At 43.9% G+C, this 144,179-nt stretch overlaps 2 protein-coding genes across 2 annotated transcripts; both read left to right on the plus strand.

Moving 5' to 3' along the window:
• The first annotated feature begins 53,220 nt into the window (after positions 1 to 53,220).
• On the plus strand, positions 53,221 to 118,064 carry KCNK4 (potassium two pore domain channel subfamily K member 4). Its single transcript, XM_044270551.1, has 6 exons — positions 53,221 to 53,424; positions 77,810 to 77,927; positions 80,562 to 80,722; positions 92,052 to 92,238; positions 102,504 to 102,643; positions 117,540 to 118,064. The coding sequence occupies exons 1-6, from the start codon at positions 53,236 to 53,238 to the stop codon at positions 118,062 to 118,064; spliced, it is 1,320 nt and encodes a 439-aa protein (XP_044126486.1). The 5' UTR covers positions 53,221 to 53,235.
• Positions 74,284 to 74,760, plus strand: LOC122920811 (cytochrome b-c1 complex subunit 6, mitochondrial-like). Its single transcript, XM_044270552.1, has one exon. It carries the CDS (start codon positions 74,314 to 74,316, stop codon positions 74,587 to 74,589), a length of 276 nt encoding a protein of 91 aa, XP_044126487.1. The 5' UTR covers positions 74,284 to 74,313; the 3' UTR covers positions 74,590 to 74,760.
• Positions 118,065 to 144,179: the final 26,115 nt, after the last annotated feature.

Genomic DNA, 144,179 nt, shown 5'->3' on the forward strand with positions numbered 1-144,179 from the left:
ACAAATCTAAGGTTATGCACATGGGTAAGAATAATGCAAGTCACCCGTACATACTAAATGGTAAAACACTGACATGGAAAAGTGAAAAGGAAATCTGTAATAATCTGTTGTAGAAAAATTAATAGTGCAATCAGCTCGCATCAAAGTTTGTGTAAGGAAAAAGGTAAATCCCTTCTTATCTGCAGTCAGAGACAGACCCACTTGTTACCATCTTGATTGAATTCTCCTGATCATCTCCTCCCGCCCTGCTCAGTGTGTACACTTTTATTAACTAAACAAAAGGTGTAAAAGGGGCTGGCCCAAGACAAGGATACAGGAAGTGATGACGCACAGGAAGTGATGACATAGGAAGACAAGCATTTAGACCAGTGCTTCTCAATTATTTTCTGTCATGCCCCCCTAGGAAGAAGAAAACATTTCGCGCCCCCCGCGCGACTGTAAATAGTATCATTTGTCTATAAAATTGTTATAATTAATAAGTACACCTCTGCATAACACTGTATCCTTATTAACGTATAAGAGAATAAAGAAAGAAATGTGGATCAATTTACAACAAAAATATTTTTAACCAAAAAGGTGTGCTTTTGGTGGGTTTGGAACTAATGGTGGTCTGTGGGTGGCACTATTACTGGGGATCTGTGGATGACGGACACTGTTATGGGGGGATATGTGGATGACGGACACTGTTATGGGGGGATCTGTGGATGATGGACACTGTTATGGGGGGATCTGTGGATGACGGACACTGTTATGGGGGGGATCTGTGGATGACGGACACTGTTATGGGGGGGATCTGTGGATGACGGACACTGTTATGGGGGGGGATCTGTGGATGACGGACACTGTTATGGGGGGATCTGTGGATGACGGACACTGTTACGGGGGGGATCTGTGGATGACGGACACTGTTACGGGGGGAATCTGTGGATGGCGGACACTGTTACAGGGGGGATCTGTGGATGACGGACACTGTTATGGGGGATCTGTGGATGACGGACACTGTTATGGGGGGATCTGTGGATGACGGACACTGTTATGGGGGGGATCTGTGGATGACGGACACTGTTATGGGGGATCTGTGGATGACGGGCACTGTTACAGGGGGGATCTGTGGATGGCACTGTTACAGGGGGGATCTGTGGATGGCACTGTTACAGGGGGGATCTGTGGATGACACTGATACAGGGGGGATCTGTGGATGGCACTGGTACAGGGGGGATCTGTGGATGGTACTGTTATGGGGTGGGGGATCTGTGGCTGGCACTGTTATATATGTGCCATCCACAGACCCCCCACCCCATAACAGTGCCATCCACAGACCCCCCACCCCATAACAGTGGCATCCACAGACCCCCCACCCCATAACAGTGGCATTCACAGCCCCCCCCCCCCTTAACTGTGGATGCCACTGCCCCTTATTCAAATATAAAATGTCTTATTCAATTAAAATGTATTAGATATGCCCCCTGACTCCTAAATTCCTAATAGTACCTTACATCCTATTCCTAGGTTCTGTACAATGCCGGCAGGCAGGCCGGGCGGGCGGGCGGCCGGCCCGTCACTCACTGACGCTTGCCTGCGCCGCCTGCTTCATTCATAAAGTAGGCGGCGCAGGCACGTGACACCAGGGAGTTACGCTGCCGCCCGCCCGACCTGCCGGCATTACAGAACTTAGGAATAGGATGTAAGGTACTAGGAATTTAGGAGTGAGGGGGCATATCTAATACATTTTAATTGAATAAGATATTTTATATTGCTATACCGGAGCGGCGGGGCGGGGCTATAGTACACTGACTGCACCACCCCGCCGCTATTCCCGGCCCCAAGCTCCTCCTCCCAGTCCCTCAGCGCCTGCGCCGGCCTCTGATCAGAGGAAGGGAGATGAACGCTTCCACAATGGAAGCGCTCATCTCCCTGCCGCATATTTCATTGCGCGCCCCCCTTTATGGAGCCTGGCGCCCACCATTTGAGAAACACTGATTTAGACATAGCCAGCCAACAAACACAGGTATACAATAATCTAACATTACCACTGGCGTGAACTTTATCCAGCCTTGCTCAGTGATCAATGCCAGATAAAGTTACTATGATCCACATGCAGGTTTATTTACAGTATAGCGTCATTATCTCCAGTGGCTGATCAGGCGCACTAGAGACAACAATCGCACGTTCCTTTCGTTTATATTGTTCTCTTAACAAATGCATCCACGCCAAGCCAATAAATCCGCGTCTTGCTTAGGGGCCCTAGCCGGCGGCAATACATGAGCCAAGAAAACACTGTTCTGCTGAACACATCAGTCTCCCCCGGCCCACAGCCCAGTGCTTAGCACATGGACCATTTGCCGATGGAGACCCCTGCGCCCAGCAGCTGTGACCAGACATACACGGGAAGATATCCACTCCAATGGGTTACCCTGACACTGAGAGACATGATGACAATACACAATATATCAAATACACATCCTAATAAAATTTCCACAACAAAAGGACATACGAATTTTATTGAACATCAAACTAGGCTATAAAAACTAGTGTCAGACAGCTGCTGCCAAGGCCAATAAGATGATGGTTAGCATCAAAAGGGGTATAGATGCCCGTGATGAGAACATAGTCCTACCACTTTACAAATCACTAGTCAGACCACACATGGAGTACTGTGTACTGTTCTGGCCTCCTGTGAACAAGGCAGACATAGCAGAGCTGGAGCGGGTCCAGAGGAGGGCAACTAAAGTAATAACTGGAATGAGGGAACTACAGTACCCAGAAAGATTATCAAAATTAGGGTTATTCACTTTAGAAAAAAGACGACTGAGGGAAGATCTAATTACTATGTATAAATATATCAGGGGTCATTACAGAGATCTCTCCCATCATCTATTTATCCCCAGGACTGTGACGAGGGGACATCCTCTGCGTCTGGAGGAAAGAAGGTTTGTACACAAACATGGAGGAGGATTCTTTATGGTAAGAGCAGTGAGACTATGGAGCTCTCTGCCTGAGGAGGTGGTGATGGTGAGTTCACTAAAAGAGTTCGAAAGGGGCCTGGATGTATTTCTGGAGCGTAATAATACTACAGGCTATAGCTACTAGAGAGAGGTCGTTGATCCAGGGAGTTATCCGATTGCCTGAATGGAGTCGGGAAGGAATTTTTTTTCCCCTTAAGTGGGGAAAATTGGCTTCTACCTCACAGTAGTTTTTTTTGCCTTCCTCTGGATTAACTTGCAGGATAACAGGCCGAACTGGATGGACAAATGTATTTTTTCGGCCTTACATACTATGTTACTATGTTTATATTTTCTAGGGTATAAAAAATCTCACATATGATATAAAAATAAAGCCCTATGTATCACCTCAAAAAAATATTTGAATAACTGAAAAAAACACATGTACTTTTAGTGTGGGTTTGGAAATGCCTTGTCATTAACAGGGAAAATGGGTCTTGAACAGGATAATAATGAGACACCCAGAGAGAGAGGAGTCCACCACCACTAGTGAGGCCAAAGAACTGTCTCAGCCACTACTCTTCAATAACTGTAGGGGCAGCATTTGGCGGATGTACACTCCACCCCTGATCTTTTTCTTGTCAGTCTAGGGAGATGGGGAATCACATTTCTGGCAGTATAAACGATAAAAGTACCCCTGCTTTAATGAAAGTTGGAAGTTTGCTTTAAATATTAAGAAAACACATTTGTCACTATGACCTAACAGTGTAAACACAATGACAAATCTCTGATTACCATTACATTGTTAAACAGAACCCTTCCCCTCTCCTGAAAACTAAACCATGAAATAAAAATTATCCAGGATCTGTAGCATTCTGTATTGTTCAGACAATGGTGTGTTACCATACTACTTATCAATATGGTATGTCTATACATACTCTACATGGACACTCTTTCCGTGTGCATTAATATCACTGCTAATTTTCCCATAATTCATGATTGTGATGATTTATTGAGGCAGTCATACATAATGTCCTCCTCTTGATGCCTCATTCTTTGCTTGCCTCCCATACTTTGTGTTCCAGACTGTACAAGACGCTGACGCTGTCTTTATTAAATGACAGAAGGACAGAGATGATTCCAGTAATACGTGTTCAGGGAGCCGGACCTCATGTTCTCACCGCGTGCAGTTGGAGGGGGGATTAATTAGTGCTGTTATTGCCCCAGTTGTAATGACCTGTCAGAATCAGCCTCCAAAGCTGTCATAGATGTGATCATTTTTTTTCTTCCTTTGCCCAAGAAAACCATTTTCCATACAATCAGGATTAATTCTGCACATAACCAGTGTACTGTTTCATCGCAGCAAATCAGCCTTCTCAATCTGACTCATCAGATTTACAAATCTGATGCGTGAAAAAAACGCTCATGTACACATACCCATTGAAATGAATGGGTCAGGATTCAGTGCAGGTGCTATGCGTTCAAGTCACGCATTGCACCCACGTGGAAAACACGCATGTGTTAAAGGGGCCTAAGTATTCAAATTTATGACATTTCCATTATATTTTCCTTATGACTCAAAGCAGTGGAGTTGATGATAACCTGTGCCTGCCGATGCTCGGAATAAATAGATATACATTCATATTAGAGTATGTTCAGATGTGGAGGATATGTTGCCAATTTTTTTTAGAAAATCTGTAACACAGTATAAAATATATAATAGTTTTTTTTTTTTAGAAGGAAATTATCAACATCAAAATGCAGAGCAATCCGCAGACAGAGCAGAAGGAGCTGAGCGATTGATATATAGTATAATGGGGGGATATTCAGTAAAACCTGCAATTAATTCATTTAAAGGGAACCTGTCACCCAAAAATCGCCTATTAAGCTGTTTACAGTACCTTATAGTGCTGTATAGTCGTTTCCTGATGCACTTTTTGTTAGTTTTGCAGCATGTATGCTCAGTCAGAAATCGATGTTATATTCAGCTGCTGCCCCGTGCTTCAAGTCAGGCTTGAAGTCACGGGGGCAGCGGCCTCAGCGTCTTACATGGCCCTCTCCCCGCCCCCTGCCTCTGTGACTGACAGCCGAAATCCGATTCCGGGACCGCGCTCAACGGCCGCATGCGCAGTAAAGGGCGGCAGGAGCGCGGTCCCGGCTGCCGCGCGTACTACGCGCCGTCTTACTTTCGCCGCACTGCGCATGCGCCCGACATCCTGTATCAAACGCGCCCGCGCCCGGAATCGGATTTCGGCTGTCAGTCACAGAGGCAGGGGGCGGGGAGAGGGCCATGTAAGACGCTGAGGCCGCTGCCCCCGTGACTTCAAGCCTGACTTGAAGCACGGGGCAGCAGCTGAATATAACATCGATTTCTGACTGAGCATACATGCTGCAAAACTAACAAAAAGTGCATCAGGAAACGACTATACAGCACTATAAGGTACTGTAAACAGCTTAATAGGCGATTTTTGGGTGACAGGTTCCCTTTAAAACTCAGCTTTTTCTATGCTTAAAGGGATTAACTCATAGTAACATAGTTTATTAGGCTGAAAAAAGACATCTGTCCATCCAGTTCAGCCTGTTATCCTGCAAGTTGATCCAGAGGAAGGCAAAAAAAAACAACTGTGAGGTAGAAGCCAATTTTCCTTACTTTAGGGGTAAAAAAAAAATTCCCGACTCCAATCAGGTAATCAGAATAGCTGTCACGACGAGGTGTGGAAGGAAACACCACACCAAACACGGGGGTGGGGGGGGGGGGAGGTATCTGGCCAAGAAGCTAGGGAGAGGAAAAGGTCACCACCTAATGAATCCTAACCCTAGCCCTGGATGCTAACCGAATGAACGGACCTCAGTGGTAGGACCATTCATTTACTGAAACCTAAAGCCTGACTTACCCTGTATACCCTGAGGAAGTGATAGGGCCCAAAGATGACCTGTTCCTTAAGCAGAAGGAACAGGGGTCTTGACTCAGACCAGATACCAGAAGGCAGAGGAAACAGCACAAAACAAATAGGAAATGAGACACTTAACTCCTGAAGTAGAAGAAAGAGCAGGAACACCAGAGGAGACAGGACACACCAGCTCTTCCACTTGCAAATTAATCTATACACCGCAAGGAGTGAAGGGAGTAGCCAGACTTAAATAGTAATGACCACTATGCTGCATCTGACTAGAGGTGTGGTCATTACCATTAACAACAAAGTGAAATTAAAAAAGACTGTCAGATGACATCACGTGCAGACAGACTCTCTGACCTTCTAACACCTAGCCTGGGAGTGACCGTGACAGTACCCCCCTTCTATGGGTGGCCCCAGGACACGAGGATCGACTTTATGCAGATGAGCTCTGTGATAGGCCCTCACCAGACGATTAGCATTATTGTCGGTAGCTGGGAACCACATCCTCTCCTCAGGTCCGTAACCCCTCCAGGGCATGAGATACTGGAGGGATCTACGGAGAACTCGGGAGTCAATTATCTTAGCGATTTAAAATTCCAAAGTACCGTCCACCATGACAGGAGCGGGGGGCAAGGAGGACGGCACAACAGGTTCAAAATATCTCTTCAACAACGACCTATGGAACACGTTATGAATCTTCAAAGCTTGAGGAAGCTCAAGACGAAAGGCTACAGGGTTAACAACGGCAGTGATCTTATATGGACCCATAAACCTTGGACTCAACTTCCAAGAAGGTATTTTCAACTTAATATTTCTTGTGGACAGCCACACAGAAATACCCACTCTCAGGTTCGGACCACTCATACGTCTCTTGTCAGCCATACGTTTATACTTCTTACTCATCTTTTTCAGATTATTTTGAATTTGCCGCCAGATAGATGACAAAGAAGAGGAAAATCTTTCCTCTTCAGGTACACCAGAAGTCTCAGTACCAGAAAAAGTGCCAAATTGTGGGTGGCACCCATATGCCCTAAAGAACGGCGACTTATCAGTGGACTCCTGTCTACGGTTATTTATAGCAATCCAAGAATAAAGACCACTCCTCCTGGTTCTCAGAAACAAAACATCTCAAATAATTCTCCAGGCTCTGATTCGTGCGTTCGGTCTGTCCGTTAAACTGAGGATGAAAGGCCGAAGAGAAGGACAATTGTACCCCCAGACGAGTATAGATTGCCTTCCAGAATTTGGAAACAAACTGAGTCCCACTATCAGACACCACATCAGAGGGAATAACATGTAGTTTCACAATGTTGTCGACAAACATCTGTGCAAGAGTTTTAGCATTGGGAAGACCTGGTAATGCTATAAAGTGTGCCATCTTACTAAATTGATCAATAACAACCAGAATCACAGTTTTCCCTGAAGAATTAGGTAAATCTGTGATAAAATCCATGGATAAATGAGTCCTTGGTTTGGACGGTATCGGCAGCGGAAGCAAAGACCCAGAAGCCCGAGTATGTGTCACCTTAGCACGTTCACAAGTACTACAGGCTGACACATAGTCGAGATATGAGATCAACAGTGGATCTGCTCCCAGGGTGTCCTGCGAGAACAGTACAGTGATGTTCTTCGAACACCTTGTGACATAATTCAGATGGAACAAACAACTTTCCGGTGCATCTCCCTGAACCTCTAACACCTCTGCCTCCAGGTCGGGATACAGGGTGGATATAACTACCCCTTCGGACAATATCAGACCAGGATCTTCTGAATCACCTCCCCCAGGAAAGCTACGCGACAAAGCATCAGCCTTGACATTCTTAACCCCAGGGCGATTAGTTACAATGAAATTAAATCTGGTAAAAAAAAAACAACGACCATCTGGCCTGTGTTGGGTTCAGTCGTTTAACCAACTCCAAGTAAGCCAGATTTTTGTGATCAGTAAGCACAGTAATAGGATGGATTGCTCCTTCCAACCAATGATGCCATCCTTCAAAAGCCATCTTAATGGCCAGCAATTCCATATTACCCACGTCATAATTTCTTTCAGCAGTTAAGAGTTTCTTAGAGAAAAATGCACATGGGCGCCATTTACTGGGTGAAGGACCCTGCAACAAGACCGCTCCTACCCCAACCTCGGATGTGTCAACTTCCACAATGAACGGCTGTGACACATCCGGTTGCACCAGATTCTCAAAATGGACCTCAGGGGTATTAAATGCAGTCTTCCACTCATCCCCCTCCTTGATCCTTACCAGATTATAAGCCCCCCTCAGATCTAACTTAGAGAACACCTTGGCACCGACAATCTGATTAAACAAATTCAGGATTAGGGTAATGATCACGGACGGTAATATGGTTGAGCTCATGGAAGTCCAGACATGGCCTCAGGGTACCATCCTTCTTTTTTACAAAGAAAAAGCCAGCAGCTACCGGGGAATTGGATGGTCTGATATGTCCCTTCGCCAAACTCTCGGATATATATTATTGCATAATCTTTCTTTCGGGTTCCGAAAGATTATACAAGCGAGATTTGGGCAGTATAGCTCTGGGAATAAGATTGACGGAACAATCACATTCCCGACACAGAGTTAACTCCTGGTTACCACTGTCAGAAAATACATCAGAAAATTGGGAAAATGAATGAGGGTACAGCTTTAGTGGTGACCACAGAGAACGATATACTAAGACAGTTGTGTATGCAAAATTCACTCCAATCGAGAACCTGTCTCGCTTGCAAATTGATGGTAAGGTTATGTGTGCTTAACAACGGTAGACCTAACACCAACGGAGCAGGCAACCCTCCAACATATAACATGAGATAGATTCCTGATGAAAATCACCCACTCTTAAATGAATGTCATTCACCACCTGCAACAGGCATTTTTGAGTAAGAGGTACTGAATCAATTGCAATGACAGAAATACTTTTCTCTAGTGCACTAGTAGTCAAACCATGCATACAAATGAACTGTCCATCAATCAGGTTAACCCCTGCCCCACTGTTGATAAATACTTTGATTTCCACAGTTTTGGACTCTAGCGCCACCTCGGCAGACAGAAGAAATCTGGTACTACCAGTAAAAGACAAAAGTAAGTTTTCTTGCTCCTCACCCACACCACCAATAGTAACTTGGGGATTAAACGTATTTTTCTTGTTATACCTTAACGCTGCAAGAACGGAGAACTATTCACAAAATGGCACTCACAAAATGTCCCTTCTTTCCACAACAAAAACAGACCCCCTTCATATGACCAAAGCTCTTACCAGCAGTTCCAGGTGTAGCTCCCCCTAGCTGCATAGGCTCATCACAAGGCGTAAACTTGAAAGTCTCTCCACCCAAAGTATCATCTCATATGATAGTACCTCCTGAAAATTGAGGGACTTTAGATCTCTAAGACATCTATCTATAGACTCCAAAGACTCAGGATTCTCATGAAAGGCCAACGCGTCTTTCAGCCTCTCAGATAATCCCTGACAGAATTGACTACGCAGAGCTGGATCATTCCACTCCGTATCCGTAGGCAATCTGCTAAGTTCAGAGCAGTAGATCTCAGCAGACCGCTTTCCCTGCCGCAAGCCACGCAACTTAGTCTCGGCCAGGGAAATCCGATCAGGGTCATAGTAAATGAAACCCAGAGCTCTGAAAAAACTCATCCACCAACTGGAGGGACTGTGATTCAGTTGGCAAAGAAAAGGCCCAAGCCTGGGTGTCTTCTTTGAGCAGCGACATGATGATACCCACTCTTTGACTCTCATCACCAGAAGAGCGAGAACGCAGCTTAAAATATAATTTACATGACTCCCTAATAATTAAAATTATCACTGCCCCTGGAAAACCTGTCTGGGAACCAGCTGCCAGAGGTCTCTGGATATATGCGAAGGTCAGCTACCTCCAAAGACAACTCCTGTAGTTGTCCGACCAGTGCAGGGATTGGATCCATTGCCACACTGATACAAACAAAATGGCGGTTTGGGCAGTGTATAATGTCAAGATGAGGTGTAGGAGGGAACACCACACCAAACACAGGGGGGAAAGGAGGTATCTGGCCTAGAAGCTAGGGAGAGGAAAAGGTCACCACCTAATGAATCCTAACCCTAGCCCTGGCTGCTAACCGAATGAACGGACCTCAGTAGTAGGACCGTTCATTCACTGGAACCTAAAGCCTGACTTACCCTGTAAAGCCCTGAGGTAGTGATAGGACCCAAAGACGACCCGTTCCTTAAGCAGAAGTGCAGTGTCCCACTACCCTCGTGGGTACTGCAAAGTTGTTGTGTATTGCTTTGTATTCCATATATGGCCTGTTTTCATGCTGCAATGCATCTTTATGTATAATCCCTGCTTGTAGGTGTATTTAGATTGCATTACACTAAGCCTGCCACTAGGGGGAGATAACTCTTCGCATATATATAGTCCAGCTTAGGCCTAGTCTAGGAGTGCAGAGAGTGCAGTCTGGCTGTGTCAGCCTAGCCAGTTAGTTCCAGTTCAGTCTGAGTCTGGAGTTTGATCCCTTAGTTGAAGTGCTCTATTCACTCAGTAGGATATTAAATTCTAAGAATTCTAAAGATGGAGACACCCAAAGGGTTACGGCCATCTCCACAAGCGCCTTAGGACCTTTGGATTTAAAAGTGAAGGATTTACCAGCCTCTGGCAGCTTCACTAACCTGCACTGGGGTAACCAGGACCAGCCTAGAAGTCCTCTACCAGTAAGCATACAAATCTATATAATTTATTAGCTAGAGAGACAGACATTACACCTGTCAGCAGTGGACTGGTTGCAGCTTTACCTCTGACCATCTTAAAAGAGACTGTTTAATACTTGGATGTTACTGTTACCAGGAGAAACGTTCAGTGAAAGTCATAAGTTGAATTACACCATCCTCGTCTCAGTCTCTAGTTCCTCAGTTAACACTACTGTAAATGGTTGTACCACAACAAAAGGTACTGGTGTCATGACTACAAGGGATCTTGCCATAGGCACATTAATACAGACCATCAAGGGCACCTCGAATCACCATCTGGCCTGTGTCCCTTACACCAGAGTGTGCCCCAGATAATTCTTGTGCCGTTCTCCTCTTTACTTATGCGAGCCTGCCCAGGGACGACATAACCGTGAGTAACCAGAACTGTATTTACCTCGGCCCACCTATTGCTCACACCGTGACCTCACGTATAATTCCCCTGTTTGGTCTGGCATACCGCATAATTAAAATTGGCGTCACGAACAGGATGCGATTTATTACTATGTGCCTTTAATAAATTTTGTGAACAGCACTTGCAAAACCCTGCATCATTATAGACTGCCTATTGTGAATGAGCCCCAACAGTTTATTGCTTTTATTGGGCCAAAAGACTGTTCAGAATGCTTAGAGAGTGTCTGCATGTATTGCGCTATCCTTCTACTACAAAACCGCATCGTTAGAACTGCAAAATTGTGGATTTTTCAAGAGTCAGTAGCGCTGCTTGCTGTATTTGAATGGACTGTTTTGCACTTAAGATGGGCGCCTAAGAGACGTGTAGTTGTTTGCTGCGTCATCACAGAGCAGCCTGGCGGGAAAAAACAAGTTACACCCCCTTCCAGTTCAGAGAAAGTTAGCGCACCGCCCCATATGCAAAGTGATTATTGAAAGTGCCGCTTACCACTCCTGTAGCGGTCCGGGGAGGCCAGGCTGTATGCAAAGTGTGGCACCGCCCCTTCTGGCTGTGGAATCGCGTTGAAGAGACGCCGCTCACTGGACTTGTGTGTGACGTACTCTCGCGCATCGCAAGATCTGGCGTGCGTGCAAGAGAAAGGAGGATCGTCGCATTGCCAGCCAACCTCCACAGGGATAAAAGCAAGTAAAAGCCCCAATCTTACTATTCAGCCTGTGAGAGATCCTCTAATAAGTAATAAGGGGACATTTAATAGGCATTCTCCTCAACAGTAGCCTGTTCCGATCGTCTTAAAGGGCCATACACCCGCAACGGTTGCCTATAGCAACCCCATTCAAAAATCGCATAAAGTAAAATTTCTCCTGCAGCATTTAAATAAACTGTCAGTGCCACGTCTGTTCAAGAAGAAGCCATGCAGCCTGGCCTCGGCGGATCCCCTGCAGCAGCCGCAGCTGGCTCCAATACACCGCCAGCCGCTGCAGCAGCCAGCAGGATGCCACTAACCATGCCCTACTACTTTGGGGCCCCTTGGTTCCCCCGATACTCTGGGGAAGCTCCCACCCTAATAGACTTTAAAGAGAAAATGTGTGTCTTGTTCAGGTTGTACCCTGTCTCCACAGAGCAGCAAATGGAAATACTCCTAGCCCAATTAGAGGGAGCTGCACTCCGGAAGGTGAAGTCCTGGCCTAGCTCTGAAAGAAGAACACTGGGACAGATCTTTGAGAGACTCTACACCACCTTTGAACCCAAGACCATGTCAGAAGTCAAAATTAGGTTCATCAGCACGAAACAACAAGTCGGTGAGTCACTCAGAGACTTTGCATTGTCTTTACAAGAAGCCCTTAGAGCTGTGGTTCAGGTAAACCCCCATGAGGCAGAGAACCAAGACAAAACTTTAAAGGAACAATTCATTGAAGGTGTTAACACTGACAACCTAAAAAGCCAGTTGAAAATGTTAGCTCCACAACACCCAAGTGTCACCTTCCTAGACGTTAAAGAGGTAGCCATAGGTATTCTGGGAAAGAGTCCGCAGCCAGGACCTGCTAAAATTGCTGAAACTCTTGTCCACATGCTACCCCTTCCAAGTGTTGCCCGGTAGCCCGTCAGACAGCTCACACCCCAGTCCCTGATGCCGTGGCAGCCTTGACAGAACAGGTTAACTTTTTGAAAAAAAGCCTGAAGAAGGTGTGTCAGAAATTAGAACAGTGGGAGAAGCCTTTATTATTGGAGGATGAGACACCTGTATGAAAATAACTTTTCCCTCCTGACTACAGAGATATATATCCCAGAAGTCCTGGAGGGCACCCAAATGATCACTCCAACACCCGCAGGCGACCTGTTTGCACCTACTGTCATAAGTCGGGACATGTGCTGGCGGTTAAAAGAGAGACCCTCGAGGCTGAGGACCGCCCCCTTTTTTTTTTTTTTTTTTTTTTTCATGGTAATGCAAACGGATCCGTTCTGAACGAATCTAAGCGTTTGCATTATAGGTGCAGATCCGTCTGTGCAGACACCAGACGGATCCGCTCCGAAGGCAAGTGTGAAAGTAGCCTAACACTGGATCTCAGGTCACTACCATCCTACGGCCTGCATTTGATAAATACTGGGACCAGAGCCAACTTCTGCAACCACCAGAATCCTGGTTGGATCTTACAGCCAGCAACGGGAAACCCGTGCCAATACATGGTTATTGGGAGCCAACTCTGCAAGTAGGAGAAACCGCCCTACCTCAACAAGTTATTATTGTTGTACAAGATGGAGACAAAGGTGGCTCTGCAGTGATCCTAGGAATGAATGTCCTTAGAAATTGCTACACTTAGATGCTTGAGGCATTACGCCAATCTATGCCTACTGCTTCACCTGCCTCCAAAAGGGTCATACAATAGACCATCCGTGTGCTAAGCGCACAACAGAGATTTGCCAATAAGAAAGGAGAAATCTGCTGTGTCCTCATCCGAGGTAACCAGCCTGTGATCCTTAAACCAAATACCGAGACACTCATATGGTGCTGTGCCAACCCGGGAATTCAAGGTCAAGACTACCAAGCTATGGTAGAGCCCTTTGCGCTAGACGATCATCCCCTAGTCAGAGGTGCCTGTCCGTCTCATAAACCTGAATGATCACCACGTTACCCTCACTAAACAGTATCCTGTTGCTCAGTTATTGCAAATCTCTTTCCAGGATGTTATCAGAGTGCCTGTAATTAAAGTAGAACAATCTGCGCAGAGCTCCAGTACTCCAAAACATGCTCCGCCTGCCTCATGGTGGGAAGATCTTAATGTGGGAGACAGCTCTACGCCCAAAAACCAAATTGAAGGAGTTTTGAACATCGTGAAGGAACATCATCAAGCCTTCAGTAAGCACTCTACGGATTATGGGGAAGTCCATGGGATCAAACACACTATCCCTAACGGCTCTCACCCTCCAATAAAAGAAAGGTAGCGGCCTATACCACCAACGATGTACCAATCTGTGAAACAAATGATCAGAGAAATGAAGGATTCCAATATTATCCAAGACAGCCATAGTCCATGGGCTGCACCCCTAATTCTTGTCCGGAAAAAGGATGGTAATATCAGATTCTGTGTGGACTACAGAAAACGTAATCAAATCACCCACAAGGATGCCTATCCCTTACCCAGGATTGAAGAATCACTGACAGCACTGGGGTCATCAGCCTATTTCTCTACTCTTGATCTGACCAGTGGATACTGGCAAGTACCCATGGCTCCTGAAGACCAAGAGAAAACAGCTTTTACCACCCCCATGGGCCTATTCGAGTTTAATTACATGCCCTTTGGACTTTGTAATGCACCAGGGACGTTTCAACGACTGATGGAACGCTGTTTAGGCCATAGAAACTTTGAGACCGGCCTACTCTATCTGGATGATGTCATTATTTATTTCAAATACTATGAAGACCACTTGAAACACCTTGCAGAAGTCTTCCAAGTCCTCATTAAACATGGACTTGAGATCATACCATCTAAGTGCTACCTGCTGAAGCCAGAAGTCAAGTACATGGGACATGTTGTCAGTGCAGAAGGTGTTAAACCAGATCCAGAAAAGTTAGCTGCAGTCCAGAATTGGCCTACTCCTACCACAGATAACAAAGCTCCCAAGAAGGGAAGGGAAGACACGCCGCAGGTAATTAATTTGTCCAAGATATCTCTAACTAAGGATCAAATTGTGGTTTTAGAAAGGGGACTAACCTTTTGCCCCACGACTGATATTGATGTCTTTACAGCTGTAAAAGATACTCATCTATTCGCCAGAAAATTACTCCTAAAATAATTACACTATAAAACACGATGTGAAGATTGGCTAACATCAGAAGAAGAGAGAGAAGCACTAAAAATTCTAGAAGAATTAGCTGAACAAAAAGAAACGGATGAAAGTAAAGAGGTAAGTCTGTTACCTAAGGGAATTGTAAAAAAATCACAGACGTTTCCTCCCTTTTATTTATGTCCAGCGATAGACATTTTTGTCAAAATGGTCTGTGAAGATCTGGGCAAAATTAAGAAAGGAAAAGGTCATAAAAATCTGAACAGGATGGAATATAGGGCACTTAAGGAGCTGAAAGAAATGGAGGGGGTTGTAATTAAAGCAGCAGACAAGGGAGGGAATATTGTAGTGTGGCCCATAGAAATGTACGAACAGCAAGCATTGAAACTGCTTAAAGATAAAAATTGCTACAGAGTTTTACCTCATAATCCCCTTGTCTGTTTCCAAAATAAATTAGAAACAATTCTGGATACGGCGGTTGAAAAGGATATTATTTCTAAAGAGATTAAAGACAGCCTTATGATTCAACATGCAAAAGTTGCAACTTTCTACATTATTCCAAAAATCCACAAAAGCAAAATAGACCCACCTGGACGACCAATTGTTGCAGGTAATGACAGCCTCAGTGAAAATATCTGTAGGTTTGTTGATTTTTACCTGCAGCAATTGGTGATCTGCCTTCCCTCCTTTGTACAGGATACTACAGCTGTTTTGAACAGACTTGAAGGGATACAGCTTACCGAAGAGATGATCCTGGTAACTGCAGACGTAGAGTCCCTCTATACGAGCATACGTCATGAGGACGGGTTACGTGCCACGGCAAACTTCCTGAAAAGTAATAATTTGGAACCTTCTTTGAATTTGTTGTTGTTACAATTATTGGATTTCATTTTACATCATAATTTTTTCGTCTTCAAAGACAAATTTTATTTACAGATACAAGGCGTTGCGATGGGGGCCACATGTGCCCCATCTTACGCTAATTTGTTTTTGGGAGCTTGGGAGAGAGAGATCTTCCATGGTGGCCCCCCTGAACATATCGATAGAGTCCACAACTGGATTCGGTATATCGACGATATACTGTTCATATGGGAGGGCACCATGGAAGATCTCAATATGTTTATGAGCACCTTAAACAATAATACGTCTAACATCAAGCTCTCCTTTAAAGCAGGACGTGTGATTGATTTCTTGGATATTAAGATCAAAGCTGATGATGAAGGAAAACTGCAGACAGAAATATATAGGAAAACAACTGCAGTCAACTCTCTACTACATGCCAACTCAGCGCATCCGAGATCCACAATTGATGGAATTCCTAAAGGTCAGTTTATACGCCTTAAAAGAATATGCTCAGATGAAACAAACTACCTGATGGAATCTGAAAAACTAAAAAATCGGTTCAAAGAAAGAGGATATAGTAATAGACAGATTAAAAAGGGCATCCAATTAGCGAAGGGACGTAAAAGAGAACAATTATTATGTCCCAATGAGGAGAAAAAAACTGATAAGATGGCATCTACTACTACTATTCAGGATACAAGGTTTATTACAAACTATAATAACCAGTGGAAATACCTATATGAAATTCTAAACAAACATTGGAATATTCTTAAGACGGATGCTAAACTGAGTAAATGCATTTCAGAGAAACCTCTTTTAACGGCAAGACGTTCTAGAAATTTAAAAGATACAATAGTACGCAGCCATTATACAGTCATGTGAAAAAATTAGGACACCCTTTGAAAGCATGTGGTTTTTTGTAACATTTTTAATAAAAGGTTATTTCATCTCCGTTTCAACAATACAGAGAGATTAAAGTAATCCAACTAAACAAAGAAAACTGAAGAAAAGTCTTTTCAAGATCTTCTGTAAATGTCATTCTACAAAAATGCCTATTCTAACTGAGGAAAAAGATAGGACACCCTCACATGTATTCCCTCTTAAATTGGCTCAGATCTCACACAGGTATATCACACCAGGTGCACATAATTAGTAGATCGTTACTCTGCATGTTGAATGAGGCTTGCCCTATTTAAACCTCAGACATTTAGTTTGGTGTGCTCCTGACTGTTGAAGTGAGAGTGAGCACCATGGTGAGAGCAAAAGAGCTGTCAGAGGACTTCAGAAAAAAGATTGTAGCAGCCTATGAGTCTGGGAAGGGAATTAAAAAGATCTCAAAAGATTTTGAAATCAGCCATTCCACTGTCCGGAAGATAGTCTACAAGTGGAGGGCTTTCAAAACAACTGCCAACATGCCCAGGACTGGTCGCCCCAGCAAGTTCACCCCAAGAGCAGACCGCAAGATGCTAAAAGAGGTCTCCAAAAACCCTAAAGTGTCATCTCGAGAACTACAGCAGGCTCTGGCTACTGTTGATGTAGAAGTACATGCCTCTACTATCAGAAAGAGACTGTACAAGTTTAACTTGCATGGGAGGTGTGCAAGGAGGAAACCTTTGCTTTCCAAGAGAAACATCGAGGCCAGACTGACATTTGCCAGAGATAAAGTTGACAAAGACCAGGACTTCTGGAATAATGTTCTTTGGACAGATGAGTCCAAAATTGAATTATTTGGACACAACAGCAGAGGACATGTTTGGCGTAAACCAAACACAGCATTCCAAGAAAAGAACCTCATACCAACTGTGAAGCATGGAGGTGGAAGTGTCATGGTTTGGGGCTGCTTTGCTGCAGCAGGACCTGGTCAGCTCACCATCATAGAATCCACGATGAATTCTACTGTGTATCAGAAGGTGCTTGAAGAACATGTGAGACCATCAGTTAGAAAATTAAAGCTGAAGCGGAACTGGACCATGCAACATGACAATGACCCAAAACATACTAGTAAATCAACCAAAGATTGGCTGAAAAAGAAGAAATGGAGAGTCCTGGAATGGCCAAGTCAAAGTCCAGATTTGAATCCCATTGAGATGCTGTGGGGTGACTTGAAAAGGGCTGTACGTGCAAGAAACCCCTCAAACATCTCACAGCTGAAAAAGTTCTGCATTGAGGAGTGGGGTAAAATTTCCTCAGACCGATGTCGAAGACTGGTAGATGGCTACAAGAACCGTCTCACTGCAGTTATTTCAGCCAAAGGAGGTAACACTCGCTATTAGGGGCAAGGGTGTCCTATCTTTTTCCTCAGTTAGAATAGGCATTTTTGTAGAATGACATTTACAGAAGATCTTGAAAAGACTTTTCTTCAGTTTTCTTTGTTTAGTCGGATTACTTTAATCTCTCTGTATTGTTGAAACGGAGATGAAATAACCTTTTATTAAAAATGTTACAAAAAACCACATGCTTTCAAAGGGTGTCCTAATTTTTTCACATGACTGTATACCAGGGCGAAAAACAAATGATCAAACCTTGATTAAGGGGTCCTATCCATGTGGCGCCTGCAAAGCATGCGCCAACATCGATAGGTCAACTCAGTTTATGGATTCCGATAAAACCAAAATTTACGATATTAGAGAATATATTTCCTGCATGTCCACTGGTATTATTTATTACGCGACTTGCCCATGTAATAAAATCTACATTGGTCTGACCACAAGGGAGTTCCGCAAAAGAGTAAGAGAACATGTGCGGGACATTGAAAAAGCTAAAGAGACTGTAGATCTAAATGATCTGAAAACTCTTCCCAAACATTTTAAAATCCATCACTCATGTAATCCAACCGGACTGAGGTTTAGAGGGATTGATAAAATACACCTGGGGATTAGAGGGGGCAATTACAGTAAAATCCTAGCCCAGATAGAGACAAGATGGATCTTTAGATTAAAAACTCTGACCCCCAAGGGATTAAACGAAAGTTTTGGCTTCGGCTCCTTCCTTTGAACAGGGACTTCATTTTAGGGGCGGATATGGGATTTTCTTACCCATTTCTTTTCTTTTTAAAATGTGTTTTTGTCATATGATATGTAAAAATGTATATTAATTGTTGTCTTATATATATTTTTCTAGTTTGTCGACTCACCATGAACATTGATGTATGCCGTGATCCCGCGCATCATTTGGATCTTGATATCTCACCCAATGAATTAGGTCTCTTTTGGCCTTAGATGGAGATCCCCTTTTTTATATATTTATTAAATTTGCAGCATTTTTTATTATATATGTCTAGATATGCACAGTCTTATATTATTTTTAGGAGTTTTAGTAATATACACATCATTACTATTAGGCACTAACTATATGTGGTTAGATAATATCAACACGTTAAATTCATTATTTGTTTATTTTGTTTGTTCTATTAATTCAGGTACTATAATTTTGAAATGTACCAATAATTGTATGGGATATCTGTTATTTGAGTTATGAATTATCAGTATATATTGATATGAATTTTTCATCGTTTAAGATTAATATGCACTGGCACTTTGCCTCATGGTATGAATTCGTTTATGGACTATTGATCATGAGTCATGGATATGAATTCTCCAAGGGTTAGAGTATAATACGCACCTGCACTTTATCTTATAATATAAATTAGTCACTTTTTGAGTTATGAATTAAAAACCATGAATATATATAATGATGCAAATTTTTTATGGTTCAGAGCACAATTAGGCACTAGCACTTTTTTCTTTAAAATATAATAATGTCTGCAATATTAAGGACCTCATAAGTATCTACTGGCTAGATGTTACATCGCAGCAGCATATTGTTTTAAATACATTCATAAGAATATAAAAAAAGATTTTGGGTGATCATCAGTGCGCGATTGGTACCTGTCACATGTGCGCATGGCCGTTCGGTCTGCCAGTCCGCTTTGGCCCTCTCTCTCGAGGGTAGGTTTGGTGGGGGTGATGGCGATCAGACTGACCGCCCTCTCCTCTATCGGCCTCAGGGGAAGGGCGGAAGCCCGGTGATGCGGCAGATGCTGATTGGCCATGCGCCGTCGTAGTGACGTGGGGGTCATGCGTTGCATCACATGATCGCAAGCCCAGCGCTTGATTGGTGAGCGACCGCCTTTTAATCTGTTCTCTGTCCCCTGATTTCCAACTCCTCCTGAGGAAGCAAACTATACACGAAACGCGCGTTGAGGAGCAATTTCACCTTGCCCGCAGCCCCTGCATTTGGTATGTAACATCGCTATGTAGTGCACCTTTTCGGCTTCTTTTAAATCTGATAATTAGAGCTGTATAAGTGAGGCATAGATTCACATAGATAGCATGTGTGCAATTGAATTGTTTGCCTTGATCCAGATCCCCCCAGTATGATCCATTTTGCCGGGAGTTTTCCGGAGAGTACAATGCAAGGGGGTAGATCTCGGCATGATTAGTGCTATGGGTCTGTTGAATAGGTGATTTATATCTGTGATTTGTCCCCGTGTACACATATTTATGTACTTTAAATACATGTTTCTTTTACTATGTTATAAATAAAATGTTGTTGTTTTAATCCCAGAAAATTGATGTGGTTGCATTCCTTTCTGTGTGTGTAATTTCATATTTTTGAGGAGTGTACCTCTTGAACTAGAGACCGTTGATGGTGTTAGTAAAGGAGGTGAGAAGTTTGCTTAGTTTTGGAGGGTACTACAGACGCTTTATCCCTGACTTCGCCCAGATTGCTAAGCCAATTCAGGAACTCCTAAGAGGACACCCAAAGAAGTATCAGAAGACGCAGATACCTGCCGAGTGGAAAGACAGTGAAGTTGCCTTCCAGCTCTTGAAAAAGAAGCTGACTGAACCACCTGTTTTGGGATATTCAGATTACCAACAGCCCTTCCATGCCAGACAGAAAGGCCTGGGAGCTGTCCTGTCTCAAACGCAAGAAGGTAAAGGGAAAGTGATTGCTTATGCTGTCAGATCCCCAAAAGGAGATGAAAAGAATGACGGGAACTACAGCTCTTTCAAGTTAGAGTTCCTCGCACTTGTGTGGGCTGTAACCAAAAAATTTAAGGACTACCTTGCAGCAACTTCCTTCATAGCTTTCACCGATAACAACCCACTGGCGCATCTCAATACAGCCAAGCTAGGTGCCTTAGAACAAAGATGGGCCTCACGCCTTGCTAACTACAACTTCAGTGTAAAATACAGAACAGGCAAATCCAACGAGAATGCAGATGCCTTATCTCGCCTGCCTACCAAGGAAGATCCTACTACACACGTAGATGTCTGGGAAGAAGTGGAGATGCCTAATTTCTACAAAAACTTCGCCCAACAAGACATCCTCTCCGTCAAAAACAAAAGAGTCCTAAATCCCCATCTACAGAACAATCCAGAGTCTCAAATTGAAAAGGAAAGATGGATCAAACTTCAGTCAGAAAGTAGAGTAATCAGAGAACTACATGACTTCCTCACCAGTGGAAGAACACCTGAGAGAATACGCAGAAGAAATGCAGACCCAGAACTGTTGAAGCTGTTGAGACACCGGAAACAACTTTCTGCAGAAGGGCCTACTATTGAGAAGAAGCCTGGATCCAGTTACCTATGACAGAGTATACCAAATCCTAATACCCCGCCGGGATGCAGGCATCATTCTTGAGATGTACCATGACAAATCAGGACACTTTGGCGTGCAGAAGACAGAAGCTACCGTACGTAGACGATTCTATTGGATTGGAATGCGAGGAGACATTGAGAAGTGGTGTCGAGAGTGTGCCGTCTGTACTATTGGACGAGGTGAAAAGCATGATGAAAAAGCACCCTTACATCCTATTGTAAGCCAGACACCATTGGAGATCGTTACAATTAAAACACGTGAAGCTGGAAACAAGTCGCTCAGGCTACACATACGCTATGACCATCCTTGACCACTACACCAAATTAGTTGTAGCCGTACCTGTTAAGGACTTGACCGCTAAAACAACTGCAGATACCTTCTGGAAACATTTCCTGTTACCCTACGGATGTCCAGAAAAAATCCTTACAGATCAAGGATCTGCATTTGAGTTGCAACTCTTCAAAGAACTGTGTTCACTTCACAATTGCCAGAAAATCAGAACGACAGCTTACCATTCCCAAGGTAATGGACTTTGTTAATAAATGAACCAGACCCTAATAGAAATGCTTAGAACTGTGCCACCTGCTACCAGGAATGATTGGCCTACTCTTGTACCTCAATTGATATATACCTATAATAATACCATTCACTGTTCCACTGGTATCTCATATTTGGCCGACAATGTAAACTACCTGCTGACCATACTTTGAATGTACAAGTGCCTGATGCCATCAATCCATTGCCAAAAACTGATTGGGTGAGCGAGCACCAAAGATGTCTAGCTGATGTACAAGAAATTGTTCACCAACGCATGGAACATGCTCACAAAAAGCAACAAAAATATTATGACCAATCTGCCAAAGGAGAGCCTCTTAAAATTGGTTATGTGTGGCTAAAGAACAATCATCGCACCAGCAAGTTGGACAGTAAGTGGGAAAGAGATCCCTATATCTTTTCAGCCATCCCTAATCCAGCAACTAACACCTATGAGATCACCAGAGAAAACAAATCACCTCAAATAGTTCATTGTGATCACTTGAAACTGTGTAACAAGGAGAAAGATACTCTAGGAGGAATCCTTCCAGATGAGACTGTTACAGAGGAACATCAGCCTCCAATTCAAGTGCCTGAACTACCAGTTAAGTCTGTAGAGCCTATGTAGACTGTTGAAAAACTAATGATGGAAACAGATCCTCTAAAATGGTTTCTTACACCATGGTTAAACATTGCTGTGCCTGCTCCAGTCAGTCCAGTGTCACGTCAGCTAGAGGAAACACCTCAAGAAGAAGTTTCAGTAGTGCAAGAAACTCGAGAAGTACCAAGTCCCCTTGCGCCAAGGCCAGAAGAAGGACCACCATTTCGCAGATCCAGTCGGATTACCAAGGGACAACCACCTGCTCATTATAGGGAGTATCTACTGCAAACCCAGAGAAGAATGCTTCCAGCTATTCCAGTTTCATGTGGATTTTAATTTTGCTTCTTGGTGAGACTACAGAGCCTGGGTAAGAGACTTCTTGACTCTGATTATTTGCCTTACTCCAAGGACTCTCTACAGTCTTCTTTGTTTTGTTGTCACAACGTTCAAGCCTATGCCGGAGATAGACTCAAATGTACATGAGCCTCTGTGTTGTTCATCGTCTTTATATCCCCTATGCTCAGGGAACGGACTCATGCCCTGTGAGCCTCCTGACCTACATCCCTGTTCATTATTTCCCCATTATTGACTATCCTGGTGTATAATTATTCCGCTGTGCCAGGTCAGCACCCCTGTTCACCAGTCTCCAGAGGGAAGAAACAACGCCCCTTTTCACTTGTTTACCACCATTCTTGATGTTTGACTGATATTTACAATTGTGTCTAACTAATTGCTTTTCAAATCTCAAGAAAAGGTATTGTTATGGGTTATGGTACTGATCTTCATGCCTGCAGGATTGTTCTTGTCACGGAAGGTGTACAGGAAACTAGAAGACACAAAATGAAGATCCGACTGACTAGATCCAAAACTAAGGAACAAAAGGGAGAGCCCTGCATCAGACCTGGCTCTCTCCCTAACTGCTCAGCCTATGTGAAAATCCCAATGGTAGATGATTGCATATCCTCGTACCTCGACTGTATAACACCTGAACACCCTATAATAGTGAGGGGACACGACCACCGGCTCCCTACACTTGATACGGAGGGAGTCAGGGTCACCTGGGATCCAGCAAACAGGAAAACACAAATGAACGAACAAAACTTATCTGTAGAAGACTCAGAAGTAGGATCATCATGCACACACTCCAGGAAGTAATATAAACCGCAAAGTGATGCAGTATGGGAAGGGATTTAAAGGGATGCAATCAGTGCAACTACATGACAGCTGAGAGAGGCTAACGAGATGAGAAAATGAAAGCAAAACAAAAAGGAACCTCAAGGAGGAGGTTCTGAAGGATGTCTGTCAGAGCTTCTCAGATGTCTGGTGGTGACAGTACCCCTCCTTCTACGAGTGGACTCCGGAAACTCAGAGCCCACCTTCTCAGGATGGGACCTATGGAAAGCCCTGATGAGACGAGTGGCCTTAATGTCCGTCACTGGGACCCACATCCTCTCCTCAGGACCATAACCCTCCCAATGAACGAGGTACTGGAGAGAACCGCGGACAACACGAGAATCCACAATCCTAGAGACCTGAAATTCAAGATTACCATCAACCACAATCGGAGGAGGAGGCAAAGACAAATGGGTTGGACATAAGGTTTTAATAAGGACTTATGAAAAACATTATGGATCTTCCAAGTCTGAGGAAGATCAAGACGGTAGGCAACAGGATTGATGACAGACGAGATTTTGTAAGGCCCAATAAACTGAGGACCCAACTTCCAGGAGGGAACCTTCAATTTGATATTCTTAGTAGACAACCACACCAGATCACCACCATTCAGGTCCGGACCAGGCACACGTCTCTTATCCACCACACGCTTATATCTCTCACTCATGCTCTTTAGATTATCCTGAATCTTTTGCCAAATAGATGACAAAGACGAGGAGAATCTGTCCTCATCAGGCAAACCAGAAGACCCCTCTCCAGAGAATGTCCCAAACTGCGGATGAAATCCATATGCACCAAAAAATGGTGACTTATCAGAGGACTCTTCACGACGGTTATTTAAAGCAAACTCAGCAAGGGACAAAAAAGAACACCAATCCTCCTGATTCTCCGCCACAAAACAGCCCAGATATGGCTCCAGATTCTGATTGACGCGCTCTGTCTGACCATTCGACTGCGGGTGGAAAGCAGAAGAGAATGACAACCGAACCCCCAAGCGAGAACAGAAAGCCTTCCAGAATCTAGAAACAAACTGTGTGCCCCTATCAGAGACTATGTCTGAAAGAATACCATGCAATTTGACAATGTGATCAATAAATGCCTGCGCCAGCGTCTTAGCATTGGGCAAACCAGGAAAAGGAATGAAATGCACCATTTTGCTAAAACGGTCCACCGCCACCAGAATCACAGTCTTCCCTGAGGAACGAGGCAGGTCCGTAATGAAGTCAATGGACAGATGTGAAGGAATGGGTAACGGAAGGAGGGGACCTGATGGCCGTGAATGAGGGACTTTGAGACGAGCGCAGGTCTCGCAGGCTTCCACAAAACCCTCAACTGACTTACGAAGCGCCGGCCACCAGAATCTCTGAGCGATGAGATCCACAGTGGCTCTTGCCCCCGGGTGCCCAGCAAGGACAGTATCGTGGTGTTCCTTAAAAATCTTGTGTCTTAAAGCGAGAGGCACAAACAACCTCCCAGGAGGACAAAGATCAGGAGCCTCTGACTGGGCTACCTGAACCTCTGCCTCCAATTCAGGATAAAGAGCAGAGACCACCACACCTTGGGACCCGGGTCTTCAAAATTCCCACCTCCCGGAAAGCAACGTGACAGGGCATCCGCCTTCACATTCTTAACCCCAGGGCGGAACGTGACAACAAAATTAAACCTTGAAAAGAACAAAGACCATCTGGCCTGACTCGGGTTCAGACGCATGGCTGACGCCAAGTAGGCCAGATTCTTATGGTCAGTAAACACGGTAATAGGGTGTTTGGCTCCCTCCAGCCAATGGCGCCATTCCTCAAAAGCAAACTTGATGGCCAACAACTCCCTATCTCCCACATCGTAATTTCTCTCTGCGGAGGAGAGTTTCTTCGAGAAAAAGGCACACGGTCGCCATTTGGCAGGAGAGGGACCCTGAGACAAGACCGCACCCACACCCACCTCAGAAGCATCAACCTCAACAATGAAGGGTAGAGAAATATCAGGTTGTAACAAGATGGGAGCGGAAGCAAAACTCTCCTTGATATTAGAAAAGGCCTTACGCGCCTCTATCGACCAGGAGGAAAAATCTACCCCCTTTCTAGTCATATCAGTGAGTGGTTTAACAACAGAGGAATAATTCAAAATGAACTTCCTGTAATAATTGGCAAAAACCAAAAAACGCAACAGCGCCTTCTGATTCTCAGGAAGCTCCCACTCAAGCACAGCGCAGACCTTCTCGGGGTCCATGCGAAAACCAGAAGCGGAGAGAAGAAACCCTAGAAATTGAATTTCTGGAACCGCAAACACACATTTTTCCAGTTTAGCGTACAATTTATTCTCACACAGGATGAGCAAGACCTGACGTAAGTGTTCCTTATGAGTTTTGAAATCAGGAGAAAAAATCAAAATGTCATCTAGATACACTAATACAAATTTCCCCATTAAATGATAAAAAATGCTGTTCACAAAATGCTGAAAGACAGCTGGAGCATTTATCAAACCAAAAGGCATAACCAAATTCTCAAAATGGCCCTCAGGGGTATTGAAGGCCGTCTTCCATTCGTCTCCTTCTCTGACCCTGACCAGGTTGTATGTCCCTCTTAGATCCAACTTGGAAAAAACTTTAGCCCCAACAATCTGGTTAAACAAGTCCGGGATCAGAGGAAGCGGATAAGGGTCGCAAATTGTGATACTGTTCAGCTCCCTGAAATCCAGACATGGTCTTAAAGAACCATCTTTTTTCTTAACAAAGAAAAAACCAGCAGCAACAGGTGACTTCGAGGGTCGTATGTGTCCCTTTCTCAGACTCTCAGAGATATAAGCACGTATAGCGACCCTTTAGGTTGGGAGAGATTGTATAAACAAGATTTAGGCAGCTTGGCGCCTGGGGTGAGATTAATAGGGCAATCGTACTCCCTGTGCGGGGGCAAGTCCTGAACACCACTCTCAGAGAACACATCCGAAAATTCAGAGAGAAAAGATGGTACAGTCTTAGTAGAAACCTCAGAAACAGATGTCGAGAGGCAATTCTCTCTGCAAAAGTCACTCCAACCATTTATTTGCCTCGCTTGCCAATCAATGGTGGGGTTATGTTTAGTGAGCCAGGGTAGCCCCAACACTAGAGGAGTAGGCAACCCGCTTAGGACGAAACATGACACATCCTCAACATGAGTATCACTCACAATCAAACGGATATTGTGAACTATGCCCTTTAACGATTTCTGAGAAAGTGGAACGGAATCAATAGCAAAAACAGACATATCCTTTTCCAAAGTGCATACCTGGAAACCATGAGTTATAGCAAATTGACTATCAATGAGATTGACAGCTGCTCCACTATCTACAAAAATCTCACAAAAAATGTTCTTGCTCTCTAGCGCCACCCTGGCAGGTAGGACAAAATGGGAACTACAAGCAAACGGAAAACCTTCAATTTCCGCATAAACCTTGCCAATAGTAACAGATGTAACGTTTATAGAGGATTTCTTTCTTTTTGTTTCTTTATTACTGCCTGAATCTCCTAGAGGGACAAACATTTGCCAAATGATTTATACCTCCACAACAGAAACAAACCTTCCTATGAGAGCTGAATCCTCTATTGTCAGAGGCAAGCAAACCCAGCTGCATGGGCCCCTGCTCAGAAGGGATTGAGAGCGACTGAGACCCCTGTGCACTGAATGAGACCACCGCACTGTCCTTGGACTGAGTATGACAGGACGGAGTGATCTCTCCTCTCTCTCTAAGATGCCTGTCAATACAAACGGCCCGAGACATGGCAGAGTCCAAGGAGGTAGGTCTCTCATGAAAGGCAAATGCATCTTTCAATCCCTCTGAAAGACCATGGCAAAATTGACTTCGGAGTGCAGCATCATTCCAACCAGTATCAGCTGCCCATCTACGAAATTCTGAGCAGTATATCTCTGTGGATTGTTTACCCTGACATAAAAGACGTAGTCTAGATTCAGCCAGAGCAATACGATCCGGATCATCATATATCTGACCCAGGGCTAAAAATAATTCATCCACTGAACGGAGGGGCCGTGCCCCCACCGGCAGCGGAAAGGCCCAGGACTGAGCGTTATCCCTGAGCAGCGAGATGATGATCCCCACCCTCCGTTCCTCATCACCAGAGGAATGGGGAAGTAGGCGAAAATGGCGTTTGCAAGCCTCTCTAAAGCGAACAAAATTCTCACTACCCCCGGAGAACATATCTGGGAGCGAGATCTTAGGCTCAGAACAAACTCAGAGAACGCAAGCTGAACAGGTCACTTGAAACTGAGAAAGAGTCTTACGGAGATCTGCTACCTCAAATGAAAGACCCTGCATGCGTTCAGTCAAAAGTGAAACCGGATCCATGCTTTAGACGGTTTTGGCGGTTTATAATGTCATGGAAGGTGTACAGGAAACTAGAAGACACAAAATGAAGATCCGACTGACTGGATCCAAAACTAAGGAACAAAAGGGAGAGCCCTGCATCAGACCTGGCACTCTCCCTAACTGCTCAGCCTATGCGAAAATCCCAATGGTAGATGATCGCATATCCTCGTACCTCGACTGTATAACACCTGAACACCCTATAATAGTGAGGGGACACGACCACCGGCTCCCTACACTTGATACGGAGGGAGTCAGGGTCACCTGGGATCCAGCAAACAGGAAAACACAAATGAACGAACAAAACTTATCTGTAGAAGACTCAGAAGTAGGATCAGCATGCACACACTCCAGGAAGTAATATAAACCTCAAAGTGATGCAGTATGGGAAGGGATTTAAAGGGATGCAATCAGTGCAACTACATGACAGCTGAGAGAGGCTAACGAGATGAGAAAATGAAAGCAAAACAAAAGGAACCTCAAGGAGGAAGTTCTGAAGGATGTCTGTCAGAGCTTCTCAGATGTCTGGTGGTGACAGTTCTCTTTTTGTATTTTCCAGGAGACCTTCATCTTCGTGTCGAGGGCGACACGGTTAAACAATTGGCGTATGCAGTGTCCCACTACCCTCTTGGGTACTGTAAAGTTGTTGTGTATTGCTTTGTATTCTACATATAGCCTGTTTTCATGCTGCAATGCATCTTTATGTATAATCCCTGCTTACAGGTGTATTTAGATTGCATTACACTAAGCCTGCCACTAGGGGGAGATAACTCTTCCCATATATATAGTCCAGCTCAGGCCTAGTCTAGGAGTGCAGAGAGTACAGTCTGGGTGTGTCAGCCTAGCCAGTTAGTTCCAGTTCAGTCTGACCCAGCCAGTCTCGTCTTTACGGCACTGGAAAAGGTAGATCAACACTGGAGAGGTGGCAACTACATTAAAAAAATGTCCAGGAGGGAGTCCCAACGAATATACGAGTTTGGGAGTCTGTTACCATCAGGACTAAATTCAGAGTTGGAACTCTTTGGCTTCCTGTGAGGGTGTCCTTTATTTGCTGTAGTGTTATAGGCCAAGATATTTCTTGTCACTACGGCCGTTCTTGAATTGGAGGTCCCCCACTAACCCTATCATTGGAGTCAGTAGTGCTGCTAGCCCTGGTATCACTGCGGTCTTTATGTGCTTGGGTATGCTCTATGTGCTTGGGCATGTATTGTGATATCGATTATAGGAATTATGGATCCATATCCGCTATCGGCACTCCAGATTATATTGTAATAAACACCCACTATATATATTTTGAATTGTCCACTTCTATATCTATTTTTATCTTTATTTATATATTTTATATATTTATTTATTAAAAGTTTTATCTAGTGTAAAGATTTTGTATTTATTATCATCATGGTTTTAAAATAGGATGCATCCAGTGATGGGGTATCAATTTGATATTTGCAAGAGAGGGAAACTTATTAAACATATCAATGATTGAAAGGCCATCATAGACTTAGCGATACCTAAAATCGGATGTTACCAAGAAAAACAGACAACAAAAAACTGATTGTGAAAACTAGAAGTCCCAGACATTAAATTGTGCAGAAACGGAAGTATCAGATCCAGAGGTCCGATCCAGGCTTCGAGGATAACCTGGGGAAGTACATAAGGCGTATTTAGACAGGTATGGCGCAACCACTGAGGAAGGGAGAGTGACAACTCCCGAAACGCGTCTGGGTTTTACGCCATATACCTTTCGGCATCTCTTCAACTGCATGGCCATGCAAATAGGACTTTGACATCTGCAATACTAAACATTCGAAAACTGCAGCTTGGAATCATCGGACGCAATAGAAGGAATACGTCACCACCTGAACACACAGGAAGTGACGTAAGTATTACTCCGCAAGCATCCAACGCGGATACCAAACAGAGCAACGTGAGACGCCGGCCCTCCACACCAACCGGGGTGCTCCACACGCTTTTTCCGCACTGTAAGAGAAAAGTGCGTAGAGGTAAGCGATTAATAGTCGGCAAGCCCGGTTTTTGAATACAGCAACGGGACACGCCGCACTCGATGGGCCCCATTTATCCAGTCTGAGCAAACCGCAGGACTAAAGTTATATACGAAGGGGAGGTAAGCGGCTGAAAAGCCGATAAGTGCATCTCTATTCTGTCAACAATACTATTGTATGTTACGGGACTATTACCTGACACATCTAATATTGGTAGACTGCCAGAACCTGTGGAGCTACATTTGCATTATCCCTATCCTTTAGGGCTTTATTGGACTCCTATGGGCATATAGGCCACAACAGGCCCTCTACATCATCTTTGTCATAGGATTGTTGGATATTGAATACTACCTATCATAACCAATTACCCCATTGTGGTTATATTAATGTACTTGTATTTTATTGCATTGTTTTATCAATTTTATATTGCCAGCCAATTATATTAATTCCTTCATAAATGTGTGCCAACTGGTAGAGTGCTCGTCCTTACACCTTGTTCAAATTCCAGTTCAGTCTGAGTCTGGAGTTTGATCCCTGAGTTGAAGTGCTCCATTAACTCAGTAGGATATTAAATTCTAAGAATTCTAAAGATGGAGACACCCAAAGGGTTACGGCCATCTCCACAAGTGCCTTAGGACCTTTGGATTCAAAAGTGAAGGATTTACCAGCCTCCGGCAGCCTCACTGACCTGCACTGGGATAACCAGGACCAGCCTAGAAGTCCTCTACCATTAAGGCTACAAACCTCTATTATTTAATAGCTGGAGAGACAGACATTACACCTGTCAACAGTGGACTGGTTGCAGCTTTACCTCTGACCATCTTAAAAGAGACTGCTTACTACTTGGATGTTACTGTTACCAGGAGCAACGTTCAGTAAAAGTTATAAGTTGAATTACACCATCCTCGTCTCAGTCTCCAGTTCCTCAGTTAACACTACTGTAAATGGTTGTACCACCACAAAAGGTACTAGAATCATGACTACAAGGGACCTTGCCATAGGCACATTAATACAGAACATCAAGGGCACCTCGAACCACCATCTGGCCTGTGTCCCTTACACCAGAGTGTGCCCCAGAGAATTCTTGTGCCGTTCTCCTCTTCACTTATGCGAGCCTGCCCAGGGACGACGTAACCGTGAGTAACCAAAACTGTATTTACCTCGGTCCACCTTTTGCTCACACTGTGACCTCACGTATAATTCCCCTGTTTGGTCCCGCAGAAGGAACAGGAATCAGACCAGATACCAGAAGGCAGGGGAAACAACACAAAACAAATACAAAGGAATGAGACACTTAACTCCTGAAGTAGAAGAAAGAGCAGGAACACCAGAGGAGACAAGACACACCAGCTCTTCTACTTGCAAATTAATCTATACACCGCAAGGAGTGAAGGGAGTAGCCAGACTTAAATAGTAATGACCACTATGCTGCACCTGACTAGAGGTGTGGTCATTACCATCAACAATAAAGTGAAATTAACAGAGGCTGTCAGATGACATCATGTGCAGACAGGCCCCTCTTAATTTCCTTTATTGTACTCACCATCACCACCTCCTCAGGTAGAGAGTTCCATAGTCTCACTGCTCTTACCGTAAAAAATCCTCTTTTATGTTTGTGTACAAACTTTCTTTTCTACAGACGCAGAGGATGTCCACTCGTCACAGTCCTGGGGATAAATAGATGATGGGATAGATCTCTGTACTGATCCCTGATATATTTATACATAGTAATTAGATCTCCTCTCAGTCGTCTTTTTTCTAAAGTGAATAACCCTAATTTTGATAATCTTTCAGGGTACTGTAGTTGCCCCATTCCAGTTATTACTTTAGTTGTCATCCTCTCGACCCTCTCCAGCTCTGCTGTGTCTGCCTTGTTCACAGGAGCCCAGAACTGTACATAGTACTCCATGTGTGGTCTGACTAATGATTTGTAAAATGGTAGGACTATGTTCTCATCACGGGCATCTATGCCCCTTTTGATGCAACCCATTATCTTATTGGCCTTGGCAGCAGCTGCCTGTCACTGGTTTTTGCAGCTTAGTTTGCGGTTTATAAAAATTCCTAGATCCTTTTCCATGTCAGTGTTACGGAGTGCTTTACCATTTAGTATGTACGGGTGACTTGCATTATTCCTTCCCATGTGCATAACTTTACATTTGTCAGTGTTAAACCTCATCTGCTACTTATCTGTCCAAGCCTCCAGTCTATCCAGATTGCTCTGTAGTAGTATTCTGTCCTCTTCAGTGTTAATTACTTTACACAGTTTAGTGTCATCTGCGAAAATAGATATTTTACTATGCAAGCCTTCTACAAGATCATTAATAAATATATCAAAGAGAATAGGGCCCAATACTGACCCCTGAGGTCAGAAATAAGGGTCTGGCTATGACATTACATAATTTACTTAGGTTACGGGGGTGTATGCCATCCGGTCCTGGTGATTTGTCTATTTTAATCTTTTTAAGTCGCTGTTGTACTTCTTCCTGGGTCAGACAGGACACTTTTAATGGGGAATTTATTTTTATATTCAGCATTTCATCTGACAGTTTATTTTCCTCAGTGAATACATTGGAGAAAAAATATTTAACAGCTTTGCTTTCTCCTCGTCGATCTCTGCGATTCCCCCCTCATTACTCTTTAAAGGGCCGACACCTTAAGATTTATACTTTTTACATTTATATAATTGAAGAACATTTTAGGGTTAGTTTTACTCTCTTTGGCAATTAATCTCTCGGTCTCTAGTTTGGACGCTTTTATTTGTTTTTTACATGTTCTATTTTTTTCCTTATAGTTTTTCAGTGCTTCCTGCTACCCTCCTGTTTTAGTGTTTTATATGCTTTCTTTTTGTCATTTATTGGTTTATTTACAGTTCTCTTTATCCACATTGGTTTCTTTTTGTTCCTTAACCTTTTATTCCCATACGGTATGTATCTCTCCCAATGAGATTTTAGGATGCTTTTAAAGATATCCCATTTTGTGGCTGTATTTTTATTTTTGAGGACTTTGTCCCAGTTAGTTAGGCCTATGGCCCCTCTTAGTTGGCTAAAGTTAGATTTTTTGAAGTTTGGTATTTTTGTTCCCCACTGTAGAAACGCTCTTTTGAATGATAATTGGAAGGTTATTACTTTATGGTCACTATTTCCCAGGTGTCCCTCAACCTGCACGTCTGTTGTTCTGTCAGGCCTATTGGTTAATACTAAGTCCAGTATGGCCGTCCCTCTAGTCGGGTCCTGAACCAGTTGGGAGAGGTAATTATCTTTGGTTATTTCCAAGAACCTGTTTCCTTTATGAGATATACAAGTTTCAGTCTATATCTGGGTAGTTGAAGTCCCCAATAATAACCACCTCATTATGATTTGCCGCCTTGTCTATCTCATTTAGTAGTAGATTTTCTGTGGACTCTGGTATATTAGGTGGTTTATAATAAACTCTTATTAGTAATTTATTATTATTGTTTTTAGCTTCATGTATCTCTACCCACTGTGACTCCACATGTTCATGTCCCTCACTTATATCTTCACAGAGTGTGGGCTTTAGACAGGACTTTACATAAAGGCAGACCCCTCCCCCTCTCCTGTTTTGACGATCCTTTCAAAACAGACTGTAACCTTGTACATTAACTGCCCAGTCATAGCTATCATCCAGCCATGTCTCAGTTATTCTCACTATGTCATAGTCCTCCTCACACATCACTAATTCCAGTTCCCCAGTTGTATTAGTCAGGCTTCTGGCATTAGTATACATACATTTGAGAGGTTTAAGTATATTTTTTACCCTACACCTTTCCTTCTGAACGGTTCTAGTCCCTCCTTCCATTACTCCCCAGTCCCACTACCTTGCCCCCGGTCTCTATCTGCACAATCTTCCCCTCCTATAATGTGATTTTGTGGGGGAAAAAAAACATTTCTCAGCTTTTATTTACATTTGAGCAAAAAGCGTCCAGTCCAAAATTATTCACACCCTTCTCAATAATCATTAGAAAAGCCTTTATTGGCTATTACAGCAATCAAACGCTTCCTATAATTGCAGACCAGCCTTTTGCATGTCTCCACAAGTATTTTTGTCCATTCATCTTTAGCAATGAGCTCCAAATCTTTCAGGTTGGATGGTCTTCTTGCCATCACCTGTCACGGATGGTGTTGCAGAAAACAAGAAGTAACATATAAAGATCCGACTGATTTGATCCCAAACTAAGGAACAAAAGGGTGAGCCCTATTAAAGCCCTATAACTCTCCCTGACTGCTCAGCCCATGCAAAGATCTCTGTGAAAGTTGCATGTCCACGTAACTAGACTGAGTGACACCTGAAAACCCTATAATAGTGAGGGGACACGACCACCGACTCCCTGCACTAAATACAGAGGGAGTCAGGGTCACCTAGAATCAAGCCAACAGGAAAACACAAATAAAGGGATAGACTTATCTGAGAAACCAGCGGTAGCAAACTTCTAGCACTGAGCACAATCCAGGAAGTAGTATAAACCACAAAGTGAGGCAGTATGGGAGGGGATATAAAGGGAGGCAATCACTGTTAATAGATGACAGCTGGGAGAGGGAGAAGAGATGTCAAAGCGAAACCAAAACAAAAGAACATCATGCAGGCGGTACTGAAAAACGTCTATCAGAACTTCTCAGAGATCTGGCGGTGACAGTACCCCTCCTTCTACGAGTGGACTCCGGACACTCAGAGCCCACCTTCTCAGGATGGGACCTATGGAACGCCCTGATAAGACGAGTGGCCTTAATGTCCACCACTGGAACCCACATCCTCTCCTCAGGACCATAACCCTTCCAATGAACAAGGTACTGAAGAGAACCACGGATAATACAAGACTCCACAATCCTAGAGACCTGAAATTCAAGATTATGGATCCTCCAAGTCTGAGGAAGATCAAGATGGTAGGCAACGGGATTGATGACGGACAAGATTTTGTAAGGCCCAATAAACTCAGGACCCAACTTCCAGGAGGGAACCTTTAATTTGATATTCTTAGTAGACAACCACACCAGATCACCACCATTCAGGTCCGGACCAGGCACACGTCTCTTATCCGCCACATGCTTATATCTCTCACTCATGCTCTTTAGATTATCCTGAATCTTTTGCAAATAGATGACAAAGACGAGGAGAATCTCTCCTCATCAGGTAAACCAGAAGACCCCTCTCCAGAGAATGTCCCAAACTGCGGATGAAACCCATATGCACCAAAAAATGGTGACTTATCAGAGGACTCCTGACGACGGTTATTTAAAGCAAACTCAGCAAGGGACAAAAAAGAACACCAATCCTCCTGATTCTCCACCACAAAACAGCGCAGATATGTCTCCAGATTCTGATTGACTCGCTCTGTCTGGCCATTCAACTGCGGGTGGAAAGCAGAAGAGAATGACAACCGAACCCCCAAGCGAGAACAGAAAGCCTTCCAGAATCTGGAAACAAACTGCGTGCCCCTATCAGAGACTATGTCTGAAGGAATACCATGCAATTTGACAATGTGATCAATACATGCCTGCGCCAGTGTTTTAGCATTGGGCAACCCAGGAAAAGGAATGAAATGCGCCATTTTGTTAAAACGGTCCACCAACACCAGAATCGCAGTCTTCCCCGAGGAACGAGGCAGGTCCGTAATGAAGTCCATGGACAGATTTGTCCAAGGACGGGAAGGAATGGGTAAAGGGAGGAGAGGACCTGATGGCCGTGAATGAGGAACTTTGGCACAAGCGCAGGTCTCGCAGGCTGCCACAAAACCCTCAACCGACTTACGAGCAATGAGATCCACTGTGGCTCTACCCCCCGTGTGCCCAGCAAGGACAGTATCGTGGTGCTCCTTAAAAACCTTGTGTCGTAAAGCGAGAGGCACAAACAACCTCCCAGGAGGACAAAGATCAGGAGCCTCTGCCTGGGCTGCCCGAACCTCTGCCTCCAATTCAGGATAAAGAGCAGAGACCACCACCCCTTCAGCCAAAATGGGACCCAGGTCTTCAACGTTCCCCCCTCCCGGAAAATAACGTGACAGGGCATCCGCCTGAACATTCTTAACCCCAGGGCGGAAAAGGACAACAAAATTAAACCTTGAAAAGAACAAAGACCATCTGGCATGTCTCGGGTTCAGACGCTTGGCTGACTCCAAGTAGGCCAGATTCTTATGGTCGGTAAACACGGTAATAGGGTGTCTGGCTCCCTCTAGCCAATGGTGCCATTCCTCAAAACCTAACTTGATGGCCAATAACTCCCTATCTCCCACATCATAAATTCTCTCTGCGGAGGAGAGTTTCTTCGAGAAAAAGGCACACGGACGCCATTTGGCAGGAGAGGGACCCTGAGACAAGACCGCACCCACACCCACCTCAGAAGTGTCCACCTCAACAATGAAGGGCAGAGAGACATCAGGTTGTACCAAGATGGGAGCGGAAGCAAAACTCTCTTTGATACTAGAAAAGGCCTTACGCGCCTCTACCGACCAGGAGGAAAAATCTACGCCCTTTCTAGTCATATCAGTGAGTGGCTTAACAACAGAGGAATAATTCAAAATGAACTTCCTGTAATAATTGGCAAAAACCAAAAAGCGCATCAGCGCCTTCAGATTCTCAGGAAGCTCCCAATAAAGCACAGCGCGGACCTTCTCGGGGTCCATGCGAAAACCAGAAGCAGACAGGAGAAAACCCAGAAATTGAATTTCTGGAACCGCAAACACACATTTTTCCAGTTTAGCGTACAATTTATTCTCCCGCAGAATGAGCAAGACCTGACGTAGGTGGTCCCTATGAGTTTTGAATTCAGGAGAAAAAATCAAAATGTCATCTAGATACACTAGTACAAATTTCCCCATTAAATGATAAAAAATGCTGTTCACAAAATGTTGGAAGACGGCTGGAGCATTCATCAAACTAAAAGGCATAACCAAATTCTCAAAATGGCCCTCAGGGGTATTGAAGGCCGTCTTCCATTCGTCCCCTTCTCTGACCCTGAATAGGTTGTATGCCCCTCTTAAATCTAACTTGGAAAAAACTTTAGCCCCAACAATCTGGTTAAACAGGTCCAGGATCAGAGGAAGCGGATAAGGGTCACAAATTGTGATACTGTTCAGCTCCCTGAAATCCAGACAAGGTCTTAAAGAACCATCTTTTTTCTTAACAAAAAAAAAAAAACTGCGGCAACAGGTGAGTTCGAGGGTTGTATGTGTCCCTTTCTCAGGCTCTCAGAGATATAAGTACGCATAGTGACCCTTTCAGATTGGGAGAGATTGTATAAACGAGATTTAGGCAGCTTGGCGCCTGGGATAAGATTAATAGGGCAATCGTACTCCCGGTGAGGGGGCAGCTCCTGAACACCACTCTCAGAAAACACATCCGAAAATTCAGAGAGAAGAGATGGTACAGTCTTAGTAGAAACCTCTGAAAGAGACGTCGAAAGGCAATTCTCTCTGCAAAAGTCACTCCAACCATTTATTTGCCTCGCTTGCCAAACAATGGTGGGGTTATGTTTAGTGAGCCAGGGTAGCCCCAACACTAGAGGAGTAGGTAACCCGCTTAGGACGAAACATGACACATCCTCAACATGAGCATCACCCACAGTCAAACGGATATTGTGAACTATGCCCTTTAACAATTTTTGAGAAAGTGGAGCGGAATCAATAGCAAAAACAGGTATGTCCTTTCCCAAAGTGCATACCTGGAAACCATGTGTTATAGCAAATTGATTATCAATGAGATTGACAGCTGCTCCACTATCTACAAAAATCTCACAAACAATGTTCTTGCTTTCTAGCGCCACCCTGGCAGGTAGGACAAAACGGGAACTACAAGCAAACAGAAAACCTTAAAGGGAGTCTGTCACCACATTTGAGCCTATTAGACAGATCCAATAGCGTTATATGTGCCACCCAGAAATTTAAAACGGTACCTTTGTTGCATATAACGGAGTCTTGTTTCAGCCAAAAATGAACCTGTAGGTTCTGTAAATGCGCCCTCTCAAGTGCCCAGGGCGGCGTCTCAATATTCCGAGCCCAAGACCGGACCTCCCCAACGGCTCATAACCCCGCCCTCCGTGTGCCTCTGCCTGCCCGTTTACGCTCCTCCTCTCTCTTTGTCCAGATGAGCTTTTGCAAAGGCCAATGTCACGAGGGTGTCAAGAGCCACGCCTGACTCCGTTGTACCCGGGGTCAGGAGGTCGCAGCGGTTGGCTGCACGCTCTATGTCAGATAGGGAAGTTTCCTTATTGTAGCTTTCTGGGTTTGCTTTACAAACCCTTTTGGCTCACTCAGGGATCCGTAGCTCCTTCTCTCAGCTGTTCCTTGTCCAGCACTCCCAATCCTCCTTATATTCCCCTCTCACACTTCTCTGGTTGCCAGATATAGAGCTTCCTGCCTGGACATCTATTCTGACCCACTGGAGCTGTGTTGCTGCGTTCTCTGAGTGTTGCCTTAGAACGCTACCCTCCGGATCCCTGTTGGACCTTTGTGGTACAATTGTTGCCGTCCACCTGGGTGTTTGTGTTTGTCTGTGTTTGTCTGTCCTCTCCCTGGTGTTTCCCTCTTAGTGCAGTGGTGAGGACTAGCGATCCCACCGGCCCGTTCATTATCTAGGGCTCATTTCAGGGAAAGCCAGGGTTTAGGCACGTGATCGCCGCACGGGTGAGGAACCCGTCTAGGGACGACAGGGCAGGCAGGTACCAGCTGCAAGGTGAGTTAGGGGTCACCACCTTTCCCTCTCCCTTGTGCAGGGCTTTCCCTGTTTTCCTCCCTGTGTGTGTTGCCGGTCATTACATTATATCTGGCCCTTATTTTTGTGTAGGTAAAAAAAAAAAAAAAAAAAAAAATTTTTTTTTTTACCTACTTAGAATCCAGTATGGATCCAATTGCTGCTCTGTCCGAACAATTTCATGGCCTGTCTTTGGAGGTGGCAGGATTGAAGGCGTCGGTCCTCCAGCAACAGCAGCAATTACAACAGACCGCAAGCCCAGCGGTTGCTACTGGTAACCAGGTTGTTGCGGAACCCAAGGTCCCTCTCCCTGACAGATTTTCTGGGGGAAGGGACAAGTTTTTGACGTTCCGTGAGGCCTGTAAACTATACTTTAAACTGCGTCCTTACTCCTCTGGTAATGAAGAACAGCGGGTGGGTGTTGTTATTTCCCTGCTGCAGGGGGACCCGCAGTCCTGGGCGTTCTCTTTACCTACTGATTCCCAGGCTCTTCGGTCAGTGGATGAGTTTTTCGGGGCCTTGGGTCTCATATATGACGACCCTGACCGAGTCGCACTGGCTGAATCAAAATTACGGAGACTCCTACAAGGAGAGCGGCCGGTAGAGGAGTATTGCTCTGACTTCCGTAGGTGGGCTACGGATACCCAATGGAACGACCCGGCTCTCAGGAGTCAGTTCTGCTCTGGGTTATCCGAAAGGGTTAAGGATGCGCTTGCATTGTATGAGACCCCCTTTTCCCTTGATGCAGTTATGTCCCTTTCTATCCGTATAGATAGACGCCTTAGGGACAGGTTGAAAAAACCGGAGCCATTGATAACCCCTCCCAAGCAGCAGTTAGTCTGTACGGACATAGACGAGCCTATGCAGCTAGGAGGAACTACTCGTCAGGTTCGTCCTCCTGAGGTTCGCCGTAGGCATGGGGGTTGTTTTTTTTGTGGGGAGAGGGGTCATTTCATTAACGTCTGTCCTTCTTTCCTCAGAAACCAAAAAACCGTCGGAAAACTACTAACCCCAGGCTGTGTGGAGGATGTCAGCCGGGGGGTATACGTTTCCTCCATACGTACATCGCAATTTTTGTTGCCAGCGGTTATTGTTTTTGGTGATAAGACAGAGACTGTTTCTTTCTTTCTAGACAGTGGAGCAGGGGTAAATTTGATAGATGCCCATTTTGCCCGCACTATGGGTTTGTCTCTCTGTACGTTACAGAACCTATTCCCATATTTGCTATAGATTCTGCTCCTCTGTCTCAGAGAAACCTCACCCACATCGTTCATAATTTACACCTTCGGGTAGGGGACCACCATAACGAGATGCTTTCATGTTATGTTCTGGAGGGGCTTCCCACTCCGGTGGTGCTGGGCCTACCCTGGTTGGTAGCGCACAATCCAGTGGTGGATTGGCAGGCCAGGGAGATATTGGAGTGGAGTGAGCCGTGCAGAGAAAATTGCTTAAATAGCAATTGCTTAGTCGCCTCCATAACTACCCTACCTACATTTGTTTCGGACTTTGAGGACGTTTTTTCTGAAAAGGGTTGTCAGAAGTTACCACCTCATCGTCCTTATGATTGCCCGGTTAACCTCATTCCCGGCGCAAAATTACCCAAGACCAGGTTATATAATCTTTCAGGTCCAGAGAGACAAGCCATGAAGGATTATATCTCCGAGAGTTTGGCTAAGGGACACATCAGACCCTCTTCTTCACCCGTGGCTGCAGGGTTTTTCTTTGTTAAAAAGAAAGATGGGGGCCTGCGTCCTTGCCTAGATTTTCGTGAATTAAATCGGATAACCATCCGAGACCCATACCCTCTTCCTCTCATTCCTGACCTGTTTAACCAGATTGCGGGTGCTAGGTGGTTCTCCAAACTCGATCTTAGGGGGGCCTACAATCTGATTCGTATCAAGGAGGGGGATGAGTGGAAGACAGCTTTTAACACCCCTGAGGGGCATTATGAAAATCTAGTTATGCCTTTCGGCCTGACCAATGCTCCTGCCGTCTTTCAACATTTCGTTAATGACATTTTTAGTCATCTAATCGGCAGGTTTGTGGTAATATACCTAGATGATATCTTAATTTATTCGTCTGATCTGAAAACACATGAGGAGCATGTCAGACAAGTACTACAGGTCCTACGGACGAATGAATTATATGCTAAAATTGAAAAATGTGTTTTTGCCGTTCAGGAGATACAATTCCTAGGTTATTATTTATCTGCGTCAGGTTTCCGTATGGATCCTAGGAAGGTCCAGGCAATTTTGGATTGGGATCTTCCTGAGAACCTCAAAGCACTACAACGGTTCTTGGGCTTCGCGAATTTCTATAGGAAATTCATTAAAAATTATTCGGTGATCGTAAAACCCCTTACTGACATGACTAGGAAGGGGACTGATTTTTCTAAATGGTCTGACGCCGCTAAAGTTGCTTTTTCCTCTCTAAAAGAGAGGTTTACCTCAGCACCTGTACTAGTCCAACCTGATGTCTCTCAGCCTTTTATTGTTGAAGTCGATGCATCAGAGGTGGGAGTGGGGGCTGTGCTGTCTCAGGGTCCGTCTCCTGGCAAATGGCGTCCTTGTGCTTTCTTTTCTAAAAAACTATCTGCAGCGGAACAGAACTACGATATTGGCAATAGGGAACTGTTAGCTATTAAACTTGCGTTTGAGGAGTGGCGTCACTTTTTAGAGGGGGCAGTCCACCCCGTCACTGTGTTTACGGACCACAAAAATCTGCTGTACCTCGAATCAGCTAAGCGTCTCACCCCTAGACAGGCTAGGTGGTCGCTATTTTTTACCAGGTTTAACTTTGTGATTACCTATCGTCCTGGGGTAAAGAATACCAAGGCTGATGCACTATCTCGTTGTTTCCCTGGAGGGGGTAATGTGAGTGATCCGGTACCCATTCTACAAAGAGGAGTAGTTGTCTCTGCGGTACACTCTGCCTTGGAGGGGAAGGTGTTAGAGGCCCAGGGGGACGCCCCGGTCTCTTGCCCTTCAGAGAAGTTGTTTGTACCGTTGAACCTACGTCTCGAATTATTAAAGGAACATCATAATTCGGCACTTGCTGGGCACCCGGGTAGTAAAGCAACCTTAGAGCTATTGTCTCGTCGTTTTTGGTGGCCAAGGTTGCGTCAGGATGTATTGGATTTTGTGTCTTCTTGTTCTACCTGTGCGCGCGCAAAAGTTTCACATACACGTCCTGCAGGGTCTCTATTACCACTCGTCATTCCCAATAGACCATGGACACATCTGTCTATGGATTTTATCACTGACTTACCTTTGTCTGCGGGTAAAACAGTGATTTTGGTAGTAGTGGACAGGTTTAGCAAAATGGCACACTTTATTGCGTTACCCGCACTACCTAATGCTAAAACTCTTGCTCAGGTATTCGTCAGTGAGATCGTGAAGCTTCACGGGGTCCCCTCCGATGTTGTTTCGGATCGGGGAACCCAGTTTATTTCTAAATTTTGGAAAGCTTTTTGTTCCCGTTTAGGGGTTCACTTGTCCTTTTCCTCAGCTTTCCATCCTCAGTCGAATGGACAGACTGAGCGTACCAACCAAAACCTGGAGACATATCTAAGATGTTTTGTGTCTGAAAACCAAGAGTTGTGGTCGTCATATTTACCGTTAGCTGAGTTTGCCATAAATAATCGCCGTCAGGAATCCACTGGCAAGTCACCTTTTCTTGGTGCATATGGTTTTCATCCCCAATTCTGTACTTTCAAAGAGGGGGGGTCTTCTGGGGTTCCCGAAGAGGAACGGTTTTCGTCATCTCTTTCATCAGTATGGCAGAAGGTGCAAGCTAACTTGAAAAATATGGGAGGTAAATACAAATGCATGGCTGATAAGAGACGGTCGCCAGGTCCGGACCTAGGAGTGAATGACTATGTGTGGCTGTCTACTAGGAATATCAAGTTGAAGGTTCCCTCTTGGAAACTGGGTCCTAGGTTTATTGGTCCTTACAAGATTGTAGCCATCATCAACCCCGTGGCTTTTCGCCTGGAGTTACCTCAGACTTTTAAAATCCATAATGTCTTTCATAAGTCGTTACTCAAAAAATATGTTCCACCTCTAGAACCGTCACCGCTGCCACCCCCTCCTGTTGTCGTGGATGGTAGTTTGGAATTTCAGATATCCAAAATTGTTAATTCTCGTCGGGTGCGCCGCTCTCTCCAATATCTGGTGCACTGGAGAGGTTACGGTCCCGAGGAAAGAATGTGGGTTCCTGCGTCTGAGGTAAACGCCGACAGGCTAGTCCGGATTTTTCATGCCTCTCATCCTGAGAGACCTGGTCCTGAGTGTCCGGAGGCCCCTCGTAGAGAGGGGGGTACTGTCACGAGGGTGTCAAGAGCCACGCCTGACTCCGTTGTACCCGGGGTCAGGAGGTCGCAGCGGTTGGCTGCACGCTCTATGTCAGATAGGGAAGTTTCCTTATTGTAGCTTTCTGGGTTTGCTTTACAAACCCTTTTGGCTCACTCAGGGATCCGTAGCTCCTTCTCTCAGCTGTTCCTTGTCCAGCACTCCCAATCCTCCTTATATTCCCCTCTCACACTTCTCTGGTTGCCAGATATAGAGCTTCCTGCCTGGACATCTATTCTGACCCACTGGAGCTGTGTTGCTGCGTTCTCTGAGTGTTGCCTTAGAACGCTACCCTCCGGATCCCTGTTGGACCTTTGTGGTCAATTGTTGCCGTCCACCTGGGTGTTTGTGTTTGTCTGTGTTTGTCTGTCCTCTCCCTGGTGTTTCCCTCTTAGTGCAGTGGTGAGGACTAGCGATCCCACCGGCCCGTTCATTATCTAGGGCTCATTTCAGGGAAAGCCAGGGTTTAGGCACGTGATCGCCGCACGGGTGAGGAACCCGTCTAGGGACGACAGGGCAGGCAGGTACCAGCTGCAAGGTGAGTTAGGGGTCACCACCTTTCCCTCTCCCTTGTGCAGGGCTTTCCCTGTTTTCCTCCCTGTGTGTGTTGCCGGTCATTACAGCCAAGCAAGCTTTTGTGTGCCTTATCAGGAGAAGTGGCATTCTCCTAGGTCTGCATTGTGCAGTGTCCGTTGGATTGTCTGCCTTGAAACATTGCCACCAGCAGAGCCCAGATTCACCAGGATGGCCTTGGTGGTGATCCTTGGATGCTTTTTCACCTCTCTAACTATCCTCCTGGCCAGCACAGGTGTCACTTTTGGCTTCTGAAATCTTGAATCTTTTTCTCAAATGTAAATAAAAGCTGAGAAATGTTTTTTTTCCACAATAATGCCTCTTGTATATTGTCTTATTGTCTTTTGGGAGACACCTATGTCATTTCTCGTCAAAAAATTACTTGCTGGTTGAAAAAAAGTAACTTTAAGTGAAAATTTGGCAGGGTTATGAATAATTATGGGTAGAAATGGCCTTGCGGTTCGCCCGGCGGTCGATTCGCGGCGAACTTTGCGTGTTCGCGATTCGCCGAACATGCGAATATATGGAGATATTCGTGCCCGCCATATTCTTTTACATTGTGAAGAACTTTGACCCATGACACATCCATCAGGTGGTACAGGACAGTCAATTGAGACGTTTCAGCACATGGACATACCCACTACCTTATAAATAAACCCGATATGGCCGCCATTTTATAGTCAGTGTTTTGCCAGTGTAGGGAGAGGTTGCTGTGTGGAGCAGGGACAGACTGTTAGGGACACCAAATGCTAGCTAATAGGGCCACAAAAGTCCTTTTAAGGACTAGTATAGGTGTGCTATCGATAGGTGTGATATATAGAGGGGTGCGATATACTTAAAATATACTTTTAAAATGAGTCAAAAACACATAGCTCTATATAGTGATCACCTGGAAGTCAGGGGCCTTCAATACCACATCATCATCTAGCCCAGGGATAGAGGTTTTTTGCTTTCCCTCCGGGATTCATAGATGTGCACTGGAACCCCCCGTATTGTGGTAGGACATATGGTTTCTGATTTGGTGCCGCCGAGCACCTGATTTAGTGCTGCCGAGCACTTGTTATTGCCTACCACATCTATGCTTTTTTCTTAACTTTAATAATTTTATTTATTTTCATTTTGAGGGATATCTTTTCCATTCACACGTCCGCAAAATGGGTCCGCATCCGTTCCGTAATTTTCAATGGGGCCGGAATATGCTGTCCGCATCCACATTTGCGGATCCACACTTCCGCATCCGTGCTTTCATTTACACAAAAGAATAGAACATGTCCTATTCTTGTCCGCAATTGCAGACAAGATTAGGCATTTTCTATTATAGAAAATATAAAAAAGGATTGCGCTGCAGGAGAGAAATCTTCTCTGGGTAATAAAGTTCTTTTTATGTAATCTTCAGCTAATGGGACCACATGCAAACTTCACAATCCAACACTGGTAGGAAACCTGTAATGTGATGAGAAAGCGCACTATGGTGTAGTAAGCCCCAAACACCTAACGCACCATGTGAATGGGCTATACTCACAAAACTCCACTAGTGAAGGTGTGTAGATATCTGAATAGTGTCCCTCTTCGGAATAGGACTTCGCTGATAGCGTGTGTAGATGGTAATATTCGGGAGCAACCTAAGCTTGGTAGATGGAACAAGCGTGGATCCCAGCACGTCGGTATGTTGAGCTAATTCAGCAGGTTGATATAGAGAATTTTAAATACGTTTTAAGTTGTATTCTTGTGAGTATATTAAATTATTTTTATCTGACCTACTGGTGCGTACTTCACCATACCTGCGACTTCCTTCCTACGAGATCCTTGGAAGCTGGGGTCTGGTGTCATTCAGGTGTCACGGCAATCAACCTGCTGAATTAGCTCAACATACCGACGTGCTGGGATCCACGCTTGTTCCATCTACCAAGCTTAGGTTGCTCCCGAATATTACCATCTACGCACGCTATCAGCGAAGTCCTATTCCGAACAGGGAGACTATTCAGATATCTACACGCCTTCACTAGCGGAGTTTTGTGAGTATAGCCCATTCACATGGTGCGTTAGGTGTTTGGGGCTTACTACACCATAGTGCGCTTTCTCATCACATTACAGGTTTCCTACCAGTGTTGGATTGTGAAGTTTGCATGTGGTAATAAGAACTTTATTACCCAGAGAAGATTTCTCTCCTGCAGCGCAATCCTTTTTTATATTTTCTTGATCTGTACGGACTTTTCCCACATTGTCTTTCGGATTTGCAGCGCCTGAGGGAACCAGTATTTTTAACAGAGACATTATCTATATATTTCAGAATTTTCTATTATAGGGCCGGCGATGTGCGGTCCACAAATTGCGGAATGCACATTGCTGGTGTCCGTGTTTTGCAGATCCGCAAAACACTTACGGATGTGTGAATGGACCCTCATACATAACATTATTAAAAGTTACGTTTTATCTTTATGTATATTCTAATGGATTGCCTTCCTTGTACAATGTTATAATATACTTTCTATGTTAGAAAGTATATTATAGTGCATTTGTATTGTGCGGCAGCTGTGTGCGGTTCTGCTGCGATACTGCAGGTATAAAGAGAGACAAGCGTTATTGGAACAAATAATTTCTACTGGTGTGATATACCAGTCGTCCCCCCAAAAAAAATTGATTGAAGCAGGGAGTTATATACCAATATACTTTCTTTATAGTGCATTTGGGTACTGTATAGTGCATTTGCGCATGCGCGTACGCGAAAATTATATTGCCGATATTTCGCATTGAAAAAAATGATGAATGGAGATCGCAAATTCGAATCATACATCTGGTATGTCGCTGTCCATGTTGTGGGACTATTTGTGCACTTCTAGTAATTATTTCTTGGCTGCAAATATGAGCTGAAGGTTTTTCAGGTTCGCCTGCCATTAAAATTAATGGGACCCGCCGCGAACTTGTGGTTTGCGAACATTTGATCGTGTTTGCGTGATCGCGTTCGTGAACCGTCCCGGCAGATGTTCGTCCATCACTAATTATGGGCAGCACTGTATCTATCTATCTCGTATCTATCTATCTATCTATCTATCTCGTATCTATCTATCTATCTCGTATCTATCTATCTCGTATCTATCTCGTATCTATCTATCATGTATCTATCTATCTCGTATGTATCTATCTATCTCGTATCTATCTATCTATCTATCTATCTATCTCGTATCTATCTCGTATCTATCTATCTATCTATCTCGTATCTATCTATCTATCTATCTATCTCGTATCTATCTCGTATGTATCTATCTATCTATCTCGTATCTATCTATCTATCTCGTATCTATCTCGTATCTATCTATCTATCTATCTCGTATCTATCTATCTATCTCGTATCTATCTATCTCGTATCTATCTATCTCGGATCTATCTATCTATCATGTATCTATCTATCTCGTATCTATCTATCTATCTCGTATCTATCTATCTATCTCGTATCTATCTATCTATCTATCTATCTCGTATCTATCTCGTATGTATCTATCTATCTATCTCGTATCTATCTATCTATCTCGTATCTATCTATCTATCTCGTATCTATCTAGCTATCTATCTCGTATCTATCTCGTATGTATCTATCTATCTATCTCGTATCTATCTATCTATCTCGTATCTATCTCGTATCTATCTATCTATCTATCTCGTATCTATCTATCTATCTCGTATCTATCTATCTATCTATCTCGTATCTATCTATCTATCTATCTCGTATCTATCTATCTATCTCGTATCTATCTATCTCGTATCTATCTATCTCGGATCTATCTATCTATCATGTATCTATCTATCTCGTATCTATCTATCTATCTCGTATCTATCTATCTATCTCGTATCTATCTATCTATCTATCTATCTCGTATCTATCTCGTATGTATCTATCTATCTATCTCGTATCTATCTATCTATCTCGTATCTATCTATCTATCTCGTATCTATCTAGCTATCTATCTCGTATCTATCTCGTATGTATCTATCTATCTATCTCGTATCTATCTATCTATCTCGTATCTATCTCGTATGTATCTATCTATCTATCTCGTATCTATCTATCTATCTCGTATCTATCTCGTATCTATCTATCTATCTATCTCGTATCTATCTATCTATCTCGTATCTATCTATCTATCTATCTCGTATCTATCTATCTATCTATCTATCTCGTATCTATCTATCTATCTCGTATCTATCTATCTCGTATCTATCTATCTCGGATCTATCTATCTCGTATCTATCTAGTACATGTGTAAATACCAGGATATATATATATTAAAGTACATTACCTGTCCCTAGACACACTCTGCTGATAATAGGTGTATTGATCGCTATTGACTATGATCATTTATCTGGAAACGCTGATGGGGCAGGGAGGTGGTTTAACCCTTTTGCTACAAGTACCAGTTGAGGACAGCATGTGCAGCTGTCACTGGGAGTAGATTTTGGGAAGTGGTATTGGTGAAGTTGGGCAGCACACTTGTAACATAGATTTTCCTTTTCATGGCAGAATAATAGATCTTTGTAATGTTTTGGGAAACTGTGATAGAAGAGAGGTGGCCATAAGCAGCATGGAGTCCAGCAAAAGTGAGGTTAATACACTGTGCAGAGTACTGACGGGAGTGGGGAGAAGTGGAGGTTTATATACAAGAGGCAGATCTTTCAGAAATACGGTAAAGCTCTGCAGAGGAAGGAAGGGTTAAGGCTGCTCTCAGCACTCTGATATTATATATTTTGCTTTGTGTCAGTCTGTCTGTGCAGAACCTGTGACCGAGAGAACAGAGCATCCCCGAGCGTGCCGAGGACCGCAGAGCAAGTGAGAGAACCCCTCACCATCCTCTACCCTCCTCTCCCTTTTACTACCACTCTAATTGATTAACTTTTTTGCTGACTTTTCTCCACCATTGTGTTTTTTCCTTACCAAAGGGTTTCTTTCAATTTTTTTATTCAAATTTTTTTTATTGTCAAATATTGCAGAGCTGAATTAGTCAGATGTAGTGGAGCCAACTTTATCATTCTGATCTTGTCTTAAACAATGTAGCCACAAAGAGTTATTTGGCAGCTTCAGCTCTGCTACATCATTGTATGTCCCCAGAAGGTTTCATCCTCCTCTCTTCTGTATTTATTTGGTATCTTCATGTGTCTCCGCTGATAATAGATCTGTTATCCATTGATAAATGTGATGTATCATGGTGATCACTTTTCGCTCCTGAATCTAACATGACTTTTATAAATGGGACTAGTAGAGGTGGAGGCCATATTTATATGTGATAACGACATATGTTGATTGCTGATACCTATCAAGTTTCTAGTTGACGCATTTCTAAACTTTTGAGTTGATAATTTGCTTACACAAGCAATAGGTGGTCCTGAATGACTCTAAGGTGTGGCCGACCTACCCCAGCTTTTCCCTTTAACAAAAACATTACATTCAGTGCCAAATGTGGTAAAAGTTAGGTTTATTAAAGGGTTTGTCTCACTTCAGCAAATTGTATTTATCATGTAGAGAAAGTTAATACAAGGCACTCACTAATGTATTATTGTCCATATTGCATCCTTTTCTGGTTTGACTCATTTTGCCATCACATTGTACACTTCTCATATCCAGGGGCTGTGACCACCCTACTATCCAGCAGAGGTGGATGTGCTTCCACACTACAGGATAAAGCACCGGCCTCTGTGGTGGCCGGGACCGTGGGTGTGTGCACAGACTGGTGCTTTTTCCCGCCAGTATATAAGCACGACCACCACTGATGGATTGCAGGGTGGTCGTAACGCTTGGAAACAAGCAATGTATAATGTGATGGAAAAATGAATCAAGCCACCAAAGGCAATATGGACAATGACAATACATTAGTAAGTGTCTCGTATTAACTTTCTCTATATGATAGATGCTATTTGCTGAAGTTAGAGAACCACTTTAAAGGCACATTAAACCTAAAGAATTTCTTATGTAGATTGTGGTGCATTTGAATACACTCTATTACTTCCTGTTATCAGCCTACCTAGGGCGATGACGACCGCAGGGATTATTTTTCTTTCCAATTGCTTACATGGCGCCAACATATTCTACCGCATCATACAGAGACTACTATTATTCACATCATACTGATAATAGCTAAATTATCACTACGTTATCTCATATATTTTCACATTGACACATTAACATACAGATGAAGAATATGAGGTTGTCTCTAGGTGTAATGTCCCTTTAAAAAAACTAATTGCAACATCTCACCAACACCTATGTATATACTGCCCAAAATGTACATTAATGGGGGATGTAGGGGATGAGCATTGAACCGGTCTGTGCCCACATTGAAGGCATGCTGCAATGAAAGGATGAAACCTATTCTACGGCAACCCTGAAGCTGATACATCACAGTGTTTTTTTCGGATGCCCATCCCATGAAGGGGTTAAGTATTGAGGTTAAGTGGCCGGTAGAACTGGGAATGGTCTCTATTGATTGCCATCATTATGTACCGTGTGCTGACAGAGGGTACAATGAAGCATTAACTCTCTCACTGCCAACAGTGTGGGAGGGGTTAAGTGACACTGCAGCTCTGTAATGGCAATGAGCCTTAGGGATGCTCCCCTGCATTTTGGGAAGGAGGGTGGGGTTATTTTACAACGCTGCATGGTTCTAGCAGGCAAGTGGGTGATGCTTTTCAATGTATGTGTTTTATAACATGCCGTGAAAGGAAAGGGTTAAGAGACCACCAGGGGGGCTGAGTTGGGCAAGTTGTAGTTACAATGGCAAAATTGCTATTCAATATTCTGTCAGACTTTGAGTTATGGTGCCTGTTCATGACTAAGGCGGTCAACTAAACGTTGGAAGTGCTAATTGCCTTCACTACAAGTACAGGGTAAGCGAAGATCAACAAGATTATGGTCAGAAAGGGTGACAGGTAAGTTACATCTGCTGAGCTTTGGCAAGGTACTGGTTAACTGTGGCCATAGCATTATCTTCTGTAAGTGTCTCGGTGTATGATTTTAGAGCATTATCATTCCCTCCCTCTCTCTCCTCTTTAGGTCCTGTATTTTCTCTGTATATCTCTCCCCCGCTCCCTCAGTTCTCAAGCCTCCTCTGCTTGCATCTTCTCCTCATATCACAATGTCTACATCTTATTGCACTCCCTCTTTCCACGCCCTTGCAGTGTGTGGATAGGAGGGAGTATTCAGTGTGGGTATCACTCTCCTCTGGGCATCAGACACAAGAGGTGAGCTGCAGGCCCTGCCGGTGAGGGCTCCTACCTGCCTGAGTGCCACTTACCACCTTCTGCCCTGGTAAGGGATACGACCCATGCTCCCCTCATTTCTGCTGACTCTGCGGTTTGCTTTCTTGTATTAATGAATGTATATGTAGTTGTATAGCGTCTTATCCACATAACTAATAATTGAGCTATTGCTTCTCAATGTACATATCTAGAGGTGGCGGGTGATATTATACATGAGCATTTCACACATTTTTGCACAATATTAATAGATAACAGAACATAGTTGATGACCCTGGGCTGTTATAGCGGTTCTTCAGGATATTAGCATATACAGGTGTACTGTGCTGTTTTCCTTCATATCAGTTACCAATATTGCTTCAATTCATTGCCCCTGTGAAGAACTGAAAATCAATATCAGTGAGACTGCTTGTGAAAGTTGGATCCTTTATATCTGGGCCTTCATTAAAAGCTTGATTTACAAGTGAGCTTATAAATATGTCAGGGTAAATTTAGCTATAGCCTTACAGAAGGCGATGCTACCTGTTAAAATAATTGCTCCCTCGGTGTACAAATTAATTCCAATGGTTTCTGTTATGTCTATCTTCCAAGTCAGAAAATAGTTGCTTAGTCAGCTTTATTTAAGACACACCAAGTTTGGAAACCACGGGCGTTACTTACCACATTATTTACCAGATTAAAACCTAATCTAGAAATTGTTAAATATCTCTCATACTACAGGGGTCCAGAAAAAGTTTATAGTTTAGTGGGGTCCTCACACTGGAAAGTTCTTGGAGAAAAAAAGATACTGGTGATTTTCCTTCCTTGATTGACAAAATAGTTGCACTGAAGGGTCAAAACATCTATTCATGGTAATTTAAAGGGATTCTCCAGGTTAAAAAAAATTAATATTGTGGAAAGAGTTTAATCAGTACTTATTCCCGTAGGGCCACCGGTTCATCCATCTTAGCTGCGTTCAAAATGGCTGAGGGATCTCCGTCACAGGTCTCGACCGGATGTGGTCCCAAGTATTGCTGTTCAGCTGCATATACTGTATATATAGATTCCCCAAAAGACTTGGGAACACATCCAGTGCAGGCAGAGTGAGTGCAGTGGCGATGGTGGAATTAGCAGCCTAACGGAGGGGTAAATACTGACCAAACAGTAGAACAGGGGCTCTTCCCACAGCAGGAAAGAGGCGAATAGATTTTTTTTTTAAAGACCTGAGAATTCCTTTGACCCTTCAGTGCCACCATATTGTTAGATGGGTTAAAAACAATACCATGATCCCCAGCAACCACCACATGCCTTTTCAGATCTTAGGTACCCATACACATAAGAGAAAAGTTGGAACAATTGGGCAGTTTTGGCGGGACTGGATGTGTATTGGAGTGTGCCATCTTTCTCCCAGTGTCAGAGAATGGTGCATGGCGGCTTACAACATGCACAATACTTTGTTGTTACAGAAGATAAGCTACTGCCAGAGCTTATTTCTTTCTCCCTATTGAGAGTACTTGCATCCTTGGCTGAGCCGAGTTAGGAAGTATCACTGGTTTGCCTGACAGCACCTTTTGCTTCCTTAGTTGCATCCAATGAATTTGACTTTTTTCCATATTGATGCTACTAGTATATATCACTTTCTGACACACGGTGGCAGGCATAGTTTGTTTTACAGAATGACTTGACATGCACTGTTTGGATACTGAAAACCAACATAAGCCTCAATACAATAACATGGCATGCCCCAAAACACAATATACAACCTAAAACAAACTCGCTAAGTGTGCGTTTTGCACTAGGATTTGTTAAAAGGTCACGTTGACAAAGATTGACGAAGTCTAGTGCGAAACGCGCATCAAGGTTTTCTTCTCTCTGACCCTCTGATCCACATTCCTTCAACATGTCAACAGGTGGTTAATTATTTTTACATTGTTATATTATGGTGACACCTACAGTATGTGATATACTGTACCAAGGTGTACTAGGCCCCATGGGTTAGTTAGTATTATTATTGCATTGTTACTCACATTGGATTCAACACGTAATACCAGCTTTTTGGGGCCATGGTGTGACGAAGAGGGTCTTGCACTCAGTACAGCATTCTTTGGATATAAATCCATTATCTGATGTCTTTATGTCCCACATATCATGTATTTTTAATAGTGATTATTGTATGTTTCAATAAAATTTGATTTTTTTAATACACATTTTATAGGCATAAGCCCCTTATTACCTTAAGCAGTTTATTGTAGGTTGTATACTGTTTGGATACTGACCTGCAACATGATGCTGTCTGTAAGTAGTCATTGGCTGTATTCCATACATTATTACTTTCAAAACTAGAAAAAAAAAATTGTTTTCTCCTCCTCTACAGTGTCTTGCCACTCTCCAGCAAACGGTATTCCAAGAGATTTTCTATATCATCTATCTTGTTCATCCCAAGATTCCATACTACTTGGGGACCAGGTTGGAGCTGAAGAGGAGGTAACACAAAATAAAAACGTCATGAAGAAGAAGACTGTGTTGGCCTTGCTTGGGGTTGTCCTCGGGTACCTGGTGACAGGGGCAGTGGTCTTCCAGATGCTTGAACAACCCTATGAGGCTCAGCAACAAAATCTTCTCAATGAACACCGTAGAAAGTTCCTCGAGGAAAACATCTGTGTGCAGGAGGATATTCTCGACAGCTTTGTACTGGTGAGAGCATAAATACTTGGGTGAAGAACATATATGATTTTAAGGGTTTTAATGAAAAATATGTGTAATATACATATATTATATGATGGCTGCTTTGCATGATCATATTATACTTACCTAAAGATATATTCCCCAAAACAAAAACGTTCTTGACTTTTCCTCTACTGCAAACCTACTAATTCTGTGTAAACTGTAGACGGCATAAGCTTCAACTAATGAAATGTGCCAAATTTATCATAATGGCTGATGCTAGATGATAAGGCCGATGCCTCTTTAGACTGTCTAGTCTAGTTTATACCGCCTATTTATTGGCTTAGCTTACACCAAATATTTGTCCACATGTGCCAAAAATAAGTTCATGTGCCCCTGAAAATTCTGTCCCCATACACCAAAAATATTTCCACCAAACACCTTAGGCCAACTCTATGTTGGTCTAATCTGCATCACTTTTTAGTGGCAGAATCGTGGACTTCAATTTCATAAAAAGATATGTCCACATTCTAGTTTAAAAATGGGAAATGTCGAAGATGTCAGAAAAGAATCATTCTTTTTGCAAATGATAAAAGTGCCTGAAATGAGGTTCATCACTATTTTGGTGCAAACAATGCCATGATAGTTACATGCTTACCACAGTAAATGTGAGACAATCTTTTCAGGTATTTTCTATTATTTTTTCAAATACTATGTATTGAGCTTTTGTTCAGTTTTCATACAACTTAAAATACAAACCCTCCCTTAACCCCACAAATAGAGCTTGACAAGTAATCATTCAGCAGTCCAAAGCAATGGTTACAATCCAGTTATAAGTAATTATAACAATATGCTTCAGAATAATATACATATACGATTACTATAAAGTAAGGTATACTCTATACAAGTCAATTGGACACATTTGTAACAATACAATTCCAAATTTATTGCACGGAGGAAAGCTTTTTGACAACCACAATGCAAATAGGTATCTCCTGGGGAAAGAGAAGCATCTCACTAGTGCCACCTTTTGGAAGTTGGTCCCTATGAGTCAAAGTCTGTCTTTTTAACAAGCCTTGGGACATAACAAGGCATTTGTTGTGGTGACAACTAGTGTTGATCACGAATATTCAAATTGCGAATTTTTTCCGCGAATATAGGTAATTCGAAATCTCGGTAATATTTAGAATATAGTGATATACAGTATATTCGTAATTTCGAAAATTCAAGATTTTTTTGTTATTTTGAATTTTCGTAATGCAAATTTTTATGGGAAATTTTTCAATTGCCTACTAAAAACATGATTCCTCCCTGCTTCTTGCTTGTGGGCCTATGACTCATTGGCCCACAAGCAAGAAGCAGGGAGGAATCATGACTTTAAATGGGAAAAAGATGATAATTACTCTTACCGGTAATTGGATTTTCCGTATAGCCTCCACAACGGCACTTCAGCAGGAGGGTACCCCGCCCCCAGGGAAGGAAACGACGTAGAAAGCAGAAGTTTAAATGGCTCCTCCCCATTACATTCTCCAGTAAGTACCAAAGGAACCAGGATAATGCTGAAGAAGTAACCTTTTATTTGTAGGGAGATATAAATCAAGTTATAATAGACAAAAGAATGTAAGGAATTAATGGGTGGGAAAAACCCAGTGCCGTTGTGGAGGCTATACGGAAAATCCAATTACCGGTAAAAGTAATTATCATCTTTTCCGTACGCCTCCCACAACGGCACTTCAGCAGGAGGAATAACAAAGGAATCGATTAGGAAGGGACTGCCGCTGACAGGACTTTACGTCCAAACGACAAATCCGAATTGGACTGAACGTCCAACCTATAGTGGTTAAAAAAGGTGGAAGGATTTGCCCACGTAGCGGCCTGGCAGATCTGTGACAAGGAGGCGGAGGCAGATTCTGCCCAGGAGGTCGAGATCGCTCTGGTTGAATGGGCTTTTAGACCCTCTGGAGGAGTAAGAACCTTAATTGTATAGGCCATTGCAATAGTCGTTCTTATCCAGCTGGCTATAGTCATTTTTGATGCTGCCTGCCCCCTATTTTGGCCTGCATACTAGACCAGAAGACGGTTGTATTTTCGCAGTCCTTTTGTGGCTTCCAGATAGCTAAGAATACATCTACGTACATCCAGATGGTGGAAACGTCTTTCTTTCGAAGACTTTGCCCCTGCGCAGAAGGTGGGTAAGGAAATCTCCTGTTGGCAGTGGAATTTAGAGAAAACCTTTGGTAAGAAGGAGGGTTCCTGTCTCAATATAATCTTATCGTCAAGGATGGTTAGATATGGAGGTCTGCATGAAAGAGCGTGGATCTCCCCCACTCTCCTGGCTGAGGTAATAGCTATGAGAAAGGTGGATTTAAAGGACAGCAACCTGAGGGGGATTGACTCAAGAGGTTCAAAGGGATGGTCCATAAAGGACGGAAAGGACCAAATTAAGGTCCCAAGGCGGAACCGTAGATCTAATAACTGGGTGAAGTCTGCTGGCTCCCTTTATGAACCTCTTGACCACATCCAAATCCGCCAATCTCATATCCAAGAAGGCACCAAGGGCTGAAATCTGGACTTTAATTGCTACTGACACAAAGACCTTTATCTAGTCCCTTCTGAAGGAAGTCTAGAATTACCCTCATATCTGGGGGAAGAGTGGGATTCCACGATTCCTTGGCAAATGAAAGGAAGGTTTTCCAAGTTCTCCAGTAGATATTGGAAGTTACTTGCTTTCTGCTAGAGAGCAGGGTGGAAATAACTGCATCCGAGAAGCCCTTGGACTTCAAAATGGAGCACTCAAATTCCAAGCTGTCAATTTTAGTTGGCTGATTGCCGGATGCCAGGCTGGGCCCTGATGGAGAAGGTCCGGAGACTGAGGAAGGGTCCAGAAGTCCCCCATGGAGAGGTTCAGAAGGAGGGAGAACCAAGGCCTTTTGGGCCAGTATGGAGCCACTAGGATGACATTGGCTCGTTCCTCTATAATCTTTGCCAGAACCTTTGGTATGAGCTGGAAAGGAAGAAACGCATAGAGCAGACCCAATGGCCATGGACCCGCTAAGGCATCCACTCTCACCGGGTGGTCCTTCGCCGAGAGGGAATAGAAAAGGTCCACCTGTTTGTTCTTCTGGGAAGCAAATAGGTCTATTCTTGGGACTCCCCATTTGCTGCAGATGTTCTGGAACATTGTTTTTTTGAGGCTCCACTCCCCTGGCCAAATTCTCTTCCTGCTCAGGATGTCTGCCAGTGTGTTCTCGCCCCCATTGAGATGGACCGCGGTTATGGAATGGATGTTTGACTCTGCCCAAGAAAAGATCCGAGATGCTATCCGACAAAGGGAACTGCTTCTTGTGCCCCCTTGCTTGTTGATATATACCACCGTGGTGGAGATGTCGGAGAGGATTTTTACGTTTTGTCCTCGGATGACTGGAGCCAGGGCTTTTAGGGCCAGAAACACGGTCAGAAGCTCTTTGGCGTTTGAAGAAAGGGGAAGGGTCTCTGCATCCCATGACCCCTGTAACAACTGACCTTGACAATAGGCTCCCCAGCCTGCCCCGCTTGCGTCTGTTGTTACCACTGTTTGATTGGAGAGCCTCCAAGGGACCCCCTTGACTAGGTTTCTTTCGTTCAGCCACCACTGCAAGGAGAGTCTGACCGCTGGAGGTAAGGTAACTGTCTTTTCCAGGGAGAAGACGCTTTTGTTCCACTGTTTTAGCAGAAATTCCTGAAGCGGTCTCCCGTGAGCCTGGGCCCATATCACCGCAGGAATTGTCGATGTCATGAGTCCCAGAATTTTCATAATCCTTCGGAACGTGACCTTTCTCTGGTGTGAAAAGACAGAAATCTTTGACTTGATGTCCCGGATCTTTTGTTCTGGAAGAAAAGAGGTCATTTGGCTGGAATCCAGAAGAATACCTAGAAAAATCATCTTTCGGCTGGGTGATAGATTTGATTTTTCTAGATTTAGTTTCCAACCTAGGGATGTTAAGGTCTCCAGGACGAACTTAGCCTGTAGCTGCAGCTGAGTCTGGGAGGCTGCGGTAATGAGAAAATCGTCCAAATAGGGTATAAAGTTTATCCCCTTCTGGTAGAAAAAAGCTGAGATTTCTGCAATAACCTTTGTGAACACTCTGGGTGCAGAGGCCTGGCCAAAAGGTAACACCTGAAACTGGAGATGGAGAAGACGCTCCCCCTTGAAAATGGTGAAACGCAGATATTTTTGATGTTTCTGATGGATCGGAACATGGTAATATGCGTCCGCCAGGTCGAGTGTTACCATGGAGCAGTCCTGAGTTAAAAGGTTCACTGTAGATCTTCCATTTTTAACCTTTTGTATTTTATGTACTTGTTGAGGCACTTTAGATTGATAATTGCTCTGAAAGAGCCATTGGGTTTTTTTACGAGAAAAATTGGGGAGTAGAATCCCCTTCCTTACTGGTCTGCTGGAACTGGAACCACCGCTCTTTTTTCTAACAAAAGGGAAATCTGAGACTCTAGAAGATTGTGATCTGACTTCAATCTTTTGTTCAAAACAAATCTGTCTGGAGGGAGAGAGCAAAATTCCAGCTGGTATCCCTGACTGATTACATCTAGGACCCAGGCTGAGTTTGAGATCTTTTCCCAAGCAGGGACAAACTCTTTCAATCTCCACCCCACCGGGCTCCTGGCGTCATTGGGAGGACTGTTTTGTAGACTTATACTGGCTTAAAGAGGAAATTCCTACCTCTCCCCTTTGAGGACTGCCAAGAACTAGAGGGATCCTTTTTCCTACGGTCCTGTCTACTCTTTCTTTGGGGGCGAAAGGAACAACGCTGTTGGAAGAACCTGGACTCTGGCGGAAACCCCTTTTTTCTATCAGAGGCCTTTTCCAGAATGTCGTCTAAGACAGAACCGAAAGGACGATCTCCTTTGCAAGGGATACTGCAGAGTTTATTTTTTAAAGCGGTATCGCCTGACCAAGAGCGTAACCAGACTGACCTCCTTGACGTATTAGAAAGAGCTGCCGACCTAGCTGATAACTTTACCAGATCGGCAGATGCGTCTGCCAGGAAATTAGAGGCCTGTTTCAAAACCAGCAAGGAGGCCAGGAGATCCTCTCTGGGGGTGTCAGAGACCAGGTGTTCCTCCAGCTGAGGCAGCCAGAGAGACAGACATCTAGCCATATAGGTGGCAACTATGCTAGGTCTCAACATAGCGGTATTGCATTCCCAAGCTTTTTTAAGTACGGATTCACACTTTTTATCCATAGCATCCTTTAATAAGCCGACGTCTTCAAAAGGTAAGGCTGCCTTTTTAGAAATTTGTGCAACAGGGGCGTCAGCCTTTGGTGTTTTATCCCAAAGAGCCTAATCTTCCTCGCTAAAGGGATATTTTCTTTTAAAGACTTCTGAAGTACCAGCTCTTTTCTCTGGGTCCTTCCATTTATCCCGTATAAGTTTTCAGATCCTGTCATGGATGGGGAACACTCTCCTCTTCCTATCACCCAGCCCTTTGAAGATCTGATCCTGGACCAACTGTGACTGTCTAAATTCTTCAATATTTAGAGTTAATCTTATTGCTTTCAAGAGGCCGTCAGTGTCCTCTGCTGAGCATAACGGACCACTGACCTCCTCATCAGAGGAGGATCCTGAGTCAGACGAATCATTAATATCGTCGTCCTCCATATCCCATTCTATCTGGGGCTCTGTGATCATTTTAGAAGTGGAAGGTTTTTGGGAGAAGGACGCCATTTTTGCTTCCACTGCTGAACTCACTTCTTCTCTTATAATGGATCGTAAATTTTCCACAAGAGAAGGGGAATCTTCAGCCATTATTTTGTCCGTACATCTTTGGCAGATAGGTTTTTTACTATGTGCTGCCAGATGCTTTTTGCAAATAGCACATTTTCTCTTCTGTGCAGATTCCCCACTCCTTACGGATTCTCTATTCTGAAAGAACAAAGAAAGAGCAGGGGCTCCTTTTTAGTGTAGGGGAAGGAGTGGGGTAACCGTCACCAGGATTAAAGAAACAAAAAAATCCCACAGGTGATAATGTGAAATAAAATCACTCCAGAGGAGGAGGCTTACCGGACTGGGGGCCTTAGGGGCATCAGAAGTCTTCTCCTACTGCAGAGACATGCTGAGGGATCCACTGCTGCTCTGCTGGAGACACTGTGCGGCGTTTTCCAGCTTCCCGTCGCCAATTTGAATTACTTCCTGGTCACATGACCTGCCGGCGCGTCACATGGCCCAGCTGGGGTCACGTGACCGGATCTCGCGAGATCTCGGCCCAGAGATCCCGCGCGCCTTCTGGCCCTGCAAGTGGCTTCTTCCTGAGCCAGTGCACTGTCCGGGGCTGCCTAAAGTGAGGACTTATACCAGAAGCAAGCAGTGGGAGCCGTATCTCGCCCCCAGCGTCCGCCGCTCTGCCACAGCCCTCCTGCAAAGCAGGGAATACTCACCGCAGGCTGGGCGCATGAAACTGCGGCAGAAGGGAGCCTGCCCGCTTTCCACTCATCCCAGGGGACAGGAAACGACTGGAGAAGGAAATGGGGAGGAGGCATTTAAACTTCTGCTTTCTACATCGTTTCCTGTCCCTGGGGGCGGGGTACCCTCCTGCTGAAGAGCCGTTGTGGGAGGCGTACGGAAAATTATGAATATTCTAAAAAATGAATCTATAGCACTATATTGAATATATTAGTTTTTTTCGAATATTCGTAATATTCTAAAACCTGAATATATAGCTATATAAGGAATATTCTAAAAAAAAAAAAATGAATATAGAGCAATTTATCTAATATAGTGCTACAATCTTCTTTGTCTAATAGTTGTAATTGTTTTCTCATCTGAAGTTCAGATTGAAAAAAATGACAAATATAAAAAAAAGATTATAGCACTATATTAGCTAAATTGCTCTATATTCATTTTTTTTTTTATATTCGTTATATAGCTATATAACGAATATAATTTTTTAGAATATTCGCTGTATTGCTATATATTCTCGATTTAGAATATTAAGAATATTTGAAAAAACAAATATATTCGATATAGTTCTATGACTCATTGGCCCACAAGCAAGAAGCAGAGAGGGATCGTGTTTTTGCTTGGCAATTAGAAAATTTCCGATAAAAATTTGCATTACGAAAATTTGCATTGTGAAAATTTGCATATTACGCGATCATTACCGTATCGATTTTTTGAGTAAAAAGAAATTGTAGAATATACCGAATATTCAAATTCACTAATATTCGCCTACTATTCTACAAAATATTTGCGAAATATCGCGAATTCGACTATGACCCCTGCCGCTCATCACTAGTGACAACCAGAATGAAAGTTGTAAGGCTAGTTTCACACTAGTGTTGTGAGATCCGGCAGCCTGTTCTGGCTGGAGAAAACAGAGAGAAAAAAAAGGTAGGAAGTTACTTCAATCCTCGAGGGATAACAGATCCGAACAGAGAATGAAATAATAAATTGGGCGCCGACAATGATGGGGACTATAAAGGGAGATGTGGAAGAAGAAGGAAAAATATATATAGGTTGATATACAAGCACAAATGGACTAAATTATACTAGGTCAACCCATACGTATTTCTGGATTTTAATCATTATTAATTATTGTGTATTTTTGTTTTTAGTGTGAACAATTTGCAATTACATTTTCATTGTTTTATTGTTTTATTATTAAAATGCTATCAGCGTGATATCGAGTGCCGATCGATTTTTCTAATATATAGGAAGGTGGCTCACTGGAAAGTGTTATGAATATTCAAGAACACTCAAAGACAGCAATGTTGGAAGTGCGGAATCCGGATGGTGTCAGTGTGAACTATTACACAGTAGACAGTAACCCACCGTTAGGTGAAAAAAGGGGGGATGGGGTTTTCCTTGGTAAGCGCCACTCCAAGAAGGATATAAGTTATATCATTCTTGGAGTGGCGCTTACCAAGGGAAACCCCATCCCCCCTTTTTTCACCTGGCGGTGGGTGACTGTCTACTGTGTAATAGTTCACACCGACACCATCCGAATTCCACACTTCCAACATTGTGGTTCTGGCTGGAAACAGGGTGTGGGGTGTCTCTAGATCCGACATTGCCAGAAGCCACAGCGTTCCTGTCCAGGCCCATTAAACTATAATGGTGACTGATGAAGGTCTGGCTGCAACCTGGCAAATATGCCAAGAAAAGAAACTAGCCTAAGAAGAAAGCAGCAGGATAGTAAAATAAAACACAACAGGGCAACACATATAATTATATTTGCAGATGACTTGTATCATTTTAGGCAGTATTCACATGTACTGATTTTGATGGTACAGTTCATACATACTTATCTCCGTGTGATTTTCATATATTAGCTAAACACAATGGTATATGCGCAACACATATAGAAACAAAAATCACTCCCACACCCTTCCCCTCAAGACAAGACACCTTGGGGCTTGCTCGTCCACTCCCTTGCTAGCCAATAACCCTAATTCTTAGGACCAGAAAGCCAAGAACACTCACCCCAAGGAGGATTGAGCCAACCTGAGCAACCTCCATACACCATTGACCTTCTAGGGGTACACATTCTAAAAATCTATAGATAATTATACACATGTATGTCCTACAAAATTAATCTTACCATGCAAATACTATCCATGTTGGTCAGGTTGGTCTTCTCTGAGCCCCTATTTATATGTTTGTATGTATTTTATCTTTATGGAGGGAGATGGTAAACAATTTCTAACTAGTGATGAGCGGCAGGGGTCATATTCGAATTTGCAATATTTTGCGAATATTTAGCAGAATATTCATCGAATATTTGAGAATTCGAATATTCGTTATATCCTACATTTTTTTTACTCGAAAAATCGGCAAGGTAATGATCGTGTAATATGCAAATATTATGCGATCACTACAGGCGTGGGTTAAAAACAAATATATAGCACTATAGTCCACTGCTACTCTCCACCAGCACACGGGAGAAACAGAACATTGCATCCTGTTACTAAGGATGCGGTCGCATCACCAGGGGGCCCAGAGAGGTAGGCTTATTACATCTATAATGTGCATACCCCTATAAACATTATTTACATAGAACCAGAAAATCCCTTTAAAGGGACATACCCACAATTTCACCCAGGCAGTCCCGTTTAATGCTCCGCGGTTCTCCTTTGCCCTGTGCTGAATCACGAAGGGCAAAGGCATTTTATGGAGTTCTGGTGATGTACCAGGCTCTCCATAAGGACTGCTAGGCGGAGTCTTCCACCCAGCAGTAAGCCCGGTGACGTCACCGGCACTAATGGGCGGGCTTTAGTGCTGCCCTAGCCTGTAAAATGGCTAGGGCAGCTCTAAAGCCCGCCATCAGAGTCGGTAATGTCACCAGGAACACTACTGGGTGGAAGGCTCTGCCTAGCAGTCCTTATGGAGAGCCCGGTTGGGGGTTTTCTGATATGCAGTCACAATTACTAGATAAAAAAAAATATAAACTAAACATTAAAAAATGATAAAAAAGGACTTTTCATATCCTAATAAAAGTAAGGTGCCAGGATAACTAATAGAAAACTGAATAAATGTCCTTTGTCCAGGACTGGTTCCAAAATTGCCATCATTGTCAGAATACGGTAAAGTTATTCCGAGCAGTACAAAACGCAACCACTCCAATGTGGAGAAAGAAACCATTGATTATAGATGAGTTCTTCAAAGGGTGTGAGCATCTATTTCTTTACCAATTGTCACACAATGCATTGTGTATGATGTCACCTTTACATTATATGCAGGGAGCATATATGTTTTATTCAACGCTCACCTGCCATCAGTACAACTTCTTAAATGGCTGTCAGCTTTTGATCCTATTAGATCTGGAGTACAAAAATAGGTGACGTACTGTACTTGCTAATGGGTCTATAAAGCAGTAGGAGCAATGTTTGTGCTGACCCCAGAAGAAAGAGGATGAGAGTAATTAATGTCATGGTTGTGGTAGGACTGCTTGGACTCAACTACAGGACTGGATTTCAAGTGATTTTAGGGCATGCTACAGTTAGTTGTAGTTTTGAGACATTTTCACAACATATTTCAGTCTCGAGAAATTGTAAACAATCTAATTTTCTTATAGAAGCACTGCTGCAAAGATTTATCTTATAGATAAAAATGCCCCATAATCTTAGTTTTTTTCCTTTCTGGCATTTTTCATTTCTTAAAGAAAAGCCTGTTGGCAAAACAGGAGAAAAAAATCCTTACAGAGCATGCTGCATTAAAAAAGTACCCAAAATATACACCAAAAGTTACCAAAATGCATTTTGGGGAGTAATTCTGGTGCAATTTGCTTCAAGAAACTAGTGTACATGCCATGCAAAAGTCTTGTGTAAGATAAGCCAACAAATAGAAGGTAGAAACTAAAACTAGACGATCTAAAGGTGCGCCATAGTTATCATTCAGCATCAGCCAGGTGCACCTTTAGACTGTGTAACCACTAGACAGGATGGGTAAATCTGCCCTATTTTTGTAAGCCATTTTATATTTCACTATACACATTATTTAACAACTGTCCACAGTTTTCTTGGGCATGAAAAATTGCATGAAAAACCCCAGGAAAAAACATAGAGGGGCATTTATTAAGGTGTGTTATGGCATATTTTTGTCATAGTTTGCAAGTTTTAAAATTTCTTGCCACTCTTCTAAAGTGGCGATAAAGGGGCAGGGCTTTTAGGAGGGGTGGAGTCTATTACAGACAACCAGATTTACTATCACTTATGCGAGAAACGGACTCAAATCTACACTAGCCCCTATCTGGTGTAGATTTGAGTTTCTGGCGCAAGGAGGAGCAGAGATGCATGCAATTTATTAAGGGGTATCTGCCAGGTATCCAGCACAGGAGGATCAAGATTGGCTTATGGAGATACCAGTCTTAATAAATCTCCACCACAGTGTTCTTCAGAAAGACACTGGAGCAGATTTACTAATCCAATAGATGTTGTAGTTCAAGGGGCTTTCAAAGATTTTTATTTTGGCTTGTGCTCATTTATATGCAGCAATCATCTTTGCTGTATGGGGAAAATGACAGCTGCTGCGATTGCTTGTCCCCATACAGATTCATAGTTTCTGGGCAGCAGATCCCTGTTCACACAGATTATCTGCTGCCCAGAAATGAGGATTTTGGAGCCACATCAAAGATGCTTTTACCTAACGAGCAAGTGCTACCCATAATTCAGCAACAATAATAGCCACATTTATATGGGGCAATTGTCAGGAAAGAGCATTGGCATTAACAGTCTTTAGTGATAACTGGTCTTTAGACAGACTGCCCGCACCAGGTTTAATAGTTGCTCAGTCAGGATAATATATTTGGTGTAGGGATAGATAGACACTGTACTCTGAGTGTATACTGTACCTACTATTTGTTGGCTTACTTTGAAACAGACTTTTACACCAGAATTGTGGCACAATTTTGTTGCGATGTTGCATTTCAGGCCATGTCCCCTTTCCCACTAAGGGCTTGTCCACATCACCGTTATGGATTCCATTATTGTTTTCCGTTATAACGGAAAATAACGGAATCCATAAGACAGAATGCAAAACGGAAGCTTTTAAAGGCATTCAGTTTTGATCCGTCATAATAGAAGTCTATGGGCAATCATAACAGATCGTTCTAGTTCCCGTTATGCAAGATGGAAAACAAAGTCCTGTCGACAGGACTTTTTTGTCCGTTCTGCATAACAGAAACCAGACGGATGAATTATGATTGCCCATAGACTTCCATTATGATATAAAGTAAAACGGAATGCCTTTTAAAGTCATAATATAAATCTATGGGTAGCATAACGCAGGGCTCGACAAATCCCAGGCGCCAGGTCGCCATGGCGACCAGGAATTTAGTCCTGGCGCTTGGGTATTTGTCAGCCCGTTTTCAAAGCTGCCCAGGCGATGGGTGCGGAGCTGCCGTTCCGTTTGAAACAGCTCGGTCACAGCACACAATAGCAGAGCCGCCGGCAGCAGGGAGGGGAGGGGCTCGGGAGGAGTGTAATCTGATCCTAGAGTGGAAGCTGCTTCTGCCAACCCCTCCCCTCCCCGCCCACCAACCAATCAGAGCTGAGGCAAGACAAGCACTAGCAGCTCTGAGTCTGAGTCACTGACACAAGTACAGGGAGTCTAAGAGAGAATCGAATGAGTCACAGGTTAACCGCCTCCAGACCGCCTAACGCACGGATGCGTCCTGGAGGTGGTCGATTTATTCCTCCTGGACGCATCCGTGCGTCATCTCGCGAGACGTGAGATTTCGATCTGAGCCGGCAAAAGTTCAAGCACTATTTCGTCACCAGCCTGCCAGCCAATGATCGTTGCTGGCAGGCTGGCGATTTTTAAAATCTCCATTCAGAAGCCATCTAACACATTATATTTGTAAATATAAGGTGTTAAATGGCTTCCCTGCTCCTCTGCTGGTCCTTTTCGTCGGTTGGTCTCAGCAGAGGAGCAGGCATCACAGTGAGTAGCACCAAACACCACACATAGCCCCAGATCACCCCCCTGCACCCCAATTAACCCCCTTGATCACCCCTTCTTGCCCCTGTCAATCACTAGTGAAAGGGAAAAAAGTGATCAGTATAAACTGTCACTTTTTTTTTTCACTGGTATTGACTGATAGGTTTTAGGATAGTTTAGGCCCCTTGGTTAGGTAGTTTAGTGATCGTTTAGCGCCCAGCCCACCGCACCGCAGTCACTGATTCGCTGATTAGCGTATCGCTAATCAGCTTTTGTACTTTTATAGTATCTGTAAGTGATCAAAACTGATCACAGTCAGATCTATAATAGTATTAGTGTCACCTTAGTTCGCCCTCCACCCAAAACGCAGTGTTTGCCCGATCAGGCCTGATCGGTCGCCCACACGTGCGTTCAACCACGCCCGCCCCGCCGCAGTGACAACATTTTTTATTTTTTTTGATCACTGCACAATCAGTTTTGATATTTTTTATGAACCGCAGCGGCCTCCGGTACTTCACTAGCCTCCCATTTGTAAGACAGGCTTGCTTTTTTTCTTGGGTAGTCTCAGGGAATACCCCTAAATTTAGTGGCCCAAATGTCAAACAGGGGGTATTCTTCTGAAGAGGCCTACAGGCTTCTGACCCAGTCGGATGAGGAATGGGAACCCTCATCTGATGAATCTAGCGGGTCAGAATATGAACCTGTAGAAAGCAGTGGCAGTCTGACCCAAAGTTCGGGCGAGGAGGTTGAGGTCCCTGATAGCACCAGGCGTACCCGCCCCCGTGTTGCTAGACCACAGGTTGCACAGGATCCGCTTCAAGGGCAGCAGAGTGGGGCTGGCGCTGTCGGATTACGTGGTGAGGCATACACCAGCAGCGCAGCCCATCCTGGGCCTAGTACCAGCACTGCCGTACAACATGGTGAAGTGGCGAGCACCAGAAGGGCAGTTGAAGCCTGTACGGTGGCACTTGCAGTAGTTACCCCGTCGCAGCTACCGCACAGACAGGCCTGTAGAGACCCTAGAATCCCTGAGGTGCTGGCAAACCCTGATTGGCAGTCCCCAACTTCAGCCGCACCTGTAGTTCCCTCTTTCACAGCCCAGTCTGGAGTTCGGGTTGAGACAGCTCAGATCGGTTCGGCCCTGGGATTTTTTGAGCTGTTCTTGACAGCGGAGCTCTTGGACTTAGTTGTGGCAGAAACAAATCGGTATGCCCCTCAATTTATATCCGCCAACCCAGGAAGCTTTTATGCCCAGCCTTTCCGGTGGAAACCAGTCCAAGTTTCCGAAATTAAAATTTTTCTGGGCCTTCTCCTCAACATGGGTCTAACCAAAAAGCATGAATTGCGGTCATATTGGTCCACGAACCCAATTCATCACATGCCCATGTTCTCTGCTGCTATGTCCAGGACACGATTTGAGACCATCCTGCGTCTCCTGCACTTTAGCGACAACACCACCTCCCGTCCCAGAGGCCACCCAGCTTTTGACCGGCTCCACAAAATTCGGCCCCTCATAGACCACTTCAACCAGAAATGTGAAGATTTGTATACCCCTGAGCAAAACATCTGCGTAGACGAGTCCCTAATACATTTTACCGGACGCCTTGGCTTCAAACAATACATCCCAAGCAAGCGCGCCCGGTATGGGGTCAAATTGTATAAGCTCTGTGAAAGGGCCACAGGCTATACCCACAAATTTCGGATCTATGAGGGAAAAGATCAGACCCTGGAGCCGGTCGGTTGCCCTGACTACCTGGGGAGCAGTGGGAAGACAGTCTGGGACTTGGTGTCACCCTTATTTGGCAAAGGGTACCATCTTTATGTGGACAATTTCTACACAAGTGTGGCCCTCTTCAGGCATTTCTTTCCAGAACAGATTGGCTGCTGTGGCACCGCGCGAACTAGTCGCGCGGGCTTTCCCCAACGGCTCGTTACCACCCGTCTTGCAAGGGGGGAGAGGGCTGCCTTGTGTAACGAAGAACTGCTCGCGGTGAAATGGAGAGACAAGCGTGACGTTTACATGCTCTACTCCATTCACGCAGACACGACAATCCAAATTGAGCGAGTAACCCGTGTCATTGAAAATCCCCTCTCAGTCCACGACTATAACCTTCACATGGGAGGGGTGGACTTCAATGACCAGATGTTGGCTCCGTATTTAGTTTCCCGACACACCAGACGCTGGTATAAGAAGGTGTCTGTATATTTGATTCAATTGGCTGCATATAATAGTTTTGTTCTCTACAGTAAGGCTGGGAGAACAGGATCCTTCCTCAAATTTTAGGAAGAGATCATCGAGAACCTCCTGTATCCAGGAGGTTCCGTGGCCCCATCCACCAGTGTAGTTAGCCGTCTACACGAGCGACATTTCCCCAATGTCGTTGCTGGTACCTCAACCCAACCGTCACCCCGAAAAAGATGTTGTGTCTGTAGCAGGAGTGAAATAAGGCGTGACACCCACTATTTCTTTCCTGACTGCCCTGACCACCCTGCCCTATGCTTAGGGGAGTGTTTCCGGAAGTACCACACACAGGTACACTTAGGATAGGGATCACATCTCACAGGACAGGCACACAGGGCTATTAGGGCCCATTCACACACAGCTGCTGCAAACCTCTCCTTTCACCTGGGACAAAGTGCATAATGCACTTTGCCACATATTTGGGCGATTTGCGCTTTGCACATTGTCCCATGGGGAATGAGAGGTTTGTCCTATAAAGGTTAAAAAAAAAAAAAAAAAGAAAACACCAGTAAGCAAAAAAGTTAACGTTCAGTTCCAAAAGTTAAATAAAGTTTATATGTTCTGTTCAAAGGTTATTATAAAGTTAATAAAATTTATTGCGTTGCGGCCTGGTTTTTTCTTTTTTGTTTTGTTTTTTTACCTTCCAGGTGGACCAACCGATCGACTAGCTGCAGCACTGATGTGCATTCTGACAGAAGCATTGCGTTGCTGTCAGATTACACAAAAGCCGGTGTATGCTGCGCTGCAAGACGAGATTTCTCCTCTGCAGTAAAAGATACGTTTGCCGAGGCATATGAGCTAAAGGAGGCGGCGGTGTTCATATGCTTTGGCAAACACTTTTGTATATAAAAAAATTATAATAAAATCCCGGCAATGATTTATTCATCCACATCGATTGATGTGAATGGAGAAATCGGGTTTGCCAGGGCATACGGGCTAAGTGGGTAAGGATGTTGGGCGGAGCTCCTATGTCCTGGCAGACGCCTTTCCCCTCCTTTTTTTTTTGGGCAGAGATTTTTTCATCCACATTGATCGATGTGAATGAAGAAATCTGTGCCGTTCATTTTTTTCTTTCAGCCCAGAGGCTGAACAGAAAAAAATAAAATCTCATTACCTGTATGCTCAATATAAGGAGAATAGCAGAAACTCCTAATGCTGGCCATACATGTAATGATTGCGGAGACCCTCAAATGCCAGGGCAGTACAAACACCCCACAAATGACCCCATTTTGGAAAGAAGACACCCCAAGGTATTCGCTGAGGGGCATATTGAGTCCATGAAAGATTGAAGTTTTTGTCCCAAGTTAGCGGAAAGTGAGACTTTGTGAGAAAAAACAAAAAAAAAAATCAATTTCCGCAAACTTATGCCCCAAAAAATATTTCTATGAACTCGCCGGGCCTCTCATTGAATACCTTGGGGTGTCTTCTTTCCAAAATTGGGTCACATATGGGGTATTTATACTGCCCTGGCTTTTTAGGGGCCCTAAAGCGTGAGAAGAAGTCTGGGATCCAAATGTCTAAAAATGCCTTCCTAAAAGGAATTTGGGCACCTTTGCGCATCTAGGCTGCAAAAAAGTGTCACACATGAGGTATCGCCGTACTCAGGAGAAGTTGGGGAATGTGTTTTTGGGTGTCATTTTACATATACCCATGCTGGGTGAGAGAAATATCTTGGTCAAATGCCACCTTTGTATAAAAAAAATGGGAAAAGTTATCATTTGCCGAGATATTTCTTGATAACTTCTCCTGAATACGGCGATACCACATGTGCAACACTTTTTTGCAGCCTAGGTGGGCAAATGGGCCCACATTCCAAAGAGCACCTTTCGGATTTCACAGGGCATTTTTTACAGATTTTTATTTCAAACTACTTACCACACATTAGGGCCCCTAAAATGCCAGGGCAGTATAACTACCCCACAAGTGACCCCATTTTGGAAAGAAGACACTCCAAGGTATTCCGTGAGGGGCATGGCGAGTTCCTAGAATTTTTTATTTTTTGTCACAAGTTAGCGGAAAATGATGATTTTTTTATTTTATTTTTTATTACAAAGTCTCATATTCCACTAACTTGTGACAAAAAATAAAAAATTTGAGGAACTCGCCATGCCCCTCACGGAATACCTTGGGGTGTCTTCTTTCCAAAATGGGGTCACTTGTGGGGTAGTTATACTGCCCTGGTATTTTAGGGGCCCAAATGCGTGCAAAGTAGTTTGCAATCAAAATCTGTAAAAAATGGCCTTTGAAATTCGAAAGGTGCTCTCTGGAATCTGGGCCCCTTTGCCCACCTAGGCAGCAAAAAAGTGTCACACATGTGGTATAGCCGTACTCAGGAGAAGTTAGGAAATGTGTTTTGGGGTGTCATTTTACATATACCCATGCTGGGTGAGAGAAATATCTCGGCAAAAGACAACTTTTCCCATTTTTTATACAAAGTTGGCATTGACCAAGATATTTATCTCCCCCAGCATGGGTATATGTAAAATGACACGCCAAAACACATTCCCCAACTTCTCCTGAGTACGGCGATACCACATGTGTGACACTTTTTTGCCGCCTAGGTGGGCAAAGGAGCCCACGTTCCAAAGAGCACCTTTCGGATTTCATAGGCCATTTTTAACAGATTTTGATTGCAAACTACTTTGCACGCATTTGGGCCCCTAAAAAAATGCCAGGGCAGTATAACTACCCCACAAGTGACCCCATTTTGGAAAGAAGACACCCCAAGATATTCCGTGAGGGGCATGGCGAGTTCCTAGAGTTTTTATTTTTTGTCACAAGTTAGCGGAAAATGATGATTTTTTATTTTTATTTTTTCTTGCAAAGTCTCTAATTCCACTAACTTGTGACAAAAATAAAAACTTCCATACACTCACTATGCCCATCACGAAATACCTTGGGGTGTCTTCTTTCCAAAATGGGGTCACTTGTGGGGTAGTTATACTGCCCTGGCATTTTAGGGGCCCAAATGCGTGCAAAGTAGTTTGAAATCAAAATCTGTAAAAAAAAATGGCCGGTGAAATCCGAAAGGTGCTCTTTGGAATGTGGGCCCCTTTGCTTCAAAAAAGTGTCACACATGTGGTATCGCCATACTCACGAGAAGTTGGGGAATATGTTTTGGGGTTTCATTTTACATATACCCATGCTGGGTGAGAGAAATATCTCGGCAAAAGACAACTTTTCCCATTTTTTTATACAAAGTTGGCATTTGACCAAGATATTTATCTCACCCAGCATGGGTATATGTCGCGTAACAAATGTCGTCATGTAGACCTGAATGAAGAGGGTTGTGGAGTCCGCACACCTTTTGATCGTGGGTGCTCGTGGAGAACTTCAGTCTAGCAATAATTTAGATAATCCATGGCACACCAGTATCGTTTTGCTTGCAAATTTATTTTGAATAAATAAGACCTAGCCTTAGTGAGAAGAAAAGGAGGTAAAATTCATTTGGGTGGTAAGTTGCATGACCGAGCAATAAAGGGTGAAAGTAGTGTAGTGCAGAAGTGTAAAAAGTGGCCTGGTCATTAAGGGTGTTTCAGCTAGGGGGGCTGAAGTGGTTAAGAATCTAAAGATCCGACTTAGTTTAGAGACTCATTCAATTCTTTGAGTAAAAAGAACCACTCTAGAACAGTTTACACTGAGGCTGTCCACTGATGCTTTTGCAGCAGTGATAAGATTAAGGGACAGGAGCAGAGAGATAAGAGAAGTGACAGGACAGAGTTTAGATTACAGTTTGAATTAACCCTTTAGGATCAAATTGGCTTCTCAAGGAGATATATATATGTTAAAGGCATCCTTCTTCTGTCTCATTCAGTAGCTATATAACTAAGGGTACTTTCACACTTGCGGCAGGACGGATCCGGCAGGCTGTTCACCCTTTCAGATCCGTCCTTCCGCTGTTTCGCCGGACCACCGCTCAGTCCCCATTGACTATAATGGGGACGGGGGCGGAGCTCCGGCGCAGCACGGCAGTGCATGGCGAAAGGCCACCAGACTAAAAGTACTGCATGTCCAACTTTTTAGTCCGGCGGCCTATCACCGCGAACTGCTGTGCTGTGTCGGAGCTCTACCCCGTCCCCATTATAGTCAATAGGGTCCAGGGACGGAGCGGCGGTATATGTAACATGGTATACAGCATTATTGGGGGGGCTCTATGGAGAAGTGGGGGGGGGAGCACTATGGGGCCATCTACTGGTTTGCTTTATGACGCGGCTCCGCCTGGCTCCTAACTTTTTTAGCTGGCTCCTAGTTTCCAAGGAAATTTGTCAAGCCCTGCAACGGATCCCTCCTGGTTTCCGTTACACAGTATTGGACTCCTGCATAATGGAAACCTGGACGGATCCGTTATGCTGCTCATTGACTTTTATTATGAAGGATCAAAACGGAATGCCTCTTAACCTCTTCAGGACACATGACGTACCGTTACGGCATGTTGTCCTGGTACTTAAGGACACATGACGTACTAGTGATCGGAACAAGGTGCCTGCTCAATACATTAAGCAGGTACCTTGGCTAAATTTGTGCGGGGGGGGGGGGTCCCGTAAATTCAGACCTGCGGTTTGTGGCTTTTACCCACAGTTGCGGCGGCGGCTGCGGCTGGTGGCGGTGCCATCAGGTCCCCATGGGCCTGTAGGGGGGACCCGATGGCATGGAAGGCAGCACGATGCCTAAGGAAGGCATTGTGCTGCCTTCCGGTGACGAGCCTGTGAGATCTAGCCCCCTGGATCTCACAGGCCGGAAGCTGTATGAGTAATACACACAGTATTACTCATACAGCCAATGCATTCCAATACAGTATTGGAATGCATTGTAAAGGGATTAGACCCCCAAAAGTTCAAGTGTGGGACAAACAAGAAAGTGAAAAAAAGTAAAAAACTAAAGGTTTCCCTCCCAAAAATTTTAAGTTTCATGTAAAAATAAACAAAAACGTCATTTTCCACAAATAAAGTAAAAAAAAATTGGTAAAAAATAGGGGGGGGGGGGGGGAAGTATACATATTATGTATTTCCGCGTCCATATCGACCGGCTCTATAAACACATCACACTGACCTAACCCCTCAGATGAACACCATAAAAAATAAAAACTGTGCTAAATAAACCATTTTTTTGTCACCTTACATCACAAAAAGTAAAACAGCAAGCAATCAAAAAGGCATTTGCCCACCAAAATAGTACCAATCTAACCGTCACCTCATCCCGCAAAAAATGAGCCCCTACTTGAGACAATCGCCCATAAAATTAAATAAAATAAAATATGTCTCAGAATATGAAGACACTAAAACATCATTTTTTTTGTTTAAAAAAAAGCTGTTATTGTGTAAAACTTACATAAATAAGAAAAAGTATACATATTAGGTATCACCGCATCCGTATCGACCGGATCTATAAAAATATCACATGACCTAACCCCTCAAATGAACACCGTAAAAAAATTAAAACAAAAACTGTGCTAAATAAGACATTTTTTGTCACCTTACATCACAAAAAGTGTAATAGCAAGTGATAAAAAAGTCACACGCACCCCAAAATAGTGCCAATCAAACCGTAATCTCATCCCGCAAAAATCATACCCTACCCAAGGTAATCGCCTAAAAACTGAAAAAACAAAAGCTCTCAGACTATGGAAACACTAAAACATGATTTTTTTTGCTTAAAAAATTAAATTAAATCATTGTGTAAAACTTACATAAATAAATAAAAAGTATACATATTAGGTATAGCAGTGTCCGTAAAATAACTTGCTCTATAAAAAAATCACATGAACTAAACCCCTCCTTAAAAAAAAAACGGTGTAAAAAAAGCCATGTTTTGTCACCTTACATCACAAAAAGCACTATGAAAGACTATGGAAACACTAAAACATGTTTTTTTTTTTGGTTTCGAAAAAGATATCATTGCGTAAAACTTACATAAATAAAAAAAAAAGTATACATATTAGGTATTGCCGCATCCGTGACAACCTGGTCTATAAAAATACCACATGATCTAACCTGTCAGATGAATGTTGTAAATAACAAAAAATACAAACTGTGCCAAAACAGCTGGTTCTTGTTACCTTGCCTCACAAAAAGTGTAATATACAGCAACCAAAAATCATATGTACCCTAAACTAGTACCAACAATACTGCCACCCTATCCCGTAGTTTATAAAATGGGGTCACTTTTTTGCAGTTTCTACTCTAGGAGTGCATCAGGAGTGCATCAGGGGGGCAGCTTGTCCTCTTGTTAGCGGCTGCCGGTGACATCATGGTGCTGGAGCTGAAGAAGGTGTTTGCTGGGGAACCCGAGGAGGAGGAAGAAGAAGAGGAGGAGGAAGTGGAGCTGGTGGACCCACTGACGGCGGTCAGAGAACACTGTGAGCAGGCAGAGAAGTGTGTGAATGCGCGGGAGCAGCTGGAGATATGCGAGACCCAGGTCAACTCCAGATCACAAACTGAGGAACAGTGCACAGAGGAGCTGTTTGACTTCCTGCATGCCCGCGATCATTGTGTCGCTCATAAACTCTTCAAGCACCTGAAGTAAAGGACGTTGGCTGCTGTCTGCTCCTCGTGCTGTTGTCTGCACCCCCCGGAATGTGCTCTTGCTGTGCTGCTCGCCTGATACCTGGAGTCCAGGCCCCCAGAGGTGACCATTGACTGATCAGGAGAGCCTGTCCTCTTTATCAATAAACGTGATGTGAAAGTGAAAAAAAAATAAAAAATAAGTCCAGCAAAATCTGCCTTCCAAAAACCGTATGGCATTCCTTTCCTTCTGCGCCCTGCCTTGTGCCCGTACAGCAGTTTACAACCACATATGGATGTTTCTGTAAACTACAGAATCAGGGCCATAAATATTGAGTTTTGTTTGGCTGTTAACCCTTGCTTTGTTACTGGAAAAAATGGATTAAAATGAAAAATTTGGCAAAACATTTAAATTCTGAAATTTAATCTCCATTTGTCAATAACTCTTGTGGAATGCCTAAAGGGTTAACAACGTTTGTAAAATCAGTTTTGAATACCTTGAGAGGTGTAGTTTCTTAGATGGGGTCACTTTCATGGTGTTTCTACTCTAGGGGTGCATCAGGGGGGCTTCAAATGGGACATGGTGTCAAAACAAACAGTCCAGAAAAATATGCCTTCCAAAAACCGTATGGCATTCCTTTCCTTCTGTGCCCTGCCGTGTGCCCGTACAGCAGTTTACGACCACATATGAGGTGTTTCTGTAAACTACAGAATCCAGGCAATAAATATTGAGTTTTGTTTGGCTGTTAACCTTTGCTTTGTTACTGGGAAAAATGGATTAAAATGGAAAATTTGCCCAAAAATTTAAATTCGGAAATTTAATCTCCATTTGCCAATAACTCTTGTGGAACACCTAAAGGGTTAACAATGTTTGTAAAAATCAGTTTTGAATACCTTGAGGGGTGTAGTTTCTTAGATGGGGTCACTTTTATGGAGTTTCTACTCTAGGGTTGCATCAGGGGGTTTCAAATGGGACATGGTGGAAAAAAAAAACAGTCCAGCAAAATCTGCCTTCCAAAACCGTATGGCATTGCTTTCCTTCTGCGCCCTACCGTGTGCCCGTACAGCATTTTACGACCACATATGAGGTGTGTCTATAAACGACAGAATCCGGGCACTAAATATTGAGTTTTGTTTGGCTGTTAACCCTTGCTTTGTTACTGGGAAAAATGGACTAAAATGGAAAATTTTCCGTAAAATTGAAATTCTGAAATTTAATCTCCATTTGTCAATAACTCTTGTGGAACGCCTAAAGGGTTAACAATGTTTGTAAAAATTAGTTTTGAATACCTTGAGAGGTGTAGTTTCTTAGATGGGGTCACTTTTATGGAGTTTCTACTCTAGGGGTACATCAGGGGGGCTTCAAATGGGACATGGTGTCAAAAAAACCAGTCCAACAAAATCTGCCTTCCAAAAACCGTATGGCATTCTTTTCCTTCTGTGCCATACCGTGTGCCCGTACAGCAGTTTACGACCACATATGAGGTATTTCTGTAAACTACAGAATCCGGGCAATAAATATTGAGTTTTGTTTGGCTGTTAACCCTTGCTTTGTTACTGGGAAAAATTTATTAAAACTGCAAATTTGCCAAAAAAAATTAATTCAAAAATGTAATCTCCATTTGCCAATAACTCTTGTGGAACACCTAAGGGGTTAACAACATTTGTAAAATCAGTTTTGAATACCTTGAGGGGTGTAGTTTCTTAGATGGGGTCACTTTTATGGAGTTTCTACTCTAGGGTTGCATCAGGGGGGCTTCAAATGGGACATGGTGTAAAAAAAAACAGTCCAGCAAAACCTGCCTTCCAAAAACCGTATGTCATTCCTTTCCTTCTGCGCCCTGCCGTGTGCCCGTACAGCAGTTTACGACCACATATGGGGTGTTTCTGTAAACTACAGAATCAGAGCCATAAATATTGAGTTTGGTTTGGCTGTTAACCCTTGCTTTGTAACTAGAAAAAATTTATTAAAATGGAAAATCTGCCAAAAAAGTGAAACTTTGAAATTGTATCTCTATTTTCCATTAATTCTTGTGGAACATCTAAAGGGTTAACAAAGTTTATAAAATCAGTTTTACCTTGAGAGGTGTAGTTTTTCGAATGGGGTCATTTTTGGGTGGTTTCTATTATGTAAGCCTTTCAAAGAGACTTCAGACCTGAACTGGTGCCTAAAAATTGGGTTTTTGAAAATTTCTGAAAAATTTCAAGATTTGCTTCTAAACTTCTAAGCCTTGTAACAGCCCCAAAATGATCCAAACATGAAGTAGACATATGGGGAATGTAAAGTAATAACTATTTTTTGGAGGTATTACTATGTATTATAGAAGTAGAGAAATTGAAAACTTGGAAATTTGCCATTTGTTACAAATCTTGGGTAAATTTGGTATTTTTTTATAAATAACAATGTTTTTTTTTTACTTCATTTTACCAGTGTCATGAAGTGCAATATGTGACGAAAAAACAATCTCAGAATGGCCTAGATACGTCAAAGTGTTTTAAAGTTATCACCACTTAAAGTAACACTGGTCAGATTTGCAAACAATGGCCTGGGGAGGAAGGTGAAATAAGGCTGTGTCCTAAAGGTGTTAAAGGCTTCAGTTTTGACTTCCGTTTTATGGATTCCATAAATTTCCGTTATAACTATAACGGAAAACAATAACGGAATCCATAACGGTGATGGGAACCCGGCCTAAGCCATGCCCCTTCTCTGGTAAGGAATGCCCCCTTAGCGAGCTAGACCAAAAATGGATCGAACATGAAGGAGAAATATAAATTCTCCCTTTATATTTTACATTCCTGTCAAATTCACTCATGACTGTGGTTCACAATACAGCATAAAAATGCACCAAAACTGCTCTGTGTGATCCTAGCTATAGACATCTTTTGCTCTGCACCTGGTCTAAACTAACAGAAAAAAACAGTCACAACATGGACATCAATTTACACAAAGTTCCATGTTTTTTCTGTTTCTGTTACCCATCAAAAAGAAAACTTGTAATGGATCCTAAAAAAAATGGTTATGACAGAACTGATAAAGACTGGTGACTTTTTTGTTTTCCATAGAAATTAACAGGGTCATTTTTATGATCTGTCACAAATATACTGCAAGCAAGTGTGACCCAGGCTTAGATCTATTCCTCTGACATTGCTCTGTCAGTGCTAGTGCCACCACTTACATAACCTTAGTAATGGATAATGATTCAGAAGAAACAATGCTAATCACTGGTTCTTTGGCATTACAGCAGGTGAAGGAAGCTTTGGGCTCTGGAGCTGATATTATAATAAATGGCACCAATGTTACCACAAACTGGGACATCGGGAGCTGCTTCTTCTTTGCAGGAACGGTCATCACTACAATCGGTAATGGTCTTTTCAATCTTTATTTTAAACAGAGACGTAAAGTTACATTTACAGATCTATCTATCTCATATCTATCTATGTATCTATCTAATAATTATCTATGTATCTATCTAATATCTATCTATCTATCTAATCTATCTAGATCAGCCATAAAATTAAGGCTAGGGCTACATGACAATGTTTGATCGATGTACTGATTGATTTTTAATTATCAAGCTGCAATCTAACTGAATACATTAGGTTGTATTCAACTTTGAAGACTGCAGCGGTCACTAAACAGTTAAACTCAATCGGTAGCTCTACAATGGGTCACAGTGTTGCCAGGCCTAATACTGCTTCCTCAGACATGCTTTGCATGTTCTGACACCTTTCTATCATGGTCAGCAGTAACTTTTCCAACAAATTGCGCTTCAGAAGATATTCCATGGGATAGGACAAGACAGGCTAATCTTCACTCCCCACATGCATCAATAAGTCCTGTCACTGTTTCACCAGTTGTCCCTCCTTGGGCCAGTTTTGGTAGATCTTTCCATTGGATATTGGGAAAACCCCACAAGAACATTTCAGAGATGTTCTGACCCTAGTCATCTAGGCATCACAATTTGACACTTGTCAAAGTCTCTCACATACCTCACATAAAACGCAACACTTTCGGTTTTGTTCCCATTTTAAATGAGCTGAACTCAAAGATCTGAAACATTTTCTACATACACAAAAGACCCATTACTCTCAAATATTGTTCACAAATCTCTCTACTAAATCTTTAAATCTGTGTTAGTGAGCACTTCTCCTTTGCCAAGATAATCCATCCCACCTCACAGGTGTGGCATATCAAGCTGCTGATTAGACAGCATGAATATTGCACAGGTGTGCCTCAGACTGCTCACAATAAAAAGCCACTCTGAAATGTGCAGTTTGATCACACAGCACAATGCCACAGATGTCACAACGTCTGACGGAGCGTGCAATTGGCATGCTGACTGCAGGAATGTCTACCAGAGCTGTTGCCCGTTCAATAAACATTCATTTCTCTACCATAAGCTGTCTCCAAAGGCGTTGTAGAGAATTTGGCAGTACATTCAACCGGCCTCACAACAGCAGACCACGTATAACCACACTAGCCCAGGACCTCCACATCCAGCATGTTCACCTCCATGATCGTCTAAGACCAGCCACCCGGACAGCTGAAGCAACAATTGGTTTGCATAACCAAAGAATTTCTGCACAAACTGTCAGAAACCGTCTCAGGGAAACTCATCTACATGCTCGTCGTCCTCATCGGGGTCTGGACCTGACTGCAGTTCTTCATCATAACCGACTTGAGTGGGCAAATGCTCACATTCGATGGCGTCTGGCACGTTTGAGAGGCGTTCTGTTCACGGATGAGTCACAGTTTTCACTGTTCAGTGCAGATGGCAGACAGCGTGTGTGGCATCGTGTGGGTGAGAGGTTTGCTGACATCAACGTTGTAGATCAAGTGGCCCATGGTGGCGGTGGGTTTATGGTATGGGCAGGCATATGTTATGGACAACGAACACAGGTACATTTTATTGATGGCATTTTGAATGCACAGAGATACCGTGACGAGCTCCTGAGGCCCATTGTTGTGCCATTCATCCACGACCATCACCTCATGTTGCAGCATAATAATGCACGGCCCCATATTGCAAGGATCTGTACATATTTCCTGGAAGCTGAAAACATCCCAGTTCTTTAATTGCAAGCATACTCACCGGACATGTCACCCATTGAGCATGTTTGGGATGCTCTGGATCGGCGTACTGACTGATACTGACTGGTTTTATGACACCCAGACCCCCAGTAAGGCAAAACTGTGCACATTTCAGAGTGGCCTTTTATTGTGGGCAGTCTAAGGCAAACCTGTGCAGTATTCATTCTGTCTAATAAGCACCTTGATATGCCACACCTGTGAGGTGGGATGGATTAGCTCTGCATAGGAGAAGTTCTCACTAACACAGATTTAGAGAGATCTGTGAACAATATTTGAGAGTAATGGGTCTTTTGTGTATGTAGAAAATGTTTCAGATCTTTGAGTTCAGCTCATGCAAAATGGGAGCAAAACCGAAAGTGTTGCGTTTATATTTTTGTTCAGTGTATTTAGGGCTGATTCACACAACCATCATCTGTCTGGGAAACACAGTCCGAGTGTTGGCTGCATTTCCTGGACCGACGGCGGCTCCTCTGACGCAAACTGACTGCATCATAGTTATTTATGGTGCAGTCAGTTTCTATCTGATAGCGGCTCTATTGTACCAATGTATAGTACATTAGATCTGCAGAGTGCTGCTGTTTATGCATTGAGTTATACAAATCTGTGCATTCCTTTTGGAACATCATAGCCATCACGTGCCATCATGGTGAAGCAGTAGTCATGTTACCATACGGCCTTGTGCCCATGTATATATTCTGGCTCTGCACAACCCCCAAGTTGTACCTAAAGACATCTAGAGCCTAAGGGTATATGCACATGATGCATAATATATAAGATTTTTCTGTGCAGATTTTCATTAGGAAATTCTGCAGAGTAATACAGTACCAGCAAAGTTAATGGGATTTTCCAAATAAAATTAACAGTTCTTCTATATATTCTTTTCACTACGTAATATGTCATAGGTTTTGGGAACAATGCTCCTAAGACAGAAGGTGGCCGGATATTTTGTATTTTCTATGCCCTTTTTGGCATTCCTCTTTTTGGTATCCTGTTGGCTGGAGTGGGCGACCATTTAGGATCAGTTCTTCGTAAAGGCATCGGGAAGGTGGAAATTATATTCTTGGTAAGGTCATATCTATCTATCTGTCTCCTATCTATCTCCTATCTATCTATCTATCTATCTATCTATCTGTCTCATATCTATCTCATATATATCTATCTCATATATATCTATCTATCTATCTATCTATCTCATATATATCTATCTTATATCTATCTCATATCTATCTATCTATCTATCTATCTATCTCATATCTATCTATCTTATATCTATCTCATATCTATCTATCTATCTATCTATCTCATATATATCTATCTTATATCTATCTCATATCTATCTATCTATCTATCTATCTATCTACTTTAAAAAGATGAGGATGCAGCACACTGTAGAATGCGGGTGCAGGTCAGGCCAGTGTGGACCGGCACCTGGGTCCAATTCAATAAGAATAAAAGACAGCCAGCAGCACACCACGGATTTCAATGGAAAGCGTGTCGTTTATTCACCCAGTGTCAGCAGCGACGTTTCAACAGCTTGTTGCTGTCTTTCTCAAGCTATGTGCACATGTGTTAAAGGCATACAATATAAAGGTGCATCAACTGGAAATGTCATTAAATCAATTTATCCATGCAAGGATAGAAATTCATAAAAACAGTAATTCATCTTAGTGAACAAAATCCATAAATAGTATCACAAGAGTTTCAGGATACAGTACATATAAAGAGTGTCAAATAAAATTACATGGTGTTTACAATATAAAACAAGTACTGTAATTACCCCTAATTAGTGCAAGTGTGTCCACATGATCCCAAAACAATAAAAACTCACAGTCAGCTGATGGTCCGTACAGAGCCGGCATCGAGGTCTCGGCGGCGTCCCTATTCAGTCTCTGCGCATGCAAGAGAGACTGACTAGTGACCACAACAAAGATGGCTGGACCTGTCTCCCGGTCAGTGTGCGTATGTCCATGTATAAGTATCGGCCTCCCATCAGTAGTCACGTGATCCAAGTCACGTGATCGGATATCATCAGGTACACAAGTTATATTAGGGAATCTTCATATTAGATTGTAGGTCTGGACCCCTGTCTACCCACATAATATATGTATATGGTTTTCCCAATAAGATGTTGCTGATATTTTTATTCCCATTATATTCAGTTCTGGCATTCACACTCTGTGTACAGATTGGTGTCTGAGGTGGTTCATTGGGGTGGACGACGGTTCGCGGGGAGGCCCCTTACGACGTCGTCACCTCCTTAGCCCGACAGTGATTGGACCGCTGATACGGTTAATCGCTGCCGTGGAACACCAATCCCGCCTATTATGTGCACGTTAGGGTGATTGTATGACCAGCAATAAGTGTGACAGGACACTGGTTCCTGGATCTCCACATTTCCCAGGTCCACAGGGGTCCAGACCTACAATGTAATATGAAGATTCCCTAATATAACTTGTGTACCCGATGATATCCGATCACGTGACTACTGATGGGAGGCCGATACTTATACATGGACATACGCACACTGACCGGGAGACAGGTCCAGCCATCTTTGTTGTGGTCACTAGTCAGTCTCTCTTGCATGCGCAGAGACTGAATAGGGACGCCGCCGAGACCGCGATGCCGGCTCTGTACGGACCATCAGCTGACTGTGAGTTTTTATTGTTTTGGGATCATGTGGACACACTTGCACTAATTAGGGGTAATTACAGTACTTGTTTTATATTGTAAACACCATGTAATTTTATTTGACACTCTTTATATGTACTGTATCCTGAAACTCTTGTGATACTATTTATGGATTTTGTTCACTAAGATGAATTACTGTTTTTATGAATTTCTATCCTTGCATGGATAAATTGATTTAATGACATTTCCAGTTGATGCACCTTTATATTGTATGCCTTTAACATATGTGCACATAGCTTGAGAAAGACAGCAACAAGCTGTTGAAACGTCGCTGCTGACACTGGGTGAATAAACTACACGCTTTCCATTGAAATCCGTGGTGTGCTGCTGGCTGTCTTTTATTCTTATCTATCTATCTGTTTCATATCTATCTATCTATCTATCTATTGATGATCTGTTAGCAGTTATGACAACGTAAAACTGTTCATATCATTAGGCAGAGGCTGGGGTCAGCTGATTTGATTCAAGTCAGAATTGATTCTACCTGAATCAAAGGGGCTCCAATTGGCCTGAAAATTTGTATATAAGAATCCGAGGTCTCCTAGAACTCATATTTATTTTCTTTTGTCTCTGACTATTTACAAAAAATTGTATTGCTTTTTTTTTCTTTCTTTCTCTCACTCTCCTCAACCCAAAATTCTAATCACCAAAACGTCAAATTCAAATGTTGTTCAAATTTATGCAAAATTCAGGTCACATCTGATTAGTTTGGATGAAATTTGCTTATCTCTAATCAGGAGTAGGGTGAATATGAATTTTTATTCTGCCAGATTCTGCTTTTGCAAGTGCAGTAGGGATGGAGCTTCACAGTGAAGTGCTCTCTGCATTGAGCTGCTTTGAAGCCCCTCTCCTGTGTTCAGGAGGAAAGCTGTAGTGGTTCCCTGTCATTATGAGCACAGGGGAGAGGCTGTGAAGCAGCTCAATGCAGAGAACACTTCTCAGTAAAAATCTTCGGCACTTCCAGAATCCCAACTTGGCAGAATCAAAGCTCATATTCACACTACTCCTGATAATAAAAGCTGCCAAAAGGTATGTTTGTCCTGCTCTACCCAGCCCATAGTTTTGCAAGGTCAAAAATGCTGTACAGTACCAGATTTCCTTTAAAAATTAATTAAAATGCAATGTACGTAGTTATCCATTAACTAAATCTCTTTAACTTTTTACTGGCGTATCGTATATGCCACCTCTATAATTGGCTATATATGGCAATAAGTCTTACCAGCACCTATGCTTAGGATGGCATCTCCATACCCCTGCTGAACAAATAGGTAAAAAATATCCTGGTTCAACACTGAATAGCTCCTGTCATCAATGCTCCAGAGTTCCCCATTGATTTTGTAGTTCTGGGCCCGAGAGGTACATCTGGTCTTACCATCAGATTATTTAAAGAGAACCTGTCACCTCGGCTGACATGTCTGTTTTAGTGATGACTTGCATCCCCTTGTTATAACGTTTCAGGAGCATCTGTTCTTCTGACTCTATGTTGTGCCATTCCTCTGTTATTCTTACTAGAAGTTTATGGCTGAATTGCTAACAATCTGCTGTAAAGTCATGCTGGGTTTTACCAGTGGGGATGTGTTGATGCACAGTCTACAATAAAATTTCACCTGGATGTTACCATTGTCAGACTATGCAGGAACACATCGCCAAATGGTAACACCCCGGTGGTCCTTTATTGCAAACTGCTAACAATTCATTAATAAACTTCTAGCAGAAATAATAGAGGAATAGCACAACACATAACAGATAACATAACACATCACAGCATAAGAATAGATGTTCTAGAAATGTTACTACATGGGGAATGCAAGTAGTTACTACCCCAGTGTTTCACTTCAGGGGAAAAAGTTGCAAAGCGATTTTTAAAAATCACCATATTCAGCTCTGCTACATCTTCGTAAACAGAAGTAGTATGTGTGCTTATTGTTCCTGTAATCGATAATTCTGTCTGAGACAGTTTGTGAGCATCGCTCTACACATACCCTGCCAGTAAATCCCTTAATTCAGTCATAATGTACACCTGACTGAAGGTGTAGGTACGTGTACGGTATTGTTTGTACCTCCCTCCCACCCCTCAATGTCTCTTGGGGTAGTTCTCTGGAGATAAATGAACTCAACCTTGTCTCAGAAAGAGCTCATCCATTGATTTTCGCTGTGGAATTCAATTTTTTGTGCTTTTGAAATTAGATTTTGAATTTAGTTTGAAACTGCAGAAAGCAAATCACAAGACAAAGTGCAAATTGTCTGCTGGTATATTAACTGACGAGAGCTGCATAGGCTAAAGGAGGATATATGACCTGGGCACAACGCTGTATACAGCTTAAGGGGGCATTCTGCAAAATATGGATGCCGTCCATGTGCATCCCGCACTTTTCATGGGTCCCATTCATAAAAATGCCTATTCTTAGTCGCTAAATGGGGACTTTTATATTCATGGCCTATCCTCAGGATAGGTCATCAATACCTGATTGGTGGGGGTACGACTGCTGGCACCTCCACTGATCAGCTGACTGAAGAGGCCACAGCACTCTGATGAGCACAGCAGCCTCCTCACAGCTTACCAAGCACAGGGTCTACACTGTATAGCGGCTGTGTGTGGTCTTCACCTGAATGGGACTTGGCTGCAGTTAGGCAATGTGACCAATGAATATGAAAGCACTGGACTATGAAGAGGCTGCGATGCTCATGGGAGCACCGCGACTCTTCAAACAGCTGAGTGGCGGAGTCGGCCCCCCACCGATCTATTGATGATGTATCTGGAGGAAAGAGCATCAGTATTTAACACCCAGAAACACCCTTAAGGCCTCTTTCACACTTGCGTTGTCTGGATCCGGCGTATACTCCACTTGCCAGAATTACACGCCGGATCCGGAAAAACGCAAGTGAAGTGAAAGCATTTGAAGACGGATCCGTCTTCAAAATGCTTTCAGTGTTACTATGGCAGCCAGGACGCTATTAAAGTCCTGGTTGCCATAGTAGTAGTGGGGAGCGGTATACTTACAGTCCGTGCGGCTCCCGGGGCGCTCCAGAATGATGTCAGAGCGCCCCATGCGCATGGATGACGTGCCATGGGATCACATCATCCATGCGCGTGGAGCGCCCTGACGTCACTCTGGAGCGCCCCGGGAGCCGCACGGACGGTAAGTATGCTGCTCCCCCGCTCCCCACTACACTTTACCATGGCTGCCAGGACTTTAGCGTCCCGGCAGCCATGGTAACCATTCAGAAAAAGCTAAACGTCGGATCCGGCAATGCGCCGAAACAACGTTTAGCTTAAGGCCGGATCCGGATCAATGCCTTTCAATGGGCATTAATTCCGGATCCGGCCTTGCGGCAAGTGTTCAGGATTTTTGGCCGGAGCAAAAAGCGCAGCATGCTGCGGTATTTTCTCCGGCCAAAAAACGTTCCGTTCCGGAACTGAAGACATCCTGATGCATCCTGAACGGATTTCTCTCCATTCAGAATGCATTAGGATAAAACTGATCAGGATTCTTCCGGCATAGAGCCCAGACGACGGAACTCTATGCCGGAAGACAAGAACGCAGGTGTGAAAGAGCCCTAAAATTTGCATCTATGAAACTGGCTGACCTGTTGCATGTACACTTGGCAGCTGAAGATATCTGTGTTGGTCCCATGTTCATCTGTGCCCGCATTACTGAGAAAAATGTTGTTTTAATATATGCCAATGAGCCTCTAGGAGCAACGGGGGTGTTGCCATTACACCTAGAGGCTCTGCTCTCTCTGCCACTGCACCTTGATTGACAGGGCCAGGCATCAGATCTAGCCCTGTCAATCAAAGTGAAGAGGATGTGGCAGTTGCAGAGAGAGCAGAGTCTGTAGTGGCAAAGCCCCCGTTGCCCCTAGAGGCTTTTTTCTCAGCAATGTTCGATGTTTTGCAATTAGCTGAAGAGCTGCTCTACACATAGGGGGGAATTTATCATAGACTGGCGTTTTAGACCAGTCTGTGATATCCCCTGCGCTTCTTCCTAGCTTGTACCCACTTGGATATTCTCCTCTTAACTATCCTATAATGATGTGGTTTTGCCCACAGACAGGGTCACTTTGGGCATTTTGAGATCCAACATAATCAGTGCCTTACTTTCCCCACTAAAGACATGATTCCTCTCTGGAATCATTCTGATTAATCATATTACATTTTTGTGATTCTGAGCTTTTAACAAGTGTATGGCAGCAGAGACACTGATATCGGATGCCCATTTATACTGTATTGACAATAGACAGAAGACGGATGAGTCAGCCTATCCTCTGCCAGCACTGATATTAAGTGATTTTTAATTATTGACAGCGGGCTGAAGCTTCTCCCACCTCTCACTGGTTTGATGCGACCAAATCTCAGAGCAAGTTCTGGAACTATAGCCCGCTATGTTAGTTGTTAGATTCTTTTTAATAATACAAGTGGAAAGAATTATAATGGCTGGCAGTGGCATAACCTTAAATATTTTTGCCCGTCTCTCAGGCAATATGACTATATCAAAATAACATGCAAAAATGAAGAGAAACTTTATGATTAGTAAAATGAATGTCCTAGGATCATGTAACAAACAAAGGCTATTATTTCATTCAGGACCCCAAATGCAAGTTTCAAGGTGCTCTGTATATTAAAGTTCCTGAAAGGGTTTTCTGAGATTTTTGTATTAATGACCTATCCTCAGAAGTTCATGTTGTCCATGCTGCCCATGACAGACTGGTGGACATTTATCAAGACATTCCCATTCCAAGTGTGGTATCTGTTTTTATCAGTGGTTGGACTAAGCCACTGAGATGGAGCAGATCTACACAAGGAGATTATCCCACAGGTGTTTGGCGGTGGCTGATAGACTCCACAGGTAGGTGAACTCAGGCCTCCAGATTAAAGCTATGGGTCGGGTTGTTTGAAAGCCCGAGGTGCAAAGTGCCCCAGGAGTGGTGACCCTGGGGTGCCTGAACTCATTGGGGATGGGAGCCCACTGAGTGACAGCAAGTTTGCATGCACATAATTTTCTTACATTTAAGCTCACTCTCCTCTTTTTGCCTGGGCCTTCTGATTAGGCAAGATGAGGATTTTTTATATTTTTTATTCCGGACCAAATATTCAAGCCATAATGGCACACATTCACTTTTAAAAATTTTTTGTTTCACTATGTGTTCACTTTCCACGTTTACTTGTCACTAGGACTTTTTGGGGCTGTGGCAGCCTTATGGGCTACCCCCTGAGGTCTAGAGAGGGGATATGTGGCCATCAGGTTCCCCCACCCACCTGCAAAACCATTGCCTTTCCCTTTCGGGGGGGAACCAGACATCAACTGAGACTCTTGGCCAAAATCTGTAGTGGCAACTGAGGTGGAAACCACAGCAAGATGGGCACTTTCTTGCCTTCTACTGAGGATTAGTGATAAGCGGCAGGGGCAATATTCGAATTCGCAATATTTCGCGAATATATGGTAGAATATTCGTCATATATTCGTGAATATTCGTATTTGAAATATTAGTTTTATTGCGAAAAATCTGTAATAAAAAAAATATTGCATAATGCAAATTTTTATGCGAAAAAAGGTGTTAGCACTACAGAATATACTGCTATATATTAGTTTTTAGAATATTCGTCATTTTTTCCATCTGAACAAATGATTCCTCCCTGCTTAAAATGCTTGTGGTCAATGAGTCATTGGCCCACAAGCAAGAAGCAGGGAGGAATCATGACTTTAGATGTTGAAAAAAGACGAAAATTCTAAAAAAAAACGAATATATAGCAGTATAGTGTAAATATATTCGTTTTGACATTTTTTTGAATATTGGTCTTTTTTTTTTCTCCAAACAGTACAGTTAACCCCCTTTGGCCTACTCCTCCCCACAAGCGTCCCCGTCACCATGGGAACGCCTGGTGGTTAGAATATACGATCGGATCTGAGTTCAATCATGAAAACTCAAATCCGATGGTATATTCTAACACAGAGGCGTTCCCATGGTGATGGGGACGCTTGAAGTTAGAGTATACCAACAGGCGCATACATACTAGCCCCCTGCTGCCTGGTGGCACCTGACCTCTGACAGGGTGCTGTGATCCACACAATTAACCCCTCAGGTGCCGCACCTGAGGGGTTAATTGTGCAGGTCACAGCACAATCATTTGTCCTGTTCGGTCCGATTATTTTCAATTGGGTAGACCCAGTCAGGTACCTTACAGGAGGCAGTCAAAAGCCTTATCAGGGGGATCGGCCACTAACTCCACTGCCAGCGCCTACCACCAGGGTCAGTTTTTCGGCGGTTCCAGTTCAAAAATAGTTTACGTGTGACAACTGTCATTACTCCGTAGAAATTTCAGTTGCATCATGACGCACATATCAGACATCGAGGAGGCCCCGTCGGTCCCAGAAACTCCGGCATTCCATCCCTAAGAAGTTGGACAATTCCTAAACTAATTGCAGAACTAAACAAGAGAGGGATCCATTACCCAGCTTCTGCCAGAATTATACAGGCTTTTGATGTCCGAGCCAGCTGCTCCAGCATTGGAGCAAGTTTCCATGTCCACCCCCCAACTTTCATTGACACAGCTATATTCCATGATAAATACCATTTTCACCGCAGTCTCGGATGTGCAAGCTAGGTTGCTGGCAGTAGAATCCAGGGGGCCAGCAAACAGCCAGTCCGCATCGCCCATTCCAGTAGCCTCTACCTCACGCACCATTTCCCCAGGTAGGGTCCCGAACGCGCCTGAGGTAGCTCCCTCGTATTTTATCCCTGCCAACATTAAGAGACATCCTGGAAGGAAAGGATGCTAACTTGGCTTCCATCCTCATAGCCACCCACGACACAGTAGAAAACAAAATGATCGCTTGCGGCAACGTATCTATCATTCCTAAAGCCAGGGATGCCTGCCGTAACAAAAAATTGTTCATCACAGAGTTCGTCCTGGCCTTCAGTTTATTCAGGGATATAATCTGTTCAGCCCACTACGGGAGGTGGGAGAAGTTGGACACCTACCTGTACAGAATCACGGATCTGGGGTACAAGTACGGCGGGCATGCCTTTCACGACTACCACCGCTCGTTTTCCACTAAGGCTGCCGCCGCTCTTGCCCGATTCCAGCATGTCACTAACTGGGCTTCCACAGACATGGAGCTCTTTTGACGGCATTTCACGGGACTCAAGGCCTCAGCATGTGCCTTTTGCCAATCCATCTCCCACTCCTCAGATTGGTGCCCCAATGTAGGTTCTTCCGTCACTCAGGGTAGATTTTTTTCCAGCAGCTCTGGGTTCCAGCAAAGACCGGGTGCAGCCACAGACAAATTGGGTCGAGCCATAGTTTTTTTGGGCAACAGCCAGGTGTGCAACAATTACAACTGGTCAGTCTGCAACTACGGCTCCTGAGGCAACAGTGCTCTGATTACATCACTGGGCTCGGCGCATGCCCAGTGACACCATTGAGGCTGTTGCCCTCAGGAGCCGTAGTATTGTACAGGTGCAGGCAGTCGGCGATACTGCGGCTGCGCGAGATTTTTGGGGAAAGAAAGGAGGATGCAAGGATCGTGGGGTGAATAAATTACATGACGTAGCGGAGATAGCGGCGCCGTTCGGCTCCGATGTGGGAGTAAATTATTTATGAGGAGGCGTGCTGGGCTTGAAATAAAGGCCGGATGGGCACTGCAGGGGGGCATTACTGGGCACTAGAGGAGAGGAATAACACCCCTCTGGGCACCTTGAAGATTATTTAGCATATTTGAAAAATCGCTTTTTAAACAAAATGAAAACTTGAATAAAAGAAAGAAGACACATGCTGGAATGAAGGTACTTTATTGAACATTGATATGTTAACAGTTTAATATGCTCAAACTAGGTGACAGATTCCCTTTAATTCTAACAAACTCAAATATTTTTCCTTTAATTTCAGGAAAATAAAAAGACATCCACAATTAAAAAACATGGGCAATTCAGCTTTTTTTTCCCCAAAAGAATTAAAAAGAGCTGAGTGTGTCACAACTGCAGTATATACTTCAAGTCATTGCTCAGCCTTTTAAACATACTTACGTAGCAAAACTAGGAAATAACAAAGCCAGCCTCACCTGAGTCACCTCTGCAACTAACTCCTTCAGGACAAAACCCCTTTAGCATAGTAAAGCAGATAAAATCAGTTTTTCTAGTTGAGAGGCATTGGGGGGACCTCTGGGTACCCTGCATAGCATACTAGTCTCTCTCTCACAAAAACTTTGGATTTGTTTTAGGAATACATTTTTCTGGTTTGTTACAAATTGATTCGGTCATCCTTAAATGGCATATTAGAAAATCATCATTTTACATACAGGAAAATATTACCCCATATTGATCAGTTCTGAACATATTGTTCAATTCTGCACTCAAGATGTTTTTATATGGTTTTATAAGTTTCCCCCGTCATCCAGATTTCCATCTATACATATAGTTAATACAATGCAGTAGTTCTACAGTTTATCTTTCTAATGTTCTTCACACATGAACTTATCTTAACAAATTATTAATCAAGTAATTTCATACAGCTGACTGGATAGTTTCTGTCTTGATGAGACATAAATCTTTGCTCTTGTATCAGGATGGAAGAAGAGCAGGCTTGCAGAATATAATTTAAACCAATGACTCAGTAGCATTCTACAGAATCATTGGGAAATTGAATCTTTAACCTCCTAAAGGGGTTATACAAACTGTAGATATTCATGATCTTTCCTTAGAATAGGTCATCAGTATCACATCTGCGACACCCAGCACCCTAATTGATCAGCTCCAGTACCAGGATTAACATGGTGGATAGAGAGCGCAGCAGACAGCTCCATCCAATGTATAGTGGCCATATTGGGTTACTGCAGCTCAGCTACCATCCAGAGAGACAGTGATCCTATCTGATATTAGTGACCTATCCATAGAATAGGTCATCAATATCTACAGTCAAAATATGCCTTTACGTTACCTGTACATCATCATGGATGTGTGATTCTAGCACAATGTTGTAAACGTACATCACAGTGATGACACGGGCACTGCGCCCACACAATCAGTTCCGATCAGGGACATAGCTATAGGGGGTGCAGAGGTAGCAGTCACTACCAGGCCCAGGAGCCTGAGGGGGCCCAAAGACCCCTGTGTTGCATAAAAAGACACCAGTATTATAGAAAGTGTGTGCTGGTCAAATTACACCTCTGGCTGAAGAGAAGGGGTTAGATCAAGAATATGGAGGGGGGTGCCGTTTCAATTTTTGTTTTAGGCAGCAGAAAGGCTATGTGCTTCCCTGCCCCTGGCCACAAAGCACTGAGGGAAGGGAGGCCCAAGCTGAACTCTTGCACCAGGGCCGACGGGCATTTAGCTACGCCCCTGGTTCTGATCACTGTACTAACAAAAACGAGGGGACTTCTTTTGCCACAATTTTGGACATGCTGTTGTGTCTGTGGTTCCTTCATTATAATAATGTTATAGAAGATGATAAATCTCCCCCTAAGATTCTTGAAATTAAATTACGTTTTAGCTCCTTTGATCCGATGAGCTGCTTTGGGCAGTGCCCTTGTTCACACATGCACTAGTTTTACAAATAAACAGAACCAGCAGAGTTATACATTCTGCACCTGCCATCCATCTGCTGGTATTACCGATGAATTTATGAGTTGGTGATTGAAATTTGTGAATGAAAACAAATTCTGCTGTCAGATGTATCATCCTTGTATTTTTTTGTTATTTCCACATAGAAGTGGCGTGTCTCACCGACCATTGTACGGGTTATCTCAGCTGTACTCTTCATCCTTGTTGGCTGTCTACTCTTCGTCCTTATTCCCACCTTAGTCTTCCAAGAAATCGAGGACTGGACCCTGCTAGAGGCCATTTACTTTGTAGTTATCACCCTTACCACAATTGGCTTTGGTGACTATGTGGCAGGTATACAATGATTTTATGATTATAAAATTCCTTTACTATAATAATCATGTCTAACAAGTGTAAGCAGAAATACTGCAAAAACCCACAATTTTCATTTTTTCATTTTCGTTTTTTCCTTCTCCTTCCAAGAGTGGAGTGAATTTGGTGGTTTGTTTTTACACTCACTATGTGTAATATTACATGACGAAGTTATTCTGTGGGTCATTGTAATTATAGCAATACCAAATTTATATCGTTTCTATAATATTTTAGTCCTTTAAAAAATTCAACCTTTAAAACATTTTTTATTTTTCCATCTACAGAGCTGTGTTGGGCTCATTTTTTGCTCATTTTCTAAAATCACTTTTTATTAAAATTTTTGAGGGAGCCAACATGACCAAAAAACAGCAAACTGGCTTTATTTTATTTTTGCTGTTACATCATTCACTGCATATGATAAATATTTTTATATCCTTCTAGTTCAGACATTTTCAGATGTCATGATACCCATGATGTTTATTTTTTATTGTTCATTTATGTTTATATGTAAAATTGGGAAAGGGGGTTGACTTGAATCTTTAATATTTTGTGGGGGGGGGGGGTTAAAATATTTTTTTTAACTTTTTTTACTTTATTCACAATCTTTTTTAGTACTGTTAGGGGAATTGTACATGTGGTCTGATCTATTATACCATAGACTGCAATAGAATACTGCAGTCTATAAGATTTTCACAGGCCTCGTGCGTGACTTTTCATGCAGCTTGCTATGACAGGCCTAATAGCCTTCATTAGGCCCCAGGCCATCACAGCAACCAATCAGAGCCCTGCAATTTTGCTGCAGGGGCTCCGATTGAAGGACAGAGAGAGCCCTTTCCTTTGTCTAACCCCACAGATGCCACAGTCACTATTGACAGGGCATCTGAGGGGTTAAATGACCGGTATTATAGTTACAGTACCTCAAAACTCAGTGACAGCCGGAGGATGCCTGTTGTATTATACTGTGTATACTGTGTGTACCAGAAAACACTTATGATGTACAAGTATGCCTATATGTCATTAGGGTTTTAAATTGTCTTAAAAGAATAGCTTGAGTCAACCAGAATGGGAGCTGCTTTCACTGACTAAGGCCTCATGCACTTGGCTGCCCCATGGTCGCGTGCATGAGTCCTAAGGCTACATGAACATGAGAGTGAAAAACGGACATGTGATGTACATTTTTTTAACTGACATCACATGTCTGTTTTAAGACCAATGGTAGTCTATGGGGTTATTCACACGGCAGATTTTTTACTGAAAAACGGACATAAAAAAATTGAACATATTCTAACTTGTCCGTTTTTCACTTACGGACTACTCCTATACAATTGAATGGGTCCATTTTTAACACCAGTCTCTCAAAAAGGCATCAGTCAAATAAACGTCTGTTAAAAATTTGCGTTTTTAATGGACTTTGTGTCGTGTGCATGTAGCCTAAGGGTAATATCTGCAAGGAGTGTGTATATTTTTCCCATGCTTGTGTTAGTTTCCCGTCTCACACCAGAAACATACTGATAGGTAAGGGCTTTGTCCGCCTTTCTAATATTGATGACTTATCCTAAGGATAGGTAATTAATATCAGACCGATGGGGAGTCCAACTGTAACATACAGCAAGCGTTCATCTCCTTTTAGGGTCCATTCACACGTCCGCAAAAGGGTCTGCACCCGTCCCGCAATTTTGCGGAACGGGTGCGGACCCATTCATTCTCTATGGGCCCGGACGTGAAGCGGAGCGCACACTATGTGCTCTCCGCTTCCGAACTTCCCGGAACTTCCGGTCCGCAGCTCCGCAAAAGATAGAACATGTCCTATTCTTGTCCTGCTGCTGTGATCTCAATGGTGAGCAGGTAAACATTAAGAGAAGGCAGCCCTCGCACAAGTGGTGTGTTCTCTTCAAACAGCTGAGTGGCGGATGTTCCAGCATTCAGAACTGTACTTATCTGATTTTGATGACCTATCCTAAGGATAGGTCATCAATATTAGAAATGCGGACAACCCCTTTAATTTGGAATTTAGAGAGTTCCAGTAGGGAGAGGGAATGATAACAATATCTGTACAATGGGGTAGAATATATTGGCACTATATATGCTGTGGGGATTCGCTCTGGTAGGCAGGTTAGCGGACACAGTATAGAGGAAAAAACAAAGTGTTTACCTTAAACAGTTCAGTGTTTATTCACACTTGGCAGGTTAACAAAACATAAACAAAGTCACCTTAGTTTAAATCCTGGTGTTCCATTCACACCTTGCTGCAGGTACCATATAAGAAGGTCAAGTCCTGGTGTTCACTTCACACCATGCTGCGGGTACCGCATAAAGAGTCCCAGTTCTGGGTGTCGTTCCCTTGTCCTCCCAGACAGGTTGCAGGCATGCATCCAGCCACAAGCTTCATAGACAGACACAGCCCTGGCTCTGAGCCCAGCTGCCTATTAAAGAACAACCAGGTGCTACCAAAACCCGGACCGGCACTGGAAACCAGCCCAGCTGCACATGTTGGGAAGAAAATACCTGCCTTCCCATACAAAACCCCTTGCTGTGTCACATACTCCCCCCCCCCCCCCCCCCTTTGTTCAACCCTCGGTGAACACACGCCAGACAGTGTACCTGAGACAGGGCATCCGTGTTTCCCTGTAACCGACCTGCTCTATGTTCCACTGAAAACTTAAAGTATTGTAAGGACAAGAACCATCTGGTGACCCGAGCATTCCTCTCTTCGGCTTGGCTCATCCACTTGAGAGGGGAGCGATCGGTCACCAGACGGAACTTTCTTCCCAACAGATAATAGCGAAGAGACTCGAGTGCCCATTTGATGGCCAGGCACTCTCTCTCCACTATACTATACCTGGTCTCGGCTGGTTTAAGCTTCCGGCTGAGGAAGACAGCGGGATGCTCCTCCCCGTTGACCTCCTGAGACAGTACAGCACCGAGACCTACCTCAGAAGCATCAGTCTGCACTATAAACTCCCTTTTGAAGTCGGGCATCACCAAAACCGGAGATCCACACAGGGAGAAAGCCTTTTCCACCTGCTCATTCTAGTGGACAGTCACTGACTTGCGTCCCTTTAAAAGGCCTGTCAATGGTGCGGCCATTGTAGCAAAGTGGGGGACAAATCTCATAAACTATCCCACCATTTCTAGGAACGACTTTACTTGCCGAATAGTGACAGGTCAGAGCCAATTCCGAATTGCCTCCATTTTGTTCACCTGAGGTTTGATAATTCTGCGTCCATTTACATGCCCCAGGTACTTGGTCTCTTCTAACCCTATTGCGAACTTTTTTGGGTTAGCGGTTAAGCCAGCCTTCCTAAGGGAGTCCACTACAGCCTGTATTTTAGGTAGGTGACTTTCCCAGTCGGTGCTGTGGATAACGATATCATCCAGATACGCCGAAGCGTACCGATGATGTGGACAGAGTACAATGTCCATAGCCTTTGAAACGTGGCGGGAGCGCCATGTAGAACAAAGGGTAAAACCTTGTACTGATACAGCCCCTCTGGTGTGATAATAGCCGTTTTTTTCTTGGCAGTCTCAGTCAAGGGTGCCTGCCAGTACCCTTTGGTGAGGTCCAAAACAGAAAAATACCGGGCTTGGCCTAACTTCTTATCAAGCTACTCCACTCGGGGCATGGGATATGCGTCAAACTTGGAAACCTCATTAAGTTTGCGGAAGTCGTTAAGAATCGTAACGTCCCGTCCGGCTTGGGTATTAAGACTATCGGACTGGCCCATTCACTTTTTGACTCCTCGATGACACCTAGCTGTAACATTATCTGCACTTCTTCCGAGATGACTTGTCGCCGCGACTCAGGAACCCAGTATGGTTTCAACCGGATTCTTACCTGAGGCTCAGTGACAATGTCATGTCGGATGATAGAAGTGCGTCCATGGAGGTCCGAAAAGACATCCGTGTTTCTGCTGACGAACTCCCTGGCCTCCTGAGTTTGTTTAGTAGAAAGGTTGTCAGCAATCTTTACTGTGGCAACTGCTTCCCTCGTATCAGACTCTGGGACTGAAACCACTTCCCCTAGAAAACCTGGCCGTGGGCTGTCTTCGGTACAGGTATCCCTATCTTTCCACAGTTTCAGTAAGTTTACATGGTACACCTGCTCTGGCTTTCTCCGCCCTGGCTGGTGTACCCTGTAGGTTACCTCCCCAAATTTTTCGAGCACTTCATAGGGACCTTGCCACCTAGCCAGGAACTTAATGTCCAACATGGCACCAGAACCAAAACCCAATCTCCCGGGTTAAAATGCCAAACCCGACCCTGGCGATTATAGACCCTACTCTAAGCTCGCTGGGCTGCCCCCATATGTTCGTTAACTAGCTGCAACACCGTCTCCATCCGTTCTTGCATCCAAGTGACATACTCAATCACACTTTTATGCGGTGTGGGTTGTTGTTTCCACGTCTCTTTGGCTATGTCCAACAAACCACGCGGATGTCAGCCATACAGCAGTTCGAAGGCCGAGAACCCAGTAGCGGCCTGGGGCACCTCTCGCACTACGAACATGAGATAGGGCAGTAGAAGATCCCAATCTCTCCCATCCTTAGACACCACCCGCTTTAACATGTTTTTCAAGGTTTGATTAAATCTTTCTACCAGGCTGTCCGTTGGGGGGTGATAGACGGACGTCCGCAACTGTTTGATTTGTAGTAGTTTACTGAGTTCCCTCATAACTTTTGACATAAAAAGAATCTCTCTTGGTAGGCCTACTTGGGAAAACATCTCCACTAACTCTTTGGCTATGCGTTTGACCGAGGTATGTCGCAGCGGCACCGCCTCCAGGTACCGAATGGCATAGTCCAGGACTACCAAGATGCGTTGGTGCCCTCTAGCGGACTTCGGTACTAGGCCTATGAGATCCATAGCAATCCGCTCAAATGGAACCTCAATAATCAGGAGAGGGACCAGGGGACTACGGAAATGTGGCTGGGGGCTGGTTATCTGGCAGGTTGGGCAAGACTTGCAATACTCTTCCACCTCTATGAACAAACTGGGCCAGTGAAACCGCTGTAGAATCCGGTCCTGCATTTTCTGCTGGCCCAGGTGTCCCCCAAGAACATGTTGGTGGGTAACTCCAACACAAGCTTCAGATATGCCTTGGGCACCACCAACTGTTCAATATGCTCACCCCGTTAATGATTTACCCGGTACAGCATCTCCTGTTGAACCACAAAACAGGGAAACATAGACTCAGCCCCCGGATGTTGCGGCTCACCCTCAACTACTACCACATTTTCCCAGGCTCGAGCTAGAGTCGGGTCCTGGTGCTGTGCTGTATTGAAATTGTCTCCGGAGACGTTGAGGTCTGCCAACTCTGGACCTGGCGGCAAATCCTCCACGTCTCCCACCATCACACTTAACGGGGTTGTCTCCCCCTCTTCCAAAGTGGCGGTCACCCCTACCGCTGGCCCTTCGGTCTTAGGTTCCCAGAGTTCTGGTCTTCCCCCTATGCTGGGCTACTCTGCTAGGGATATCCCTGTGTCATGGGTATTGGTGACTCTCGCCTCAGGCCACAGTGACAGGAAACCGGGGGAAGTCTCTCCCAATTATTAGTTCATAATGTAACTTTGAGGCAACAGCCACCTCATGAGTCCACCTACCGGCCACCATGGATAGCGACAACAGGGCGGTGGGATAGTCCTTTAAGCCTCCATGGATGCACACGACGGCGACTTTTTGGCCAGTATACTCGGTGGGCTGTACCAGGGCAGCTCTTACCAGGGACACCAGGCTCCCTGAGCCCAGCAGCGCCACCGCCAGGGTATCGCCCACTAGCACCTGGCACAGGTGACTATTGTCTATTGTCTCGGGGGTACCGGTTGCACACAACCTCCTGGCATGCATTGAGGGGCGGTAGCCATAGTTAGTGTCCATGGGTTTCCCCCGATGGGGACAGTCGGCCCTTATGTGACCAGGCTCTTGATACAGCCAACAGACATCAAAGCTGGGTCTGTAACGAGTATATCCAGAGCAGGTTTTTCTGGCACTGGTCGAGGGTGGAGATTTCCAGGGTTTAACTGACCCCCTCCCTAAAGAACCCCCCTGTAGATTTCTGGTGGCCTCATAGCACTCCACCAGGTTGACCATCTCTAAGGTACTTTCAGGGGACACCTGGGCGATCCAGTGCTAGAGAGGGTACAGCAAAGCCCTCCAGAACACATCAGCTAACAGACTGTCCATCATAGCAGTGGGACCCAGTATGTCAGGCTGCAGCCATTTTTGCAACCGGTGTAGCAGATCATAATACTGCGGTATGGTAGGTTCAGCCAGGTTAAATTCCCACCGATGCACCCGCTGGGCCCAGACCAATACATTCACCCCCAGTATTGCCAGAATCTCACGCCAGGAACAGAGCGATGACCTCAGCCCATTGGTCTCAGGGTAACTTCTCCCTCACGGCCACCTTTTCGAGTACCGCCAGATAGGTCTCGACGTCGTCCGAGGGGGTCATCTTAAGGATCGTGGACAGCTTTCCGGGCATCGTGGATGTTGTGGGACACTCCTGCCACTTGTAACGCCATCACATGCTGTAATAGCAGCTGGTTGGTTTCCTGCTGCTGCTTGGGGGGCTTTCACGACCGCCTCCATTTTGTCAGGGGACACGGGTCGTAGCCTTGCCGGCTTGATATAAGACATACACCCGTGCCCGGAAAAACAAAAACTGTAGGGAAACTGTAGTGTAGGGATTATTATTACCAAAACAAAAAAACGGTTTAGTGGGCTGACAGAAGCCCTTTAACTTAAACAGTTCAGTGTTTATTCTCACTTGGCAGATTAACAAAACAAACAAAGTCACCTTAGTTTAAATCCTGGTGTTCCATTCACACCTTGCTGCAGGTACCGCATAACAAGGTCAAGTTCTGATGTTCAGTTCACACCATGCTGCGGGTACTGCATAAAGAGTCCCAGTCCTGGATGTCGTTCCCTAGTCCTTCCAGACAGGTCGCAGGCATGCATCCAGCCACAAGCCTCATACACAGACACAGCCCTGGCTCTGAGCCCAGCTGCCTATTAAAGAACAACCAGGTGCTGCCAAAACCCAGAGCGGCACTTAAACTCTGGTCCGGTATTTGAGCTAACCTGGCTGGAAACCAGCCCAGCTGCACATGTTGGGAGGAAAATACCTGCCTTCCCATACAAAACCCTTCGCTATGTCACAATGTGCATAAAATAAATAGAGCGTTTGGTTTTGCTCATAGAGGGAGATCTCAAGCTGCCTCCCCTGTAATGTCCAGAACCTCTAATAGGGCATATGGAAAAGGGTTGACATAAGCCATTTAAAGGGAATTGTTATGGATATCTTACACTCCAGCTGAGTGAATCCGTACAGCGTCTCCCGAAAACCAAGTAAATCCGAAGGTGTTGTGAATATATAGCTCCCAATCCCCCACAAACAGGATCCAGGACTTCAGGAAGGGGGTAAAAACTATCAACTTTATTGATGGCCACAGCTCAACCTTTTATCAAGTCCTCCAGCAAGGGTTACTCCCACGGGGACCTTGTGGGGAACAGGCACACAAAATACAGTGACCAATCAATATACAGTAAGATCTAACACACTCCCACAGTAAAATCTCTCCTCTCTATCCTGGAGATAATTGGATAAAGGGGCCGGACATAGTTCCATGCAGTCGATGACTAAGACCATTGTGTTTGCTAAATGTATCACAGGTAATATCCATTGTGTTTGTGGATTGTGTCACTGGCAATATTCATTGTGTTCGCTAATGTCCATTTTGTTCGCTAACTGCGTCACAGGCAGATAAGTTTTTTGTACATTTGTACATTTAAAGGGAGAAATAGGGTTAGGCCTCTTTCACACTTGCGTTGTCCGGATCCGGCGTGTACTTGCCGGAATTACACGCCGGATCCGGAAAAACGCAAGTGTACTGAAAGCATTTGAAGACGGATCCGTCTTCAAAATGCGTTCAGTGTTACTATGGCAGCCAGGACGCTATTGAAGTCCTGGTTGCCATAGTAGGAGCGGGGAGCGGGGGATCGGTATACTTACAGTCCGCGCGGATCCCGGGCGCTCCAGAGTGACGTCAGAGCGCCCCATGCGCATGGATGACGTGCCATGCGATCACATGATCCATGCGCTTGGGGCGCCCTGACGTCACTCTGGAGCGCCCCGGGAGCCGCACGGACGGTAAGTATGCTGCTCCCCCGCTCCCCGCTACACTTTACCATGGCTGCCAGGACTTTAGCGTCCCGGCAGCCATGGTAACCACTCTAAAAAAGCTAAACGTCAGATCCGGCAATGCGCCGAAACGACGTTTAGCTTAAGGCCGGATCCGGATCAATGCCTTTCAATGGGCATTAATTCCGGATCCGGCCTTGCAGCAAGTCTTCAGGATTTTTGGCCGGAGCAAAAAGCGCAGCATGCTGCGGTATTTTCTCCGGCCAAAAAACGTTCCGTTCCGGAACTGAAGACATCCTGATGCATCCTGAACGGATTTCACTCCATTCAGAATGCATTAGGATAAAACTGATCAGGATTCTTCCGGCATAGAGCGCCGACGACTGAACTCTATGCCGGAAGAAAAGAACGCAAGTGTGAAAGAGCCCTTAACTACATGAACAGCAGATGAAATACAAGAATCTGGACATTCCTAAAACAGGGGTTTTGTCACATGAATGTTTTTGTTAAGTTCAGTTAAAGTGACCCTCTTTTCACAATAACTGAGTGGTGGAAAATACACTTGCCTGCTGTTCTCCATTTCACCTGCAGATATGCTGATCCCTGGGCCCCTCAGCTTGTCCACTGACTACAATTCTGCCTGTCCCCCCAGTGTCTTTTGACCTGCCTGGGTTAGCTGTCACTATACGGAGACTACTCCAACAAGTATCAGCTTGCTGGTTGCTTTGCAGAGATGATCAGATCCCTGTACAGGGATAAAAGTGGAAAATAAGGGAGCCACCTGCGGTAAAGGTACCTGAAGTCTGTTCCAGCAGAGTAACAACTTGCCAGAGTTATTTATTGGATGCAGCCTAGCTGAATACGGACATTCCCCACGTTCACCATCGAAGCCCATTGACCATAATGGGATCCGGTGGCGATCCAACCAGTTTCCGGCATTACCGCCAGGTTTCGGCAAGACAAAAATGCAAAAACTAAAATAGGCCCGGTCTAAAAGAGGTTAAAGGTGTGTCTCACTTCAGCAAATGGCATTTATCATGTAGACGAATTATCTGGCTGTTTGGACATTTATCAGGTAGACAAAGTTAATACAAGGCACTTACTAATGTATCGGGATTGTCCATATTGCTTAGTTTTGCTGGCTTAATACATTTTTTCATTGCAGTATATATTGTTCAAATCCAGGGGTTACAAACTCCCTGCAATCCATTAGCCAGTGGTCGTGCTTGCACACTATAGGGAAAAGTGCCATCCTATGCCTACTCCTGCAGTTCGGGGCAACAATAAAGGCTGTTGCCTTTTCCTATAGCGTGCAAGCATGACCAAACGTTGCTGGATTGCAGAGGGAGGCTATATGGACAATCACAATACACTAGTAGGTGCCTTGTATTAACTTTCTCTACATGATAAATGCCATTTGCTAAAGTGAGACAGCCCTTTAATTTGGCTCCTAGGCCACACAACTTCTTTAATGTACCAAAAAGGTATTCACTTTGATGACTACTTATGGGGTAGGTTGAAGGTTGAAGACTTGAAGTCTTTTATAATTCTTACCAATATAACCATTGTAATAAGAATGCATAAAAAGGGGTTTGTCCAAAACAAAAAACTTTTGCAGGGCGGCTCACGAGGGAAATACTGCTAAAACTCCCCTTAACCTTTTCACGGGTCCAGGCTCCAGTGCTGTGGCTCCTGTCTCTGCTGCTTGTGAACACTGCAAAACCAGAAGAGTGAAGTGCTGTCTACATGCTTGTCACCACCGCTGGTCAACCACTGGCCTCAGCAGTAAGGTGTCATGAACGGCAAGAGACCAATGACCCTCTTCCTAGATACAACTCTTTGTCATTGCCTTTTCTTATTCCTTTGCAGTTGGACATAACAGCACAGCACACAGATAGTAGGGAATGGCAAACATTATACACATCACTGGGATTAACTAATTCATCATTGTATCATTGTCCTCTGGTCAAATAATTTTGTATTTTATTTTTGACTTTCAATGTTTCACTAGAATGGTTATAAAAAAAATTATATATTATTATGAACGTAACATGTTTTCCACCTTTGGAACACGTTGTACATTCTCATCACTCGTGCTGTCTTGTAGGTGATAGTGCTGGAAATGAGCACACCTGGTACAAGCCGCTGGTCTGGTTCTGGATACTGCTTGGCCTTGCTTACTTTGCTTCTATTCTGACAATGATAGGAAACTGGCTGAGAGTTCTGTCGCAAAAAACCCGAGCAGAGGTAAGACCACTTTGTAGGACTGAATGATGTTTTTTGTGTGTGTGAATATGTTAGCATGTGTGTACATAGACCGACAGACAGATATTATTGACAGTGTAAAAGAGAATGGGAACTGAGCTCCTTTGCTCTTAGAATCTACATATACCATAAAAAATGGTGGGTATCTAACCACTAAGACCCCAACAAGGAGGCTTTAGAAGAGATGTTTAAGGCTAGTTTTACATGTCCGGTCCAGCCTTCTGGCAGGCTGTAGCGGCATAGAATGCTGAAAATCGGGCCGAACAAAAAACACTATGCAAAGCGGTTTCTGTCAGGCCAATTCTCAGCATTTTTGCTGGATTGCGGCTAGATCTCTCCTGGACCCCATTATAGGTAATGTGACTGGAGGGCATTCCGGTTGCATCCAGCATCTGGAGAAATCTGGCAGGCTGTTCTTTGCCTGGAATTGGTGCCACAGAAGTGAAAGTAGCTATAAGATTGCTTAGTATCCTCTGCCACTCCTGTGCCACCACTTCCTTGGTCCCCCATCAGTCAATCTATCATGGCCCCCACTGGTACGATGTTTTTACACAGACGTGACTACCGTAGTCATTCACTGTGTGCCTCAGGTTTGGGTAGTCTGTCATCTTGATTCCCTCTTCGCCTCTGATGTGATTCCTCACATTTCCCATTATGTCTCTGGTTTGGCAGAGGTGGGCAGCAATACAGTTGAATGCAGGAGGACACTTTCCGCTGCCGGCCAGGTGTGTAAGTACCCGATGTTAATAGCATTAATGAATGCTGAGAGCATCAGATTGCCTTGTACGCAGAGGAGCACTTGGATGACCTCCTGGGCTTTAGCCCACTGGGAAATTTCCCTGTTGGACCTATGGCCAGTCCGCTCCTGAGGCCCAGTATGGTATCACAGCCTGGGCCCACCAGAGGATCCTCTAGTACTCTGGCGGGCCAGTCTCTAACTCAAAGTGCAGAATCTCCTGCAATGGGTTTCTTCCTGTCAGCTCTTAAAGGGGTTATCCCAAGATTAATGAAAAAAATAAATATATAAATAAAAATCAGATATCATTTAGTACATGACAATCTTTCTAAGGGCTCATGCACACGAACGTATTTTCTTTCCGTGTCCGTTCCGTTTTATTTGCGGACCGCAAAATACAGAATGCGCATGGATGTCATCTGTATTTTTTGCGGATCCGTTTTTTGCAGACCACAAAATACATACGGTCCTGTGCATGAGGCCTAACTAAGCTAAAATCAGCTCTGTCCCTTGGGATATGGGATAACTATTAGATTGTGTGGGGGACTACCACTGGGACCCCCACATACCACATACATGTAAACAGGGGCCCCTACGCCATGGAGCCCTCCAAAATGAATAGAGTGGCCAGTCGGACATGCGCTCAGTCATTCCATTCATTTCTATGGGAGTCCTGGAGATAGCTGAGTACAGTGCTCGGCTAATTTCGGATCTCCCATAGTAATGAATGGCGCAGCTGAGCGCACACTTGACTGGCTACTCTGTTCATTTTGGGAGGTTTCATGGGCTATAGGGCCACCATTCTTGTGATCACTGAGGGTCACAGCACTAGAACTCCCACTGGTCTATTCTGTGGATAGGGGATAACGTAATATAACCGGAATACCACTTTAACCCCTTCCCAACATGCACCATACATATACAGCACATCAGGAAGGGACTCCCTGCAATTTGATGTATATGTACTGTACAATGATGGAGCGAGCACAGGAGTGGGGTTGCAAAGAAGTTGCTGGGGACGTGGGGTGAGCCCATTCAAAATTTGCTATGGGGCACAGTCATTTTTAGTTACGCCACTGCCTATGAAGCTCAGCCCCCAGGCTGGGTCTCATAGGCAACTGTCAATGTGAAAGTTTCAATGCAAGTTGAAGCCCATAGTGGGACAAAGGTAAAAAAAAAGTGTTTTATAAAAAATAAAAAACAAAGTGAAGTGTATAAAAAAGCTCCTCTTTCCTCTAATTACAAATGTAAAAAAAAAAAAATTAAGTAAAAAAAAAAAATATTGATATATTAGGTATGACCGTGTCCTTAACGATAGCCTTCATAAAAATAGCACGTGACCTACCCCATCAGGTAAACGCAGTAAAAAAACATGACATGACAAAAAGTATGAGTAATCAAAAAGTACTATGCACCCTAAAGTAGGACCAATGAATACGTCACCTCATACCGCAAAAAATGAGCCTCAACAAAAGATCTGCCAGAAAAATATGGCTCTCAGAAAATAGAGACAAATAAAACATAATTTTCCCCCAAACTGCTTTTATTGTTATACGCCATAAATAAATAAATAAATACTGTGCCAGAACAGTAATTGGTCACTTCACCTCACAAAAAGCATAATATTGAGTGATCAAAAACATGATTTTTTCTTACAAAAAAAAGCTTTTATTGTGTACAATTCTAAACCAAACAAAAAAAAAATATGCATTTGGTATTGCCATGTCACATGATCTACCTCGTCAGGTGAATGCTGTAAAAAAATGTATAAATTTGAAACGATCCCAGACCTCACCTCCCAAAAATTATATAAAGAGATCCCAAAATTGTACCAATTACATCACCTTATCCCCCAAAAAAACTAGCCCTCACACAAGACAATGACCAAAAAAAACAATGGTTTCAGAAAATGGTGACGCAAAAACATGATTTGTATCTCTGTAATCATACTGAGCAACAGAATAAAGATAGCATGCCATTTTTTATGCACGCATTAACAAAACCCAAATAGCAATGGTAGAATTTCTGCATTTGTATATCCTGCTTCCCACAAAGTGAAATAAAAAGTAATCAAAACATATGTACCACAAAATAGTAAGGGAAACATCAGGGTCTCTGCAAATGTGATCTAGCATTGAAAACTATTACAGCAAAATCCATGCTCCAAAAGCCAAATGGTGCTCCTTCTCTTCTGAACCCTGCCATATGCCCATATGGCAGCCTACGCCCACATTTAAGAAAATTCCGCACCCAGCAGAACCTGCCTATCAATTCAACTAGTGGGGTGTAAGTCTCCGATTGCACCAGCTAGGCACAACATATTGTGTACTGAATTGCCATATCTGTGGAAAACTTACAATATTCACTTTGCACGGTCCGCTGTGCATTGATTTCTGAAAAATATCTGGTGCATCAAAATGCTCACTCAACCCCTTAACACCTTGATGGACAGAATTTCCAAAATGGGTCATTTCTCGGGGGTTCTATTTATTATTTCATCTCACAGCCTTTACAGTTGTCTGCGCAAAATGCTTAAATCACCATGCGGGGCCTCAAATGTGCATGGGATGCTTTTACTTCTGAGCCCTGTTGTACATCCAGGCAAAATATTAGGGTCACGTGTAGGGTGAAACACAGTATAAGGGCTCAGGCACATGAATGTATTTTTAGTCCACATCCGGACCCATTCACTTCAATAGGGCTGTGTAAGATGTGGACAGCACACCTGTGTGCTGTCCACATCCGTATGTTCGTCCCGTGGCCCCGCAAAAAAATAAAACATATCCACGTATCTGTGTTTTGCGGATCCACAATTTGCGAACCGCAAAAAGTCATGTGCATGAGCCCTAATAATAAGAGAGTTTGCTTTTCACACTAGCATGCACCGGGCTCGACATATTGGGCACTGGAATGGCATATGTGTGTAAAAATGAAAATATTCACTTTGCACATCTGCATTTTGTCAAATTATGACACACCTTGAAAAATTCTGTGAGGGGTGTAGTTTCTAAAATGGGGTCACTTCTTGGGGATTTATTTATTTATTAACATCACAGTTTCTGCAGTTGTCGGCCAGTGCTGTGATGATGCAGGCAGACAGGAGCTCTCCCCTGTGTAACTTTGTCGTTAGACAGCGGCAGCTCATCCGTGACACCTGCCATTTGCTGAGGCCCTTTGAGGAGGCCACTTTGTCATTTGCCAGGACTACAGAATGAACTACGTCATTCCACTCCTTCGTGTCCTGGAGCAGATGCTGATAAATCTGGCTGACCAGGGGACAGGAGACATGGCGCCTACATTTCACAGCCACCTGACCCCTGTGGAGGCTGATCTGGCCAGAGGATGAGTGCGAGGAGGACATTAACACCCAGAATTGTATACAGAAATAGATGGTTTTCTGCCTGAGGAACATGTGGTACATGAGGAGCTGGAGGGACATGACGAATACCAGGCAGATGACCTTCACAGACTGTGGCAGTATGCAGTGGATATGGAGGCAAGGAGTCCTCCCGATTCTTTTGTGCAAATGGCCAGATGCATGCTGAGTTGCTTCCGTAGTGACCGCCGCATTATCACCATTCAGCATAGAGATAACTACTGGCTCTCCATGATGTTAGACCCTTGCCACCAGGCCAAAATGGGGACCTTTTTTACCTGCCGAGAGGGATGATATACTTAACTACTATCGAGACATCCTATGTAGTCAGTTAGACGCTGCCTATGTGCGCCATCGCCCCTCCTCATGAAGGTGTGACCGGGGGGGGGGGGGGGGGGGCCTTCTGTGCTCACGCCCCACTGCCATAACTGCTAGAGGGGGTAGGGGCAGAAGCAGCAGTAGCTCTGTCAGCAGTAACTGGAGTCTTGAGTCTCTGATGAGCACATTTATTCACCCGCCAACTGAAGAAACCAGCCAGCAGCAGCAGGACATGGAGCATGACCTGAACAAGCAGGTGGTGGCATACTTGAGGAATATAAAATCATACTCACAAGTTGCTGGTACAAAACCTTTTGTTTCTTTGTATTTCTTTACATCATTCCAATATAAAATGGTACTTTATGAGGGGAGCTGAAATAGACATCGTTCACACCTCCTCCCCTGCATGCGACAATTCAGGAGAACACGTCCCCTTACTCATGTCCCTGCTTGGCCTTGTTGACATCACCGTTTATTTTAACCTTCTTCTGATCTGTCAGAAGAACTGAAAAATGGTAAACACTATAGATCCTGTCTTTGGAGCACCGATAAGGTGCTCCAAAGACAGAGTCTTGGGCCACTGCATAGTTAAGTACATTATACCTGATGCTAACATTTACATGTAAGAGTCCATTCACATGTCCGTGGAATGGGTCCGCATCCGTTCTGTAATATCCGGAACGGGTGCGGCCCCATTCATTCTCAATGGGGCAGGAATGGATGCAGAGAGCACACTATGTGCTCTCTGCATCCGCATTTCTGGAGCGCGGCCCTGATCTTCCGGTCCGCAGCTCCAGAAAAAAATAGAACATGTCCTATTCTTGCAGTTCTATAGGGGTGCTGGCCGGGTGTATTGCGGATCCGCAATCAGGGCAACTTGATGGTTGCTTGGGGTGTACTGGATGTTAATGTCCAAGTGGGTACAATGCAGGGCTCTCCAGTGAGGCAGTGGCCAGTGTGTGGCGTTAGGAGATTCAGTAACCAGGCCTGATTAAACTTAAACAAACCTTTATTCCGTTTTCCCTCCACTGTGCACCTGAAGTGTGCACAGTGTCTGGGGACATGGGTACCTACAGTGCGCTTCCTCTCCCAAGACCCATCCTCCAGGTTGCCTACTCCTAGAACATTGGAATACTCTTCGGAAGCAAAGGGGAAGGACCAGCCCCCACCCTGAGCTCCAGAGAGGGCTGAGCCAGAATAGTTAGCTCTTGCCATACCTGACACATGCTGGAACATGCTAAGTGAAGCATATTACATGACATTAAATGCAGCACTTGACCTTAGCAGTGCAACAACAAGGAATTGCAGATACCCTATCTAGGGTACCGCTCACCCCTCTACTGTAAGGCAAGCCATCCTGGGTTTGTGCTTTGGTCCATATGTGGTAGTATGGCACATGTTCCCAAAGATGCAGATCTCAGCTGGCTCCCTCTCCTCCCTATACTGCAGAGAAAAAAAAAAGCGGTTAAGGGCATATGCAAAACATTTGCATACTAGATTCTGTCTATCACAGTAGCAAATGATCAAGTGCTAAAGTCCTGAGTGATAGTTTGTGAGATAGCTATTAAAAATCCATTTAAAGTGCAATAAGTCCTGGACTTGTAGCTCTAAAGAAGAAAAATCCCCAGAAGCACAATACTAGGTCACACTACCGCTCAGGTCCATTAGAGTCAATGGCAATGGGTGCCGTTCTTAAAAACATTGCAAAAACATCTTAGGAGGTGACATTTAAGGCTAGTTTCACGCTTGCCCCCAGACTACCGCTCCATTGACTATAATGGGGGCGGGCTGGAGTTCCGGCGGCAGCACGGCAAGCATGCCGAGAGGCGGCTGGAATAAAACTACGACAGCCTGACGGAGTTCCTTGCTGCTAGTGTGAAACTAGCCTTACTTGGGTGTGTGGCTTGGAACATTGTATGAACCTTACGGAGGTTATTTTTGCTGAATAATGGAGTCTTTGTAGCAGGGTATAATAGGGTGGACTGACTAGGGCCAAAGAAAATGTAGTAACTTATCAAGGGACAATTAGTCTTACCCATTTAAAGAATGTCCCTAAAGAGGACTCCAATGTCTCTTTAGATGAGGGAGTAGTCATCTTCATCTCCTAGGTCAATCAGGAGGACCTATGTACCTTTGGCAGGGGCAGCAATTTGGAATCCTACAGCGGTGGAGCATGGGAACCCTCTTGTGGCTGTAATTAGAACTGCAGGTGCTGGAGCTGCTGATGCCAAAGAGTCCCTTTTGACCAGAGGATCCTGCTGGAGCAGAGGAATGGAGGATATCTGGCTCCAGTGGCAAAGGAAGCAGGAATATGGAAGGCTGCCTGGTGCTGAGAATGACGCTCTATTGGGCCTGCTGCTCCACAGGGAGTTTTCAGGGCAAGACATACTGGGATCTCATGGAGATGCTGATGTTCGCACCCCCAGAGATCCTGCTGATGGCATGAACAGTGGCTGTAGGGGGTTCTGGAAACACCAAGAATCATCGGCCTCACAGCAGGTTGTGATAGGGGCCTATAGCAGAAGGTCCATAGAGCGGTCTCTTACAGGCCGCAAGGCAAAGAGGGGCCTAGATAATCTTCAGGCCAGACCTCTGGTGCTGTCTCAGGCACTAGGGGCTTCTGTAGCAACGTAATCAGTGCAGCAAACCTGCCACGGGAACTCTCCATCAGTGTATACTCCACACGGTCATCCTTGTAGAGGTTGTGGCGTGCTGGTGGTAGGTAGCTCCTCTTCACAGAGCGTCGGCCAACGAAGAGCTCCTCCTGTATCTCGTTGTCAATGATTAAGCCGCTGCTACTGTGGGAGACGGTGTAGAGGATGGGGGTGGTAGTGGCCCTGATGGTGTGGTGGTAGTATCACGATGTCCTATCTCAGGTCGTTGCTCCCTGGGGTCGGTGCAGTCAAAGAGGGGCACTTATTTTCCATCGGGACACTTTCTGTAGTTGTGGACTCCCTGCCTGCTTAGTGTGCCCTGGATATTATTTTCCAAGTAGGTGCAAGGTGCTTCTCTCCGGTGAGGCAGTAGCCAGTAATCAGGCCTGATTAAACTTAACCAAAGTCTTTCTTTACTCTGCACCAAATAGGAGTCATAGTGCATTCGGTCTTTATCCATACACAGATGTCCAAGAGTCAAATGAGTAGATGGAAGTTATGGCTCTCAGGTTACTTTCTCTACTGCCACAGTCTCTAATCCTGGGATTTCCAGCTAACTACAGCAATTTATCACGATATCCGTAATTTGTACTTTCTATAATATGACTGGCCAAAATCGTGCCTGAAGCATGCAGGGTGTCTTTAACTTGTTTTCCCTCCACTGTGTACCTGAAGTCTGCAGGGTGTCTTTACCCCATTTTCCCTCCATTGTAACAAGGCCTGTAATACTTGATGCTGATCACCTTGCTGACTCATACACTAACTCTGAAATTTTCCTTCATCTTCTCTCTACTTTTCTGTAGAAGTAGCACACCAGGAACTGTTAGTCTCTGGACGCTTCTAGCTGAATGTCTGAGGACAGGGGCGCCTGCAGTGTGCTTCCTCTCCCAGAACCCATCCTCCAGGGTGCCTACTCCTAGAGCATTCAAATTCTCTTCTGAAGCCAGGTGGAAGGACCAGTACCCACCTGAACTCCTGAGAGGGCTGGGCAAGAAGAGTTAACTCTGGTCATACCTGACTCATGCCAGAACATGCTGAGCGTGTGTTACATAGAAGCATATTACATGACATTAAAGGGAACCTATCACCTGGATTTTGGGTATAGAGCTGAGGACATGGGTTGCTAGATGGCCACTAGCACATCCGCAATACCCAGTCCCCATAGCTCTGTGTGCTTTTATTGTGTAAAAAAAAAACTATTTGATGCATATGCAAATTAACCTGAGATGAGTCAGAGATTGAAAATATGACTCTTCTCTGGTCAGACAAGTAAGATATGACTCTTTTATGTTAATTTGCATAAAAGGCGGAAAGTACAAAAATGCATAATACTTATAGAATTCGTCTGCAAATGAAATTAAAAGTGTAATTTATATTTTTAGGGTAACACAATGAACATTTAGAAACGCTCAGTGAGGGTAGCATAGTAGAGGTGACAGGTTCCCTTTAAATGCAGTACTTGACCTTAGCAGTGCAGCAACAAAGAATTGCAGATACCTCATCTCGGGTACTGCACATTGGAGACTCCATCACAACTTTCGTAAAGAAATGCAGGACTTTTTTTTCTCTGCTAAAAAAGTGTTCTCCCGAATGCATCCCATTATAGTCAATGGGATGTGTTTGGCCCTGTTCCTGTGAGTTATGTACTGAATCCAGCACTTCCGTTATTTTTATTCTTCTGCTCCTGTAATGGAGCAGAGCAATGGAAATAAAGAACTTTGATGTGAAAGAGCCCTAAGTTCTAATTTTATTTTGTAAATTCTAAAAACCCTAATGCAAGATGAATATATAAATCTCCTTTCTTTACAAAAAGAAAAAAAAAAAAAACTAAGCCTCTTGTAGCCATGCTATAAATCAATGCCTATCTTTTAAACAGGCTTTGGAGCATAACTTGGATAATAGCTAAGCCAGTATCTTATCTGTAAATAGCTGTTTTAGAATGATTGTCTCTCATGAGTGCAGAGCAGAGAAAAAAGGCTTAGGCCAAGTTCATAGCTCAGTTATTGGTCAGTTATTGCCATCAGTTATTGTGAGCCAAAACCAGTAGTAAAGCCTACTCAGAGATAAGGTGTTATTTAAAGAATTGTACCCATTCTGTGTTTTTGACCCACACATGGTTTTGGCTAACAATAACTGATCAAAATAACTGACCAAATAAAAGTGTGAACTCAGCCTTAGCTAGGTGGGAGGTCTTGGTCAGTATCCGGGGGGAAGGGGGTACTATTTCTCTTTATGAAGAGCGCCTAATTAGTGTGAGCATGAGGAGTATTGTAGGCCATAAAATGCTTCTTTTAGTTTCTGTGAAAAATATATGCAAATTAGCTTTTCTTACAAATTAGCTTTTTTACCTTTAAAAAGGAAGGCTAATTCGCAGAAGCCCACAGGAGCATTGTCTGATCTACAATATGGGTGTTACCCAACTTTCCCAGTGTCAAATTTTATCACTGAGCTATTACCCAGCTTTCCCAGTGTCAGATATCATCCTAGTTTAGATCGCGAATATTCTAATCGCGAATTTTCATTTTGAATTTTTCATGCAAAAGGCTATAATAATATTCTTGTCAGAAGACTATGAAGCCAATAGATGGCGCTATTGAGTTATGAACAGCGTCATCTATTGGTTTGATAGTCTTCTGACAAAACTATTAGTCTACTCTTGTCATAAGACTGAAACCAATAGAGGGCGCTGTTCATAACTCAATAGCGCCATCTATTTGTTTTCATAGTCTTATGACAGCTAAAAAACAAGGCAGATTCAGCTCATTTGCATGTCTCTCATATGGCCATGTTTATGCAAATTAGTTTTTACATGACAAAACTGTATGGAAAGGTTATTGAATATTATGTGAGGACAATCAGAAAACTTTTTGTCGTCCTAATGATATTGATCTTGTGCAGGCCGACTCAAGCCATCCAACAGATGCAAAATAACTGAGGTTTACTGGTTCTCATTCAGATGAGAGCTGGATTGGAATATCTCAGTGCACAAGGCTGCCATTGTAAGGTATGCTGGCTGTTATCTGTCTCATGGATAGATGGATGGCTTGTACATACCTGGCTTTTGGCATATAGCCTTTGTGTGGTTGTCTATTGTATGTCTTATACAATAGGAGTCTAAGACGCATCCAGCTATCCTCTTAATGCTGTTTCCAAACCATTTTGATGGGGTTTCCATCAATTTCTAACCTTTTTTTATGAACCAGACACCCTCTTCTCTTCCAAGCAGGGGGTGCCTGGGGTTCTCCTATTGACTTCCATTGTATTAAATTGTACTCGAGCTCCCGAAGTATTCGGCCGAGCACTCGGATCTGCCGAGCATATCGATGCTCGAGCCGAACAGCAGTTCGGCCGAGCATGCTTGCTCAACATTAATACCTAACCTTTGGTGGCATGAGAGGCTTTTTGTTACTTTTGGGCAGAAACCTATTTGCATACCCAAAGAAAGATTGCCTTGACTGTAAGACTTCTCATTTGGGTGTATTTCATTCTTTAATTTGGGTAGACAACTTGTTTTTAAGAAATTAACACATCTTTTATGGCTGATCAATGTATGTATGTTAGCAAGTGCAATATTGAGTGAACTAATTCAAATGATCTAACAATCTCAGTATTAAGAAATGTTTATTTTATATCAATTATACAATCAGTGAATACATTAATACATATATACCCAAAATAGTATTATAAAAGTGAAAACAAAGACTTATACAAGCATGTTGCGCTACAATTAGAAAAGTTTTGACCCCCAGAATGCCAAGAACTAAATAACAAAAGCATTTCTTTTTGTCATTGAATTCAAGAAAAGAAAAGTCCTGGTCTTTAAGGTGTTATACGGGTTGTCCAGACATATATATTGATGACCTATCGGCAGGACAGGTCATAAATATCACAACGGCAGGGGGTCCAAGACTCTGCACCCCGCTGAACAGCTGTTGGAGGAGAAGGCGGCCCCCTTGCGAGCGCCACTTCCTGTTCATTACACTAGACTTCCTCTCAGAAGTGCAGTGCAATACAAGTAATAGCTCCATTCAAGCCACTGATCCACAGGAGACGGTGTAAGACGAGTAAGCAGCGCTTGCATGGAGATCTGATATTGATGGCTAGTGTTGTGCACGAATATTCGAATCATGAATTTTAATTGTGAATATCACCACTTTGAGAATTCGCGAAGATTTAGAATATAGTGCTATATATTCGTATTCAGGAATATTCTAGATTTTCAGTAACTTCCCTTCTTGCTTGTAGGCCAATGAGAAGGCTGCAATGTCTTTTTCTGAGCTTAGCAACATCCCTAGCAACCAATAGGAAAGCTGCCTACCCCTTACTATATAAAAACCTCCCCAGAAGCCATTTTCTGTAATTTTATGGAGTTCTGAGAGACACAACAGTGTCATTGCTGTGCCATTACATTAGATAGTTAGTATATATATATATATATATATATATTTGTGGGAGGAGCTAAGCGAGGAACAGAATAGGCATGCCTACGGACTGTCCTAACCCAACTGGCTGGAGTGTGTCCGGCGCCAGTGACGAGGTACGGCCTGAATAGTGGGCCACCTAGGAGGAGAGTATGAGAAAAGGGGATGGGAGGGAGGGGCAACAACGGGCGCCCTCCTGCTTGTAGGAGGGGGTTTATAACGGGTGAGCACGCTCCTCCCACAATTACATGCTGCAAGCAGCCTTCAACATATATATATATATGTATATATTACAGATAGTTTGTGGGAGATAGTCAGTGTAGGTTAGATCCTGATATAGTGTAGCTGATTCAGGTTCTGCTGTCCATACATACATGCTACAGACATAGGGCTGTGATGTCACAAGTTCACAACAATACATAGTGCACCAATCAGTAATATGTAGTCAGACCTGCTAAAATGTGAAGTTGCGCGTATTGCGCAAAAATATGCGCATCATTAATTGCCGATTTGCAAAATCACAAATATATTGGAGCACTCTATCTGCATATAAAGCTATTGTAATGTTCTGCCAGGCCAACCATTTTCTCCAGTCTCAGGAAGCTTCTAGCAGCTTGAAAAATTTAGCAACAGTGACCCATGCCTGTATTACGCACGCAATACGCATATATTATATTGGCAATTTTCGCAATCAAGAAAATAATTGCAAATATGCGAATATTCATTCAAATATTCGTGAAATATCACGAATTTGAATATTGCTCCTGCCGCTCATCACTATTGATGACCTATCCCGACGATGTCATCAATATATATGGCCGGACAACGTCTTTAACATTGATAAGTTTTAATCCATTTCCCTAAAGTTTTTACTCACTCAAATGTGCACTGGAGCCTCTTTGGGCTGGTGATATGATGTTCAACCACATTGCCTTTCTACAGTTCATCCCCAAGTCCCTAACAGCCACTAAACAATGTGTATCAAAACATAGAAAAATGACATCAAACACTAGAGTGGAGATATAAGAAATTACCAATAGGTAGTTTTAAAAGCTAAAACCATTCACAAAATAGCCAAAAGCCAGAGTAAGAGAATAAAACCATAGCAAAAACAATCATACACAATAGAGTAACAGGTCTCCACTGGAATGTACTGATGCTTACCTTAGTAAGACAAAAATATATATTTTTCTAATGCAGAAACATAATTTAGCGGCTACTGTCAGTTTAAGGGTATGTTCATTTTTCCCATTGCTTAATGAGAGGGCAGGCATAATGTCTCTGCATTTTTGCAGCCATTTACATTAAACATAGCTAAAAATAAGGGTGTATGTACACATGGCCTATTTGGATGTATAAGAATGTGTATGTGCATACGGCATATTTGGATTTATAAGAATGTGTATGTGCATATGGCATATTTGGCCATGTGTACATACACCAATTGAATAGTTGCAGCACTCTAACTCCAACTCAATCCTGAATATATCAACTGGACCCAGAAGACAGTACACCACACCACCAGTCCACCAGGAGGTCAGGTCACACCCAAGATGGCTCTTGCCTTAAACAACCGTGCCGCTGTGGGTTTCCAGGAGACTACTTACTACCAGAGACTGCCCCACCTAGGCATACTTTACAGAGGGGATTATTGGTCTTCAGTAACTTAGCTTCCTATCTACCAAGTCTCACACTCTCTCAGGCCCACAAGCTCCCCAGATGCTGCACGATGATGTCATCACTTCATGACCGCCTGCGTTGCCACATAGGCTTCAGGTCTAGCTGCCTGTGACCTATGAGAGTGAACTGTGGGCCAGGGAACCATTGGTTCCTGTGCTCCTACGCACTATTCAACTGTATCCGGAGGTGTTGCTAGGTCTCAAAAGATCTGGAGCCCAAGCCCCAATGCCAAATTCTTGAACCAATCATCTCCAGCACTATCCGTCCTAACACTAAGAACATATTTTACTTGCTAGATGATTACTACATTTAGCGAGACCAAACATTCAGGACTATCGAGCACTACATACCTCTTACATCCAGTGCCTCACAGGTGACATCTCCTATACTAAGTTTTGCTATGGGGCTGTATGAGATCTTTGTACGCCGCTGCTTACAGCATTTCACCATTCCCTTTTGGTTAACAGTTACATGGACTCATGAGGTGCAACAACGTACTGTTTAAACACATCATGGCATCACAATACAATAATCATTTCTCGTAAAAGCATATACACATACTAATACTTCTAAGGGTAAAAATTAGGGTTACCAATGGTTTACTCACTTTTAGGGCTCATTCACATGATCAAAAGGGTTCTGTGCTCATGTGGTGGACCGCAAATAGCATGCCTCCACTCCACAAAAGATAGAACATATCCTATCTTCGGCTGTATCTTGCAGATTGTGGATCTATTTAAGTCAATGGGTCCAGATCTGCAGCACAGAGTGCATATGGCTGGTGCCTGTATATTGTACACCTGCCAACTGCGGTCTGCAATACGGGCACAGAGCCCTTACGGGTGTGTGAATGAGCCCTAAAAGAGGAACCACAGTGGTGGAAGCAAGTAGCATAAAATATGTTTAGGTTTACGCTATTAAATATTTTTAAAGTGGTATTCCCATCTTAGACAATTGCGGAAAATCCTCGGGATATATCATAGATATCTGGCAGATGGTGGTCTCACCTCTTGGACCCCCCACAATCTCCAGAACAGGGGTCCCCTAACACCCATCCTACCTGCTGAATAAGGTGAGAATAAATGGAGAGGTGGTTGCACAAATGAGAGTCAAGCAAAACATTGGGCATGATTGCTCAACAAACTTAAATACAAGTGAACGCAGAGAGCCACAAACATGCACAATAAACTCTCCCTCCATTCTTCACCTGTATAAAGCCACCAGAGGTCACTTCACCACTTGGGACAAGTGTAGGACCCCTGTTCTAGAGATAGGTGTGGCTCCTAGTGGTGCCAACTGTGCATGCTCCGCTCATATCATAGTGCACCCGGAAGTGGAAGCAGCAGAAGATGCTGTTCACAGTTGCACCAAGTCGCATTGCGACACCATTGACTGTCATTACAGAAAAGTTGCATGACAAATGTTGCAGAGTAGCTGTACCCTTTTTGTTTAGGGGTGATTATGGCTTTTCAATGTAACTATAAAAATGTTGGCTGCTTATGATGTTTGGATAAAAGCCCCTTTAGACTGCCAGATGTCTAAACAGCACTCTGTATGGGGACAAGTGATGGCATTAGCGATCGCTCCTCCCCATACTGAGGAGAAGATCGTTGCATGTGAATTGAGCAGTTAAAAGGGGCCTTAAGTTGGCCAGAAAAAAAATGAAACCGCTTTTATTGCCCTCTTTTTACAGATGGGTGGTCTAACTGCTCAAGCAGCACACTGGACAGCAAGTATGACTGCTGAAATGAAGCTTCCTCACAGAGGACTAAGCATTAACTTTCAAGAACGAATGTTGCGACAGAAAGGTGGTTTACAAAATTCAAATGCAGATCCACAAGATGACGATGAGGTAGAAGTGGAGATGGAAGACGAGGATAATGGACAAATGGACAGAACAGAAGATGAAGATGAAAATGAAGAGCCCCAAACAATTCCAACTTCAGTTCCTACCATTGTACCACAGACACCACCACGTACTTCTTTCAGAGCAGAGGATCCTGCAAGGCAAATCATGGAGTGGGGAGAAAATATGGCTTTTATTGATGAATCTTCAGATACTCAGAGTGAGAAAGGCATGGGAGAGGGGGAGAAAGATGAAAAGAGGGAAAAGGGAAAAGTACAGAGAAACAAGAGGAGGAAGAGGACAGGAGGAAAAGGTGGCAGAAGAGAGACCCTCCCAACTCCAAGGAATCGGGATAAGGGAGAAAGTGGGTAGCAAAAAATGTCCCTTAATCTTACAACTTTGCTTTAATGAATATCAAGACCAAAGTGCCACTCCCCTCACGTCACTGCCAAACTGTCCATGGAACCTGAATCCTACAGGATGACTAGTGTCTATCATATAATTGACCATTTGGCTAGTTTTATACACATTGCCCTGAAAATTTTAATTGGCAAATTTCAACATGACGATTTTCTATGTTCACCAATATAATGTGCTATGCAAGAGCCTTCTCACAACCAAGTGTGACCATGGCAGTGCCAACTTATTTCATTTAGGACCATTTCATTTATGGTTATATCATCCTCATCCCACTCAGCATGTCATTTAATGCCACTTTACAATGATATACTGTTGTAACTGAGTAGACGTATGATCCCATCTTGTAGATATCATCAGATCTTGCTTTTGTATGTGCATGAGCAGTCACTATGATCCTAATCATTTGATTGGCTTGTGTATCTGATACATGTGGGTGGGGGAGGTAAATGCAATTAATAAATGGCTTGTAATGAGCTGCCCGTGCGGTTGCAGATTAAATGCTGCTTGTCTCATGTGCTGCCAAGACTGGACCAATACACTCAATTTCTAACCTAGAAACCATCATGTCTGCAGCCACTGCTCTGTCTACCATTAGGTCTCTGTCAGCTCTGAAATAAAAGATGGCATCTTTCCAGGTATTCTCTCTGGCCTCTTCTTACTTCTTTCTCATCACCTGATCAATTTGTAAACTTCTCCAGACTCGTCCTGTCCTCAGCTACCCTACCACTTCCAGTTTACAATACTGATGGCATTGCATTACAAATATCCGGACTCTTACTAGGAAGACTATTTGAACAGATTAAAAGGAAATAAAACCATAGCGCTAACAATTATACAAAAATACTGCTCCTTTTCTTGACCCCGTCCAGTCCATATATTATAATCCAAAGATTGAAAAATACGTTAATTAGCATCCATTTGGTTTCACTTTTTCCTCTCCTTCCAGTGCTAGTACTGGTTTGGGGAAAGGAATGAGCTTTAGACCACCTGCAGTAGATACCGAGCAAGCTGAATCCTGTCCGACAGGATCCGGAGGAACTCATGTCATCTACTTGTCCTTATGACCTCTTGATAAAAAAAGGTTTTACAGTTTCCATTTTCCAAGTCTTTGGTACATTTCCATGGCATGCTATGTTCTTCAGGTAACTTTGCAATCTCATTTTCCTTTCTATACTATTTCTGTTAGGCTATTTTCACATATTTTCACAGATTTGGCATGAGATCTCAAAATCACAGCAAAACACATCCGTTCAGAACGGATCCAGTTGTATTATAATTTATTTTTTACATAGTGCGTCTGGCACTGAAACCATTGACATACACCAGTGATGCTCAACCTGCGGCCCTCCAGCTGTTGCAAAACTACAACTCCCAGCATGCACTAATAGCTGTAGGCTGTCCAGGCATGCTGGGAACTGTAGTTTGGCAACAGCTGGAGGGCCGCAGGTTGGACATCCCTGTCTAACATGGTTTTTGGTGCTGGATTTAGCATGTTCAGTTTCCTATGCCGCACACAAAACGCTGCTTGCAGAGGTTTTGTGTCCGGCATGGGAACAATAAACTGAAACGGAATGTATTCTGGCGCGCTCCGTTCCGGTCTGTTCCGTTTTATCCCCATTGAAAATGAATGGGGACAAAACTAAACCTTTTTCTCTGGTTTTGAGATCCTCTGCCGCATCTCAAAACCGGATAGGAAAATGCAGATGTGAAAGTAGCCTTAATGAGGGCACACAGTATATTCAGTACTGTATGTCAGCAATATGCACCCCGTCTGCCAAAATCCAAATGGGTTGGTTGAGTTTATATCAGGAATATATCTTATTGTGAATTATATAATAAAGTGATTTGCTTCTTCAGGGAATTGAGTAGGCTCGTCCATCTTTCAGCTAATAAAGTATTGCTTTCCTATCAGAGAGACACGCTATCATAAGGCCTCTTGCATGTGTACATCCATGACAGAAATCTATGAGCTCATACTGTACTTCTGTACACAGGCATATATAGGGTTTGTGCTCACTAAATTCATGGACATAGTTGTGGCATGTTCCATCATATGGCGTATACTGCGGAATACTGGACCAAACAGAACCATAAGTACCAATTTACAGTGATACAGGTTTGAGTCCCAAGACCATATTCATCCCTCGATGACTAGAACGAGGAGAGAGAAGCGCACACATATTACGTTCTCTCTCCTCGCTGCAGAGAACAGAACTGAAGAGGCCCACTCTCTTCTCGTCCTAGTAATCTGTGGGGTTCTAAGCACTAAGACCTCCACCGCTCAAAACGTTTGGCATGCCTCTATGATACTGTATATCAGAAGCTTTACCAAACTCAGTTACTCTTTAAACAAATCTCATTCGCTGCTCCAAAAATCAGTTTGATATCCATGCAAAGACATTGACAAGTGGTCCGTTTTATTAATCTGCAACATGTCAATCTCTGCTGCCGATTTCACCCTTTGCAATATATGGGTAAATGTGCGGCAAATCCACATGTAACTCAAAGATTTTTATGCAGATTTGCCACTTTTCTGCAAAGGAATACTTCCTGTGTTGAAATACCCTTAAAGGGGTTGTCTGGTTATCGATATTGATGACCTATCTTCGGGATATGACATCAATATCAGACTGGTGGGGGCCGATTCCCAGAACCCGTGCCAATCTGCTCTTTGACAGTTGCCCTCACTGTTTACCTGCTCAACGTCGACATTGCAGCAGCGAGCAGTGCAATCACAGCTCCTCCGTCCCCTTCACTTGAACGGTACAGAGCAATTGTAGTTATACTCCGTCCCATTCAAGTGAAGGAGACGGAGGAGATGTAAGTACACTGCTCGCTGCTGCAATGTCAATGGCAAGCAGGTAGACAGCGAAGAGAACACAACGCTCACAGAAGCACTGTGTTATCGTCAAAAGCTGATTGGCAGGGGTGCTGGGGTTCGGACCCCCATCAATCTGATATTGCTGACCTAACCTGAGGATAGCTCATCAATATCGGTAATCAGATAACCATTTTAAAGTGAATTAAATAAATTCCCTGAGATAATTAGCCCTTTATTTTTAAGGCATTTTTACATAGAGATAAAATGTGCCTGTATTACCGAGAATTCTGAAATCCAGGAATAAATTATATTGACACAGCTATGGTGCATAAAAAGTTTACTAAACTATGATAAAATACCTGAAAGATATATATATCAAAAGATGACATACATAGTAAAGTAGGAAAGTGAGTAACAGTGCCTATGCAGTGAACAAATGAGCAAGCTCCCCCAGGACCAGATCCAACCTGATATAAACAGGGGTGTCACAAGATCAATGTCATTAGCAGAGCTAACCTCTTTGTTGTTTTTTTTTTTCTTTTTAAATCTAAGATTTTTTTTTCAGAATGGTCTTTAAAAAAAAAAAAACTCTCCTCCCACTCCATAGATCTCGACCACTCAGTACATTCCTCAGGTAGAATATTTTTATTGACCCATACCGTCCACATTGACATAAACGGATGCAATTTGTCTTTTAGCAAAAGTCTATCTTTCACAGTAGATTTTACGGTTAGAATATCTGATCCACATCCACATCTGAACTGAAAGGGCCTGTTTATTGATCCACTCTTTAAAGGGGTTATCCAACCCCTATTATGCCCCCTCTTATGCTCAGGCCCCTCACACAAGTTGCACTTACCTTGCTACCCGGCACCCCCATCGCTTCAGATCCCCGCACAGCCACCGCTGCATTTCCCTGTTGCGCGGATCAAAACATCTGGAAACGTGGGGGGGGGGGGGAAGCCAAATGCAGGCCGTGATGGGGACGAACCTTCCTAGCATCATCCGCGATGCTAGGAAGGAGATGCAGCACCAGCTGTGCGGGCGTCAGTAACGATGCTGGGGAGCGAGATAAGTACAACCTGTGTGAGGGGCCAGGGCATTAGAGGGTTTGGATAACCCCTTTAACAATACATAGTCTAGCATAAAACAAAAGTTTTTTACTCACCAAAAGATCCTTATATTTTTTCATTTCTGCACTTACAAATCCCAAAATACTAATTTCAAAATGAATCTCTAACTTAGGCCTCTTTCAAACTTGCGTTGTCCGGATCCGGCGTATACTCCACTTGCCGGAATTACACGCCGGATCCGGAAAAACGCAAGTGTACTGAAAGCATTTGAAGACGGATCCGTCTTCAAAATGCTTTCAGTGTAACTACGGCAGCCAGGACGCTATTAAAGTCCTGGTTGCCATAGTAGTAGCGGGGAGCGGGGGAGCAGTATACTTACCGTCCATGCGGCTCCCGGTGCGCTCCAGAGTGACGTCAGAGCGCCCCATGCGCATGGGTGACGTGCTATGCGATCACGTGATCCATGCGCTTGGGGCGCCCTGACGTCACTCTGGAGCGCCCTGGGAGCCGCACGGACAGTAAGTATGCTGCTCCCCCGCTACACTTTACCATGGCTGCCAGGACTTTAGCGTCCCGGCAGCCATGGTAACCATTCAGAAAAAGCTAAACGTCAGATCCGGCAATGCGCCGAAACGACGTTTAGCTTAAGGCCGGATCCGGATCAATGCCTTTCAATGGGCATTCATTCCGGATCCGGCCTTGCGGCAAGTCTTCAGGATTTTTGCCCAGAGCAAAAAGCGCAGCATGCTGCGGTATTTTCTCCGGCCGAAAAACGTTCCGGTCCGGAACTGAAGACATCCTGATGCATCCTGAACGGATTTCACTCCATTCAGAATGCATTAGGATAAAACTGATCAGGATTCTTCCGGCATAGAGCCCCGGCGACGGAACTCTATGCCGGAAGAAAAGAACGCAGATGTGAAAGAGCCTTTAATACCATATAAATATAAATCTGAGCTATACAGTTTGATCCACCACCAGTACCTGTCACGGACGGTGTACAGGAAACAAGACAATGCAACATGCATATATGACTCACTGGATCCAAAGCTAAGGAACCAAAAGGGAGACCCCTGCACAAAACCTGGCACTTTCCCTGGCTGCTCAGCCTATGCAAAAATCCCAGAGGTGGATGGTTGCATATCCACGTACCTCGACTATATAACACCTGAACACCCTACAATAGTGAGGGGACACGACCACCGGCTCCCTACACCAGACACGGAGGGAGTCAGGGTCACCTGGGATCCAGCAAACAGAAAATAACAGATAAATGTACAGCACTTAACTTAGTAGCAGACTGGGAAATAGGATCAGCAGGCACACACACTCCAGGAAGAAGTATAAGCCGCCCAGTAATGCATTATGGGGAGGAATTTAAAGGGAAGCAATCAGTCACACTACATGACAGCTGAGAGAGGCTAACGAGATGAGGAACTGAACACCAGAACAAAGAAAACTCAAGGAGGAGGTTCTGAAAGGCTTCTGTCAGAGCTTCTCAGCTGTCTGGTTGTGACAGTACCCCTCCCTCTACGAGTGGACTCCAGACACTCAGAGCCCACCTTCTCAGGATGGGACCTATGGAAAGCCCTGATGAGACGAGAGGCCTTAATGTCCGTCACTGGGACCCACATCCTCTCCTCAGGACCATAACCCTCCCAATGAACAAGGTACTGAAGAGAACAGCGGACAAGACGAGAATCCACAATCCTAGAGACCTGAAATTCAAGATTCCCATCAACCATAATCGGAGGAGGAGGCAAAGGCGAGGGTACAATGGGTTGAACATAAGGTTTCAATAAGGACTTATGAAAAACATTATGGATCTTCCAAGTCTGAGGAAGATCAAGACGGTAGGCAACAGGATTGATGACAGACAGGATTTTGTAAGGCCCAATAAACCTAGGACCCAACTTCCAGGAGGGAACCTTCAATTTGATATTCTTGGTAGACAACCACACCAGATCACCAACATTCAGGTCGGACCAAGCACACGTCTCTTATTTGCCACACGCTTATATCTCTCACTCATGCTCTTTAGATTATCCTGAATCTTTTGCCAAATAGATGACAAAGACGAGGAGAATCTGTCCTCATCAGGTAAACCAGAAGACCCCTCTACCGAGAAAGTCCCAAACTGCGGATGAAACCCATATGCACCAAAAAATGGTGATTTATCAGAGGACTCCTGACGACGGTTATTTAAAGCAAACTCAGCAAGGGACAAAAAAGAACACCAATCCTCTTGATTCTCTGCCACAAAACAGCGCAGATATGTCTCTAGATTCTGATTGACGCGCTCTGTCTGGCCATTCGACTGCGGGTGGAAAGCAGAAGAGAATGACAACCGAACCCCCAAGCGAGAACAGAAAGCCTTCCAGAATCTGGAAACAAACTGCGTGCCCCTATCAGAGACTATGTCTGAAGGAATACCGTGCAATTTGACAATGTGATCAATAAATGCCTGCGCCAGCGTCTTAGCATTGGGCAAACCAGGAAAAGGGATGAAATGCACCATTTTGCTAAAACGGTCCACCACCACCAGAATCACAGTCTTCACCGAGGAACGAGGCAGGTCCGTTATGAAGTCCATGGACAGATGTGTCCAAGGACGGGAAGGAATGGGTAAGGGAAAGAGAGGACCTGATGGCCGTGAATGAGGGACTTTGGCACGAGCGCAAGTCTCGCAGGCTGCCACAAAACCCTCAACCGACTTACGAAGCGCTGGCCACCAGAATCTCCGAGCGATGAGATCCAGTGTGGCTCTTGCCCCCGGGTGCCCAGCAAGGATCGTATCGTGGTGTTCCTTAAAAATCTTGTGTCTTAAAGCGAGAGGCACAAACAACCTCCCAGGAGGACAAAGATCAGGAGCCTCTGACTGGGCTGCCTGCACCTCTGCCTCCAATTCAGAAAAAAGAGCAGAGACCACCACACCTTCAGCCAAAATGGGACCCGGGTCTTCAAAATTCCCGCCTCCCGGAAAACAACGTGACAGGGCATCTGCCTTCACATTCTTAACTCCAGGGCGGAACGTGACAACAAAATTAAACCTAGAAAATAACAAAGACCATCTGGCCTGTCTCGGGTTCATATGCTTGGCTGACTCCAAGTAGGCCAGATTTTTATGGTCAGTAAATACGGTAATAGGGTGTCTGGCTCCCTCTAGCCAATGGCGCCATTCCTCAAAAGCCAACTTGATGGCTAACAATTCCCTATCTCCCACATCGTAATTTCTCTCTGCGGAGGAGAGTTTTTTCGAGAAAAAGGCACACGGTCGCCATTTGGCAGGAGAGGAACCCTGAGACAAGACCGCCCCCACACCCACCTCAGAAGCATCAACCTCAACTATGAAGGGTAAAGAAATATCAGGTTGCACCAAGATGGGAGCGGAAGCAAAACTCTCCTTGATATTAGAAATAGCCTTACGCGCCTCTACTGACCAAGAAGAAAAATCTACCCCCTTTCTGGTCATATCAGTGAGTGGTTTAACAATAGAGGAATAATTCAAAATAAACTTCCTGTAATAATTGGCAAAGCCCAAAAAACGCATCAGCGCCTTCTGATTCTCAGGAAGCTCCCACTCAAGCACAGCGCGGACCTTCTCGGGGTCCATGCGAAAACCAGAAGCGGAGAGAAGAAACCCCAGAAATTGAATTTCTGGAACCGCAAACACACATTTTTCCAGTTTCGCATATAATTTATTCTCCCGCAGGATGAGCAAGACCTGACGTAAATGTTCCTTATGAGTTTTGAAATCAGGAGAAAAAATCAAAATGTCATCCAAATACACTAATACAAATTTTCCCATCAAATGATAAAAAATGCTGTTCACGAAATGCTGAAAAACGGCTGGGGCATTCATCAAACCAAAAGGCATAACCAAATTCTCAAAATGGCCCTCAGGGGTATTGATGCCCTCTTCCATTCATCTCCTTCTCTGACCCTGACCAGGTTGTATGCCCCTCTTAGATCTAATTTGGAAAAGACTTTAGCCCCAACAACCTGGTTAAACAGGTCCGGGATCAGAGGAAGCGGATAAGGGTCACGAATAGTGATACTGTTCAGCTCCCTGAAATCCAGACAAGGTCTTAAAGAACCATCTTTTTTCTTAACAAAGAAAAAACCAGCGGCAACAGGTGACTTCGAGGGTCGTATGTGTCCTTTTCTCAGACTCTCAGAGATATAAGCACGCATAGCGATCCTCTCAGGTTGGGAAAGATTGTATAAACGAGATTTAGGCAGCTTGGCGCCTGGGGTGAGATTAATAGGGCAATCGTACTCCCTGTGCGGGGGCAAATCCTGAACTCCACTCTCAGAGAAGACATCCGAAAATTCAGAGAGAAAAGATGGTACAGTCTTAGTAGCAACCTCAGAAACAGATGTCGTGAGGCAATTCTCTCTGCAAAAGTCACTCCAACCATTTATTTGCCTCGCTTGCCAATCAATGGTGGGGTTATGTTTAGTGAGCCAGGGTAGCCCCAACACTAGAGGAGTAGGCAAACCGCTAAGGACGAAACATGACACATCCTCAACATGAGCATCACTCACAATTAAACGGATATTGTGAACTATGCCCTTTAATGATTTCTGAGAAAGTGGAGCGGAATCAATAGCAAAAACAGGAATATCCTTTCCCAAAGTGCGCACCTGGAAACCATGAGTTATTGCAAATTGATTATCAATGAGATTGACAGCTGCTCCACTATCCACAAAAATCTCACAAAAAATGCTCTTGCTCTCTAGCGCCACCCTAGCAGGCAGGACAAAACGGGAACTACAAGCAAACGGAAAACCTTCAATTTCCGCCTCAACCCTGCCAATAGTAACAGACGGAACATTTTTAAAAGATTTTTTCCTGTTTGTTTCTTTATTACTCCCAGAAAACTGCCTGAATCTCCTAGAGGGACAAACATTTGCCAAATGATTTATACCTCCACAACAAAAACAAACCCTCCCATGCGAGGTGAATCTTCTATTGTCAGAAGCAATCAACCCCAGCTGCATGGGCTCCTGCTCAGAAGGGGCTGACAGCGACCGAGACCCCTGTGCACAGAATGAGAAGGCTTGCATAGTAAAGTATCAATTTTCGCAGATGACACTAAACTGTGTAAAGTAATTTACACTGATGAGGACAGTATACTGCTACAGAGGGATCTGGATAGACTGGAGGCTTGGGCAGATAAGTGGCAGATGAGGTTTAACACTGATAAATGTAAAGTTATGCACATGGGAAGGAAAAATGCAAGTCAACCGTACATACTAAATGGTAAAACACTCGGTAACACTGACATGGAAAAGGATCTAGGAATTTTAATAAACAGCAAACTAAGCTGCAAAAACCAGTGTCAGGCAGCTGCTGCCAAGGCCAACAAGATAATGGGTTGCATCAGAAGGGGCATAGATTCCCGTGATAAGAACATAGTCCTACCACTTTACAAATCGCTAGTCAGACCACACATGGAGTACTGTGTACAGTTCTGGGCTCCTGTAAACAAGGCAGACATAGCAGAGCTGGAGAAGGTCCAGAGGAGGGCAACTAAAGTAATAACTGGAATGGGGCAACTACAGTACCCTGAAAGATTATCAAAATTAGAGTTATTCACTTTAGAAAAAAGACGACTGAGGGGAGATCTAATTAATATGTATAAATATATCAAGGGTCAGTACAGAGATCTATCCCATCAGCTATTTATCCCCAGGACTGTGACTGTGACGAGGGGACATCCTCTGCGCCTGGAGGAAAGAAGGTTTGTACACAAACATAGAAGAGGATTCTTTACGGTAAGAGCAGTGAGACTATGGAACTCTCTGCCTGAGGAGGTGGTGATGGTGAGTATAATAAAGGAATTCAAGAGGGGCCTGGACGTATTTCTGGAGCTTAATAATATTACAGGCTATAGCTACTAGAGAGGGGTCTTCCTCTGGATCAACTTGCGGGATAACAGGCCGAACTGGATGGACAAATGTCTTTTTTCGGCCTTATGTACTTATGTACTATGTTACTGTCCTGGGACTGAGTATGACAGGAAGGGGACATCTCTCCTCTCTCTCTAAGACGCCTGTCAATACGAATGGCCTGAGACATAGCAGAGTCCAAGGAAATAGGCCTCTCATGAAAGGCAAATGCATCTTTTATTCCCTCTGAAAGACCATGGCAAAATTGACTTCGGAGTGCAGCATCATTCCAACCAGTATCAGCTGCCCATCTCCGAAATTCAGAGCAGTATATCTCTGCGGATTATTTACCCTGGCATAATAGACGTAGTCTAGACTCAGCCAGAGCAATACGATCCGGATCATCATAAATCTGACCCAGGGCTAAAAAGAATTCATCCACTGAACGGAGAGGCCGTGCCCCCTCCGATCAGCGAAAAGGCCCAAGACTGAGCGTTACCCCTGAGCAGTGATATAATGATCCCCACCCTCCGATCCTCATCACCAGAGGAATGGGGAAGAAGGCGAAAATGGAGTTTACAAGCCTCTCTAAAACGCACAAAATTCTCACTACCCCCGGAGAACGTATCCGGGAGCGAGATCTTAGGCTCAGAACAAACTCCATGAACGCAAGCTGAACCGGTCACTTGAAGCTGAGAAAAAGTCTTACGGAGATCAGCTACCTCCAATGAAAGACCCTGGAAGCGTTCAGCCAAAAGTGAAACCGGATCCATGCTTGAGACGGTTTTGGCGGCTTATAATGTCACGGATGGTGTACAGGAAACAAGACAATGCAACATGCATATATGACTTACTGGATCCAAAGCTAAGGAACCAAAAGGGAGACCCCTGCACAAAACCTGGCACTTTCCCTGGCTGCTCAGCCTATGCAAAAATCCCAGAGGTGGATGGTTGCATATCCACGTACCTCGACTATATAACACCTGAACACCCTACAATAGTGAGGGGACACGACCACCGGCTCCCTACACCAGACACGGAGGGAGTCAGGGTCACCTGGGATCTAGCAAACAGAAAATAACAGATAAATGTACAGCACTTAACTTAGTAGCAGACTGGGAAATAGGATCAGCATGCACACACACTCCAGGAAGAAGTATAAGCCGCCCAGTAATGCATTATGGGGAGGAATTTAAAGGGAAGCAATCAGTCCAACTACATGACAGCTGAGAGAGGCTAACGAGATGAGGAACTGAACACCAGAACAAAGAAAACTCAAGGAGGAGGTTCTGAAAGGCTTCTGTCAGAGCTTCTCAGCTGTCTGGTTGTGACAGTACCCAAAACCTGCGTATGAAAGGGATGAATATCATCAGCCTGCTCAGCCCTGCACCTAGAGCAACACAAATCTCTTCTGGGGTAGAATTTAGTGAGCTTCTTGGGGAATAGTATAGACAGTGTATGTTAAACAATTGTGATACCCTCACAGTACAGATCTGATCCCATTGATTCCACATACAGATTTCAAAGTCTGTGGGCCAATAGTGGAGTTCTCTAGCTTCTTATTAAGGCATCTTGCACACGACCGGCTGCCTGAGGGACTATTGTCAAGCACTCATAAAATCATATAAGTGCGGGACAATAGTCCAGCAGGCGGCCCAACGTGCACAGCATCATTGTAATCTATGATGGTGTTTGCTCCCATGCGCACGATCAATGCCGCTCCCGGACATATGGCCCGCTCACGGACCGTATGTATCAGAGGGCATATGGTCGTGTGCAAGGGCCCTAAGTAAGAGTTTATTAGTTAGCAATTTCAGAACCACATCAAATTGTTTTGGCAGTACAGACAAAGTCCTAAAATCCTACTATATCAGCAAATTACAGTCCCCAATGCATGGGCACTGTCCTTGTAGACTGCGCTGACTAATGCAGACCCATTCAACTTGAACAGGTCCGCAATCCATCTGCACCACAACAAAATAGAGCATGTTCTATTTTTGGGGGGTACGAAGGCATGGAGAGAAACCCTGCGGAAGCGCTCTGTAGTGCTTCTGTGGCCTTCTGCTCCGTATCTTCTGGATTGCAGACCCATTCAAGTGAATTGTCATAGCGCCCCCTGTTTTTGGGCTGCAATACGGGCACGGCCGTCATGCATTTGAGTGTATGCGCCCTAATTTGGGGAACTCTTTGTTACATGGCTAGATGTTTTCTAGCTTCCTGGCCCCTCTAAAGGGTCTTAAGTGTGCTGTTACTTCACACCTCGGAAACGCAGCCAGGCACCTAGTACCAATAACCAACTACATTACAAAAAATTTAAGGAAAAGAGCCGCTAAAATAGACCTCGCCAGGTTGTGTTTCAGTCACAGGCTCATATTTTTACCCATTTAATTTAATGTCAATAACTACACACCATAATAATTATATGAAAATCCACATGTGTATCTACAATGCAGTTTTTCACTGAAGCCATACTAGGACCATTTCTGGTTTTGGAAAAATGTAAGAAATTGCATGCATCAGCATAGTATTGTTAACTGCATCAAATTTACATTTCAAGTCCCTGTTGGGACACACTTTACTTCATGTATATCTTGAAAATGTTTGTCTGCTCTTACCAAATAAAACAGGACATTGGGTTTCATAACATTTAGATGTTATGAGACCCAATGTCCTGTTTTATTTGGTAAGAGCCCTCTAGAACCCTCAGCAGACTTCTCCTTGCCTCTCCATAATGGCCTCCTTACACAGTAGTGTAGTGTTGACCGATCCCACCAAGAAGGGACGGTTCAGCTGACACTCTAAAGTGTATGGGGCGCTCCCATCTCTCCACCAACAGATGAGGGGGAGCGAAGGATTGAGTGAAATGAATATTTTCGCCTATCCTTTTGTTCTCCCGGTAGATAAGCTGCTGCCAGAATTGTCACCCACCAGAATACACATACACATTCAGCCGAGCCAAATGTGGATGTGGATGGGAGAGCTGGGAGGGAGTCGGGAGAGACAGCTGTTGGCCAAATGATCGTCAGCTGACAGCTACTGAATGTGTTTGGCCGCCTTACAGGGAATGTGTCATCAGAAAATGACCCATTATTTAAATCACGTTTTTATGTTAAACATATTTTGGTTGTTGTTGTTTTTTTATTTTTCCATGTCACTATCTATATTTAATAAAAATGTATATAATCCTACAATGCTCACACTGGCCATTAGGTCTAATAATGATTTCATGTTCTGTACGGTAACTTTTCAGTAGCTGTTATCACCACAGGCAGAATTACAGTGACCAATAACACCTCTATATAGATATCACAGCTTATCTACTCCCTCTAGCTGCACAGCTGAGGCTACTTTCACACTGGCGTTTTGGTTTCCGTTTGTGATATCCGTACAGTGCTCTCACAAGCGGTCCAAAACGGATCAGTTTGCATCAGTTCAGTCTCCATTCCGCTTTGGAGACAGACACCAAAAAGCTGCTTGCAGCGTTTTGTTGTCCGTCTGATGAAACTGAGCCAAACGGATCCATCCTGGCACACAATGGGGACGGATCCGTTTTCACTGACACAATCTGGCACAATAGAAAACGGATCTGTCCCCCATTGACTGTCAATGGTGTTCAAGACGGATCCATCTTTGCTGTGTTAAAGATAATACAAACGGATCCGTTCAGAACGGATGCAAACGGTTGTATTATCTGAACGGATCCTTCCATGACGGATCCGCACCAAACACGAGTGTGAAAGTAGCCCAACAGAGCATGCCTAGGACATTCTCCCCTAGAAGGCAACGGGGTCAACTCCTCTGCATTGCATCTACAGCCCATGTAACTGCTCTCAAAAGATAGGAAGTCCGAACGTATTTTAGACCTAGAGGCCAGTGTGAAACTTGCAGAAAAGTATCTATTTTTCAATATAGATAACATGGAAAAAAAAATCTAAAAAATAGATGTTTAACATAAAAATGTGATTTAAACAATAGGTCATTTCCTGATTCCCTTTAAGTGCCATTCTCTTACTTCCATAAAACTCTGCTTGTGTCATTACATATAGAAACCTGTAATGAACATATGAAATGATGAAGTACAGTGTATTCCTATGTACGGTACATTCTCCCTTCAGTAGTGCTGCACTAGGGCTGTAATGTGGGACACACAGGGCCCGCAGTCACAGGAGCATTGTATCCTACTGTTCAAGGGCATTCACCACATAGCAATAGTCCCAAAAAACCGGAGGAGCAAACAGCACATTTTACTCATGTGGGATGGTTCTGGGGAAAATAAACAATGACGTGTCTTTACAATGGCTAGGTAAAAGGAAGAGCCATGAAGCGGCAGCTGGGATCCAACTTTAAGGTTTGCACTGGGGCCTTCTTTCAGAAATGTACCCTACAGGGCAAACCAATTCACAGCAAAAAATTGTGTGTGTACGTAGAACCTTACAATATCAAGGAAATATTGAAGATGTTGTTTGATCAAAGTAAGTAAGAACAAAAATGATGTAGAAATGAAAACATCCTTGTTCAAGGACAACCCATTCACAGTTTCACATAATTAAATCTGGCTAATGAATACGTCTGACTAGCATTAAGCTGAGTGTGACCTTGGACACTGACTGAAAGGACACAGTCGGCAGGGTAATGGAGAATACCGTTTCGTCTCACAGTTAAGGCTACTTTCACACTTGCATTTTGTGCGGATCCGTCATGGACTGGATCCGTTCAGATAATACAACCGCATGCATCTGTTCAGAACGGATCTGTTTGTATTATCTGTAACATAGCCAAGTTTTCTATTGTGCCAGATTGTGTCAGTGAAAACGGATCCATCCTGGCACACAATGTAAGTCAATGAGGACGGATCTGTTTGGCTCAGTTTAATCAGACGGACACCAAAACGCTGCTTGGTGTCCTTCTCCAAAGCGGAATGGAGACTGATCAGAGGCAAACTGATGCATATGCAGCATCCCACTAGCTTATGTGGGAACTGCAAAAGATTTTTGTTACCATCTGTATACCATGCTGTATTATGTTATCCTGTGATATTCCTATTTACCAGTCTGTCAGGTGCACTACATACATCCACCACTAGATGGGGGTAGCGCCACAGTTTAAATAGTGTAGGTCAGGCCTAGTTAGGGGAGATTGTGGGTTCTCTCTAAGGAGATGAAGTGAGGAGCTACAGGGGGAACGAGAGGTTTCTTCTCCTCCCAGCTCTCTGGGGTCTAGAGAAACCATCATACACCTTAGGATCTAAGCCAGGAAAACAGGCGGAGGGAAGTCTACCTTTATTCTTCAAGAGCAACAAGTGGATTTCTGATATTTAGTGGATCAAGACAAAGGAAGGACAAAGCCATTGTTATAGACTCTAGGCGCCTTTGTAATTTGGTGAAGGACTTAATAGCTTCAGGCAGCCTCACCGTTATTTTAAAGACAGATAAAGATTCTGTCGTATCACTTGTGTAGAAGCTCAGGATTGGGACTACCTCAACTAAGACTGAAGCAAGGCCAAGAGCTGTTTTCTCAGTGAGTACATAACTTACCACCCTAGCCTGGCACAGTACCATCAGCACAGCCTGTTACTAGGATTTATCACATCTTACTTGCATGTGTATCAGAGACTGTTTTATTGCTGGATGTGAACTGTTACCAAGAACCTGGTTAAAGTAAAAGTTTACCGTTGGATTTAAACCTGCCTCATTCTTCTAACTCCACACCACTATTACCCTCAATCTCTTGCACCATAAAGGTGCTGGCGTCACAACATCACTTAAACCAGGGGCCCAGCCGCCCAGGCACTCTACAACCATTCTCCATCAAGGGCACCTCAATCTCCCCTTCACTGCACTGCTGGCCCAGAAAGGCGACTGCTAAACCGTGAGTAACCGATGAACTGTATGTACTTTCCGGCCCACCGTGCACCTCACGTGTTCTACCCCTGCGGACTGGCACATTGCACATTCTGAGCCGATCATTTTCCATTCAGAATGCATTAGAATGCAAACTGATCCGTTTTGGACCGTTTGTTGTGAGAGCCCTGAACGGATCTCACGAATGAAAACCCAAAATGCGAATGTGAAAGTAGCTCTTAAGCAATTATATAAGGGTGGCAAGAGCACAGGCTGGACGAGGCATAACTTTTCTTTCCACATATAATACGTTATTTAATAACATTATTATAATTCTAAAAAAGTGGTTGTCTCATATTTAAAGTATTTTGTGTTAGACTGCTCTAACGATAAGTTTTTATTTGGAATACAAATATTATCCTAGGTCTACATAATGCTGATACATACGTGTTATGGCGCCCCCTGTTCTTTTGTTTGATTTTTTTTAGGATGTTCAACTAATTAGTCTAGTGCAGATAAGAAGAACCCATTTCTAGTGCACATATTCTTATTTGATGGTTCTCAGGATTAATGAAAGCGACCTTCATCATGATTCTCAATTTCCATGGTCTGTTCTATCCACTTTTTCAGTCAGACAAATAACAGTCTTCACTTTGACAGTACATTAGGGTTAGGGGTGGGCGATATGGCCTAAAATCTATATTGCTATATAATTTTAAGCATGTGCGATATGCGATATATATATCGTGATATATTGTTTTCTATATTTGGGGGGGCGTGTTTAAACTTTTTTTTTTTTTACTTTTTATTTAATAACTATTAGCCTCCTTAAGGGCTAGAACGTAGAACCCTTGTCATATTCACCCTAATAGAGCTCTATTAGGGTGAATAGGACTTTACACTCTCCCTGCTGCCCAGTGCTTTGTGCACACAACAGCAGGGAGCTGAGTCCCCTCCGCTAAATGGTGCCATCCACAGATCCCCCCTCCCCTAAACGGTGCCATCCACAGATCCCCCCTCCCCCAAACCGTGCCATCCACAGATCCCCCCTCCCCCAAACTGTGCCACCCACAGATCCCCCCCTCCCCCAAACGGTGCCACCCACAGATCCCCCCTCCCCCAAACGGTGCCATCCACAGATTCCCCCCTCCCCCAAACGGTGCCATCCACAGATCCCCCCTCCCCCAAACGGTGCCATCCACAGATTCCCCCCTCCCCCAAACGGTGCCACCCACAGATCCCCCCCTCCCCCAAACGGTGCCATCCACAGATTCCCCCCCTACCCCAAACGGTGCCACCCACAGATCCCCCCTCCCCCAAACGGTGCCACCCACAGATCCCCCCTCCCCCAAACGGTGCCATCCACAGATTCCCCCCTCCCCCAAACGGTGCCATCCACAGATCCCCCCTTCCCCAAACGGTGCCATCCACAGATTCCCCCCTCCCCCAAACGGTGCCACCCACAGATCCCCCCTCCCCTAAACAGTGCCATCCACAGATTTCCCCCCTCCCCTAAACAGTGCCATCCACAGATTCCCCCCCTCCCCCAAACGGTGCCATCCACAGATTCCCCCCCCCTCCCCTAAACGGTGCCATCCACAGATTCCCCCCCTCCCCCAAACGGTGCCATCCACAGATTCCCCCCTCCCCTAACCGGTGCCATCCACAGATCCCCCCCCTCCCCTAAACGGTGCCATCCACAGATCCCCCCCCCCCCCCACGCTCACAGGAATACATTTAAAAACTAATCAGTAACTTTTACTTCATTAATTGGTGATGTCTTTACTGTATACCTTACTCTCTTAGCTCCGGTAACAGCAGGCAGTGCGGGGGGCGGCGCTCACTCACTGACGTCATGCGCCTGCGCCGCCTAGTGGGAGGAGCAGGTGCGTGACGTCATTGAGTGAGCGCCGCCCGCCCGCACTGCCTGCTGTTACCGGAGCTAAGAGAGTAAGGCATACAGTATAGAGATCACCAATTAATAAAGTTAAAGTTACTGATTAGTTTTTAAATGTTCTACTGTCAGCGGCATGGCCCTGTATATTCTAACCCCCAGGCAAGCGTCCCTGTCACCATGGGAACGCCTGGGGGTTAGAATATACCATCGGATTTGAGTTTTCACGCGCTCACTGAGATTGTGAAAACTCAATGATTTACTGTCAGTCCATCCCCTCCTCCTCTGTCATTGGTGGTCAGACTCAGCGGCAGCCGCGCACAGTGGGGAGGGAGGGACTCTCTCCTTCTCCTCTGTGCCGGCTCAGGAGAAGATGGTGCGCGCAGAGAGTGCGATCGCGATCCGGCGATATAGGCGATATGCTCAAAATCCATATCGTGGCACAAATTTATATCGCATATCGCCTATATCGTCTATATCGCCCACCCCTAATTAGGGTGCACACGTTCTGTAAGTGACTGAACGCCACTGTATTTAATAGCATGCATCGTCTGAAAATGACCTATTGTTTAAATTAAGATTTTATGTTACAAAAACAATTCGTTTTTATTTGCTGTCAATATGGATGGAAAAAAAATCCTGAAATCTTGCAGTTTTCACAGTGATCACTGAGCCTCCAAATAAGCTGACAATTCCCGTTCTGTAGAGATCACATCTCAGCATTCATCTCATTATCATCACAGGCCGAATTACAATGAAAAGTAAGGGTGACAATACATGTTGGATTAACGTTGCCTAAACCTGGAGATTTTGGCAGAGCAGAATGGCCATACTATGTGTATGTTGGCAAAGGCAGACATCAAGAGAAAGAAGGGTCGGTCGCGTTGGATATTCACAACTGAATAATTTTTTTAATCCTCCATCAACCCTCCCCCAGCCCCCCGTCCTCACCACCGGACCGGTGAAGTGAAGCATACGTGACAGCTCCCTGTTGTTCTGTGCCTTCCTGGGCTGTCTGCACTGAACTTCGGCCTCCTATCTACATGCCTTGTAGTATTCTAGTTTCAAGAAATAAAGGAGTTTTCTGAGTTGAATGAAAAAAACACAAATTACAGAATTGCAATCTCATATTTATCACCGATCCTGTACCTCTGATGTTCAGCTTTTCGAGAACGCAACAACATTCGCAGTAGCAACGCCACCTTCTCTCAGCATTTCTTAGACCAGTGACATCATGTTTATCAGTCACGTGGACTAGATGAAGCCCAGCCCTATTGAAATGAATGGGGCTGAGCTACGATAACAAGCACATTCGCTATACAATGTATGCTGAGCAGGGAGAAGGCCGTGGCACTCACAGAAGTGCTGATGACTTCTCAAACCGCTGATCATCAGGGGTCCCGGGTGTTGGACCCCCACCGATCATATAGAGGATAAGTCATCAGTAGTAAAGTCTTGGAGACAAGACTTTAAGTTTACCATTAAAAAACTACAAAACTATACATAACAAAAAGTATACTAAAAAGAGCAATTTTTTTTGTTATATCACAAATGTTTATTTTGCTGGAAAAAAGACGACTGTCTAGTCAGGATCTTATAAATGATATGCTGATCAGTACCTACAGGTGATAATTACCTGCTTTGTGACTACAGGAAGTCTACGGTAGTCTGAGCCACACCCCCTTTCTGATAATCTGCTGGGGCTGTTGCTCTCTGCCTCCCTCTGCTGCTCTGTCTCTGTCCAAAACTCCACAGAAAGTCATTGTATGTAGAGCTGCTTTCATTACACCAGGGAAGAATGATTATAAGGGCAGATTACTGAACCATCAGGTAAATGTCGCAAACAGACTAAGGGGAATGAGACTTAAAATGGGGGAGCCTTAAAAAAGAGCCCAACTTTGCAACAATGGTTCCAAATTATTTCCTTGGGTTGGTGTCTACCACTGGCTAAGACGCTGCCATGTCATTTATTTTATGTGTATTACTAGTAAGTCTACTCACGTTTTGGCTTTCCGTTTGTGAGATCCGTTCAGGGTCTCTACCAGCGGTCCAAAACGGATCAGTTTGGCCCTAATGTATTCTGAATGGGAAAGGATCCGCTGACAATGCATCAGTTCAGTCTCCGTTCCGGTTTGGAGACAGACACCAAAACGGATCCGTCCTCCATTGAGTTTCAATGGTGTTCAAGACGGATCCGTCTCGGCTATGTTAAAGATAATACAAACTGATCCGTTCTGAACGGATGCAGACGGGTGTATTATCTGAACGGATCCGTCCATGATGAATCCGCACAAAATGCGAGTGTGAAAGTAGCCTGAGTCATAACCACAATAACATATGGGATGAAGTACAGTAAAACAAGATGTAACATATGTATGCTGATAATATATTAGACCTATACTATTATACATTTCTTTCAAGTTCATAAAGAAAAGTCAAATAGTCAAACTAAACAATTTTAGGGATTGTCTGGATTAGAAAATGTAGATAATGAGCCCCCCCATCCAGACTATAATCTATTAATCCAGTGTCAGACTGGGTTCCTTGGGCCCACCAGAGGAAATTATTCTCGGGGCCCAAGTCCTATATGATCAATTAAATCTAATATGGCAGAGGCAAGTGATTAGCTCCAAATGTTTTTTGTTTTTTTTTTACTCCTGGACCTTTGGGGCCCACTGTGGCTTCAGAGACTGGGCTTACTGGAGGATCCTCTGGTACGCCAATGGGTCAGTTCATCTCTGCATTAGAAAGATCACATAGTGAGATTTCCTCTTGCTATGGAGGAGCCAACATGTCCCATGCAGTCTGACCACTGCAGCCTATCACTTTTGATCATAAGAAGATTGCTCAAGAGAAGAAAGAGAGGGTGTGGACCTTAAGTTGTCAGGGGAGCTCTGCGAAGGATTCACTGTGAACGACTTTCGGAAGCTTGTAAAAATGCTTTCTAAGCTAAAAATGCATGCATTTAACTCAAAGCGATGCCACCCGTGTCCATTAAAAGTAAAAATACACAATGCGTGGCAATGATCTCCTAGCACGATCATACAGTACATGAATGCTGCTACAATTTTTGGGATGCATAAGCCTGCCCTCTAGTGACATAATCACACCCCTACATTGCTTGCAAGTGGCCCTCAAATTTGTATCCAGTATTTGCTTAAAGGTGTTGTCTCACTTCAGCAAATGGCCTTTACTATGTAGAGGAAGTTAATACAAGGCACTTACTAATGTATTGTTATTATCCATACTAGCTGAAGGACCCGGCTCGGGTATATTTAATCTATTTCATTTAATGTTTGTGTGTGTCGTTAAAAGATATCAACACTATCCACTATAACAGTGACCCCCACCCCCCACAGTGCCCCGTCTCTTAAAATTGGACCTCCACAGCAGCCCACCCCCATAACTTTGACCTTTACAGCAGCCTTCCCCTTTAACAGTGACTTTCACAGCATACGACCCCCTTGACGGGGCACTGTGGCAGGGGGCATGTCTGGGCTCCTTCCTGCAAGAGTGACGCCACTCTGGGCACTTTACTGGCTCATGTGCATACCAAATAAACTGGAGGATAAAAAAATCTATTGCTGGAACAAAGGCACATCTTGAAATAAGGTACAAGTGCTATGGAGGACCTGCGAGCTTCTATTGGCTGATGAGGGTCATGTGACCAAGCTTCTATTGACTAATGCATTTTTTTTGGTAATATCTCAGGAACGGTACGTCCTATAGAGTTGAGACCTGTTCTAAAACCTTCCCGGACACCTGATGTACCTGTGTGCCAAATTTTGTGATTGTAAATGCGACGGTGCGGATTCCTTTAGCGGACATACACACACACACATACACTCAGCTTTATCTATTAGATTGCCTCCTTTGCTGGCCTGATTCATTTTTCCATCCCATTATACACTGCTCATTTCCATGGTTACAGACCACCCTGCAATCCATCAGTGGTGGCCGTGCTTGTACACTACAGGAAAAGCACTAGCCTATGTGAGCACCCACGGTCTCAGACACCAGAGAGGGCAGCGCTCACCTTCAGGCCCTCACCTCCAATGTTTTATATGGTCTACTCATCTGTAGGCCCTCACTACAATGTTTTATAGGGTCCACTCCACCTTCAGGCCCTCACCTCCAATGTTTTATACAGTCAGCTCACCGGTAGGCCCTTACCTCTAATGTTTTATATGGTCTGTTCACCTGTAGGCCCTCACTACAATGTTTTATAGGGTCCGCTCACCTTCAGGCCCTCACCTCCAATGTTTTCTACGGTCTGCTCACCTGTAGGCCCTCTCTACAAATAGGGTCCGCTCATCTTCAGGCCCTCACCTCCGATGTTTTCTACGGTCTGCTCACCTGTAGGCCCTCACTACAATATTTTATTGGGTCTGCTCACCTTCAGGCCCTTACCTCCAATGCTTTATATGGTCTGCTTACCGGTAGGCCCGTAATATTTTATACGGTCTGTTCACAGGTAGGCCCTCACCTCTAATGTTTTATACGGTCTGCTTACCTGTAGGCCCTCACTAAAAAAATGTATAGGGTCTGCTTACTTTCAGGCCCTCACCTCTAATGATTTATAAGGTCTGCTCACCTGTAGGCCCTCATCTGTAATGTTTTATGCAGTCTGCTCACCTGAAGGCCCTCACATATAATGTTTTAGAGCGTCAACTGAACAGAAGGCCCTCACATATAATGTTTTAGAGCGTCAACTGAACAGAAGGCCCTCACATATAATGTTATAGAAGGTCAGCTCAGCAGCAGGCACTCGCCCCTAATTTTTTATAGGGTCACCAGCAGGCCCTCGCTCCGAATGTTTTGGAAGGTCACCAGCAGGCCATCAAGGATAATTTTTCAAGGGTGTGTATGATGCCCTCCTTAATATGTAAGAAAGGCTGTATCGGAGTGCTTCTTCCTTGTAATTTTTGGCAGCACTTACACTGTATATACAATTGAATATACAGGAAAGAATGTTTCCTAACAATTTTTCCTCTAAAAAGGTTTTTATTTTGGGGGGGGGGTTGTGCGTTTTTTTGTTGGTCTGTAAAAGTGGCGTACAACATGGTTCCCAGCAGCAACATTGGAGTCAAAGATGCATCCAGACATGGTCCCCCTGCTGTTCCTGATCGATTTCAGAGGTGTTTCCATCACTTTCAGACCTTTTCCTATGAACCAGGCACCCTCCCCTCATCCAAGCAGGGGGTGCCTGGCTGTCTACCACTGACTTCCATTATACTCGGTTGCTCAGCCGAGAGCGCGAATATCGCTATCTGTTCGGACCGAGTACCTGAACACTTTGGTGCTCGCTCATCACTAGAATTTATCAAAGAACACCATTTTATGCATGTCTCTTCATAAATTAGGCGCTTCCTCTGGCAGTCTATGCGCTACAATGAGCTGGCATAGATTTCAGTCTTCATTTACACCAAGAAACTCGCATAAATGAGGATAAACGTGGTGGGGTCAATAGCCCTGCCCATATTACACCCCCACCATGGACCCTTTTTGAGAAATTGCGAGGGCAGCATAGAAATGCCACCTGCACCTAGATTTGAGCACAATAATGTTCAAATAGTCGCAGACCTGGGGTTTATGACTTTTTTTTACACCAGAAAGCAGGCTAATAGGGAGAATGATAAATGCCCTCAAATGCACTCCTCAACATTGAAATTGCAACACCAAGAAGGAGTAGGAGTCAAGGCAGGCACAGGAGACAACTGAGTGAACTTTATTGACAGCTGGTAATATTTTAAAACAGACAACACGTTTTGGGGTTCCAAACACTGATGGTCCCAACCCCATTTATAAGGCAAGAAATCCCACTTATTAAACCTGACAGGGCACACCTGTGAAGTGAAAACCATTTCAGGTGACTACCTCTTGAAGCTCATCAAGAGAATGCCAAGAGTGTGCAAAGCAGTAATCAAAGCAAAAGGTGGCTACTTTGAAGAACCTAGAATATGACATATTTTCAGTTGTTTCACACTTTTTTGTTATGTATATAATTCCACGTGTTAATTCATAGTTTTGATGCCTTCAGTGTGAATCTACAATTTTCATAGTCCTGAAACTAAAGAAAACTCTTTGAATGAGAAGGTGTGTCCAAACTTTTGGTCTGTACTGTACATAACATGGTGAATAAAACACACATGGCCTATTATATACCAAATCCACTATAATGAGGATATTTTGATATACATTTTATACACCTATGAAAAGGCCCAACACAGCTTAGCATTACATTGATTTGGACATGGAACCAGTGGTACAGCATTTTTTCAAAGTGTTCTAGGAGCCTTTTGTCAACAGGACAGTGCCAGACCGCATGTTGCTTGTGCTACTGTGAGTAGCCTGAAGCATCCCCAGACTTGTCTCCCATCAAGCACATCAGGGATGCCAATGCTTGGCAATTGCAAAGGGAGCTGCCCGGAGTGGCAAAACATTCCTCAGACAACCATTAATAAATAATTAATAACCTTATTGATAGCATGCCAAGGCATGTAAGTGTGTGTATTTCTGTGCATGGTGCATATTATTTATATATAATACTCCCTTCCTCATCCAAAATCCAGCCTGGTGCATATTATTAGCGTCTATCAATCCTGTGATTTCCATAATTTCACATTTCCTTTCTAGAGAGTCGTGATCCCTTAATTCAGCTGAACAGAGGGGATGTCAGAATTTGGACCCCACTAATGAAATACTGATGGCCTATCCTAAGTCCTAGAAAATCCTTTGTGTTGCAGCTGTCAACCAAGAAATGACATCAGTGCTGGGGACAGTTATTCACCTGAAAACCTAAGCTGGAGTGGTGCAAGTTAACGAGGTAGACACTACAGGCATACCCATTCAACATCTGCCTTGGCTATGTACCAGTCCGGTCGATGCTTCCCTGTCACTAATGGTCACAGACTGGTTGACTGGTCTGTTACAAAGCAGCACAGCCACAAACTGCCACACTAAGAGAGGCACGCCACTTTGCCCAATTAGCAGTTTCCCTCACTGTAAGGAAACTCATTGAAGTGACGGGCAACAACAGTTGGGGAGGCCTACAGGAGGGGACAGGGGCGTCTGCACTGCGTTAGGGAAGCTGTGTACGTCATTACTATGTGAACAGTGTCTATAACACCAGTCTGTGGACGCTATAATCAATCCTGTCCTGTATAAGGCATTCTTGTGTGGGCACTGCAGTGACACTATTATTTAGGCATTGCACTGCACTACTGTGTAAGCATGGCATCAGTGGCGTAGCGTGGGTTGCCAGCACCCGGGGCGAGCCATGTATTGCGCCCCCCCCCCCTCCCAACCTGTGGACACGCCCCTTTTACAGCTAATGTAGCAGTCCTATGTAACACCACAGATAACATGGTGACAACGCTCTAAGTACAGATGATGTAGTAGATGGGTATAAGGCCCCAGAATTCAGAACACGCACAGTGTGACCTGAAGTCTGGGGCCAGGATGCAGCAGGGATGCGCCAAATTCTCAATCCACCCCCCCCCCCCCAACCCTACCGTATAACAAATATGTGTTTGGACATTACATACATCACTACAAAATATACAGTATAATACAGCACCACATACCTCATCCATCCAGTGACGTCTCCTGTGATGTAGACTTTCCTCAGCATCTTCATTCAGAGATAAGACCGACATGACACCTTCTTTCAGCCACGTCACATCTCTGCAGAGTTTTATTAATATTAGTTATTATTATTATATATAATGCCCCACTCTGTATAATGACCCCTCTGTAATATTAGGATATATAATGGGCCATTATATATCCTAATATTACAGAGGGGGCCATTATATATAATAATTATCCAGAGGGTCCATTATATATCCTAATATTACAGAGGGGTCATTATATATAATAATTATACAGAGGGGCATTATATATATATAATATTAATACAGAGGGGGCCATTATATATCCTAATATTACAGAGGGGTCACTATATATAATATACAGAGAGGCCATTATATATTATAGTTATACAGAAGGGGCCATAATAAATAATAATTATACAAAGGAGCCATTATATATTATACAGAGGGGCCATTATATATTATATTAATACAGAGGGGCCATTATATATTATACAGAGGGGCCATTATAATAATACAGAGGGGCCATTATATATTATAATAATACAGAGGGGCCATTATATATTATAATAATACAGAGGGGCCATTATATATTATAGTTATACAGAAGGGGCCATAATAAATAATAATTATACAAAGGAGCCATTATATATTATACAGAGGGGCCATTATATATTATAATAATACAGAGGGGCCATTATATATCCTAATATTACAGAGGGACCATTATATATTATAGTTATACAGAGAGGCTATTAATAATGGGCCCTCTGTATAATTATTATATATTATGGCCCCTCTGTATTATTATAATATATAATGGCCCCTCTGTATTATTATAATGGCCCCTCTGTATAATATATAATGGCTCCTTTGTATAATTATTATTTATTATGGCCCCCTCTGTATAACTATAATATATAATGGCCTT

Source organism: Bufo gargarizans, chromosome 10, assembly GCF_014858855.1.
Source record: "Bufo gargarizans isolate SCDJY-AF-19 chromosome 10, ASM1485885v1, whole genome shotgun sequence".
Lineage (NCBI taxonomy): Eukaryota > Metazoa > Chordata > Amphibia > Anura > Bufonidae > Bufo > Bufo gargarizans.

What these genes read in the sequence shown, in the direction of transcription:
- KCNK4 (XM_044270551.1), top strand. Translation starts at nt 53,236, where the DNA reads ATGAAGAAGAAGACTGTGTTGGCCTTGCTTGGGGTTGTCCTCGGGTAC. An exon ending in TTCTCGACAGCTTTGTACTG is followed by an intron (nt 53,425 to 77,809) that starts GTGAGAGCATAA and finishes TTGGCATTACAG; the next exon opens with CAGGTGAAGGAAGCTTTGGG. An exon ending in CTTTGGTGACTATGTGGCAG is followed by an intron (nt 92,239 to 102,503) that starts GTATACAATGAT and finishes GCTGTCTTGTAG; the next exon opens with GTGATAGTGCTGGAAATGAG.
- LOC122920811 (XM_044270552.1), top strand. Translation starts at nt 74,314, where the DNA reads ATGGTGCTGGAGCTGAAGAAGGTGTTTGCTGGGGAACCCGAGGAGGAG.